This window comes from Lemur catta, chromosome 16 (assembly GCF_020740605.2).
Source record: "Lemur catta isolate mLemCat1 chromosome 16, mLemCat1.pri, whole genome shotgun sequence".
Classification (NCBI taxonomy): Eukaryota; Metazoa; Chordata; class Mammalia; order Primates; family Lemuridae; genus Lemur; species Lemur catta.
Window position 1 is genome coordinate 34,131,796 of NC_059143.1, and position 143,681 is coordinate 34,275,476.

The 143,681-nt window shown below is 48.7% G+C and overlaps 1 protein-coding gene across 2 annotated transcripts; it reads right to left on the reverse strand.

Moving 5' to 3' along the window:
* Positions 1-1,145: 1,145 nt before the first annotated feature.
* On the reverse strand, positions 1,146-101,044 carry LOXHD1 (lipoxygenase homology PLAT domains 1). 2 transcript variants are annotated; one of them, XM_045527189.1, is made up of 27 exons: positions 100,602-101,044; positions 98,859-98,994; positions 98,155-98,315; positions 96,700-96,786; positions 96,127-96,262; positions 87,810-87,964; positions 85,816-85,976; positions 80,701-80,777; positions 78,771-78,967; positions 75,866-76,058; positions 71,045-71,205; positions 68,233-68,707; positions 67,617-67,771; positions 65,831-65,964; positions 58,123-58,289; positions 57,216-57,320; positions 55,279-55,407; positions 54,322-54,486; positions 50,951-51,132; positions 45,788-45,904; positions 44,930-45,092; positions 42,362-42,516; positions 38,223-38,432; positions 37,930-38,065; positions 35,722-35,930; positions 31,830-31,957; positions 25,711-25,953 (listed from the first exon to the last, which is right to left on the reverse strand). In XM_045527189.1, exons 1-27 carry the CDS (start codon positions 100,995-100,997, stop codon positions 25,737-25,739), a joined length of 4,707 nt encoding a protein of 1,568 aa, XP_045383145.1. In that variant the 5' UTR covers positions 100,998-101,044; the 3' UTR covers positions 25,711-25,736. The 2 variants fall into 2 exon arrangements, with proteins under 2 accessions (XP_045383147.1, XP_045383145.1); XM_045527191.1 differs by lacking the exons at positions 67,617-67,771; positions 68,233-68,707; positions 71,045-71,205; ... (8 more) ...; positions 98,859-98,994; positions 100,602-101,044 and adding exons at positions 1,146-1,392; positions 1,848-2,146; positions 7,401-7,559; ... (3 more) ...; positions 23,793-23,967; positions 34,755-34,940 and having other exon boundaries at positions 25,836-25,953; positions 65,831-65,967.
* Between the last annotated feature and the right edge of the window lie 42,637 nt (positions 101,045-143,681).

Below are 143,681 nucleotides of genomic sequence, written 5' to 3' on the forward strand. Positions count from 1 at the left end.
ATGGACTTTGTGACTTAAAGGGTTTTTTGGACTTTTTATTATCTAAGGGAGTCCAGAGGAGTTGGGGGGCTTGTCTAAATTTTCATCCAGGCACAGGGGAAGAACCAGCTCCACAGAAAGAGATGAAAATAGAGCTATTTAATGATTCCTCCTTCCTCCTCCTCCTCCTCCCTCATGAGTCCTCTTGTTCAGCATGGTGACTATACTCACCATTTCATGCAGGCGCTGTGCAAGTTGACCAAGGGGTTGAAAAAATAAAGGAAAAAAAGTAATGTATGCACTGAATTAAAACCACATACCTATTAACTCGTTTAGTCCTCATGATAACCTATAATGTAGGCATTACTAGCATTCTTTCTATTTTACAGATGAGGAAACTGAGACCCAGAGAGATGAAATAACGTGCCCAGAGACTCAGCTGCTAAGAGGCAGAGCTGGGATTCGAACCCAAGCAGGCTGCACCCAGAACCTGTGTGTTTAACCTCTCTCCAAGAGATCTCTGAGAGCTGCCTGAACTTGCCACAAAGTCCTGAAGCCTAACTAAGAGTTTAGATTGAGGGTGTAGGTGACACAGCAGGGCAGCAGAAACAGTGGCACTGGGGTGCCCTCCTGTAGAACGACTCCTTGGCCTGACTCTCCTTGCTGCTGTCCTTTTCTCTGCAGGAAAGTCACAAGTTAAGTGCTGAGCTCTGCTAAGGCTTGTGCGTGTGTTGCCAGACTCCTTTGTGACTGTCAGTCAGGGAGTGTGCATGCATTTGTGTGTATCTGTGTGCGTGCCCAAATGTGCAGTTCTGCTGCTGCCTCTCCATCAAGGTCACGTCCCCCTTGAGGGCAGAGACTGTGTCTTCATTTTGCTCCTGATCCCCTCTCAGCTCTCAGTCCAAACATTGCCCACAGAGAGCCCAGCGCTACTCACCAAATAACCCAAGGTCCCCGCTTTCCCTCCCAGGCTCCTCGTGCAGTGGCGACCAGGCTGTTGCAGGTGCCATGCCATCGCCTTTGGGCCGAGTCCCGCCTGTGTCATCACAGGCTGGATAACCAGCAGGCCCTTGCCAACGTGCTCTCTGCAAAGTGACGGAAAGAATGATCTACTTTTCACAGGCTCATAAACCCCCCAGCAAACACACTTCCTCCTGATGTTTTCCTCCATTTGCCCCTGGATTTATCGAAACTGGAGAAGACGTACATTTCTTAGCAAGCAGATGCTAAGAGGAATTCTTTATGGGGTGTGGTTGGCAATAATTTAATTATCCCAGCTTTTTCAGGGGAAAGTGTTAATTAGTTTTTGCCTAAAATACACCATCTTGATCGTCTCTCCTTCCCCACTCCTATCCCCTGGGTGAAGCCCCAATTTCCCAGCCACACTCTGTAGCAAGTCCCAGCCTGGCACCGCTGCTATTATGGGAAAAGGAACTGCAAGAAGTTATTTTTGGGCAGCCACGGATTGTGACACACCGCGATTAGGAGTCTTGTAGGTCCCAGAGACTGAGAGTGGGGAGAGGAGAAGGACCCCACAAAGAGTCACCCACAAATAGTGGCCTCCGAAGCACCTCGAAGGTCCCCAGTGCGCTCCCGGAGGGACGCGGCTGCTGCCCACCAAGGCAGAGGGCAGGAAGGTGTGGTCAGGGCCCTCCGCGACAGGGTGGCAAGGGCGCCTGCAGCCCCTCAGGCAGAAGGGAAGAGGTCTCTCCAGGTGAGGCCGTCCCCCCGCTTCTTGTCCAGCCACCTGCCGCAGTTGAAGATGGTGGCCACGCCGGTGCTGGTGTTGGTGACCTCCACCTTGTCCACCAGCCAGCCCGAGCAGTGGCCGCTGCTGTCGTGCTCCAGCCGCACCTTGCGCAGCTCGCCCAGCGCCAGCGTCTCCAGGAAGAAGCGGTCGGTGCTGCCGCGCTCGAACAGGTTGCGCAGCCTCTGCTTCAGCTCGCGCCTGCCCGTGTCCCCGTTGGCCCCGAAGATGGTCACGAAGACGTTGGCGTCGGTGCCCGCCCCCGGCTCATAGCCCGTCGTCACGATGACCTCGTATCTGACGGGCACCAGGCTCTGGATCTTGCTGGCAAAGGTCTCGGTCGTCTTGGTGACCTCGAATACCTTGAAGTACTTCCTCTTCCTCTTGAGGGGGATGAGGCAGTCGCAGTTGAAGAAATACCTGGCAGGGACGCGGGAGAGAGGCGGGAGGGGCTCAGCGGACGCTGGCCAAAGTCACCCCCTGCCCCTGGAAGTCCCCTAGTCATCCACAAACGGGTCCTTGCCCAGGTGACAGGATATTGGAGCTGGAAATGTCCCGGCTAAAATGTGAGTGCAAGGTCTTGTTTAACTTAACATTCACAGTAGAGGGGCATCGCCATCCTTCTGGTTGTTCCTTGATTATTATTATTATTATTTTTTGAGTCAAGGATCTCACTCTATCACACAGGCTGGAGTGCATCATTATAGCTCATTGTAACCTCAAACTCCTGAGCCTGAGCCATCCTCCTGCCTCAGCCTCCCAGGTAGCTGGGACTACAGGTGCATACCTCCATGCCCAGCTAAGTTTTCTATTTTTTTGTTGTAGAGATGGGATCTCGCTCTTGCTCAGGCTGGTCTCAAACTCCTGGCCTCAAGCAATCCTCCCACTTCAGCCTCCCAGAGTGCTAGGATCACAGGCATGTGCCACCGTGACCAGCTGCTCCTTAATTCTTCTACTTCTTCCCCCCACCCCCACCTCTCACACTCCATATCCAATCCATAAGCAAATCCTGTTGACTGTATCTTTACTATATATCCAGAACCAGCCCACGTGAAAATACTGCCCAGTATCTCACTATCTGCTCTGCGGCTACTCTGCTCCAAGTCACCATCATTGTCTACCCAGAAAACACCAAGAGCCTCCTAACTGGTCTCCCCACTTCTTGCTACCTGTGGCCATATCTCTACACAGCAGCCACGTGATCCTGTTGAGATGAAGCCCAAGTATGTCATCCCTCTGCTCAGAACCCTCCACTGGCTTCCAGATCAAGTACGAAGCAGAGACTTTACAATGGCCTACAAGACCCCTCATGACCAGACCTTCCCGACCTGTTGCCTGCTTTTCTCCCAGCTCTCTCCACTCCCACCTGCTGATACCCTTGCTCCCTCAAAGGGACTGATTAATGTTTGCAGCTGGTGTTGTCACCTTCAGAGGAAACCAAATCCAGAGTGACAATCCCAGGCAGAGCAAAGTGGAAAAGTGACTATGGAACCTGTGCTCCCAAAGCCCTCACACCTGGCTGAGTTGACCTATGAGAGTGTGTGTGTGTGTGTGTGTGTGTGTGTGTGTGTGTGTGTGTGCGCGCGCGTGCGTGGACTGCAGAGTACAAGGGGCAAAAGAAAATCCTCTACTGAAGAAGCCACCACAAGCAGAATTGCTTGGCCCCCAGGGCCAAGAGAAATGGTCTTGGACTAAGAAGTACCCCACTAACCTTATCTTGCAGGTACTCAGTTTTAGCCTCTGGGTAATGGCAGTGAGTCCAAGACTTAAAAGGAGGAAATCAGAAGGCACAGTGGGAAAATGCTGCACCAGGCATAAAAGGGCCCCAGTCCTGACACCTACCACCTATGTGACCTTGGGCAAATCACATCCCTTATCCAGATCTTGATTTTCCCACTGGCAAAGCTAGAGGTTTGGACTGAACAAATGCTATGGTTTCTTCCCACTCCAGTTTGCTAATATTTTAACAGCTTTGGAAATAAGCAGTCCTGGCTCTGGCTAATGACTTCAGGAATGCAGCACTGAAAGGGTGTGCCTAGTGGTGCAAAATCAAGCCCTATTTTAGATGAAAATTCTTAACAGCAAAAAGAACTTGGTTTTCTGCATGATTACTCAATGACAGGGCTTTGCATTCCTGCATCTCATTTGCTTCCATGACAACCTGATCATCATCCTCCCATTTCACAGATGGGAGAACTAAGGCTTGGAGCAGAAAAGTCACTGTTTAAGGTGACCCTGAGCCAGGGCCTGCCTGGCCCCTGAAGAGTGAGCCATTTAAAGACATTCCACAGGAAATCCTTATTCTGTTTTGAGATCTTTCTTCCTCTAATTTATCACATGATAAATTTGGATTGTTGTTACATACCACAATTTCTTAGAGGGGGATATACTTACATTCTTTGTTATAAAATTCTTTTAAAATGTATTTCTTTATGCATATGCCCACTTATATACATACTTCTATATAAGTACACAAGTCATCTGATCATAGGCAAGCTTTTTTAAATGCACTTTTTTTTTTTTGCTTCCCTTTTGCTTAGCTCTATCTCCTTCTTTCTCTTTCCTCACTACTTTAGCATTCCGTTACCTCGGATAACCCATGCAACAGTTGAGGGTGTAGCCTGCCAAATTCCCTCCACTTCACCCAGCCCTGCACAGAACCACATATACATAGACATATGGGGATGTCAGTGTTCCCTTTACAAAACGGCATCATATAAGACATGTTTTCTTGTATCTTGCTTTTCTCACCCAACAATGCTTCCTGGGAGTTGCTCCAAGTCATCTGGTATGCATTTAATTCATTATTTTTGAGGGCTGAAAAATATTCCCTGGTGTAGCTATAAGGAAATGTTTTCTAATAGACATAAGATCACCAGAATATGGGCCTTAAGGACCTTGTAAGGCCAAGGCTCTAGCTATGGAAGGACATAGCAGAGTGGCCAGCCAGAATAAAGGCAAAGCAGAGAATAATGAGCAAAAAGTAACAATCTGTATTTAAAACCATGTATAATGTGAACATACTTCTGTGAACATTGCATATGTGAGATATGAGAAAAATGCTAGAGAGCGTGAGGTCATCAAAATGCTCATGGCGGGGCCATCTCGGATAAGTAAGGCTCTAGGGAATTTTTACTTTCTTTTATACACTTTTCTGTATACTTAAGTTTTTATAATGATTAGAGATGCTGTTGGGATAAAGCAATACAGGTGTTTGCAGTTTTAAAAACAAAGGCCTCTCTGTGTGTCCTTCCACTGAAATCCTGAGGATATTAGCGACAAACGAAACAGGTCAGAAAAGTAAAAAGGAAAAGAAGGGTTGGAATTGGAAAAAGTTAGAAGATGGAAATTTGGAGGTTGTTGTGTTTGTAAGAGCTTGAGCTTAGATTCATTTTTAATTCATGGGAATCCAAATGTGGCTAACGTGATGGTTGGGAGGGAGCTGTGGACGCAGGGGCCGTGTCAGTTGAGTGGTGTTATGATGCAGACTGTAGGTGCCTTCCAGGACAAGGCCCTGTGAGTCGCCACCAGGATTAAACACACCTGCAAAGGCCCCCCCTGGATGAAAGCAACATTTCTGGGAGAGACAGGTTTTCACCCATCAGAGACCACAGGTGTGAGACCTACGCAGTCAGGGGTGGGCTGAGGCATGACTTCTGAGAGCTCCCACGCTGAACCCCCTGCCATCCTCCCCTACCCCAGACCTTACAGAGTATCTGGCTCTCCCCGCAAAAGAGAGTGAGGCACAGAGAAGTGAGGGGCAATTGCCTGAAGCCACACAGCTGACCAGGTGACAACCTTAGTATCCAGGGGCCTTTGCCTCTTCCCTCCTGAGACTAGGAGGTGCCAGGTGGTGCTGAGAGCTCTCGCTCACAGCCAATATTGTGGGTTTAAAGGTAACTCCAGGGTGACTTTTACTTTATTTTATTTTGGGGAGTTTGCAGAAGAGCTGTATCAGCAGCCACAGTCTCTAGGGACGGGAGGCAGTAGGAGCAGCAGAAGGGGTGTTGACCTGGCCGTGACTTGCTGGGAGAGTCATTCGCTCTTCTGGGCTGGTCTCCCAGCTCTCAAGTCCTCATCAGTATCGGTCCTATCAGCCACACCCAGAAACTCCTACAGGATTTATTGTACCCAGGCTGGGTTTTCTCTAAAAGAACAGCAAATAATGTCACAGCCCAAAAGGGAAGCTGCTGTGGACTGAATTGTATCCTCCCTGCCCCCAGTTCATATGTTGAATTGGGGCGAAGCTGAAACTCCCAATGTATTTGGAGATGGGAGCCTTTGAGAAATACTTAGGTTTAGATGAGGTCATGAGGGTGGGGCCATCATGATGGGATCAGTGCTCTTATAGGAAGAGGAAGAGAAACCAGAGCTCTCCCTCTGCCTTGTGAGGACACAGGGGGACAGTGGCCATCTGCAGGCCAGGAAGAGAGCCCTCACCAGAACCCAACCATCATGGCACCTGGTCTCAGACTTCCAGCCTCCAGCCTCCAGATCTGTTAGAATTACATTTCTGTTGTGTAAGCCACCCAGTCTCTGGTATTTTTCCATGGCAGTCTGAGGAGACTAAGACAGAAGTTCAGAGGTCAGAACCCTTTCTTGCCCAATTCCCAAAGGGAAAACTTTAGAAGTCCAGGGGGACCCAAATCCAGGGACCCTGCAGGCCACAAGCTGAGCCTGGACAGACACTGCTTTGAGAAGCCTGGGCTCCTGAGGGCCAGAGCCTACAGCTGAGAAAACCACCTGCATCTAGCAGGCCTGCACCTGGCTGCTGCTCCTGTGTGGGCAGTGGCCACTTTCCCTGGTGCAGGAAAGGATCTGGGGTGTGAAATGAGCAAGGCCAGCCCCGGGGAGGGGACATGCTGGGGTGAGGGGCTGGCAGTGGTTCTGGGTGGGACGCCCCAGCAACCTGGCCCTGTGAGCTGAGCACTCAGCTCTCACTCACTCTTCTGCAAGCTCTGACCTTGCCTTCCCCTCACCACCCTCCCTGCTTCCTTCTCAGTGTCTTTGCTGCCTTCCAGAGCCTCAGGGCTCTTTCTGGCTTCCAGTGTGGTTACCAAGTGGTTTTAATTAGACAAATTGATGGCTGTGACTATGTTGCCCAGGTAACTAAGACCCTTAATCCTGCAGAAATGCCTGAGTCTCCAGAAGGCCCTGACAGGACAAATGCAGAGCCCCATATCTGTGGCACTGCGAGACAGGTGGGCCATTGGATCAGCCCAGCTTGTCTCTGGTCTCTACTCGGCCCACGTGGATGGTGGGTTTTCACTATGACCATGCAAACAGCAGGCTTTGAAGCTGTATTCCTTTGTCATTATAGAGTGAGGGAGGGAGAAGGCAAGGGAAGTCTGCTGTCTGGCACTGTTTGCCTTCCTCAGAGTTCTTCCAAGGAGGAAGGAGGCAGCGGGGAGAGGGGGTGGGCATCTGAGCAGTTCCAAGGAGGCTCTGATGGAAGGAGGTGAGGTCCCTGGATTCCAAGGCTGGGTGCACTAAAGGTCATCTGGGCTAGTCCCCTGCCTCTGGCGGTAGACACACAGTTCAGGGAGCTTCAGAACAGTACAGCTGCCTCTTCCTTTCCTGGCTTGTAGGCCTCCTGACTGGGGTGACCTCGGCCCCAAAGGGACACCTCCCCACACCCTGTCCTCTTGTACTGAGAGTCTCAAAACATACATACACATTGCCATACTCCATCTCGGTAATGGTAATGGTCTTGACATGCCAGACCAGCTCTCTCTTGGGGATGAACCGGTCCTCCCTGGCGAGGTGGCCCACGCAGAGGGAGGTGATGTCCCCCAAGTAGACACTGTCAAACTCGAATGTGTCTGTGGTCCCCCTGCAGGAAACAAAAGTGGGGCGAGTGAGCTGCCTTTGCCCACTGAAGTTGGTAAGCATTCGCTGAAGGCCCTGCAGCATCCTGGGGCCAGGGAACAAGGACAGGATGGCAAGGAGACCGGCTGGCAGTCCTGCGTTCTTTGAGGGATTCCATCTGGTTTTGGAACAAGACAATCACAATTAAAAATCTCTAATAGCTGTCTGGTCCCAGCTCCAGTGAATGGTGACGTCATTAGGCAGGATGAAGTCGGAGGAGGGTGGGGCCCTGGGGATTGAGCTGGGGGGGGGATGGTGAGATCCAGAGAGCAGAGGGGGGAGAGGGAAGGAGACTTCCCAGAAGGGGACTTGTCTCAGCAAAGTCCTGGGATGGAACAGTGGAGTGTGGAGGTGCAGGTATTTCTGGGGCCCAGTGAGGGCAATGGTGATGGAGAAGAGGGGTGTAGGCAGTCTGTGGGGGTCTGTAAGTGCCCAGACTTGGTCCTGATGTAGAGGGAATGTGTAGAAAAGGTTGCTATAAACTGAATGTTTGTGCCCCCCTCTCAAATCCATATGTTGAAACCTAATCCCCGATGTGATGGTATTTGGAAGTGGGGCTTTGGGGAGGTGATTAGGTCATGAGGGCGGAGCCCTCAGGAATGGGATTAGCATCCTTACACAGGAGGCTCCAGAGAGCTCCCTCAGCCCTTCTTCCGTGTGAGGACACAGCGAGAAGACGGCTGTCTATGGAAAAGGAGGTGAGACTTCACCAGACAGTGAATCTGCTGGTGCCTGGATCTTGGACTCCCAGCCTCCTAAGCCACCCTGCCTAAGTTATTCTGTTATAGCAGCCTGAACAGACAAAGACAAAGGCATAGTGGTGCTTAGGGGGAGGCAGAGGTTCTGTAAGCAATTCTGGAGGGAGAGGGGAGAAGGGTGGGCGTCTGAGCAATTCCAAGGCGACTCTGATGGAAGGAGGTGAGGTGCTTGTCTACATGGCGGGGGATAACGTCTGCAGTGAGTAGCATTGTCCCACCACAGAGTGAGCTCTCACTCCATGCAGTTCCTCCTTTCCCTCTTATAAGCCACCTATTTCACCCCCAGGAGCTTGCAGAGGATTGGCACACAGTAGGTGCTCAATAAGTACTTGCTGGCTAGGCCCGTTTGTATACCCATGGCTCCCACCCAAAGGAGAGATTCTTGAGGTCCCTCTCTTACCCACCCACCCAGCCCCGATCCCCTCCGGGCACCCCCTCCCTACTTCCTAAAGGCCCGCCGCTGTCTAGAAGCATTTTCCACGAGAAACTCTTTGGATCGGTTCTTCCTGCCCTCCAGAATGAGCCAGACGTTCTCCCTGGTTTCACCTCCGTTGCCCGTTTCTATGACGATCTCGTAGGCTGTAAGGGAGGGGTGGGGCAGGTCAGCGGAGGGGAAGCAGCGCCCACCAGCAGGGCAGATGCACCATGCCTCTCCCCCCAGCCTTCACTCGCTCTTAGGCCGCACCCTGGGCGTGCGGGGGGCAGGTTTAAATCGCCACAGTCCGGGGGCCAGAAGCAGAAGCTGCCCCAGTTCTGGGCTAGGGTGATCTTCCCACTTTATTTATAGCAGCAACCTCTCCGCGGCGAATCCGGGAGCCAGTGGGAAGGCAGCAGGCGGTGGGGATGAATACTCAGAGAGACACGGGGTCTGCTCTCAGGGATGGACGGGTCCCTGACGTGCAAAACGGAGATCACACGCCAAGAAGAGAAGAAAGGAGAGGCGGGCCCTGCTACCAAAAGCAAAGGGGAAAGACCCAGGCAGGCAAAGGACCTGGGAGAACTGGCTCCGGCGAGCAGTCCCACTCCCATCTTTGTCTCAGTTGTCACTCTGCCCTTCCCTCAGTCGTGTCTGCCCAGCAGGCACTCATCCAGTGTGTTGAATGGGTGCCAAGTGTCAGGACTGGACTAGACTCTGGGTGACACTAGAACGCAATCACTAGCCCCAGACACAAACACGGACTATGCCTTTGCAACCAAGGACTAAAGGACCATGGGGTGAGAAGACAACGTGTTGGCAGCTTCCTCTCCCAGCTCACCTCCTAGTACTTTCTCTCTGGCTCGTTCCTTGCTGTTCCCAGCCCACTCAGGCACGCTCCTGCCTTAGAGCTGCAATGATGCCCCTGCCTTGGAGCCCTGCCGTGAGGGGTCCCTCTGCCTGGAGCGATTCCCCCCTCCCTCCCCACTCTGCCCTTAGTGGCTTGGCTCACTCCCTCACCTCCTTCTCAGGAAAGTCCACCCCACAACCCTAATTAAAATTGCAACCTGACTCCCCCTGCACTCCTGGTCTGCCTTACCTCGCTGTATTACTTTCTGTTGTCCTTATAACCTTAAACATGCTACGTAGCTTATTCAATATTTTACTGTTTATTGCATTTTCCCCTTCCCACCTGAATGTAAGCCCCATGCAGGCAGCAGTCTTCATTTTGCTCATCGACAGACTCTCAAGTGCCCAGAACAGTACCTGGCACATAGGAGGCCCTCAACAGATATTTACTGAGTGAGTAAACGAACGAGTGGGCTAATCACAGAAAGCTTCACGAAGGAGGTGGTGTTTCAGCTTGGCCTTGAAGAAGAGCCATGATTACAATCATGGGAGAAAATGGAGGGATGCTCCAGGCAGAGGGAAGAGCATGAGCAAAGACACTCATGTGTTAAGAAGGTAGGGCTGTGCCTTCTCCATGCTCTCCTTTCCCTTCTGCAAAAACCGTGGAAGCCACATGCTGCAAACGGCAGACACGGATGGAAAGAGCCTGGGTCCCTAAATCACCCCGCAGAAGGCCTCTGACCAAACACCCATACTGACTGTGTACTAAAGGAATGAGAAATAAATGTTGTGCTGAGACCCTGAGATTTGGGGATTTACCTCTTACAAAGGTAAGTTTGGAAAATTCCTTCTTTCCATCAGGTTCTGCCTGTGATAAGCCTTCTTCAATCTGTTGGGCCCACACACTGGCGTCTGTATTAAAGACACATCTCCCCAGGATCAATTACTCCTTCCCTTTAAATATCCCTTGAGGAAGGGACACAGGGAAAGTGGCTGATGGAGATACAGGCTCCCCCTGAGTCCTGTCTCTAGGAAGGCTTGATTAGGCAGCTGTTGTCACAGGCATTGGTTGGATGGAGTCCATGATACAAAAGTTACCCAGAGAGGGCCCCACACCAAACTGCCCAGCCCAGCCTCAGGTCAGGGTGAGCTTGTCCCCAGTGGGTTTTCCTGTTGCCTCATTAGTCCCTGTGATTCAGGGCCATGAGCTGGCACCAGTATCTTAGCAGTTCCAGGTTCAGTGAACAACATTTGGGGTGTTTACTTATCCATCTCCCCCCATATTATTCCCGGCCATGAGCATCTGACCCCACTCCAGCTGTAGCAATGTCTTCTTATTCCAACACCGTTCCCCACCTCCCTCCTGAGCCGACGCTCTCCCCACATACTGGTCTCCTCCAGCTCATCGTGGATCTCGTTGTTGGCACAGGCAAAGTCACGGACTGTCTGCCTGTCGCCCTCGCTCTTGGAGAGCCAACAGTCACACTGGAAGCGGAAGGTCTCGTCACGGGAGTTGTCCTTCACGTCGATATAGCTCAGGTGCCAGCCAGGAAATATCCCTGTGGAAAAGACATCGTGAGGACTGGGAGCTCCATGTGCCCTCTCTCTCGTTTCAGACTTCCACTTCCCCCTCCCTGATCCACTGGCTGTGTGGCCCTGGACAAGTTCTCTGTCCTCTCTGGGCCTTGGTCTCCTTGTTGATGAAATGAGGGATTGGGTTCAGTGGTATCTGAGGGCTCCTCCAGCCCAGAGGATATAATTCTCTTGGCTAAACCCTTAACTTGGCGTTCACAAACCGTAGAGGATTTGTGTGTGGGATTTAAGAAGTCTATGAGCCCTCAGAAATTGTGCTACGATTATACATGGACACTTGACCAGGGAGAAGGCTCTCAGCTTTTATCAGATTCATAATGGAGGTCTCTGACCCAAGAAATAGTCTTTTTTGGAGTTCACAAAGCTGAAGGATGACCTCTATTATTTCTGACACCAGGACTCACCCAATATCCTTCCAGAATCAGTTCAGATATCAACTCCTCCAGGAGGCCTTCTCTGATGTCCCCTAATCATCCACTAGGCTGGCAACAGGTGTCCTGCACACTCCTGTATTGCCCCTTGCATCTGCCTTGGCCACACCCTGGCCACTCTGTGTTGTCATTATTTAGTGTCTCATCCCCTAGACTATGAGCTCCCGAGGGCAAGGACTGGGTCTTATTTGTTCTTGTTTCCCTCGTGCCCGGCATTGCAACTGGCAGGTAGTAGTTGCTCAATGAACGCTGAATCAAAGACTGTGTTATGACTTTGGGGACCTCGGCTGAGCTGTTCAACAATCATAGAAGGAATCAGAAGCTGCTGTTTCTTTAGGGTATGTTTCTAAATTTGACAAGTCTTGGCCTAATATTGAGCAGACAGCTGCCTCTGCGGTAACTGGCAGGGCTTCCCTCAGAAGTGTTCCCACCACAGCATCGCCATCAAATGTGAATCGATGTGCATTTGCTGTGACAGCTGTGTGCTATTTCCAGCGTGCACAGGTTCAGTTACTCTCCGCTCTTCAAAGTCCTTGAGAACTCTTCAAACCAAAAGGCCCCCATGTAGGAGGAAATCCCAGGGGTTTGGCAGGTTAGGGTGATAATACTTGCTGCCTAAAATGTGTGCACAAGGCAACCCCCCAGGGAATATAAGGGTGTGCTCTACTCCCACTCCTGGTCTTCTAAGGCCACCTGGGGCTGTGGGGGCAGCCCCATTGTCCCCACCAAAAAGCCTTCCTCTAGGATCAGATGCTGCCCAAAGCAGCAGCTGTAGATAGACCCTGCCTGTGGTCTCAGGGTCCCTAAAGCACAAAGAGAGACACAAAGATGGACACAACTTCAGTCACCCAGATACAGGGTGTAGATATTAAGGTTTGTGGGCAGGGAGTATATATTAGCAGTCTTAGCAGAGCATTATTCCATGCCGAAAAAGTAATTATTTTTTGTAAACATACATCTTTACTGAAGTGAAAAACAGTGAGTGCCAAAACAAGTAAATTTTGCAATATTTCTGTTGAGTTAAACAGTGGTGAGTTATGTTGTCAAACAACTTGTATCTTAACTCAATAAATCATTCTACTTTTCTACATGAGGGCCAGTTCTACCTGTACGTTTGCAGAATGGCTGCCCTCTGAGACGGTTCCTGACAGTATCACGAAAGTGACTGAACTGTTTCGCAAGCCTCAGTGCATTCAGTCTGGAAATGATGCAGATAAGACCCATCCAAGCAGTGCTCAAAGACATCCAGAGTGGAGCATAGAAAGGGGGAGGCAGGTAAAGAGGGAGGCAGAGAAAAAGAACACAAGTTGTTGATCCTCTTGGAAGATGTCCCAGTGGAAGAGATTCTTTGTCCTCCACATACCATCCCCCCCCTACCCTGTATGTGTATGTTTGTGTGTGTGTGTGTGGGAAAAGAGCGGGGAGAGAGTCTAGTACCCAGCTCTTACCCAGCTCTTGTCAATTACTACAGACTCTGGCTTGAGACCCAGGCATCAGTACTCTATGAAGCTGTCCAGGTGATTCCAATGTGTGGCCAAAGCTGGGAACCTAGGCCTGCATCACAATCACCTGTAGGGCTTGTTAAAGCACAGATTACTGGGCCCTGCTCCCAGAGTTTCTGATTCAGTAGGTTTGTGATGGCGTCCAAGAATTTCCACGTCCAACTAGCTCCCAGGTGCTGCTGCTGGTCCTAGAGCCACACCTCGAGAACTACCGGTTTAAGGTATCAGGACCAGAGTCTGGGGGTCTTTCTACAAAATCATGGCAATAGGAAATCAATGGGAATTTTGAGTTGTAAGTGGGTGCAAATGTGTTGGTGGAGGAGGATGACTTTATCAGGAGAGGTGGGCCATCACTAGATCATTTCTGTTGCTGGAAAGCACTGTTCATCCTGCTCTATACTCTAGCCCTTCTCACTCCCGAATCATACGGATTCTGGGCTCCAGGTAGGGTGGTGACAGAGGAAAGCAGTGAGCTGAGGGGAAACGTGGATTCTGGGATGGCTTTAAGTTTATCCACAGATAACGCATCGCCCCTGCTGTGTGGATGAAGACAGCCAGAGTAGGAGCCTTGCCTGGTGCCCAGTGGGAGGCTGAGTCCTCCTGTCCCCCATCCTCTGAAAGGATGGCATTGTCTCACTCCTTCCACAACTTGCTTTTCAAGTTAGAATTCTTCAAAACAAACAAACAAACAAAAAAACAAAACTCCTTCCATGGTAAATAGCAGGCTAACCCCAACTCCTCTGACATGAAAGAAGCTTAATCCTCAGCTTTGTGCTCACTGCAAATCTACTTGCCTTGTTTGGGAAATGTTGGGTGTGATTGGCAGGGGTCTTATTGCAACTTTCTCCCACTAAGAACCGATCAAACATAAAACTTGGAACAGGCAGCTCAGCACAGGAATGTGGTTGGTTTTGCTGGTGAAGGCAGTGGGATGACATTAATAGATAGGTAGATAGATCCACCCTTTAATCAGATGATGGACACCCTACCAGGCCCTGGTGGACCAGTAGGGAACCATCTGAAACCAACCATTAGAGAATCCATTTCTTTACGAAGTCTCCTCTTTTAGCATTCGACTTTATCTTTTTATACAAAGATAGAAAACACTGCACACTGTTTGACACCTTACCTTTTTACTCATGGACAACCCATATCGAAGTATAAATACTCTTCTTCCTAGGTGCCCAGTATCCCATTGTCCTTATTGGTGGATAATTAGCTGGTCTCCAGACTTTTACTTCTATACACAATTCCCTCATTAATATCTTTCTACATGCACCATAGAGATCTTTTAAAATCATAAATCAGATTTTGTCACTTCTCCATGTAAAACCCTCCAATGGCTTCCCGTCACTGTCAGAATAAAATACAAACTGCTCACCAAGGACTACAAGGATTGACATGATGTGGTGCTTTTTCCATTCCTCTGATTTCATTTCATACTACTCACAACTTCACTTCCTATATTCCCACCCACGCTGGCCTTCTTTTTATACCTTAATATATGAAACCCTGTCTTGACTTGGAAACTTTGCATTTACTCTTCTGTCCATCTGGAACAATATTCTTCCGGCTCTGAGTGCCAGCACTGCTTCATCATTGAGCTGTCAGATCAAATGTCCCGTCTTTGGGGAAGGCTTTGTTAATCACCCTATTTGCAGAAGCTTCCTCATCCTCAATCCCTTGCCAGCAGTCACCATACGCCCACTTCACAATCTGAAATAATTTTGTTTTTGTTTCCTTGAATATTGTTTTGTCTGTCTTCTTCCGCTCGTCTGTAAGCCCTAGGAGAGAAGAAGTCTTATGTGCTCTATCCACCACTATGTTCCAGTGCTTGGAAAAATGCTTGGCATATTATTCAATAAGTGTTTTTTTAAATGCATGAGTGTGCACTGTTATTGAATAGAGAAGAACAAGGAAGAAGATGATGATGTTTTAGGAGTGGAGGGGAAAAAGAATTCAAAGCCCCCCCCCCCACCACCCACCAGTAGCAATGGCCTGTCTTTGTAGAATTGATTATTTTATCCCAAATGTTCTAAAGTTCGTTTTAAGGAAAAAGGCTTAGAAACTCTGAACTAGTGTGTGGTCCTCATCCTTCCAGGCAAGAGAGGGCAGACTCTGAATGGGAGTGAGGCTGGCAGCTGCTCCCTGCATTTCGTCATGCCATCTACTGCCTGTGACTTCGCAGTGGCTTTTCACATCTGATGGGACAAAAGAGCACAACTCTGTGTTTACATATTTAGGGTCTTCTTCAGTCTGACTCCAATCACCTTGTTTCTCACTTTAATAAGGAAGAGGCTTTATGAAAATCCCCTATCCCAGTGAGATGAATTTCTTACACATCCCTTTGGCATTTCCTCCCTCCTCATTATGGTATGAAGCTATTCCCTTACCCTGCATGCCTCCTATCCTCTGGACAACTTAGGTCTCCTCTCCTCCATGAGGACTTCCAAAATCTCCAGGCCCACAGTATTCCTCGTCTGTCCGTTCTCTTGGCCATTGCACAGATGTCTTGGAAAACCTTTGCTACTGAAGTCATGAACTGCCCTAACTCTTTTTGTGGCTCTTTTCATGTGTAAGCCTGACTTCTCCAGTTGTATTTGAGAAAGTGGGAACCACGTCTTAAGAACTGTCAATTGTATCACAGGGATATGAACTTAGCATTCGATAAACATAGAATTAAGAATTATTTTTACTTTCTGAAGTGAACTGTCAGTTCTTTACTCCAGTGCAAACCACTGAAAATTCTTCTCAAGTAGAAAGATAATTCATTTCACCAAGCAATTGCTTCCTTAAAAATAACCTTTGGCAAGCTAGGGGTTCATCTGGGTAACTCATATTTCTTCAGCAAGATCAATAGACAGTTTAAAGTAAGATATGGAACCATCACAGAGCCCTAGCTATGGAAGAATATAAGAATCTAGCTATTATCTTTCCACAAACACTTTCATATACGTGTCATCTAAGAGGCTTCCCACAGTGACACTCTGAGATTTGGCAGATCTAGGTTGCAGTCTCAGCATATCCACCAAGCTGAATATGTTATAGTAATACTTCCATGCCTCAGTTTCCTCCCTTGTACAACGTGGGGGTTAAAATAAGTGATTTCTGAGGTCCTTCAAATTTCTATGAATTTATATTACTCAAAAGAAAACATATACATTCATTTTGTGGTAAGAGAAATTCTTTATCTCACCGGAGTTTTAATTTAACCAGACAAAGCAAGAAGAGCAAGACAAATTAGAAAATAAACACTGGTTATAATTTGTTCAGTATTATAAAAGCTATCTGGGTAATGAGAATTAAGGAGAAGAATAAAACATTCATCTTGATTTTCCCCTATGAACTATATTTCACAGTAATCAAATAGCCTGAGGGACATTTTTTTAATATTACAGAAAAATTCCAGCTAGTAAGTGGATAAGAAATGACATAATTAGAAAATCACCATTTGTAACCCTAATTGATCATCACTGGAGGAATCTATTAGATGAAGAGTTATGAGGAAACTTTATAATGGAGCAATCAGGCTAACAGCCCCTGTATCCACTATTCAACGTTATTAGCATCAGTAAGAATGGGACTTCTTTGTACTTTGTATTACATCAATTCACAGTATTTCCTCAATACATTGTATCCTTCACAAAATTACTCAATATACAGTACTGAGGGAATTTACATATTTCCCATGTATTCTATACACAGTATTGGAAAAATTTGCTATGGAGGAGAAATGCAATGATATAAAGAAGTCATTGTTAAGTGTGATAATGGTGGTGAGATTTTGTAAGAAAATATCCATTTTAAAGAGAGAAACACACTAAATATGTTTGGAGCAAAATTACATGAAGTTTAGGATTTGATTTTATATCCTCCAGCAATCAAAAAAAGGAAAAGTAAAAAGAGTATAGATGATAAATGGTGATAATTGTTGAACTTGGGCGGAAGTCCATTATACTAGTCCCTTCATTTTTGTGCATGTTTAAAATTTTTCATAAATAAGAGTAATTGGGTAAAAAAATATCAAAAGGTAGATTTGGGGAAGAGATGATTGCTATGCTTTAAGTTAATTAAATATTTGTAACCTGACTTATATGATATTTTTTCAGGAATCCTCACCTTTTATTGTGGAAGCCTTTCAAACAAAATGTATTTGTCCTTCTAAATTTCTATGCAGGGCAAGCATAATGTAGTTGGAAAAGTTTCAAACTAAATATGAAAAAAGCGTGGCATAGAGAAAGCTTAAGGATATGTTTAGCCATTTTAGCTTGTATTGATATTTCAATTTCCATCCCTTGAGGAGAAATTTACCGTAAAGAGGAAGCTGGGCCCAGAACCTGGACTTCTTTGTTCCTCTTTGACCCTCGTGTCCCAACCACGTGGGCTCAATGAAGCTACAGAAATCTCCCTTTCCCTGGTGAGCCTCAAGACCTACCAATGACATGATCCTGCTTTCAGATCCAATGTCTGGTTGGAGGGGAGAAGGCCCACTTCCCTGTCTTCAAGGGAAAGAGAATCATATCACTGACTCAGGGTTTTGAGTAGAAGAGCTGTTATGGGGCCAAGGCAATCAGATAGTCTTTGGCTATCCAAGGTAGGGGTGGGCTGTCAACCTTTTCAGAGAGGCTGGCATCTAAATGACAATAGTAGCAACTAGCTACAAGGTTGGAGTGGTTTGGAGCTGTCTATGGTGCTGAACCCCCTTCTTTCAGGTTTTGATGGTGATGAGATGGAAGGAAGTGGCTAACCGGCTGTCAGGTTTTTGCATAGTAGAAAAATGTATCAAGAAAACTGAGAAAGCCTGGATATGTGCACACCCAGTGTCTGGGAAGAAGGGCCGCTGGTATTGGACAACTTAGTCATTCATCTGAGGTTCATGGTCGGACTCACTAAGGCATAAAAGAACACTCTGATTCTGGAGAAAAACTGAGTTCCCTATAACCAAAGCATAAAAAGACAGGGTCTGAAAGAATGAAATAGGAGTATAATTAAATTATATTAAGATATATCAAGTCTCTACTATATTACAGGCAATGTGCTAGGCATTCAGGAAAGAACAATGAACAAGACAATGGTATTTGTGGAGCTGATAGTCAAGTACAAGGGACAGAACAAACATGCATTGACAAGTGTGTTGAGTGTTTGGGGAGCAGGTTCAAATAGGGTAGAGCAATAGGAAGAACTTTCATTGAGGAGGTGAGGACATAAGAGAGTTTGTCAACCACAGACAGGGAGGTATAATCATGGCAGGATGCATGGTGGGAGTTAGGTCATAAGGCAGAGGTCCCAGTGGCTGGAATTAAATGACAAGTTCAGAGTGGGATCAGAAGCTAGTCTATGATGCCTTTTAGCTCTGGACTTTTCTCTTTTTCATACCTAGGGGAATAATTGGTTTCTGTGTTCCAGTTAACACTAAACTAATTTCAGGGTTGTGGAGACTTCAGCTGTAAAATTTAGGAGCTAGAAGTTTGCCAAACAGATCACTACTTGACACCAACTTTGGTGTTATGACTCTGGGCCACGCGGCCCTCCTGTGCCTTAAAGCTGATGCGGCTGACCCCGATGACACTGGGCTCTGTGATGGGGCTGCACTCTGATTTGGTGAATTTCATCCTGGTCCAGTGGCCTTGAATATTTTCACACCCAGCAGCAAATCCTGAGGCAGATTCTTTGCGGCAGAGACATGACTTGAACTGAGATCTTTCAGAAGTCTTTACTACTCTCTAGAAAATTCTTCCCTACTGCTTTATTTTCTGAGGACTGCCATAAAAAATTCCCACAAACTTGGTGCTTAATGCAACAGAAATTTATTCTTTCACCGTCCTAGAGACCAGAAATCTGAAATCAAGGTGTTAGCAGGGCCATCCTCTCTGAATACTCCAGAGAAGAATCCTTCCTTGCCTCTTCCTAGCGTCAGTGGCTCCTAGAAATCCTTGGTGTTCCTTAGCTTGTGACTGATAACTCCAGCTCCAGTCTCCACCTCCATCTTCACATGATCTTATTTCTGCATCTCTCCATGTTCTTTTCTCACAAGGACACAAGTCATCATTGGATTTAGGACCCCATTCTAAATTCAGGGTGATTTCATCTCAAGATTTTTAGCTAATTCTATCTGCAAAGACCCCATTCCCCAATAAGATCACATTTGGAGGTTCTGGATGAACAAGAATTTGGGAGGTGGGGAACATTATTCTATCCATGACACCGGCCCTTGGAGAATTACAAATGCTTTAATAGGATGTCTGATATGATGTGCTGCATCTGTAGACCTCTCAAACTTGGTGCTTTCTTTTTCCCTAGAGGGGAGAAAGAGATCTCCATGGAAGTCTAGAAAAGGATGGAATTATGAAGCCATCCATACAGGATCCAGAAGCTGTTACAAGCTGATGTTAAGCAATAATTTATTCATTAATTCACATAATTATTAAATAACTACAAGGCACTGGGAATAAAAGTGTGAATCAAACAAAGTCTCTACCCTTCAGAGACTCAAAAGTCTACCAGTTGTAATTGGCAAGACAATTACAACTCTGCATTGTGAGTTCTACAAGTAGAGGTATGAACAGAGAAGTTTAGGAGCACAGAGTAGGGAGCATCTAAGTTCATAAAGGGCAATCAAAGAGCTTTATGAAGAAGATGATAGTTAATCTGGATTTTCTTTGAGACAAAGTCTTACTTTGTCACCCCAGGTAGAGTGCAGTGGCATCACCATAGCTCACTGCAACCTCAAACCCCTGGGCTCAAGTGATGCTCTGCCTCAGCCTCCCAAGTAGTAAGGACTGCAGGCATGCACCATGGATGCCCAGATAATTATTCTATTTTTAGTAGAGATGAGGTCTTTCTCTTGCTCAGGCTGGTCTTGAACTCCTGAGCTCAAGCAATCCTCCCACCTCGGCCTCCTAGAGTGATAGGATTATAGGTGTGAGCCACCGCACCCAGCTATTAATCTGGATTTTGAAGAATATCTAAGGATTTAGCAGGGGAAGTGAATTGCAGGTGCAATTATTTTTTGGTTTTCTATGAATGACTTCTAGCTTGGGCAAAGGATATAACATGTCATGCAAGATAAAATTTAAACAAGGGCTGAACTTCAAGTTCAGGGAGATAGGAAAAAGAAGAGAGTGAAGAACAGAGAAAACTTTCTGAATGGAAACGGTTAATCTTAGAGAGTCCCTATTGCTGCAGGCTTGTATGTACCATGCCATTCTCTGGATGGATTGAAATAGCAAGAGTTAAAAGGCAATTCCACATTACAAAAGGGACTAGAGAGCAGAAGTGGTGAGGCTGGGTAAGAAAGGTTCCCTGACATTTGTGTATGTATGTTGGAGGGGGGAGATGATGAAGAGCATTTTTGTCTAGTAAACGTGAATCCATAAATTACAGAAGGCTGTTCATCTCTCCTTCCTTCTCCCTTGTTACACTGACTTAAATATTTGGCTGTATAACAAAATTTCTCAGCAAGGGATTCTGGAAATTTGCTAGGGAGAGATAAACATTTTAAATTGATTTGCTATTTGAAAACAAAGGTGACCTCATGTTTCTTCTATTAAATTTATGTCCAGGAAACTATGGAACCAGGAGCCAACACATCACATCTATGGATTTCATGGCCGGTGAACAATCCTGACCACTACAGAGTTCCCCAGACAAAGACCCCCCCTCCCCAAGAACATTCCAGTTTGGAACTACAAATGTGGAGGTAATTCCTTTGTCTCTTTTCTTCCTCTCCCTCCTCTTTCTTCCCTTCCATTATCTAACCTCAAATGGTGCCCTCAGAAATTTGCCCTAGACCACCCCTGCTTTCCTCAAGCTGTACTTCCTCCATAGACTCCCATTCACTCTTCATCTATCGAGTGCTGTGCAAGTATTCATTATTTTATTGCTTTGAAGTCTGGCTGTTTTATAGGTGCCTGATCTGAGCTTATTCCATGTTACAGAAAAAATTCTAACTGTTTAACCCAGGTTAGCTCCTTTTACAAGAGAGGTGGCAAACTGCTGAGTTGGGTTTCATCAGTGGCCACGACAGACAGGCTGGTTCTTGGTGAGGATTTGGAAGGAGCGAGGAGAAACATAACATTCAGGACAGCTCTGGGAAACAGTTGGAGAAGATGAGGAAAAGGAGGAAGAAGGCTTTGAGCAGAGAGCTTTGCAGAGGTGAATTTCAGTGGAAGACAAGAGAGGTGAATTTAGAAAGCAGTACGCATCGAGGACGTGGAATTTAATATATAACAACTCTATTCTAATTATAATACAAATAGAACCTGAAGGCCCAAAGCCAGAGAAAATAGAACAGCTTGAAGGCAGCAAAACGATAACCAAAGAAATGTTGAGAGTATGAACTGCAGCACAGATGAAGACATTACAGATGTAAGAAAGTATCCGTTAGGTACTTCAAAGTTAAAAATAAATTTCTTACTTGGTTTAACTCCTATTTCATTGTTTATGTTTAAAAGTGAATTCAAGCACTTTGGGGCTTACTATTATATTAATAAATAAACGAGCATAATCCTTTATAGAAAATCCATGAGAAGTGAACTTGGCGATATAGCCCTTTTTTTCCTTAATTCTTATGCCTGAACAAAGTAGCATCAATGCTCCAACATCATAAACAATGAAGAACCTCCCCCAGGGAGAAAGCCAGGGGAACTAAGCTTCATCTTTAAAATTTGCCCGGAAACACTGGCTCTCTCCTGCTGCTGGAAGCATCACCATGGTGGCAAACAACCGTGTAAGCTGCCCGCCACCCTGGGGTGGGCAGAATCAACATGCTGCCGGGGAGGGAGGGAAGGGCCTGGGGGGACCTGAGGGTTGCCCTCCCACCACCCCGGCCTTCAGTGGGAGCTACCTTTGTTGTCGTGCCAGACCCTCAGCTTGCAGAGGTGGCCCAGGCTCAGCATGTTGGAGAAGTTGAACGTGTCTGTGTTGTTCCGCTCAAACTTGTTCCAGTTGGCCGACTGCTTCAGGGCCAGTGTCCCGCTGTCCCCATTCTCCCCAAAGATGATGATGAACACGTTGGCATCCGTGCCTGCTCCTGGAGGGTGCGTAAGATGCAGCTCAGGGTGCTAGCCTCTCTGACTCACAGCCCTCTTGCTCTGGCCTTGATCCCGGACTCCTTGGAGGAGCCAGGGATGCAAGTGGACAGAGTTCAGAGTCGACAAGGCCAGGGGTGAACTTGGAAAGGGCCAGTTAGTGTCCTGGGACTCCCAGGCTTCCAATTCCATCCTTCACTTTATCTTTGTGCCTTGCAAAAGCTGTTGGTCTAACTGGAGTTGTAGTCAGCAAGTTTGAATGGTTTAGTGTAAAAACTTCCCTATTTCTGGGGAAATACAACCAAATTTAAAAGGCATGCCATGTAGACTGGCTTTACGGTTTATAAACACAGGCTACCTCCTGAACAATGTGGGTTCAAAAGGAAGCAGAGAAATTCTGTGCTCCCCTAATCTACCTCTGATGGGCATTCTACACTAGGACTTCACTTCATTTGCTTAAACCAAATAGGGGTGCTGGCCCAAGTTCAAAAGCAAATGCTTCTGGAAGAGGCCATCCTGTGAAGCTTTTCTGACACATACCTGTTGTTATCAATGAACTTATGAATTATTATCTGAGAGCGCATTGTGAAAGGATGGAGGGGTTTGAGAGCATGTGGACACTTGGAACTTGAAGAAATAAGGGTGAAGGTTCCGCTGTGAGGAGAACAGGAAGAAAGGAGGTGCCAAAAACAATCTTTACAAGCTTTACTGATTTATGGCTGAGATCCCACCATGAGAGCTTCATTTCTTTGGCTAAATGCTTCTCTGTTGAAAAAATGTAAGCTGCCATGGCCAACAAGTTAATCCTCCAGTAGTCATTTACAATCAGTGTGAATGGGTTTGCCAGACTCCTTGCAACGGCTCCTGGAGAGCAGGCTTGGTGTAGGAGAGGCCAGGCGGAGGCACTGCCCCGTGGCTAGGTGAGAGGGTGTTCCCTCTCATCTCCCAGCCTTCAATGCACCAGCACATTTGCTTGGAAGGACCTTCCTCTGCATGTCCGTCTGCTTAAGTGGCTTGTTTGTCTTTCTGGACTTGACTTTGGCATTGCCTCTGGGAAGCCCTCCATGACTCTTGCCCGTGCTCCCCAGGTAGGCAAGGGGCCCTCCTCTGGGTTCCCAGCAGCACCTGGGCCGACATATGTCTGAGCCTCACTCCACGGTTCTGGAGTTGCCCCACTAGAATGTCAGATCTGCAGAGGTCTGGGGGTCATATTTCTACCCTAACGCCCAAGGCCAAAGCTGGCACACAGCAGATGGCCAGGCACACAGGTGTGGGAGGGGACCTGGGGGTGCCTGACATGCATGGCACTTAGGTGAGGGGCATCAGGTAGCAGCAGGAAGACAGAAGGGCTCTGAGTCGAGCTCCTGTCCCATTTTTAAAAGTGTGACCACATTCCCCACCAGTGTTCTCTCCACTCTCCTGAGGGAGGTGGAAGGGGCCAGTTCAGTCACTTGGAAGGAGGTGCTTTGTCCAGATACAAAGTTACACGCTGTGGAAGGGACTTGGGTGGACCAGGTTTTGGAAGGCCATCTGAAAAAAATGCCCTGGCTGGAAACCAGGACTTGTGCCAGAATTTGGGGGGGGGGGAGGACAAGGCCAGTGGGAGGGACCCCTGACCCACCCAGGATGTTGCTGGTCTTAACCGAGACGGTGTAGGAAGTCCACTCCATCATCTCCTCCCCATCGATGACAGCACACATCTCGCACACCAGTGTCTTCTTGCCCTTCCGCTGGGACAGCCAGTCTCCGTAGTAGAACATGGTCAGGTCTCCGGTGTTCATGTTCTTCAGAAGGATCTATGGGAGAGGGAGCCCTGTGGGGATGCCCCCCCCACCTCCACCAGCCCCCACCCACCAGTGCAGCCCCCTCTGCTGAACCCCAGCCACCCGAGACACGTGATCATGACCCAGATTCGAAGACTGTGGAAAGGGCCTTTTCCAGGACAAAGACCCTGTCCTGTGTGCCTTGCCCCAGCTTGTGGATTTGGAAATGGGTAACTCATCTAAAAACATTTCCTGAGAGCTGCCTATCATGGTGCATAAGACATGTTTGCTGAATGAGTGGAGGAAAAACGGGCCAACCAAGCCACTGTCAGGCACAAGCACCTGGGAGCAGGGACTGATGTCTGCCAGATGGCCTTTGGTGTGGGCACCATATTGTTGGCTCAAGAAAAATCTGCTAATGGCTGAACAGGGGAGGAGGAGCCTGAGGGGACTAGGGCAGATGGCCTTTGGGGGAGAGGGTTGTGTGGACTGACGCAGGCAGGGGAGCCGAGGCTTTGTGTTAAGGGTTGAATTTTGTCCCCTCCCCCTGACAAATTCGTATGTTGGAGTCCTATCCCAGTCCCTCAGAATGTGACCTTATTTAGAAATGGGTCGTTACAGATGTAATAGTTAAGAAGAGGTCACTCGGGTATGCCCCAATCCAACACGACCGGTGTTCTTACACCTCATACCAGACACCCACACAGGAAAATGCCACGTGGGGACTGGCATGATGCTGCCACGAGTCAGGAGACTACCAGAAGTTAGGGAGAGGAGTGTGGCCCTGCCAATTCCTTGATCTTGGACTTCTACCCTCTACGACAGAAAGGTGGTAATAATAAACGTCTGCTGTTCTAGGCCCCCAGTCTGCGGTACTTTGTTATGGCTGCTGAGATCTCTAGTACACGTGGTACCAGGAGGGCAGGCACAACGCCAGCACCACACGTGTTGGAGTGCCCAGGGCCCTGTGTGACAAGAAGCCATGCTTGCAGGGCTGTCACCTTTGTCATCACAGCCATTGCCAGGGGCCTCCAGCTTTGGGGCCACACTTAGCATGGGCCTCCTACCATCACCTGAGTTGCCATCAAAACGTATCCCGCTTGCCACATGCCCTGGGAAGCCCCCATCCGCTCTGGAACCGCGAGTGTTAATGACTCCTGTGGGCAGGCTGGAGGCACGGGGCCCCGAGGGTGGGAAGGTGAGGAGACCACAGAATAGAGGTCCTGAGAAGGAGCCGCTGCCTTCGTTTCTCGGTGGAAACTGAGTCTGTGGCTATGTGTGTGTGCATGTGCACACGTGTTCTGGGGAGAGGGGAGGGTGGAGGCAGAGCTGAGAAATCTCGTGCTGCCGTTGCTCCTTGAAGAGCCCAGCATCCCGGCCCCAAGGCTGGTTTCAGCCCAGCTGAGAGCCCAGGGGTCCAGGCCCCCAGCCGGGGTGCTGAGGCTGAGCTCAGACTCCCCCCGCAGAGAGGGTGGAGGCCTATGATGGATGAGGAGGAAGTTGCCTGACTGTGTGATCACAGGGGCACCCATGGCTCCCCTGCCAGCCTGCCTGCCCTGCCTGAGGCTCCCACCCTGGCAGCCTCTCTCCATCCCAGCTCCTGCTGCTCCCCTCTCAATCCTCCCGGCTCATGTCCTCGAGGAAGCCTGCCCCACGCCTCCCCTTACTCGGGTCTCTGTCCCTGTTACATTGCCAGCTCATGCTGAATTCTCTGACAGTTGACTCAGTTCTCACTGGACACAAATAACAATTCATGCCAAAGGGCATATTGGTTATATGGGCTGGGTTCATGGAATGACCCTCTATAGTGACATCTGCACTTTAACAAGGTCCACTGACAAACCAACGGTGCAGGGAGAAGGGGGTGCAGGCTGGGAGGAAGAGGGGTCCAGACAGTCTACCCTCTCCAGAAACCACTCGGGCCGGCTGCCCAGGCCATCGATTCGAATCCGCATCTTGGTGAATGGAGCGATGTCCAGGATCTCCATGATGAAGGTGTCGTTCTGCTCCCGCTCAAACCTGGGGGTGGAGAGGAAAGGCGTGAAGAGGGGAGCTGGCCATGGGGAGGGCTGGGCCAGGCCAGGCTCCAGATCTGGGTGAGGAGAGAAGGTGAGGCCTGTACCCAGCGACTCCTCAACAGCCCATCCCTTGCAGCCAGATGTGTTCCTGAAAGGCTGGGTTAAGTGAGTTTGGCTGCTAGAAATGGCCCTGAACCAAGACCTACCAGTTCTAGGTTCTTTTTAAATTATTATTATTTATTTTTTGAGACTGAGTCTTATTCTGACACCTTGGCTAGAGTGCCGTGGCATCAGCCTAGCTCACGGCAACTTCAACCAGAGTCCTGGGCTCAAGCAATCCTCCTGCCCCAGCCTCCTGAGTAGCTAGGACTACAGGCACATGCCACCAAGCCCGGCTAATTTTTCTATTTTTAGTAGAGATGGGGTCTCACTCTTGCTCAGGCTGGTCTCGAACTCCTGACCTCAAGCGATCCACCCGCCTTGGCTTCCCAGAGTGCTAGGATTACAGGTGTGAGCCACCGCACCCGGCCCATTTCTAGGTTTTAATCTCATTCTGCTAGTTACCTAAAACAGTCCCAGCTCCACTATGGAACTTGGTTTTCTCAGCTGTAGTCTGGGAGAATGACACTAGCCCTGCAATTTCACAAAACTGTCACAAGGACCAAATGGTTGTGAAATTAACTTAAAATATACAAAGAATTCTATACTTAAGAAGCTTGACATGAGATTTGATAAGAGCCAGGGCCACCATGAATGATGGCGCAGGTTGTGCACTGTACAACTTTAGATGTCATCATTCACATTTTTTTATTTGCAATCTGCAAAACCGAGCACAGTGGCCTGGACTGGGCAATTCTACTGAGAACTGTAAAGTGGTAAGTAAATAGAAGGTAATGCTGCTTTTGTTGCTATTATTATTTTTCCATAGAATGACCTCATCATCCCAGAGATGCTCTATCTTTATTCCTTACTGCTCTTCCCATAGTGCTGCATGCACAATGCGACCTTCAATGCTGACTGATTGCCTGACTGCTGACTGATTCCAGATGATACTGCTGATAAGCCCCTCGGGGTATTGCAGGTGGCACTGAGATATGGCTGTGCATGGCAATTGTTATGCTTCTTTGAAAACCAGACATATTTAAAAATAGAGGCTGCAGCCAATGGAAGCTGAGACTACAAATGCTGCAAACAGAAAACTAACTACGCCTAGTCTTAAAGGTGGGGCAGGGCCCTAATCTCTTTTGATAACTTGCATGGATTTTATAATGATCAAAAGTGAAACAGTTCTCCTAAAGTCTGCTCCACACCCCTCCTGCTCTAACTGAAGCTCTGTCTGTCCCTCTGGTCATGTGGAAACTGCGAGGAGGTGCTCATATTGCTCTCATGTCACACACTGAGATTCTCTCAAATCGTCTTTCAATTCCTTACTCTTGCCAGGAGCACAGTTTTGCAGATCAAAAGAGCTTTAGAATTCCTTCCTTCCGATGCCTCTTTAATTTTCATCCTTTGAATTTAGCCAAGTATCTTCATTTTATGGAGATTTTATGGTGGGACAGGTGGGTAAGGAAAGGGGGGAGGAGAAACAAGATTTTCTTCTAGAAGACCGAAACGTAGATTACATTTGCCCCTCACCGTTTCTTGCGGTGTAATCTCTAGTTCACCTGGATGGACAACCTCTCCTTGGGGTAGAACGTCCATATGCAAAGGGAAAGCCTGCACCGGTCCTTCAGTCCTCCGTGACTCACCAGCCACATCCTTCCTGCTGCCCCAGACCCCTCCAGACCCCTCAGTGGACATGCAGTATGACCCCCACACTGCGGGGCCACCACTGGGGCAGTGCGAGCCTTTGATCCAGGTCCTGCCTGTGGCCCAGAGGGACAGAGCTGTGGAAGTTGCCCCGGGTTTGCACCGCTTTTCTCCCCAAAGGGGCCTGTGCTCAGCAGCTGAAGGGTGACGTCTGGGGAGGGCCACCTGCAGCTGCCCCTCCTCTGGTTCCCTTCTGTTCCCTACCCACCGTGAAAGGCTGTCCTCGGGAAAGGGCCCACCACCCACGCCCCCACTGGTCCCTCTGACTGAGCCCAGCCTTAGGGGGGAAGGGCAACAACTTGATGGGAGAATTTTAGGCATCACTGAGAAGCCAGGGAAGGGCTGTGGTAGGAATTCTGGGAAGGGGCTGGCTGGCAGATGGGGACAAATAGTGTGGGTGCCAAGCCCAGCTGGTGGGCAGCTGCTCAGGCAGTTTGCTTCTGCGGCATCTTAGGGGGCATAGCTAGGGCTGTCAGGACTGGCCAGGGTTAGAGATTCAGCCTTAGCTTCATTTCTAGGCCAACCTCCTTCCAGTCTGGGGGTCCCCATGGCCAAGGCCATTGAGCCCATGCTCTGTGGGCTCCACTGCAGCCCCACGATCCCCTGAGCAGCTCCTTTCCCTTCAGGACAGCCATGGCCAACTCTTGGCAAATTCTTGTTATACTGAGTTCTGGCTAACAAACCTCTGCTGTCCGTCTCCCCACTCCTTGGCAACAAGCCACCAGATCCTCTCTGCTCCAGGCTCCTCGGTGGAACACCATGCAGCAATGGCAGCGAACAAACCACAGCCACACCCCACTGTCTAAATATAGCCCGCACACCCACTGGACACCGATTGCCTCAGATTCCACTGTTAGAGACTCATTCCTTGAGTTTGAGTATTACCTTTTAGGGCATCATCTTTTTTGAATGCCACATTAATTCATAGCATCTCGGTGTGAACTAGTTTACCAGAACACTTTTCCCTGAAGTGGCAACTTTCCCTGAGAAGTTGGGGATTAAGCTGGGGAGTGGCGGTATGAGGCTTTGGCCTCTGGGAACAGCATCCGAAGACAATATGCTGGAGCATTGCAGCAGGAAAGCCCCGCAGTGCCTTCTGTGTGCATGTCGCAGCCTCATCCTCATCATGCACAGTTTCTTGGGGAAAGCATCACCTCGCACAATACCAAGCTGTGCCCACGACACATGCCCAGCAGGTCTTTCCATCCCAGTCCCCTAGTCAAGATGCGGACACCCATAACAAGGGCTCCAAGACACAGGCAAAACATGCAGCCACATGCAAATGAGAAAAGCAAAACATGCCTTGGGTAAGAGATCTGAGCTTGCAAACTAGAGCAATTAAGAAATGACGGCTCTCCTCACAAAATAAATCTTTACTCAGAAAAACAATCCTTCAACTAACAAGGTGCCTTGAAGCATTTGCAATATGGTTGTGTTTACAATGAGGAAATTTTCAAGCAACACTTTTGGAATTTAGATACTCTCAGAAATGAGATGTCCTCTCTCCCACCAGCAATTAAACCTCATATATTTGGAAGATAAGGTGGAATGTAGGTGTGGGATAAGTGATCAGAGAAAATCCAGGGATTTGGAGTTGGGTGGAAATTAGAGTCAGAGTACAGAGGTGAAGACTATGAGAGGCTGAATAAATAAGTGGACAACAGCCAGACCATGTATCATAATAGAACCCCAATCCACAACCTCTGTAGCGACCAGCCCAGGAAACCACAGCCTGTACAGGAATTGGCCCAGAATGGTCAGGACTTAAGCAATGACTGCCAGCTTCCCTGTATTGTCCCTGCTCCCAACTCAGGACCAACCAGAGAAATGCTTGGATACTGCCCATCCAAGCACATGAGATGCCCTGATTCTAGCTAACTCACCTCCCACTGTACCATTCCAAAAATAATGCTCCACTATAAAGTTTTCCCACTCTCCTGCCAGCCTTCGAGACTCTGCCACACCAGTGACGGTGTCTAACTCCTTTGCTAGAGCAAGCTCTAAACCCATAGCCTCTCATTCCATCTTCCTTTATTTCCACAACTGCCTAACTTCAAATCCCAGTTCCCCTACTTTCTAGCTGTGTGATCTTGGGAAAGTTACTTCACCTCTCTGTGTCTCAGGCACTTTATTTGTGAAGTGGCAAGGATAAAAGAGCACCGTAACAGGGCGATATGAGTTAATGTATATTAAGAAGCACTTAGCACAGTGGCCGGCGTGGAGTACGTGTTCAGTAAGTGTTAGCCGTTATTGTTATATCACCGTGGCTAGTTGATCTGGGAAGAATTCCAGGAGGAAATGGAAGGTACATAATGAGAGCAGAAGTGCTAAGAGAAGGCAGGCAAAAACTGTTCTCATCAGACCCCCAGGATGAGCTGCGTAGGATGGGCAAAGCTCTGGCTCTCATGAGCTGCTCTGGCCATGAAGAGAAACCCCTGCATGGTCCTTAACAGCTTCAGTATCCTCATCCCATCATCACCTTGATTGCCATCATCCCCATCGCAACCATCACCCCCTGCCATCATCACCACCTCACCATCCTCATATCACCATATCACCATCCTCACCGTGCTGGGCACCATCCTCACCACCACCACCATCGGAAGTACTCACTGAGTGCCCACTGCGTGCAGGGCCAGAGCTAGGAGCTGTGAGGGGCCCAGAGAGGAAGCCACCTGGATCCTGCCCTCCTGCTGGGGGAAGGGGTACTGTGGGTTCAGAGCAAGTGGCTATGGGTGGGGTTTTATTTATTTTATTTTATTTTTTATTTTTTGAGAGAGAGTCTCACTTTGTTGTCCTGAGTACACTGCTGTGGTGTCAGCCTAGCTCACAGCAACCCCAAACTCCTGGGCTCAGGTGATCCTCCTGCCTCAGCCTCCTGAGTAGCTGGGACTACAGGCATATGTCATCACATCTGGCTAATTTTTCTATTTTTAGTAGAGACAGGGTCTTGCTCTTGCTCAGGCTGGTCTCGAACTCCTGAGCTCAAGCGATCCTCCCGCCTTGGCCTCCCAGAGTGCTAGGATTACAGGCATGAGCCACTGCGCTTGGCCTATGGGTAGGTTTTATAGACCCTAAGCTCAGACTCTGAGTCTCCCCCTCTGGTTCTTAAGATGTCAGGGGCCAAGAATGTTTTGGGAGACAATGGCTGAACATGGAAAACCAGCCACACCCAGGATTGTCTAAACTGGGGATGCAATAGAGGCACAGACAGTAAGCACTACGGGAAAACTACGTTTACTGTCATCACTAATCACTCTCTTAAGAGGTGGTAGAACCTAATGCTTGGGACTGGGGACCATCTGGGTGCAGTTCCCAGTGCCAGTGTACTGGATATGGGACATTGAGCATTATGACTCTACCTTGCTGCGCCTCATCTTTCTCATCTGTAATATGGGGATGATATTAATAATAATAGTCTCCATGGAGTTGTGGAAAGGCCTGGGTGTCAATACATGGCTTACAACAATGCTTGGCCAAAACAAACCCATATAAATGTTAGTGTTGCTGCTGTTATTCTCCCCAGGTGCTCGGCTCCCTGGGTACCTTGCCTTCCTGGGTGCACGATCTCTCCAGCCTGAGTCAGTGCCTGGCACACACTAGGCGTTCACTCACTTTTTTAATGTTTTGAAAATTGATGGCTTTTTCTTTTGCAATCATTTGACTCACAGAAAAGTTGCAGAAATAGAACAGAGCTTCTGTGTCCCCTTCCTCCAGCTTCCCCTAAGGTCAACCTCTCACATTACCACAGTACACTTAACGAAACCAGGAAATTAACAGTGATACAATACCATCAACTACTAATCTACAGACCTTACAATAAACATTTTCGAGTGACCAAATGAGAGAATGAGGAAAGGAAGAACTTGCTAGGGGCTGAGGTGATCAAGGAAGCCTCTCTGGAGGAGGTAGATTTGAGCTTGCCCTTGACAGGGAAGGGTATGGAGACAGAATGGACAAAGGTGTGGAGGCTGGAAGGCCCATGCTGCAAGAGGTGGTGGCAGGCAGGGGCAGAGGCACAAGGTCACGTGTGAGGAGGGGTGAGGAACAGGGGCCGCCTCCAGGTACCTGGCTTTCTTTTTGTCCAGCTGCACCTCCTCTGTGCTCCCGTTGATGCCGTAGAGGGTCATAAAGATGTTGGAGTCAGTGCCCCCGCCAACCACGTCCCCTGTCCACACGGTCATTTCGTAGAGCACCTGCCATGGGAGGGATGCGGGTCCTTGGCACCACTCCCCAACCCCACGCGGCCGGCCTCAGTCTCACCAGAGAAAGCAGACATGCCCTCCAAGGTCTGTGGCTCTGAAAAGAGTCCTCCCCCATTTGACTGTAAATGTCTGGACAGCAGGTCGGGCCTCCTCCTTCTCTTATGTCCCCCACTGTGCCCAGTCGGCACGGGAGAGGAGTTCAGTTTCTGACAGCGAGTGTGCTGTGCAATAGAAACACGACCAAGAGCCCCAGGGTCCACGGATTCATTCTTTGCAAGTCAAATCCCAGCCTGAGTCCAGCCACGCCAGCAGTGTGTGGTGGCAGGACAGTGGCTTTTGGAGCCATCCAGAGCTCCAGATCTGCCACCTGCTGGTTGACAACCCCAGGCGCACACCCACCCTGGCGGGCCTCCGCTCCCCTGCAGTGGAATAGGGATGAACCTCGCTGCCCAGCGTGACAGCTGCAGACAGTCGCACTGGTGCCTGGCGCTGGGCCTGCCACGGCCACGCATACGGCCTCCAGCACCAATGGCAGCAGCAGCAGCAGCAGGTCTGGGTGTCTGTCCCCTTAGTGCCACAGCCAGCATACGCCGTGAGGTCTGTGAGTGAGGAGTACCGCCGGGGAGACGTTTAAGGGAACCGGCCTCAACCACCGGTGAAATGGGACAAGCCCCCATTTACGTGACTGTCACTTTAGACTGGGGTTTTGCCACTTTGCCTGAGGTTTGCTGCGAAGAGGACGTGTCCCCTTTTGTCTCTGCTGGAGCGTGAGGGAGCAGCCAGCTCTTCCCCAGGGGGCCCTCACTGAGGCCCCGCCTGCAAGAGGCATCACCTACCCCCACATGCGGAATGTTCTCTGTTCCCGCATTCTCACTGCATTCCCTGTCACCAGGTGCCGTGGGCTGGTGACGAGGTCTGAAGGTTCGGGAGAGGCTGGTACACACGGTGGCAGAAGGGCCAGGCTGACTGTCTGCTCTGAACACACCTGGCCCTTCCCTTCACCGTGGCTGCCACGTCCCCTTAGCACTCGTGCAGGGGCCTGGTCCCTGCCACCTGGGAACTCAGAACCGAGGTTATTCATCGCAGGGGTCACGCTCCCCGCCATGGTGCCTGGGGCGTGCTGCATGCTCTGCCAGCAGCTTCTAGAATCCTTGCCGTGACACCGCAAGGTTTGAAGTGTTATGTGCGGGCCTCGCCTACAGGAGAGGTTCAGGGTGTGTTTGATGAGGGAATGGATGGAGAGACTCTTGCTTTACCAGGAAAACCCCCTCAGACCCCCCAACAAGGGCATTTGTGATGGGCAGGAAAAGCTGAACAAAAGTCGGAGCCTGACATTTTTTTTGCTCTTATCCAGACAGGCATAAAAAAATAGAATGATCAAAACGAACGCTTTGGCGGCCTCATGGAGACCGGCCCCGAGGGCTGGTCCAGCCAACTCCTGTGTTCTCTGCATCCATCGCTCCCCTTTACAGAGGCACGTCTCTTTTTATGCAATAGGTGCGCTTCCAAAAAGAGACAGAAACAGCGTTCTTGTAATTCTGGCCTGATATCAGATGTCCTGGAGAGATGGCCGAGCCAAAGAACCCTGCAGTTCTTTGTAAAGTGACAAACCTGTGTTCTTTTGTACCGTGAATAACAGGGGTGTGGACCTGGATTTTCCTGGACTAAAGGGCTTGGAGGGAGATGCAGCTGCCCTGTGTGGGGTGCATGCGTGTGCCGGGGGGTGGCACGCACAGGCACACACGGGCTGGGAACTGGGTCAGGCGGAGGTCCCTGGGCGAATTGCGCGCTCGCCTGCATCGCCCGTCTGGCCGCAGAGGGAGATGTCTGGGGTGGGGGAGGACGTCTGTGCTGTGGACAGTGCTGCTCGCAGACTCCCAGCAGGCGAGGGGCAGCCTCCCCCACTCCCGCCTGGCAAGGGTTTTAGAGCCCGGAACTCAGCCCCTCCTTGTGTTTCCGTATATGACAGAGGCAGGCACACGCAGGTCCACGTGGTTCCTTCTCTCCTTTGTGGGACAGTTTCGGATCCAAACCGAGGAGCCCACTGCTTTGGATTCAGGAATAGAGATAAGGGCTGGGGCCTTCTGTTGACTCCACAGCCGTGAGAGAGAAAGATCCCACAGGGTCAGGTGAACTTGAGGCCTCTGGGCCACCAACTGGCTGTGTGTCCTTGGGCCCCAACACCAGGCATCCTGCCTCCTGCCCGGACTGACCTGTGAGTTTATATAACTTGTCCCAGATCATGTGGCCACTTAGAGGTGGAGCCGGGACAGGAGCTCAGAACTCCTGCCTCCCAGGCTTTTCCGGTTAAGGAGGGTCTCGTGTGCACAGCAGGGGCTGCACCATGAGACCCAGAGGCTCACAGTATCCCAGATGCCCTCTTTCCCCATCACCATCCTACTGCCACCGATGGAGCATCCTCTGTAGAATAACGCGCCTGCGTGTCTATGGAGAGCTGCTACCTTGCAAAGCTCTTTATGAACTGCGATCTCATTAGGTCTCACCAGGAACAAGCCATGAGTAGCTGGGAAGCATTATTTCCATACGCAGTGTATGAGAAGAGCAAGGCCCAGAGAAGCCAGGTGACTTGTCCAAGGTCACACAGCAGCAGACCAAAAGAGAGTTCAGTCTCTGGCCCCTGGCACAGCACGTCTAGCCAGCACACCAGGCTGCAGCCACTGACGATGCCCACTTCCTGCTTTCCCCACTTCCCCCACATCCCCCACTTCCATCTTGCCCCAGCCTGCACTGTCCTGGCCGTGCAATGCACACTCACAGTGTCCCCTACCTTCACCCCGATGTTCACCACCATGGCATCCAGAAGGTCAAAGACACGGGAGGTAATGCCATCGCCTCGGTCCTTGGCGAGCCAGTAGTTGCAACGCAACGTGTACTTGGTGCCCTGGGTGGGCACCGCCAAGCACAGCTCCTCCACCAGCCAGCAGCTCTCGGGGGAGGCCCCGTCATGGCCCAGCTGGGAGGGGACACACCAGACCTGTGAGGACCTGGACACGGCCCAGAAGGAAGCCCTCCCTGCTCAGCCCCTCCCTCGGTGCCTCCTTCCAGGGCACTGTGCACCCGCCGGCCGCATCCCTCCCGTGAAGGTGAAGGGGTTTTGCAGATCTCATCAAGGCCTCTAATCAGATGACTTTGACTTAATCAAAAGACCATCTGGGTGGGTCTGACCTAATCAGGCGAGCCCTTTAAAAGGGGGTCTAGGCATCAGAGATGATGAAGTCAGAGAGATTTGAAGCAGAATCAATTGTCTCCCACTGGCCTTGCTCAAGCAAATGGCTGGGTTTGGGAGAGGGCCACACGGCAGGGAATGGTGGGTGGGTTCTGGGAACTGAAGGCCTCAGTCCTACAACCCCAAGAAAAGCGATTCTGCCAGGAAGAGGACCCCAAGCCTCAGATAAGCAACTTGATTTCAGCCCCATGAGACTGAGAAATACAGCCAGCTCACTCACACCTGGACTCCCAACCCGTGACACTGTGGGGTAATACACGGTTTGCGGTAATTTGTCACACAGCAATAGAAAGCTAACACACAGGGCATCCCACTGAGTGGGTGGAAGATGAGACCCAGCAGGGCGGGTGGCTCACCCAGGGTCCCCCAGCTAGTGGACAGTGGACACCCTCCTTTGATGCTTGTGCTGAGGGGGCTCCAGGTGGGTCACTCTCCCCTCCCTCCACTTCCCCTCCCACCCATGTCCTGGTCATCTCCTTCCTTCCCTGGGGGTCCTGGGGGCCAGCACCTCGATCTTCTTGATGATGCCCACATCCAAGCCGGCCACATAGAACTCCTCCACGGAGCCACGGTCGAAGCCCTTCTTCCCGCCGGGGTAGTCCAGCCAGATGCGGTTGCTCCGCTCGTCATCCTCCCCAATGAGTAGGATGAAGGCTCGGCTGTCGGTGGCCGCGTCCTTGTGCTTCCCAGTAGTGACCGACACATAGTAGGGAATAACTGTAAGAGATCATGGGCCAGCCTCACTACGGGCTGGGTGGACGAGGGCACCGCTTAGCGGGCTCAGAGGCTTGAAAAAACCCCTGTAGGGGGCTGATCTCAGTTGGTCTCCACTCCCTGCTCAGAGACGCTGCAATGAGCATTTCAGACTGGGGAGCCATCTGTGGGGAGGGTCTACTCCCCAAGGAATAAGGGAGTTGGTGACTCCCAACATGAAGAGCAGAGAGTGCGTTCTTGTACTTGTTTGGAGTGTCATGCTTCTGAATGCCCTTTGACCAACGATCTTACTTGAATTTAGCACTGCCACACGAAGAAGGTGAAAACAATAACCTGTCACTAAGTACAGTGGTTATATGCCCGAAAAGCTTTACCCCAGTCGGCAAAAACTAGGTTGGCAAAAGCAAAGTCCCACAGAAAGTAGGAATTTGGGGAAGAACAATAAAAATGTTTTATTAATATATATGGAACATAAATGAAACTCCTAGAAGGCATCCATTTGAAAACAAACTAGATTAATCAGTGTAGAAACTTGTTCAGATAGTATCCACAGAGATCTAGTTGCCCACCAAGTATCCAGTCTCCTTGCAGCTAGGGGTGGTTATGATATGTACACAGATATTGTGCAGTGAGTTTCTGGGGGAAATCTTTTTTAAAGGGACTCAACTGGGAGGAGTACACTTTTGCCCCTAACCCTTCCACTCATTCTGCTTGGGATACGGATGTGATGGCTGGAGCTCCAGCATATATTTTGGAATCACGGGCAACCTTCAAGATGAAAGCTACTCATAAGGTTGCCAGAGTGACCAGGTTGAAGGAACCTAGGTCCTTAACTTCACTGGAGCTGCTGTGTTAGTCCAAGATGGGCCTACCTTTGAACTTTTATGTGAGAAAAAAAAAATTCCTATTATTTTAAGTCATTATGTCCAGGTCTCTTAAAGTCATTATATCCAGTTAATGATTGGTACAAGTTAGAAACCCTTTTTCCTGGCTCATCTTCCTTCACAGCTTGGGGGACACTGCCCTGGTGTAGTGGATTTTAGGTTATGCAATCTTTATCTCTTTGAAAAGTTTCTAAACCAGCCCTTCCTGGCTGGAGTGACCTGCATGGTTTTTGGCACCTGCACATGGCGTTGTTTTACCTTTACAAGGAGAGTCATTCTACAGGTGTCCCTAGGGCTTGAAGAGAGGCACTTTCTTGGGGGTCCTATCACTTATTCACAGAGTAAGAAGGTAAAGTGTGAGCATATTGGTTCTTTCTGCCTGACCCCACAGATCCACCTGGAGGGGGACAGTGTATTTGAGAGAACTGAAATGTTTAAGAGAACTGGGCAGGAAGGTGGTGCATTTAACTGCTCAATAGACAAATAAAGAACTGCCTTATCTCAAAAATCTGGTTGGCAAAATGAACTTGCCAGGGAATTATGATTTTTATTTTATGGAGGAGGATAAAACTGAAGCCAAGAGACTGACTTGTCCAAGGCCCCCTGTTTTATTGTCAGAACCAGAAATGGAACTTCAGTCCCCAACCAGCTCACGGCTTCTTCCCCTCTTCCCACCATGCACCGTATCATGCCTTAAGTGTGCATGGCTGAGTGTTTTGTATGGTGCACTATTGACATGCAAGGGAGGTTCACAGTTGCTGTCAATTTCTGCCTGGTGGTCCTAGGCCCTCTGAGCTAAGCCAATACCCTGAGAGTGTGTGAGGGCAGAGTTTATGATGTAACTGCCCGGTGGTGGATGAGTGGATTAAGGACGTCATCATCCTGTCCTCTTTAGCCTTTGTTTTCCCATCCATAAAGACGGCTTATCCTTGCCCTCTCTCACCTTGAGAGTTTTTGTGAAGATGAAATAGGCAATATGTCTGAAAACGGTGTAAATTACAAAGCATTAGATGTAAGTCATCATTGATGGTGGGGCTAAAAGATGGCCTGTCCAAGAATAGCTGGAAAACATTTCCCTGTGCCTGCTCCTCCTCTGAAGGGCTCCCTACGCGGCTCACCTGGGCCCTCCTGGACGTAGGCGGTCATGGGCCCCGTCACTGTGTCAATGTCGACGTCAGCCATCTTGGAGCTCAGGGCGATCTCCCAGAAGTCAGCGGGGCTGCTGCAGTTGCTGCTGCGGTCCCCGGTGTACTCCTGTCCAGAGGGGCACGACCCACCCGTTATAGCTCCAGCACCTCTGCCCCACGGGGCCTCCCCCAGATATAAGGACAGTGACAGGCCATGGCTGAGCCTCCCCCAGATACAAGGGGGTTGACAGGCCATGGCTAAGCCTGATGGCCCCTCACCGCACCTTCTCGTAGAAGAGCCTCTCGAGCCGCCCATCTTCCTTCTTCAGGGACAGCCAGCGCCCGCACAGGAACAGGAACTCATCCTCGTTGGTGTCGTTCCAGATCTCCACCTTCTCCACGTACCAGTCTGCGCACCACTTGGTGTTGTCATGGCGGAGCTTGATCTTGTAGATGACACCCAGGTCAGCAGCCTCGATGATGAAGGTGTCAGCCTGGTGAGTCCAGATGTGGGGACTCGGGTGGGGGACACACTCCCCATTAACCCGCTTCAATCCCATCCTTCCAGGACCTTCCACCCCCCTCAACTGCTGGGCTGAGCTGGCCTTCCTAGCTGGGACCCTCCATGCCCATCCCTAACACTGGCCATGGGGTCCAAGGCCTCACCTCCACGACGGCCCATCTCACAGTCCACCCGTGTGTGGCCCCATGGGGAAGACTGCCTTCACCAAACCCCTCTGCTCTTGGGAGAAGCCCATGGGTGTTTGGAAGATGGACCCTGACAGCTGTGTGAGGGGGGTGGGACCCAAAGTCCATGGCCGGTGGCAGAGGAGGGCAGATGACAGTCTGGCTTGTCAGACATCCTTAGCTATGTTGAGTATTGGGATGAGGTCAGGTGTGGCAGCTAAAAGCGCTTCTAGAGGTGCCATTCTGAATAATGGGAGGGGGCTTGGAATTCCCTGGGAGAAGCCAGGAGTGAGTCGTAGGAGCCGGCAGAGCAGGCGGCAGGGGAGGAGGCGGGGAGGGGCGTAGGGAAGAAGCAGCTGTGGGCTGCCATGTAAGGCCCTCCCCTGTGTCCCTGATTCCGTCCTCAGTCAAGTGGGCACTCTACTCTGTGTGCTTGATTCTTCAAGGAGAGCTCAGCGAAATGTGGATTCTAGGCCTTGGGTGAGGGGGAGCCAAGGCAGAGATTGAATGTGGGAGGCAGGAGCCCAAGGATGGGGCTTGGGGAGGGGGACAGGTGACCCTGAGTGACAGCCACTTTCCTTCTGAATGATTGGCTGAGTGTGGGCACTGTGCTGAGCCCTGGGAACACAGAGATGAGTATAACAGGACACCCTCTGCCCTGGGGACCTCACAGTCCAGGGCGGGGAGAGGAGGGGATGAGTAATTACAGCCCAGCTGGTGGGAACAACCACTTGTTCAAGGACTAGAGCCAGGGCTGGGAAGGTGTCTCCAGGTGGCGTTATTACGCTGCACATGGGGGGCTGGGCTTTCCAGGCAGCCCAGGGCGGGGACAGCCCACAGCTGAGGCAACTGCAGGTGAACGGCAGCTGTGTTGCGTGGCCGACAGCAGGTGTGGACCCTGCAGTCCTGGGGCATTGGCAATCCACTGAGCCCACTAGAGTAAGAATGGGCCCACCCTGGGACACTGCAGTTCCACTGCCTTGCATCTGTCCTGGGGGAAGACCTTCATATGTGCACAAATATGCACATATGCACAAGGTGTTCATTGCAGGATAATTTTTACAGTGGAAAATTGAAAGCCATCCGGGGTCCACCGCTTGGGGAACAGTTAAATAACTCTGGCAAAGCCTTTCCTGTGGAATGTGACGTGTGTGGTGGGTACAGAGAATAGCCAGTTCCATTCCTGCGTGAGTATCCTGACAGGGATTTCCAAGGCATCCATGAATGCCAAAGGCAAGTTGAAGAGGTGTTTATACAGCATGATGCCTTTTATATAAAAAATTAAAATCACAGAATGGCTCACCAGTTTTCTATGGGCGCATGTACACGTGTGCAGAGAAACCAGTTGGCAACATGCCAAGATAGGAGAGTGTGTGGGGCATTGTGGAAACTGGCCCAGTGGTCTGTAGGGGACATTCCAGGCAGGCCAGTGGGTCAGGGCATGAAGGTCTGCAAATCCCATGAAGGATTCAAGTCAGATCTGGGATCCCTGAGGAGCCCCAAAGGGTTGACGTGGGGGGGGTGACTCATCGGCTTTGGGTGGGTTAATTGAGGAAGCTGAGGATGGGCCTGGGGCAGGGAGACCAGGCTGGCTCAGCGAGTGGGGTGAGATGAGGATATTTAGAAGGAAGGGTCTCCGGGGCCTGATCAGATACGGGTGGGGAGGGGGTCCTGACAGGGAGAGAGATGTCCAGGCTGATTTCTGGATTCCAGAGCAAGAGATCAGAGAAATGGAAGCTTCTAGATGCTCAGCAGTGAACTGAAGGTCACATACATAGTAACTGAGCCAGGAGAAGTTCCAGCTCCCCTGATGGGGCATCAAAACTGGAGGAAAGGTGGAGAAACAGATGGGGTGGAACCAGGCAAAGATTTTTCTTGAGATGTAACAATAGCTAAGAGAGAAAAGAACAACCTGAACACAAAGGAGGATGGATTCCATCACCGTCACTGACATCGTCATTCATTTATTCACTCAGTAAATGTTTATCGAGTGCCTATTCTTTGCCAGGATCTGTAAACACAGCCAGGCACAAAAATCGACTGATCCACTGTGTGCTGCACATTGCTGTTTTCACAGTGCATTCTCCAGGCATCAACACCAGGCATCGATGAAGGCAGGGGACAGGTGAGCTCTCCCAAGGCTCGACAACACGCAGCACAGATGAAGAGCTACCTGTGTGCCAGGCACGGTTCTAGGCACTTCACGTGTTTTAATGCAGTTGACTTTCACAATAACTCAAAATTCGCTCTTTTTCAAGTGGAGGATACTGAGGCACTTGATAGATGTTGAGTAACTTGACCAAGATCACACACAGCTGGGAAGTGTCAGAGCCAGGATCTGAACTCAGGTGATCTGGCCCCAGCATCTGGGCACCTGATAATGTCCCTAGTATAGTGTCAGGGACATCACATGAATCACTTGCTCTCTTTAGCATTCCACTTTTCCAAAATAAAAAGAGGAGGATAGGCCTCCTTCTGGCTACCTTATAAGGACTGTGTGTGTGTTAAATTATTTCTCCCTGATACAAAGTGCTCTAACATCTTGTCCTATTTTTCAGCCCACGGGTCTAATTAGCAATCACATTACTATTATTCCTGCTTCGGAAGTGACAAACTCAAGTTGAAGGTGAACAGTGTCTGGATGATGAAGCACATCAGTGGGAGCACTGGGGTCTGACTCTCAGGGACCTGGCGGCCAGGTTGGGGCTCCTTCCATGCTCCCTGATTCACGTACAGGGTCATCAGCCGGCTGCAGACCCACTTAGATGACACCCCCTTTTCTTGTCCCAGGCCTAATATCCAATAGCAAGTGGTCATCCCTGGCTGAGGGTCAGGCCCTTGATAAGTACCCGTTGGTGGATGCATGACCCACACACACGGCCGTGGGCAAGACCACAGATTGGGCTGGGAGCCAGTCCCCTTTGTCTGACCTCCCTGTGGACATCGTCTGGCCTGTGGGCATTTTGGGCAGAGTTAGGTGATTGGAGAGGAGACCGAAGAAGGCACAGAGGGCAGGGATAGGGAAGCCAGGCTGGCAGAAAGGGAGTTTGGCAAAGCCCACCCTTAGTGGCCCCTCTGGACAGACTTCTTCCTTTTTGTAAAATCACCGTCTGTTGGAGCTGGAAGGGCCTTTTTCAAGCCACAGAACCCTTTGCTTAACAGAGGGTCTGCTCGGCACCCCAGTCTGCAGGCCGGGTCAGAGTGGATCCACGTGGGCGGGAGTGGGTGCCCGTCTGCCCCCCTCCCACCACCCCGTGGGTCCTAAAGGCCATCGTGCCACCCAGGACTCTGCACAACACAATTCAGCCAGTCCATATCTGACCCCTCACTTTACAAATGAGGAAGCTGAGGGCAGAGAAGTGGAATCAGGTGAGGAGTTGATGCAGAACCAGGTTCGAGCCTCCGTGGGCACAGCCCTCACCACGCTGCGGCGCTCACTCCCACGTTTCTGAGCCCCACCGTGAACTGGGTTCTCTGACGATGGCCCAGTCCCCGGCGGCCCACAGCCTGCAGCTCAAGCAGGCTTCCTGCTCGCCCCACTCCGCCCTAGGCAGGACCCAGGGCTGGGTTGGCTGGGAGTGGGGGACAAGTGTGCTTGCAGGGGACGGGCAAAGGCAAAAGCCCAAGTGAGAATGCCTGACACCCCACAAAGGTCCTGGATGTCCCTGGGGACCACGAAGAGCTGGCACCCAGATCCCTGGAGGAGAAGGGGGTAAACTCCGTGTGACCCTCGTACCGTTCCTCTCTCGAACTTGTTGGTGCGGTTCTCTGACTTGCCGAGGTACCGCTCTCCGGTGTCCCCCAGGTCTCCATAGATGGTGATGTAGACCTTGGCGTCTGTCCCTGCCCCGGGAACGTTCCCCGTGAAGATCTGAACGGAGTACAGCACAACTGGGCAGGCAGGTGGACAGACAGACAAAGGGAAGAAAAGGATGACAGCACTTCAGGATCTGGGGACCCGGATTTGTAGGAGGTATCAAGGTTCTAGCCCAGGGCTCAAGCAGTTAGTGCCGTCCTGTCATTTGCTCAGTTGTGCACATTCGGCTTCAAATCCGCACGGATTCTCCAGTGGGAAGTTTGCTCATCTGATGTGGACCCAGGCGGGCTCGAAGAGACCCAACCGATGGAAACTTTCAAACCATCTGCCCAGACAGCCTACAGTGTCCGGGGAGAAAGAGCTGGAAACTACCAGCAATGCGTCCTCGTCATGGTCACTAAATCTACCTGCTATGACACACTGACAATAATAGGCCTTCCTTTTGAGGGTGACTGGTATCAATGCCAGGTCCTTCTAACCAGCTTATGGGAAAAATAACATATTTTTGATAGAATAGTTTTCCTTCAATGTGCATTTCCTTATTTTCACTTATTCTCCAGCTCACTGCAGCCCACCCCCACCCCAGCACTCCAGGCTGACTCTGGCTGAAGCTACTGTGACTGCCACCCTCCCCTTGGCCTCCCATGCCCGTGGGAAGGGCTCAATAAATACTGGTGTGACAATTATTAAAAATTATTAAGGAAAATAAAAACTATTAGTGTCTTGATTTTGTTTTGCTGTTGTGGACCTATCAAGGAAGGATAAAGGATCTTTCCAATCTCCACCATAGCAGGGAGAGACAAGTCTTGCATTTATTTTACTTTTTTCAGAGATGGGGGTCTCTCTCTGTCCCCAGGCTCTGGAATGCAGTGGCGTGATCATCGCTGGTGACCTTCCTACTCCCCACTTCCTCCCCACTGGCTGTCTCCAATCCTTTGGGAATTACGAAAACTGATTCAGCTTCTGGGTGCTGAGCAATGCGGTTGTGCAGTCAGAGGCAGCTATTTCTGGATCCTCCTCCCTCCCGGTCCCACCCAGGCCACACAGCTCATCAGTGGAGAGATGTTTCCCTAGAAACATCACTCAGCTCCAAGTGGGTTTTGTGGCATGGAGCAGCCCAAGTGCCCCACTGGGACAGCTTTCCAGGACGTCCTCTGGGGTCCAAGTAGGGAAGGGAATTACCTCCCAGATTTAACAGCAAAGGAAATTTGGAGAAAGGAAGAGCAGTAGGGAAAGGCACACGATTGAGGCAACACTTGCTTTTATTTCTAAATGGGAGGCAACTCAGCTTAAAGGAAGGTTAGAGCTATAGCTGTTTTACTTATGGTGATAAAAAAGGAAACCAGTGTTTGTCTTTTGTCTTTTGACTGTCTTATCAGCTCGGTGGGCAGAGAGACCTGCCCCTCTGCCTCCATACGGGGCCTGAAATTTGGGGTTTTACTCTAGTTTTTCCAACAAGGCAACACAACAGATTTAAGCTGGATTTCCAAGCACTTGGAGCTTCTCTGATCACGTAGACTGCCCTGCTGCAGACACCCATAGTGTGCTTTTGCATAGCATCAGTGGCAGAAAGTCTGTCTTTTGCAAGTAAATTTGATTTTTGAAATAGCTAAAGGCTATTCAGAGCTGAATGGCTGGCAAACAGGGGGATTGACATGGACAATGCCATCGCAGGTCAAAACAGAGGTGTGGCCCTGTGTGTGTGGTCCGGGAAGAAGGTGTGGGTGCACACACACATACGATAGAGAAAGAGAGAGGAAGAGAAGGCTGAGGATTGGGCCCTGAGGACTACCACCTGGCATGAGAAAGGAAACCAGCACTCAGGGGACCATTCAGAGAGGTGGGAAGAGGCCCAGAATAGGGTGGTGTCACCAAAAGCAAAGGAGGAGGAAGCACAAGAAGTTGGTGGTCAGGTTGCTGCAAATCCTGCAGAGAGCACCACATTGATGATGAATGGACAAAGATAACTGGCCCATACAGAAAGCAAAACCACGACCTTGGACATTCTGAAGCTGCACCCAGCCACTGAGAACAAATACAGAATAGCTTTAGAACCCAGAATGTTCCTCAATTCACACAAAGTTGGGACAACTGGATCCAGCAAGACCAGAGAGGACCAAGCCACAGAGATTGGCAGCCCAATGAATAAAGGGTAGGGAGAAAACAAGGACCAGGATAATGCAGGCACCAGATCCACCATATTTAGATGTATTACCACAGTGTCAGACCAGAAAAGGATTTGAGCACAAACTTTGGAGGGAGACAGCTGAGACTTTGAAGACTGGCTCGGCCATTTATGAGCTGTGTGAACTTGGGCAGGTTGTGCAACCTCAGTAAGCCTCAGCGGGCCTCTCTACAGAATGGAGATAACAGTGGACCCTCCTCCTGGGTGCAGAGGCTCAGCCTGGCACAGGGCGGGTGCTCTTCAAGGGAGGGTCATGGTCCTGGAGCTGCCCATGGCAATGAAGGTGACCACATCACACTTACTGTCCAGAGGCTCCTCTACTTCCTTGTAGACTTGCCGTAAGGACCCATCTTTCATGTATTTCTCAGTGAAGATGTCATAAGGAACCAGTTCTCGAATGGTCTTCTTGTCATCCTCAGAGGTGGCAAGCCATCGATCACAGGGGAAAGTTAAGGTCTCTGCACCCTGGGGTGAGGAGCAAAGAGGAAAATGAACCCTCAGTGTGGAAACAGCCAACTTCAGTGGCTCATCAGCATGCCAGTACTCATGGAGACCAAGGACAAGGGTCCTGGGGCCCCACAAATAATGCAAAAGCCACAGGGACCCCCTGCCCCAATTTCTTACTTAAAGACTTGGACAACCATATCAGAGGTTGGCTCTCAAAGGCCAGATTCCCAGGGTCACTTAAAAACAGATATCTGAACCCTATCCCAGAGACTCAGGTTTAACGGGTAAGGAGAGGGGACTCTGTATTTTGTAGTTGCTCCCAAGCCATTCATATCCACAGCTATGACTGCGAGCTATCTCCTAGGTTTAGAACTTTGTGGTTTCAGAGGGTTTTCCAGATTGTTCAGGGTGGATTTTCTTCTGTGAGTTGACCTTGAGTAGCAGGAAGGGCACGTTGGCCACTCGCTAGTGATATGGCCTTGGGGATGGGGAGCAGACATGGCTGCCCATGTCCTCCTCCTTGACCACTAAACCAGGTTCTAGAAAATTCTGCCTTCGAATTTCTGCGCCCTGAGTGAACTGGATGAATTTTTATTATGAGATTTTATCTCAATAATGCTGAAGTAGCAAGCAGGTTCTTACAGGGACTCTGCCTTGAATCTGTTCTGGAAAGGGGCAAAAGAAATAGCAGAGCAGACCAGTCCAAAACTCACGTCTTTGTCTGGGAGGAGCCTGCGGATGTCCACGTGGGAGCAGTGCCACCCGGGATTCATGCCTGTGTTAGTGTGGCCGATCCGAATTTTTTCAATGATTTCTCCCACGTCTTCCAACTTTGGAAAGCAGAACAGGCAGCAGACATTAAGAGAAAGGACCAGAGAAGTACACTCTTGGAAACATCCTGCCTCCCGAGGGGATCCACCCTCAAGTGCCTTTGAACTCCAGGGTTACTTTCTCCCAATATGTCCCCACTGTCCAGTCAGGCCAGCCCCCACGATCCTCCACACACACACACAACACCTGCCTCACCTCCTCTCTCCCCACTTAAAGTCAGCCTGGACTCCAGAACTCCATTCGATCCACCTCCTCTGGGAGGGCGTCCTACTCTTCAGTCCAGCTGCCTACCTTCTATTACTTGCTGCTGCAGCAGCCCGTTTCCTATATGAGAACTGAACTGGATATCAGAAGATGACTCTGGTCCTGCCATGCTCCTGCCTTGTCAGGCTGACCTTGTTCCAGCCTCCTGGCCCCCAAGAGCCCCTCCCTTACAGCCACTCCCTTTCTATGCTCCCACAAATGCCAGTCCCCCAGACTTCACATTCTCTCACCACAGGCCCTTTGCACATGCTCTGCCTGCCCCTCCCCTTTCCTCTCTTTTCCTAATCCAATGCCTACTCAACCACAAGGCCCACTTCCTCTCACTTTCTCAGGAAAGTCCCTTTGATGGCTCCAAGAAAATGAAATCTCTTCATGATATGCTCTCGGACCATAGGGTAGCTCCCCTCAGAGCACCCCCTCATAGTCATAGTGAGCATTTCTTTCTGTGGTGCCTACCATTTCCACCACCAGTGAACAACACAAGGGCTGGCACCATCTTACTCACCACTATTCCCCTCAAAGCCTAGAACAGTGCCCTGACCTAGATGCTTGGTGAGCATTGGTTGAAAGGATCAAAGAGTGAGGCTTTCCCTATCAGCAAAATGGGTTTGATAAGGTTAGCCAGGCCCTCTCAAACCGCCGTGGAATGAGAACCTTAACCTAGTGCTGTGCGTGGTTGGCCCATTGGATGGAGAAGTTGACACATGTGTGCCCGGGTGAGCCCTGAACTGGGGGCTGCAGCTGCTGCTCTCTCCTGCCTAGAGCTTTTGACTACAAGCAAAGGGCCCAGTCAGGACTGACTGATTCTGACCCCCTTGGAGCCCCTCTTAGGAAGCAGTGGGGTGGCCGGATACAGGCAAGGCTGCCCACTCAGCCTGGCACCTGCTTTCTGGCTCTTTCTCTGCCAGGCTGCCCTTGATCATCCCACCCGTCCCTACTCAAGGGCCCCCAAGAGCTCCCTGGACCTATCCTGGTTCTCATGTGTCCCATTCTCCTCTGAAATGACACTACACAGACCTATCAATCCATATCCCACCTCATTCCTAAGAGGATCCAGGGCAATATGAGGATAAGAGATGGAGGAGGAAGTCAGGGCAGGGGGAAAGAGGGGCAAGGAGACACAGTGGCTCTGATGCCCTGGCTCATGAAATTCGTGCATGAGGTTTGGTTTAATAGGTGGGGGTTGGGGTTGTCTGTAGACTGGAGTCTCCTGGCAGCTTCCCTGTGGAGCTGGTTGCCCAGCCCACTCCATTAAGCCCTCAGGTGCTACAGGGAGGCAGCATGGCCAGCTCCCAGTGAATAGAGAGCTCCTGATGAGTGAATGGTGTCTGAATGATTGATTGATTCATTCATCAATGAAGCCTCCATGAGCACAGACGGAAGAGGCCTCTGAATGAACTGGAGCAGCTTCCACCTGGTGGTTTCCTCCCTCCCCACACCCCCACCCACTGTGGGCAGCCAAGGGGGGGCCAACAGCACTGCTTGGGGAACACTCCCCCTCCCCACTCTCCCACCCCGCTCCTGCTACCTGTGTGACCTTAGGCAAGCCACCTGACCCTCCAGGCCTTAACTTCCTCATCTACAAAATGGTGGGGAGTGCTGTCTTACTCAGCCGAAGGCAGGGGAATGGATGGGGTAACACCTGAGGTCACCCCCAGGTCTAAGACCACAGACATGGTTCTTTCTGTCCACTGTTCTCTAGTTCTTTTTTTTGAGACAGAGTCTCACTCTGTTGCCTGGGCTAGAGTGAGTGCCGTGGCATCAGCCTAGCTCACAGCAACCTCAAATTCCTGGGCTTAAGCGATCCTACTGCCTCAGCCTCCCGAGTAGCTGGGACTACAGGCATGCGCCACCATGCCCGGCTAATTTTTTCTATATATATTTTTAGTTGTCCAGATAATTTTTATTTCTATTTTTAGTAGAGACAGGGTCTCGCTCAGGCTGGTCTCGAACTCCTGACCTCGAACGATCCACCTGCCTCGGCCTCCCAGAGGGCTAGGATTACAGGCGTGAGCCACCGCGCCTGGCCTGTTCTCTAGTTCTGAGTGACCAGTGGAGTGTCCATTGCTGCAAACTCTGTGCATTAATAGGGATGCTACAGCAGCAGCAGCTGCTGCTACCCCACAGGACCCCCCAACTCCCCGCCGGCCAGCCACCCACTCCTCATCAGAAAAGTGAGACTAATGGCCCTTTGGAGGTCTTGTGAGCCCCTGAGGGCTGCGACTCATTAAACAAAGATCGATGAATCAATGCTTTCAGGCTGACATCAGCGCCATGGACATTCTTCCTCCACATCCAGGGGAGCACAGAAGCTATGGGGAAGGGACATCCTTGGGCCACAGGGGCTCCACCTGAGGACACGGGCTGCCCGGCACAACCGGGGAGCGAGAGTAGCTGAGGGTCGAGATGTGTGGGCCTCCAGCTTCACTGGTACTTCTGTCACCTTAACCCTCCAACCGCTGAGTTGCATGTGCCAGGGTAGCTGTCTCAGCCCTAACCCGTCAGAGAGCAAGGAGGCCCTTAGAGGCCTGCTAGTCATGGATGGGGAGCTTCAGACATGCCCTCAGAAGTCAGCCTCAGAAGTGACCCGACTGTTCTCCCCAGAAGCAAAAGAATTAAGCAGGAAAAGCTCTGGAACTGAACTGTCTAGATCCTGGCTCTGCTATTTCACAATACTTCGAGTGAATGACTTAACCTTCCTGTGCTGTTTCCTCAGCTGTAAAATGGGATAATCATACTACATATGTCTCGGATGTGTCAAGAGGATTCAATGAGTTGAAAGACATCAGGTCCTTAGACCGGGTCCTGCACATGGGAGGTACTCAATAGCTCTTAGCTATTATTGCTCTTTTCCTGGCCATCCCCTCTGTCTCGGGATGGAGCCACAGACAGAGCGAGTGGCTTGCTCCTGAGTTAGCAACCGAGCCAGCATCAGACCTTGGGTTATGGCCTCTCAGTCCAGCGAGCACTGTCCCTCCAGGGGACAATCTCCCACAATCTACTTCTTGCCCGTAGATGAATCTGAAAAGGGAAGTGGAGAGAGAGGGACATAGGTAGGCAGAAAGACAGAGGCCAGGAGACAAAGCCCTTTCATTTGTTTCCAAACTCTCACACTCCCTCAAGACTCAGAGACATTTGAAAAGAAAAAAGAAAAAAAAAATAGCAACAACATTACTGGCAAATTATAGCTGCCTATTAGTGGGAACTTCATTGATAACCCCCCCGGAAGTCATGCTGAGGTGTCATCACAGCCCCAGCCACTGACGGCATCAGCTTGGATGACTCACGCACCATGACGTCTCGGGGGGATGAGACATTAGTGTTGTGTAGATTCATGAATCACCCTTGAATTTTCCTCCTAAAACACTCCACAAGGGTGACAGACCTTCCTACAAGCTCCAGCTGCTCCAGAGAAGGTGGGAAGAGAGCAGGGGTGGTCCCCCAGGACAGAGACTAGCCAAGGAAGAAGAAAGGTGCTCTGGACTTTGTTTTATCCCAGAAAATAAGGGGCACATTTTCAAAGTCCCCCCCTGCCTGGACAGTCCAGGGTCCTGAGGCTCCCTCACTTCCCCTTTAAGTCCTGTTTCATTCCTGCCCTCCACCCACGTCGCAGCGCACTCCTCCTGTGCCCTCTGGCCGAACCTCAAGCCACATGCTTGTTTGCACCTCTGGGCTGTTGGCCATGCTGTTCCCCTTGCTTAGAATGCCTTTCCTTCTTGTCCCTGCTTAGGCCCCCTTTCAGGTCCAGCTCAAAGCCACCTCTTCCAGGAGCCCTTCTTCCTTCTCTCAACACCTACAGCAAGCCCAGCCCACTGGCTCGTCTGCTGCAGCGGCTGAGAGCACAAATTGCAGCGCCAATCCTCCTGGGTTTGCATCCTGCTTCCGTTATGTCCCAGCCGTGTGGTTTTAGGTAAGCCTCTAAACTCTCTGGGCCCCAGTTTCCCCAGATTTACACAGGGACAATTACAGCACAGAGTCGTTGTGAGGGTTAAGTGAGTTCATATACATAAATTCCTCATGACAGTGCCCCACGGGGTCAGTTATGATGACGATCATCACACTCTCTCATTAGCTTTGTGTGGAGGTCTGGGGTCCCCAACAGACTGTAAGCCCCTTGCAGGCAGGTCTGAGCCCTGCCCTCCTCTTGTGTCTCCCACCCAACCCAGCCGCAGCTGGGCACACAGGGAGGCACAGTGAGTATGCGCTGAATTGAACTGTATGAGATTCCAAGGTACTAAGACCTGCATCCATCGTAAACCCTGAACACCACCACTCGCATTGCCCAGACCTGATGGGGAGCCGTGGAGCACACAGGATGTTCCTCTGTATTGCATGTTGGGCTGTAGCTTGAGAGTTGAGCAGGAGATCCTAGCCCCACGTGACCACTGGTGGTGGGATGCCCACCCACCCCTGGCCAGCAGAGCCAGGAGAGCTGCAGAACCAGCAAGTTTGGAAGCCACACCCCACCTGTAGGTACGTGTCTGTTGTTGGAAGCACCAGACATGCCCGTTGGCTTTGTGCCTCCAGTTTTCCCAAGTCCTGTCCACCCATCATCACCTTTCATCCTGACACCAGTCCTGGAGTGACAAGGCAAGCTTCACTGTCCCCCTGGTGACTTGGTGTGCTGCGGCCTGGAGAGGCTGGATGAGCTGCCCATCTTCCTGTTTAACAGCAGCTGCCCAAGATGAAGGGCCTGTATCCTGCCTTGAACACCGGGCTCTCTCCGCTTCCCCTCTCTCTGACCCGTCCCTATCCCTGGGCAGCCGGCTGAGCCTGAGTACCTCCACGATGAAGCGGGAGGCAGACTTCCTCTCGAAGAACAGCTTCTGCTCCCTCTTGTTGGTGCACAGGTACTTCTCTTGGGTGCACACAGCATCACAGCCGTAGATCACGATGAAGATGTTGGCATCTGTCCCAGCGGCAAAGACATCGCTGGTGTAGAGGGTGATCTCGTAAGGAACAACTGGGGGTGGTGACCAGAGGGGATGAGAGAACAGAAAATAAACACAGGTGAGGGCAAGTTCTTCCCCAGCACCACCTGCCTGGGTCCTTGCACTGGGGACCTGCTGCCCAAGGGCCTGGACCGTCACATGGTTGCCTAGCAACCACAGGTGGGGCCTATCCTGCCCAGTGCCCACAAAAAGCCCCCGTCCCCTCAGACCAGGGTCTGTGAGCCTCTCACATCCCAGAGCTAGTGCACCAGACTCACAGACTCCTGAATTCGACAAGCCTAGGCTCAAATCCTGGTGGCATCTCGACCATCTGTGTGACCAGGGCAAGTTGCTTACAAGCCTCGGTTTCCACTATCTGTAAAGTGCCCTTGACATGGTGCATCGCTGAAGACACTCCATAGATAGGGGCTTTAGATTTCAGGGGCAACTGGCCAAGTGGATCAGCCAGTGGTGAGAATTCCTTCTCTTCGCCCCCGTCCCCTGCTCCCAGCCCCTCACTCACCAGTCCGCCCTCCCCAGCCCATCCATGCCACACCTGGCTCTCATGCAGGTCCCTTCACTTTACAGAGTCTCTTGTGGCGGAGGGCACAGCAGGAGGTGAGGGCTGCTCCAGGGTTTACTCGGCCCCCCAGGGACTCTCTGTCCTTGAATAGAGCTGACCCATCAGCGCTGCTAGCAAGCAGCTTCCCGGAGGGCGGCCACCAGCATGGGTAGAGACCAGCATGTCTCCGTGCCGGGCTGAAGACCCCCTGCTTCGGAGACTTTGGGATGCCTGTTAAAAACACAGATTCCCAGCTCCTCCTCAGGTTTTCTGCAGGGTGGGACCTAGATATTTAACTCATACTTCAAAGTCTGAGACCAGTAGTCTAAAACAACATATTGCTAATTATGGGTTAGTTCATTAGCAGGTTGTGAAGTGAGTTTAGTTAGTTATCATCGGTATTTTAAAAAATGCATGGAATTCAATAGAATCAAATAGAAAAATGTCACTGTACATCACACAGTGAGGGTAAAATATTTTTGTGATGCTTTTATTTGTTGCACATGTATATAAATATGTATACTTACCCTGGGTCCCAGTGGAAAAAAATAAAAGATTAAAAACCCAGAAAGAGTTCAAGTGGAATCTACCCTATTCTGTGATCTCGAGCCTTAAAAGTTCCCTCTCTCCAGTTGCTCCAACCTTCTCCAGTGAGAAATTTGCTTTTCATTTATTATGATGGGTACTTTGCTGAGTAACTGCAGTGGTAATACTTGTGGTAGTAACAGTGATTACTCACTGAGCACCTGCTAGGTGCCAGACCCCAGACTAAGCACTCTGTAGTTCTGAGCTTTGCTAATCCTTACAGTGACCCAAGGGAGCAGGTATTATTTATTATACACCATTTTACAGATGGGAAAACCGAGGCCGATAGAGGTGAAGTAACTTGCCCAGACTCACATGATGGAACTTGAACTTGAACTCAGGCTTCTCTGACCTCAAAGCCTGTGTGATCAGCCTCCTGGAGTGTTGTCGAGAACTATAGATAAGCACTGCCACTGAGCTGCAGGCCACGGGGAGGCGTGGCCCACGGACTGACCACCAGCCCCACAGTGGCTTGAAAGGCCCTTGCTTATGGGTTGGAAGGAAACACGGCTGCAACTCTTCCAGCCCCTCCAGCGATAACAGGGCACCGTCTCTGCAGCGCGCTGTCCTCTCTTCTCAGTCCTTGGGGGATTCTGAGCAGCAGATCTCTGTGCCCTCACCAGGAGAGAGCTGCACGTCTATGCTGTGCCTCGCCTCTTCAGCCTGAAACTCAAGTATTCCTGCACTTTTTTTTTTTTCAAATATGAGTCTAAGACAAAGGGCAAATGGGTTAGTTTTAATATCAAACTGGAACTGAATGTATTCAAGGGTATTTAAGAGCAAGCCATACAAACATTTTTTTCTCTCCTTCCTTCCTTCCTTCCTTCCTTCCTTCCTCCCTCCCTCCCTTCCTTCCTTCCTTCCTTTCTCTTTCTTTCTTTCTTTCTTTCTTTCTTTCTTTCTTTCTTTCTTTCTTTCTTTCTTTCTTTCTTTCTTTCTTTCTTTCTTTCTTTTTCCTTCTTTCTTTCTTTTTTTTTGTGCAGAGCAAGGCATGTCTAGGGCATGAAGGGAGAAATGTGTGGGCATTTCTGTCCTCAAGGGACCCACCCTATCCTGCTGCCAGCCCTGTGTACCTCTGTCAGGTCAGCGTCTGTCCTCGACAGTAGGGGACTCTTGGGAACAGAGGACGGATCCTGAGTTTGCTTTGTATTAATACCTGCCTGGCCAGAGAAATGTCACTTTATTTCAGGCTTTGAACCAGAAAATATATTGATGATATGTTTGTTTCTAGCTTAATTGCTTTAGGCAAAAAAAAAAAAAATGTTTATCACTGATTCATGCTGTTTAAGTTGTTTGGGGGAATCTTTTGGTACAATTCATTATTTAGTTGGAAAAAAAATTGTATGCTCTGGATTTGGTTCAGATTTTACCAAATTCAGACAGATTTTTATAGTTCGGTTGATTTCAACTTGATTCCCAATACCTCATGTGTACTCACACATAACTTACACTTATGTAAACATTTAGTGCATACTTTCTGACAGTGACAGTGGAAGGGAAGTGTCCAACCTTCACCAAATTACTCCCCTCCCTCCTTTCCTTTTGCCAGAAAAAGGAGTTACATTTACCTTCTTTTGGAATTCTGGGCTGTTTTCCTTCAACCCATAAGCAAGGGCCCTTTCAAGGCACAGACCTGCACCATCTGAGCAAATGCTACAGTGCTGATTTCTTTGGCATGTTCATGAGCGGAACAAGGATTGCTGAGGGGGCTGATAATGATTCTTCACAGTCAGACCTTATCTTCCGTCTTTTTGGATCTTACAATCATCCTGCTTTATCATCCCTATTTTGCAGCTGAGGAAACTGAGCCCTAAAGAGGTTGGGCCTCTACGTGTTCTCAACAGCTAGTTCAGGGTAGAGTTTGGAATAAATCCCATATTTTCTATTCTTTGGTCCAGGGCTTTACTCACAGCCCCCACAGAGCTCAGGAAGTTGGGGAAAGGGATAAGAGACTCAACTCTCCAAGGTGGGCCTGGCACAGAGTCAATACTAGAGGAGGAGGAACTGGGGCCAAGTTGGGGTTGCCAGTGAGGGGGACTGGGAGAGGGCCAGCCCTGCCGCGTGTGGTCCCTACATGGTGTGTACAGCCTCGTCTGAAGCTCCGCGTGGAAGAGGTCCCTGACGATGGTCCCATCGTCTTCATCCTTGGCCAGCCAGCGGCCACAGGGAAACGTCATGCACTTTCCAAGAGATGGGGCATCCACCTCTACCCAGTCTACAAACCAGCCTGGGCCTTTGCCTGCAGAGAGAGGAGACACAGAACCCATCAAGAACCTGTGCAGAGATGGTTTGCTGTGGGGGACGTCAGGGACTCCCAGCATCCTTCCCTACTTGACGGCTGATACCTATAGCTCCACTGTTAATGTGCCATCCCTTCTGCTTGCCGCATTGCTAAAACGACTCCTTTTACCACGTACACCCAGCTGAAGCTGAACCACACTTCAGGCTGCTTAGTTAGTGAAACTGGCAAGAGTGAAGGAACATCAGGAGGAGATGACAGGAAGGTAGGTGGGATTTGGGGGGACTAGAGGGAGGAGAAAGCAAGGATTCTGTGGAGGGGTTCCAAACATGGACCCCCGGGATGCTGAAAAGAGCTTGTGTTCACCAAAATTTTATAATTTCACCCAAGGGCAAGGATGACACTCACAACTGAATCAAAGACTCTGGGGGTGGGGCTGAGAAATCTGTGTTTTAATAACCCCCCAGGTGGTTCCGATGCACATTCAAGTTAGAGAACAACTGAGCTAGATCAGGGGCTTTCAGATCTGGCTGCACAGTAAAATTACCAAGGTTGGGAGATGGGGAAATGCTTTAAAGATCACCAGTATCCAGGTCCCGCCCCAGACCAGTTAGCCCAGAATCTCTGGGTCTGAGCTGTCAGTTCACTGAGCTAAAGGATCGAGGAAGCTGTGTCATTAGGGAAGGCAGATGGCATTCAGATTTCCAGACTCTTCCCCAGATGCCCACAGAAACCCGTCCATGGTCCTTACGGTCTTAGCAGAGAACAGAGGGGAGGAAGAGGCAGCCAAACCTGTGTTGTCATGGCCGATCCGGACTTTCCACAGGTCTCCCAGATCCAGCGTCTCCACCGTGAAAATTTCGATGCTGTCCCGCTCAAACTTATCACTGTTGGTCTTGGAGGACTTCAGGAGGGTCATTCCTGCCAACCGGATGACCCCAACATGACCGGCTGCACCTGAGACCTTTCAAACCTAGTCTGACCTAAACGTTTTAGTCTCTCCTTAGAGTGACTGCATTTCTGACCTTCTACCAAATTTAGACTATGCAATTGTCATCTACTAGGCACCTTTGCACACTGGGCCTTTTTTGGGTGTGTGTCCTTTATTGAGCTTTACAATAACTCTTTGAGGTGTGCATTTTTATTTCCAGTTTATGTCTAAAGAAAGTCTTTATCCAAGATCACCCAGGAGAAAGCAGTGGGGCCCTAAGTCAAGGTCTGCTCTTTTTCCCTACCCCTCACAATTCTTTATGTGGGGAGGGAGCCAGTGACAAAGCCACCTTCCTCATGTTTGCCTGGGAAACAGGGAGTCCCTCAAGGATAGGACACGCAGGGATCTCTGGAGACTCCTCTCCGGATGACAGATGAGGGTTAGTTTCAAATGCTTCCTACCAAATCTCACATAGGTAATCCACCCTAGACTCTGGCTCTGGTGTCGGTCTGAAATGTGAGGTGGTCTCAGGGTCCTCACCGTCTCCTCCTGCCTCAGCACATGCGACATAGCCTTTAAGTCCCAGCTCTGGGCCCACCTCACGTAGGACGTCTTCTGATATTCATAGACTCGTTGCAGAATGGTTTCAGTGCACAGAGGGACAGACAGATCTTGATCCAATGCCTGGCTCTGCCACTTACCATGTGGGTGGCCTTGGGAAAATTACTTAATGTCTCTGAGACTTGGTTTCCTCAAACGTCACAGAGGGGAGGGCTTGGTGCCTTCCCTGAAGGGCTGTTGTTAAGATTTAATAAGATGATGACTTCTGAGTGCTCGAGAATGCGTCTAATACATAGAAAGCCCTCCGAGAACAAAAGCAGTTGTTGGGGCCCATCGATTCCTTTGACTATGGTGCAGGAACTGTTGCAATCACGTACCTTTGTAACTTATGATCTAATTCTTTCATTATGTGTTATCTGCTTTATGTAACCTATTAAATAATAGTAATAATTGACATTTATTGAGTGCCACTTTATCCCAAATATTTCACATGTTCAATTTCATAAAACCCACACCTCTATGAGGTGCATGCTAGTTTTATTCCCTTTTTATAAATGCAGGGAACTAAGGCACAGAAAATGTAAGTAACTTGCCCAAGGTCACACAGCTAATAAATGGTGGAATGGAAATTTGAATCAATCAGCCAAGATCCAGAGTCCATGTTCTTTCCAGCACACTGTTGGATTAGAATATAAGCACCCCATAGTCAGGAATCAGGTCCATTTATTCTTCAATAATGCTTGGCACAGGGCTCTGTACCCATCATTGCATGATGACTATTTGAGGAGCCGAATCTTCTCTAAACTCAGACAGAATGGCTGGACAGGTGGCCTGAGTGGATGGCTGAGCCCAACACTAAATATCACCTTTTCTGAACACCTGGGCAAAGGCTCCCGAGTAACTGAGGTTCCTGCAACACCTCATACCGAGAGTGCCACGGAGGAAGGGGCAGTGGTGCAGTCTCATTGGAAGCTAAGAAGAGCCCCCTCGTCCCAGGTTTTTATTGGGGTGAAGTTAGAGTTACGGCCATCTCTGCCGTTAGAACAGCAGGAGAAAGCCTACACAGAGAAGAGGAAATTTTTTTAGGAAAAAATGAACTACCTTTCTCTAACGGGTAGTTGCCTGCACTCTGTGGAGACACAGGCATGCCCGGGGTTTCCTTGGGAACTGCTGCTGAGTCTGCCAGTCTCCCTGGGGAGGAATGTGGGTGAACCTCGGCCCTGTGTGGTTTTCTTACCGGTGTCGTCTTGTGTGCCAAAGAGTGTGATGAAGACGTTGGCATCTGTGCCTGCATTCTTCTTGTCCCCGGTCTTTATGGTCACTGAGAACGTGGTAGATTTATCTGCCAGGAGAAACTGGTCAAGCAGTGAGCTGTAGACTGCTCCTCCCACGAAGGGAGGAGGGAGGACAGCTGCCCCCTCTACGAGGGCTTCATAGATGCACACCAGCGGCTCCATCACTCCAATTCTCCCCTGCCCTTCCACCCTATGCCTGTGAGCCCTGCGATTAGTAACGTTTCCATGTTCATGTTGGCCATTTCTATGCATCACGTTACCTGCAACATACGTTGTTCTGCAGTCATCATTAGTCTGGAAATTTCCAGAGGGCACAGATGAGGCTCCCCTGCCTCTAGCTCACAAAGTAAGCCCTCAATCAATAGAATTGACAGGATGGTTAGAATAGACTTGGGGTGACTTCAAGGGACACAGGCTCACCAGCCAGGAGCCCCAACCTGACTCCTCCAGGCTGGGAGGAGTTTTAGAGATACGAGCTTCCGGGGCGGGAGCCCCAGCATTATCGAACTCTTGAAGGCTACTGCTCATTCTTTCCCTTGTCAAAAATGCATTGAGCACCTACAATGTGCTAGTGGGGGGGACACAAGTTGAATCAGACCTGGCTTCTATTCCTGACAATAACTGCCCTAAGCCATGTGCTTTGTACCCAGCCCTACGCTAGACATATGGGAATATGCCCCCTCACCTCCCCATTCTTACCACGGAGGAATGAGATGGCAGGACAGACAGACTGTCAGAGGAGGAGGTGCCCAGAGCCCACAGGGGAAGGAGGGAAGATGGAGACCTAGGGTCGGGGGAGGCAGAGGGGAAGGATGCCGGGGAGAACAAATCAGCTCTAGTTTAGAAAACCTTTCTGCTCCAGGGCCAGGTTGTCGAGGGGGTTGTTGTCACCACCACCCCCACCCTCCTCATCCTCGCTTGGCAGCACGTAGGACTCGTCCACTGGCAACAGCTCCCTGGACAGCTGACCATCATCCTCCTCCACGGCCAGCCAGCGTTGGCATGGAAAGTAGTACCTGTGGGAGGTGGGGTAGCAAAGGTTGGGGAAGGTCTCCTGCAGGAGCAGTCACGGGCTGAGAACGAGAGGCCCTCCACGGGGCCCCACGCTCTCCCCTGTCTGCCCTCACAGTGTCGCCCTCTTATCCTACCCCACCTGGGAATCGTCTCATTAGTCTCTGGCCTGAGGCAGAGAACAAACATGGGGACATCGTCTCCGGACACTCCATTGAAAATGGCTGTGTGACATGCCTGGAGCACAGCGGATCCTCAATCAGGGTCATATCAGATGGAAGTATCTAGAAGGAGAAGGACTTATGGGGACTGTTCCACGCCTTTCTGGAATTAACCTGTTAGCCGGAGCTACTTTAGCAGAGAGAGTTGTACACAGTAGGTGCTCAATATGCAAGTGTTGAGTCAATAAATTTTAATGGAATGAACCAATCATGCTTTTGGAGGGACAAAGAGTGTGGCTGAGGAACTGGTGCGAAGACAACCGGGGCCATCTAGGGAGGGAGGTCTCAGCCAGACCCCTCAGTGTGGAGGCAGCCCCAGCACAACTCCCCCGGGGCAGACTGTCTGGGCATAAACCCTGGCTCTGCCACTAATAGCTGCATAATCTTGAGCAAGTTTCTTTACCTCTCTGTGCCAGGGCTGTTGGATTTAGCCAATAAAATTGCAGAACCCAAGTTAAGCTTGAATTTTAGGTAAAAAAAAAAAACAACGTTTTAAGTATGTTCTAGCCAATATTTGGGGTGTGTTTATACAAACACATTATTTATTGCTTATCAGAACTTCTAATTTAACTGGCCATTCTGTATTTTATCTGACTAACCCTGCCCTGGTGCCTCAGGTTACTATTTGTAAAATAAGCATAGTATTGCCTATTTCATATGTTGTTGTGAAGATTACGTGAACTAAACTTTTAAAGTACTTATTAAAAATGTCTGGCTCAAGGTAGGCTCTCGGTAAGAATTTGCTACTATCATGGTTGTTGTTTTCCTTCCCTTTCTCTCTCCCCAGCCCATGCCTGGGCTCTCTGGAGGCTGTGGCCTGGGCAGCTCCCCTCTGGCCCCTAACTCCCAGAACAGCTCAAAGGGTTGGAGAACGTAGCCTATTTCTAGGTTGAGGCCATGCCACCCCACATGTGCCTCTTCCCCACCTCTGCCCTGATGCATAAGGGCCAGCGATGGGTCCAATCTGGAGAGGTGGGAGCAGTGCATGCTGGGGGTCTCATCTCTGGCTGAGCCCCACATCCTCCCACTGTCCTCATTGCCTCCAAGTGCCAAAGTGTCAGAGAGGCAGAACCAGAGACCAAGACCTCCATCCCCAGGCTCAGATGGGGTGGGGAGAGGGGACTTTTATATTGATAGGCATGGATTTGAAGGGCAGGAGAAGTCTAACCTGGGATGATATAAATTAAATTGCCATTAAATTAGTGTTTAAGTGAAAAATACACATTGTTCTGCTTCTCAGCCTTTAAACGTATGAATGGGAAAGTTAAAATTTTATTCAATCAAATAACTTATGAATAATAGGCTACAGTTCTAAATTATGGCCAATTAAGGAAGAGAGACAGAAATAAAGAAAGAGGTGGGGTCAGGGCAGAGGCGGAGACAATGAGTGTAGGAAGTCGGCAGGAGACAAGGACACAGGGAGAAAGACACACAAAGAAAGAGCTAGGGAGACTATTTAGGGAGAGAGAGAGAAAAAAGTCAGAGAGACAGAAAGGAAAAGGCACAAGGCCTCCCACACGCACAATGAGCAAATGCACACAGACAATCAGAGTCTGGCTTTCCTGGAACACTATCTCCACTGTCCCTGAGACACCTGCATCAAGACTTTAAAGTCCCGCAGCATGCTCCCAACTGCAGCGACAGCAGGCAGATCTCATCTCAGAACCTGCTTCTTAGACCAGAGCAGGAGCCAGGCCTGGCCTGAGTGCTGGACGTTTAGCCCCTATCCCCACAGTACCAACAAGCACACTTGAAGGTTTAGAGGGACACTGGTCCTACTGACCCCGCCCCTTCCTCCAGGAATAAATCCTGCTCAACTAGGTCTCTGGGTACTGGGGAGGGGAGTAGGCAGGGGATTTTTAAGGAACAAAGGAGAAGAGTCACATGCAGGTGATCCAGGCCAAGCACGCCCACCACATTGCTAAACAAGGGCAGTGCAAGGAAACAGCAAGGGCTCAAGTGAGCAGGAGGTTTAAATTGAGTATCGAAACAAAGTTCAGGCTGTTAAAGTTACAGATTTCACTAGAAATAAAAATTGAATGAGGCCGGGCGCGGTGGCTCACGCCTGCAATCCTAGCACTCTGGGAGGCCGAGGTGGGCGGATTGTTTGAGCTCAGGAGTTCAAGACCAGCCTAAGCAAGAGCGAGACCCCGCTCTTGCTTAGGAAAATCCTTGCTTTGGAAAATCCTTTACCAGAGGGATTTGAGGCTGTGCCCAGATCCCAGGTCAACCCACGGGAGACCTCAGGTCCCAGGACATGCCACTCAAAGCCACCCACAAAAAGTGGTATATTCACACAAGGGAACATCGTTCAGCTTTAAAAAGGAAGGAAATCCTGTCACAGGCTACAGCACCAATGAAGCTTGAGGACATTGTACTAAGTGAAAGAAGCCAGACCAAAAAAGACAAATACTGTATTATTCCATTTATACGAGGTACCTGGAGTACGCAAAGAGACAGAAAGTGTAATAGAATAGTGGTCACCAGTGGCCAGGGGGAGGTGGAACAGGGGAGTTATTGCTTAACGGATATAGAGTTTCAGTCAAGCAAGACGAAAAAAATCTGGAGATCTGATATACCGCGATGTGAATATACTTAACATTACTGAACTACCGAACTGTACACTTAAAAATGGTTAAGATGGTAAATTGTGTTACATGTTTTTTTACCACAAATAAAAAAAATTCAACTCAAATGAGGCCTGTCAAAGAAAAAAAAAAATCCATCCACAGCTGCAAAGCACCATTAAGCAGGCTTTTCCATATAATCTTGATCACCTCCGGCCAGCCCGAGACTCCTATAAAGAACCCAGAGTCTCTCCATTTGAAATAAGAGGATTCTCTTTCTGGCGATTGAATTGCAGCTCAATAAACCTCCTGCACCTGCCGGTGCCCTGCGCTCTGAAGCAGACAGCCTCAGAGGCCAGAAGGGCTGGGGTGGTTCTGCTGCGACCCACAGTGCTGCCCGTCACCTGGGCAGCAGAGCCCCTGGGCCACTCTGAGCTCTCCCCAGGTGACCTCATGGCAGGTGGCAAGGCCTCCATGGCTTCATATCCTCTTCCAGTCCCTTGTGCTCAGGCCAGCATCTCCCACAGGTGTCTGGCCCCAGCTGACACCCCCCTGCTTCTCTCTGCCTTCCTCTGTCAGCCTCAGAAGGCCTCTCTGTGAAACCCAGCGACTAGGAGCCCGGGTATGCTCTTATGCTCCTTAGCACGGCTTGCAGGCCCCCACCTGCCCCTCTCCAGCCGCTCTTTCCAATTTTCTTTGCCTGTTTCTCACACCTTCACACCCCTTATGCACCAGGCAACTAGAGTTACTCACTACTTCTTGTGTGTGGCCCTCAATCACCCGATTTTGTGCCTCCTGTGTCACACTGTTTCAACCATTTCTAATGTTCTTTGTTCCAAGAACCAAACATCCAAGGGCTACCTATTCTAAAGGCCCATCTCAAATGCCATTTTGACAAGAAGATGCCCCTCCACAGGTTCCTCCTGCCCCTGAAGTCACCCCAAGACAACTGCCCCCTCCACCGTGCCTTATGGTCACTAGTGTTTTATCTCCTTCCCTGGGCGTGAGCTCCTTCAGAATAATCCTGCACATTCCCACAGCCCCTCCCAGCTGTCGAGCCACCTTTTGATGATGACTAATTAGAATCTCACCGCCAAGGGGAAGGAACCACGGCTGCATCTGTTCTGGGGTCAGGCACGGTGCTGGGCCCTTCCCCGCATTTTCTCATTTAGTTCTCGTGATCATTTTGCAGGTAAGGTTTACTACGCCCATTGTATGGGTGGAAGACCTGAGGCTCAGAGACATAAAGTGACTTTCCCAAGGCCACACGACACAGAGTGGAAGAGAAAGGACTCAAACCTAAAACATCCACCTCCCAGACCATCGCAGACCCACTCTTCAAAGGCAGAGTCTGATCTGAGCCAGCTATTAATATTTAGGCCCCAGTACTTAGCAGGGCATGTGTTTGCCAAATTAACAAACGAATCAACACGGCAATCATCATTTTTATTCATTAGTTAATTTAATACATATTCATGGTGAGCCCCAGGCTCTCTTGTAGGTTCGGGGGAGAACACGGCAACAAACAAAACAGAGTCGTTACCTACACAGAACAGCATGTTCCTTTGGGGAGATGAACAAGGACTAGATATGCCAGCTTACTGTAGTCAGAGGACAAGTGGTACAGAGAAAAATAAAGAGAGAACAAGGCATAAGGGGGAGGGGGGTACGCTAGGCCCCACTGAGTCGGTGACATCTGAGCAGACCTGTCTATAGAAGGTGTGAGAGTGAGCCCCTGGGGGAGGGACTGCTGGGGAGCAGGGAAGGCAAATGCAAAGGTCCCAAGGTGGGACGATGTCCTCTGGGTTCAAGCAACAGCAAGGAGTGCACAAGGGGACCAGGACAGAGAGATGAGGAGGGGCACGGGGCACAGCCTGCGGGTGGAGCAGGCCACCGGAAGTGCTTTAGCTTTTCCTCTGAGTGAGTGGGGGTTTCTGCAGGGTTCTGAGCAGAAGAGTGATGTGATCCTGGTCACTGGGCTGGGGTAGACCACAGGGGGCCTGGGTGACGCAGGGGACCAGTCAGGAGACTTTGGCCAGGAGTAGGGGCAGTGAAGAAGGGAGACGGGGCAGGACTCACACTCTGCTGGGTGAAGGGCCGACAGGCTCTGCAGATGGACCAGGGTGGGCATGAGTGGCAGGAAGCACCACGACATCCATGCGCTTCCAGGCTGTTGCCATGCTGCAGAGAAGGATGCTGTCCGTGTTCTCGCATCCTTGCAAAGGCCTCAATCCTGGGCTAATGAAGGGCATGGGGGGCCTGGGGAAGGCCCTAGGTACTGCCAGGGAAGGCGGCGTCTCTCCAAGAGAGGGGAGATCCGCTATTCTGATTCTGTTTCTTCTGAACTTCTATAATTTGTCGTCTATCTCCCAAAGCAGGCTTTGCTCAGAGTCGCCCTTGCCTGAAGGTTATTGAAGCCGGCTCATCCCAGAGCCCTTCCTGACTTCTACTCCACAGCAAAGGAAACAGAGAAGGGTAAACTAGCAGCGCCAACAGAGCAGGATGGGGAGGGCAGAGGGGATGAGGGAAGGGTGGGAGAAGAAAGGAAAAAGAGAAAGGGAGGGGAAAGAGAGAACAGCAATGAGAAGATTCCATTCACAAAAGCAATAAAATACAATATACCTGGGCATAAACTTAACAAGAACGTGTAGCAGTTATATGCAGAAAATTGTAAAGCATTACTGAGATGCATACATAAAGGAACAGTGGGATAAATGGAAAAGTGCACCAGGGTAGCACTTACTCTAAACATGCAATTCTCCACGCATACATTCAGGGCATAACAATCAAAATCCCAAGAGGATTTTTTTTTTCAAATCACTTAATGTCTTGATTTGAAAACAGCAAGAATAGCTAATATTTTTAAAGAACAGTGAAAGAAGACAAGTACTGACAGACAGTAAAATAGATTAGAAAGCTACAGTAATTTCTAAATTGGTGGGCTGGCCCAGAAACACCAAATCAGTGGCACAGAATAGCTCACCCTGCCCGAGCTGCAGGGGAGGCTGGGCATGTTCACAGTCTGTCTCTGTCCTCATGGCTCTGTGGCACTTTTTCCTTTCAAAGCTTAAATGCCTTAGATTTTCAGAACATCTCGAGAAGGAAGCTGGGCTGCATCTTTCAGCCCGTTCACCAGCAGAGGAAACAAAAGACCATAAAGGTGGGGTGACTTGTCCAGGGTGACCTGGTGAGTTTCTGGTAGAGGACAGACCCCGGGTCAGGACCCTGGATCCCAGCCATGGGGTTGTCCCACGGCCCTTATGCACCATCACAACAACCTCATAGGGAACCATGACATTGGCCATCTGTGAGCTGTGCCTCAGTGTCCCCTTGGGCCAGTGGGCAGGGTGGGGTAGGAGATGGATGTGCCCTGTCACCTCCTGCCCTGCACAGAGGAAAGTCCAAGAAGAGGGCGTGCTCTAAGAGATATCAGGCTGCGGGCCAAGAAGGTGATTTAATTCAACAAATCTTTATTCACGGGGTGCCCACTAGACCCCAGGGACTGTCAGGCCCTCCACAGCCAGAGCCACTCAGGGTCTTGGTGTTCGCCTTGCTGCTCCACTCCACCCCACACTGAGGGGCCTCTGTCCTCCCAATTGCCCTGGGCCCTTGCACCCAAGGGACAATGTGGCCTAATGGTGGAAAACAGCAGATTCAACACAGATGGGCTGGAGTTCCAGTCCTGGCTATGGCACTGACTGGCTCTGGGGCACTGGCTTCCTTCCCCTGGGGGAAGACACAACACTCTCCTCCCAGCCCTGCGAGCCTCCAGCAGGGGCCAGCGAACCACGGCCTCCGGGCCCGATCTGGCCCATCACCTGCTTATGTACATCCACAAGTTTTATATTTTTAAATTGTTGAAAAAAATATGAAGAACGATAATATTTTATGATGTGAAAATTACATGAAATTCAAATTTCAGTGTCCATAAATAACGTTTTATCGGGACATAGCCGTGCCCAATCATCAAAGTATCATCTATGGCTGCTTGTGTGCTACACCAGCAAAGCCGTGAATACAGAGGCCAAATGCCTGAAAAACCTAAAATATTTACTGTGTGGCCTTTACAGAAAGAGTTTGCTTACCCCTGGTATAGAACGTTAAAATAACATCCTGGAAGTTGCTTTACACATGGAAAGACCTATGGGTGAGCTAAGCCCGGGCGTGGAGACCGGGCGACAGAAGGTCTGGCAGGGATTGAAAACCCCGTTTCTCTGAATTCACAGACCTCAAGAGCTCCTGGATTGGATGATCTGCCAGTCTGTCATCCACAGGGCAAGCAGTTCCAGGGGGCCGCCCAGTGACAGGAGAGAGAGAAAAGCAATGCCCACCCGTGCCCTGAGACGTGGGCCAAACCCACCATGCTGACCAAGAGAGATGACACAACCATCCACCGTCACCCTCCAATGTCACCCAGCCCACCCTCACCCTCAGCAGTCACCCAACCCACTCTCACCCTCAGAAGTCAGCCAGCCCACCCTCACCCTCAGACAACACAACCACTCACTCTTACCCTCAGACATCACCCAGCTCACCCTCACCCTCCAGTGTCACCCAGCCCACCCTCATCCTCAGACATCACCCAGCCCACACTCACCCTCAGATGTCACCCAGCCCACCCTCACTCTCAGACATCACCCAGCTTACCCTCACCCTCCAGTGTCACCCAGCCCACCCTCAGTCCTCTTCCAGGACTATCTTGGTGGCAGCATGACCTACCCCAGGCCCCCTGCCCTCCCTCCCCTCCGGCCCACTCACGTGATCTCGTTGTTCATGTCGGTGATGTCTATTCTGTCCAGGAACCAGCCTGCTCTGTTGCCTGAGTTGTCGTGGCGAATCCGAATCTTGGTCAGGGGCCCCAGGTCGATGGCGTAGATGGTGAAGGTGTCTGTCTGGGAAGGGCCAGGGTAGCACTCAGAGCGGGGAGACCCATAAGTGAATCGGGTCTTCTTGGCTATAACTTTTTTGACTCTTAATTTTGAAAAAGATTTCAAATCTACAGAAAACTTGCAGAAATAGTACAATGAAAGCTCGTGCACCTTCACTGACATTCTGCACTGATTTGCAACATGTGCTTTTTCATTCTATTTCCTCTCTATCTCTTGCACACTCTCTCTTGCCCTTTCTAGTTTTATCAAATTGTTTGAAAGTAAGTGGCAGGTACTATGATCCTTCACCCCTAAATGCTTCATCTTGGATTTCCTGAGAACGAGGACATTCTCATACAATCGCAGTACCATCGTTCAATTCGGGAAACTTAACATCGACACAATGCTATTATATCATCAAACAGTCCATATTCAGATTTCATCACTTGTACCAGGTATGTCGCGTCCTTAAGCAATTTCTTCCTAATCCAGGAATATAGTGACTATACTTTTTAAAGGAAAGCACTGAATTGCAGAAATAAACCCTGATCCTCAAGTCATGGGAGGGAATGTTTAAAGAAAAAGCAGTGGGCTCCTGAGATGATTAAGCAATGAGCCCAGAAATACTTTAAAGAATTTGATTCTTTTTTTTTTTTTTTTGAGACAGAGTCTCATACTGTTGCCCTGAGTAGTGCCGTGGTGTCAGCCTAGCTCACAGCAACCTCAAACTCCTGGGCTCAAGCAATCCTCCTGCCTCAGCCTCCCGAGTAGCTGGGACTACAGGCATAAGCCACAATGCCTGGCTAATTTTTCTATTTAGTAGAGATGGGGTCTCGCTCTTGTTCAGGCTGGTCTCAAACTCCTGAACTCAAGGGATCCTCCCACCTTGACCTCCTAGAGTGGTAGGATTACAGGTGTGAGCCACCGCGACCAGCCCAATTCATTTTTTGTTTCTCTGTGCTAATGAGAGAATCTGGCTTTGGGATAGGGGCAGGAATGGGAAGGGTGGGCTAGGGGACAGTCTTCTAGCCAGGGGATATTGTAAAATCTTGAAGGACCAGAAGGAAAGATGATAGCTTTATTTTTCACACTTTCTCCACTATACCTGGGAGAGTGTGGTGGGTGTATTTCTTTCATGGCTTCCCACTGTCCCGGGATGCAGTTTGGGCTTCTCAGTCCGCCTTTCAACCCTCTCACAGCCCCACCCACCCCATACACTAAATTGGTCTTATCCACTAAATTACCCACTAGGCTCAGCCTTCCACATTTCCACCTCCACATCTTAGCTCGTGCGGTCCCGTCTTCTGAGAACATCTTCCACTGTGGTCTTTATACCTCTACACCATACTCATCTGCCAAGGCCAGTTTAAGTCACTTCTTCCCACCAAGTTTTCCCCAAGGTGCCATCTCATGGTGAGCACTTCTCCTACAGCCCCTGCTCCCCCGCCCAGTGCCTGAGCGTGTGCTGTCGCCACTATTCTCCAGTTGTTCCTGTGGGTCCCTAGCCTATGGGTTCCGTGCACCGGAGCCTGCCTATGCTTTGCTCCTAATCCCACCGCAGAGCACTGGTGCTTACAGAAGAGGTGCTGCGTAAAACCTAGTGGCATCCGACAAAGCACACTCTTGGGCATCACGCCCTATGGCACCCGCCCAGGGGCCAGAGACCCGAACTCTACCTGCCCCTGCTCAAACTTGTTGGACTTGTCCGACTTCTTCAGGGGCCGTTCACCCGTGTCCCCGTACTCCTCGCCGTAGATGGTCAGGTAGACGTTGGCGTCAGTACCAGCCTTGGGCACGTTCCCTGTGATCACCTGGACCTCGTAGGTGTTGGCTGGAGACAGAAAGGCACAGCGTTGAGGACTCCAGGGCCATGGGGCAGACCTGAGGCACAGCCTCCCAGATCCAGCCAGACCCTGGGAGCAGGATGGATGTACCGACCTGTCTGCACTAACCCGGGACTGAAACTGCTCCCCTCCCCACCTGCGACACCTTCACCATGAAGCCAAGGGCAACATTCAGCCTCAGCATGGCCTCGTGTCCCCATGGTTAGTCCTGTTGAGTTCTGCCAGGGCTGCTCCCAAAGTCATTGATTCCTTCCAAGAGCCTCAGGACAAGGGCTGTGCTTAACCCCAAATGGAGCTGTCCGTGGTGGCATTCCGGACGCAGGTCAGGAGAGCTGTTTGGAACCACGAGGGTGCCCGCCTATGTGGCCTCCATGTGAGGGGGATCTAGGTGCCCCTGCCCCCCCACCAGCCCCCTCAGGGGAACTGTCTGACCCCTCCATGGGCTTACGCTCAGGACCCGGCTGGCCAGCCGGCACCAGCTCCACGACAAGTTCATTGTCCTCCTTGCCCCGCGCCAGCCAGCGGTGGGCTTCAAACTTGTACTGCTCAATCACCTCCTGCATCCCCGGCCCGAACTCCTCCTCTTCCTCCTCCTCCTCCTCAGTCTCCTCCTCCTCCTCCTCTTCTGATGAAGATTCTTCCGACGAGGACTCCTCCTCCTCCCCTTCATCCTCCTCATCACTGCCCTTCCTCTTCTTCTTCTTCTTCCTCTGCAGCTTGGCCTTCAGCCGCTCCTTCTTGAGCAGCTGCCGCAGCTTGTCCTTCTCCTTCTTCTTGCGGGCCTCCTCCTCAGGCGTGAGGTCCACCTCCCGCACCACCAGGTGCCGCAGCCACACGGTGTCCACGAACCAGCTGGGCCCGAAGCCCTCGCCCGTGTGCCCGAGCCGGATCTTGTAGATCTCACCCACGTCGGCTGCCTCCAGCTGTGCAAAGTGCAGGGCAGAGGCTGGGGCAGAGCCAGGTGCAGGACGTGCAAGCTGAGCTGTGCTCACACGTGTCCACCGGCTCCCTTTCTCCTGCCACACCCAGCCTGGTCCCCCTGGCCTGGCCCCCAACTGTCCACCCAGATTCATTTCCTTCCAACACCTGTGGTGGCCCAGCTGGTCTCCCTGTCTCGTTCACTCACACACACAGACACACACACACACTCACACACACACACACACACTCTTTCCTACTATTTCTATTCCCACATCCCTGCTCCTGCGGCTCCCTTTCCTGGCCTGCCTTTATTCCCTCCTCTGTCCCTAACTAAGACCTATTATTTCAGAGTCCTGTGTTTTAATGCCTTTTTTCCCTTTTGTGCCTTTCTGTTTCCTCTTTCCAAAATTTGTCAGCATTAAGCACAAATAAGCAAACAAAAAAAGGGTTCCTTTTCAAAAACAAAAATGTCACCCATGCCCCCAGAAGCCCAGGCCCCTCCCGAGCACACAGCCTCAGCCTGCCTGGCTGTCCCTTTCCCAAGAGCTCTGGGGGCCCAGGGCTCAGCTCTGGTCCTGGCCTGGCCTGTGCCCTCTTCCTCCTCGAGAGCTGGTCTCTGCTCACTCGACTGTGAGCTTCCTAAGGGCGGGGTCCATCATTTTGTGTCTCCGCCAGATTGGGCATAGCACCCAGCTGGCTCTAGGGGCAGTACTGATGGATTCCTCAGCCTCAGATGGTGTGGCCACTCTGTCCTGAGCCCCTCGCTCTGAGGAAGGACCCACATTGAGGTAAGGCGTGGCCTGGCCCCTGCAGACCCCAGGGGAGGGCTCCCTTAGGCTTCCCAGTGCAGATGAAGCCCAGGCGGGGTGTTTGACACTTCTCCAAGCCTGGCCCCACCACTTCTCTCTCACGACTGCCAGGGCTACCCCATGAGTTGCAGTGTCCCACAATTTGAGTCTGGACCTAGGTTCAGAACTCAGGCCTTCTGATCTCCCGTTCATGAATCCACAATACAGCCAATCCACTGGCGAGACAATCACCAGCCAGGGTGGATCCCAGATCCCCCTGGAAAGCTGAATTCATTCTTGTCAGCTACTGGACCTGGTAGGTAACTTCTTCAGCACAGCAGCTCTCTTCTCCAGTGTTCCCAGGTCATGGCACCCTGCAACCAACCTCTCCAAGGAGGTCTGCTTGCTACCTGTACCTCCCTCACACCTGTCTGCCTGGCTGGTGGCATCCCCACCCCATCGCACTAGGTGGCATGCAGAAGATGCCCTGCTTAGTCCCATCTCTGTAACTGGTCACAGCGTTCCTAGTGCATTCCCTGACACTGACTCTTTTGATCGTTGCAGGGACTGTGAAGCCAGCCAGGAAGGTGTGACAAAGCTAGGTTTTAACAGATGAGGAAGCAGGGCCTCCACCTCCCAAGCAGTGCATGAGGATATTTGACTCAATGAGGCTCCCTCCGGCTCTGATGTCCCTGACATCTACGACCCTGGTCCAGGTCCCAGTTCAGCCAAGACCTTCTCCCCTGGGCACTGAGTAAGGACCCCTTGCTGAAGGCCAAGGTGCTTGTGGCACACAAACACACACTGAGCACCCAGCATAAACATGCTCCCTGCACACACATAACCGCAGGTGCACACACATGCACACACACTCACACATGTACTTGTGTCACCACGAAACATCCATGTGTCCCCCAGTGGGCACCACCCTTGCCGCCTCCCCTCCTGCCAACCACATGCTCACATTCGCATCTCTTTTTTCCTTCTATTCAAAGACTCGCAAAGGAAGAGGAGGCCTGGGACACTCAGAACACAACCATGAAACTCTAAAGTCTCCCTGTGTCCCGCCTGAGAAGCACGGCCCTGTCACCGGGCCTGTGAGCACTACAGAATCAGGACCACAGGCTGGCATGGGTGGAGGAACCCCGGCCCCGGTGCCATCTTTTGTTGAATTCACATCAGTCACTCCAGTGGTTCTCGGGATTGGCAGCATGTTATTATCACTGAGAGAGCTTTTAAAAGTATATCTCAAAAATACATCCCACCCCTAGAGATTCTGATTTGACTGGCTTGGGGTGTGGACCAGGCAGCACTTTTTTTAAAAGCTTCTCAGGTGATTCTAATATGAGGCCAAGGGCGAGAACCACTGATCTAGTCCAATCCCTTCATTTCAGGCCAAAAACTCCTGTCTGGAGAGAGGAAGCATTTCCCACCCAGCTGGAGGGAGGCAGCCTACTGAGTGGGTGTTGGCAGAGGGAATAAGGGCACCCAGGGAAGCATCTTGGTGCCCCTGGGCCCTCTGTTGGCCCCCCAGTACCATACCCCACACACCTGGAATGTGTCCTTGGACGCCCGGTCAAACACTTTGGAGCGGCTGGAGAGGAAGAGAACTTCTGTCTTGCCCTTCTCGCCATAGATCTGCACGTAGACTCGGGCAGTGGTGCCTGCACCACCCACATCCCCTGTCCAAATCTCAACCTCATAGTGGACCACTGGGTGGGCACGTGTGGAAGAAATGAGACATTTAGTGATAAGGACAGTAGCAATGACAATAGCAAAAACAGACATTTCCTGGCCCATGTGCCTGGTGCTTCCCAGGCATTATCTTATCTAATCCTCCCCCAACATGTGAAAAAGCATGATCATTCCCATTTTGCAGGGGGACAAACTGAGGCTTAGAGGAATTGAGTATGTGGTGGCAATGGCAAACCCAAGCCAGCAGACTCCAGTGCCCAGTCCTGCACTTTACCGCATGTGTGTGTCCTTAGGTGCCAGGAGTGAGGAGCAGTGAATACACCAGCTGGCATTCCCTGCTGTGTGCTACCTGCTATGGTTTGAATGTCCCCTCCAAAACGTTGCTGAGATTTAATTGCCATTGTAACAGTATTAAGAGGTGTGACCTTGAAGAGGTGATTAGGTCTCAAGGGCTCCAGTCTCATGGGTGGGACTGGTGCCGTCATAAAAGGGGGAGTTCCGCTCCCTCCTGTCCTCTCTCACCCTCTCGCCTCCTGCCATGTTATAACACAGCACGAAGGCCCTTGCCAGATGCCAACACCTTGATATTAGACTCCCCAGCCTCCAGAACTGGGAGTCAAGGAATTTCTGTTCATTATAAATTAACTTGTCTACGATATTCTCTTACAGCATCACAAAACGCACCAAGATACTACCCCTGAGCAGACCCCGTGGTGCAGAAAGTAGCAAAGGCTGTATGTTTGTTTCCTTTCCTTACTTTCAATAAAGGATAAAGGGTTGGAACTACACAGTGTTTACTTAAAATACAGGCACCTTTCAGATGATACCAACAGATACATGACACAGAGTTGTTTGTATTTTGAACTAATACTTCATGAAGATGTTAGAGGGTAGAGATGTGTCACACGTATGTACATGCCAGCAGAAGGCACTTCCCAGTGGAGAGCAAACCGTCTCCCCAAAGAATGACTGGAACATATTCTTTTCATGTGACCATTGCAAGACTTGTGTTCTCAGCAATGCTATAAAACAACATGTTTTCTCTTTTTTCAAGTAAAGATTGTTACTTTCAACAAGATGATCTCTCATTACCGTGGCAATGTGAGAAACTGGGGGCTGAAAATAAGAGGATTGGCCAGGAGATTGAAGAGGCTGAGCTGGAGATAGGACAGGCTCAGCCAGGGTGGGGAGGAGCCGGCCGGCAGGGGATGCGGTGGGAGCTCACATCCTATCCTAACGGAGGGAACCTCACTCCTTTCCTTCCCTCAGTTTTCAGAAAAACAGGCAGTCAAGATTGCATAAACTTGGGAAGGCTAACAATGAACATTCAGAGAACAAGAACAAGTTTAATAGGATATTAAATATGGTGGCCTGAAATAAAATATTTGACAGCAAGGATAAAGTCAAGGACATCTAAAAACAAAAATTCTCCAACAAGAATGTTTAGGGGGGAAACTAGTGTTCAATACAACCTCTATGGAAAGTGGTACGGAGATAGCTCAGAGAACTAAAAGTTGACAAAAAGAAAATCCCCCAAGAACAAAGAGATAAATGACAGAGCACAGGTAAGAAAATCGGAGGAAATTCAATATCTAATTAAGAGTTCAGTTCTAGAGAGAACAGATGAAATACAGAGTTGGAAATTGTCAGAGAAATAATATAAAAAAAAACAACCCCCAAAACCCAAAACACCCACTAAAGCTTCTAGACTGGAAGCCCATGAGCTTCCAGAACAATAGATGGAAATAAAATCACAACAGGCAGTGAGAGAATCCAGAAATTTCACAACGTCAGGGATAAGGGCAGGAACCTAGAAGCTTTCAGAGAGAAAAGAAACCAAAGAGTTGGATAGCAGAGCAGCATCGGACTGCTCAGCGGCAACGCTAGGGGCAAGAGGATGGTAGAATATTTCTTTCTGACTCTAAGGGGAAATGAGCTGTAACTCGGAATTCCATAACAAGCCAAACTGTGAATTGGTTGTGAGAGTCGACTAAAGCCACTTGCACACATGCTAGGTCTCAACATCGATCTCCTGTGTACCCTTTCTCAGGAAGCTACTAGTGGAGAATGTGCCCCAGTAAAATGAGGGCATAAACCAAAGGAGAAGACACAGAGTCCAGGGAACAGGAGGTCCAACCCAGGAGAAAAAAGACAGGCATTTCCAAAACAGATGGTCAAAAGGAAGTTGCAAAAGGATAGCTATACAGCAGCCTAGAGAACAGGACAGAAGGTGCCAACAGGAATGTTTAAATGGTTGAAGCTCTGACTCAGGTGGGGCAAATGCAATATATGTATCCTAAACACTTGTACCCTCGTAATATGCTGGAATAAATAAAAATAAATTAAAAAACAAAAACAACAAAAAAAGAATGTTTAAGTGGGAAACCAGTACAACCTCTATGGAAAGTGGTATGGAGATAACTCAAAGAACTAAAAGTAGACCTACCATTTGAACCAGAAATCCCACTACTGGGTGTTTACCCAAAGGAAAAAAAGACATTTTATAAAAAAGACACTTACACTCTAATGTTTATAGCAGCACAATTTATGATCACAAAGATGTGGAAACAACCCAAGTGCCCATCAATACATGAGTGGATTAATAAAATGTGGTATATGTATTGCATGGAGTTTTACTCAGCCATAAAAAAATGGTGATCTATTATCTTTGTAACAACCTGGATGGAACTAGAGACTGTCCTTATAAGTGAAGTATCACAAGAATGGAAAAACAAACACCACTCAATACCAAATTGGAACTAATCAATCAGCACTCATGTGCACCTATGGAAGTAAAACTCAACAAAAATCAAGCAGGTGGAAGGGAGGAGGAGGGGATGGGTAAATTCACCCTTCATGGGCACAATGCACACTGTCTGGGTGAAGGGCACACTTACACCTTTGACCCAAATGGTACAAAAGCAATTCTTGTAATGAAAACATGCGCACCTCCATTATATTCTGAAATTTAAAAAAAAGAATGTTTAAGGGGGAAACGAAGGTAGAAAGGAAACCTTCAGAATTCCCACTGGGGCTGAACCTATGAAAAAAATTTAAGATCTATTGAAGATTTGGCCATAGGAGTATGTTATAGGCTGAATTGTGTTTCCCCCGAAATTCTTATGTTGAAGCACCAGCAGCCCCCAGTACCTCAGAATGCAACTATATTTGGAGATAGGGCCTTTAAAGAGGTTACTAAGTTTAAATGAGACCCTCAGGGTGGCCCTGAATGCAATCCGACTGGCATCCTTATAAGAAAAGGAAATTTGGACACACAGAGAGACACCAGGGATGTGCATGTGGTGAGAAGGGATGCGTGAGCACCCAGGGACGAGGCCGCCCTCTGCAAGCCCAGGAGTGCTGCTTTGTTAGCTCTTTTATCTTTATCTTCTCGACTGGTACCTATATTACTCTGATGGAAATCAAGTTTTAGTTTATAAAAAGAGAGAAGGAGTTGATTCCCACTCCGGCAGGTACCATTACAAAGCCTGTGCATACAACACAGCCCTAAAGGGACGTATAGGTGGGATGCAGAAATAACATGTGCACATGAGAAGATAGAAAGTTCTGGAAGAGGGAGAGGTAACTCCGTATTGGGGTCCCTCTCAGGGAAGCTTCTTGGGGAAGTGAGTCTTGGCAGTTGCTTTCGGGGTGAGTGCAGAAATGCACAGGTGAGAGAAGGGACATTCTCTGTGCCAGGTTTTGGTCCTACCGTCTTCCTAACCCTCTAGATGACCTCTGTGTCTCTGACCCTTCACCGCCTCAGAGATGTCACCACCCTATCCGAAAAGGTCCTCCATCCACAGCACTGCTAACTAACCCTCCCTCCTGCGTCCTTTCCTCCACAGCTGTTAGTTGGCGTCACCTTATCTATTCATTGTCTGCCCCCCTGGTGGAAAGTAAAGTCCGGGAGGGCAAAGGGTTGTCTGACTTGCTCACAGCTGCCTCCACAAAGCCCAGAGCAGTGCCGGCACAGAGACACTCTCAATTAACAGTCGCCCCTGGGTATCCATGGGGGTTGGTTTCAAGACCCCCAAAGATACCGAAATCCACAGATGCTCAAGGCCCAGATATAAAATGACGTAGTGTTTGCATATAACCTATGCACATCCTCCCCTATGCTTTAAACCATTTCTAGATTACTTATGTAATAGCTAATACAATGTAAATACTATGTAAATAGTTGCTATACTGTATTGTTTAGGGAACAATGATAAAAAAGTCTGCACATGTTCAATATTTTTTATCCTCGGTTGAATCCACAGATGCAGAACTCATGAATGCAGGGGCCAACTGTGTATTTACTGAATAAATAAATGAGTAAACAGTTTTGTGTCCTCAGCTGGTCTTCCCAGGGGAAGACATGGACCATGTCACAAACCCCTCTCCCACACAGGGCTGAGAATGTCCATTTTAATAAAGCCATTTGCTGCCTTTATCCCAGAAAAAAAGTGCTTCATGCATTGAGCCCTCAGTTTTTTCATCTGTAAAATGAATCCTCCTTCCCTCCCAGCACCATGGTACAAGACAGCTGGAGGTCCCCATTCTCTCCCCACAGGATCCCTGCCACCACCACTTGGAGACAAGACTCAAGTTGCCCCAGAGTCCCTCCCGCATCCCTGGGCCCCACCCAACTGGGGAAACAAAGCCGACATTTCCCCATGGCCTCCTCCATACATTTCTGGATCTCCACGACCTCGCTGGGATAGAGCTCCACCTCCAGGCGCCCATCGGCCTGGTTCTTGTCCAACCAGCGGTTGGCAGGGAAGGTGTACTGCTTGCCTTGGCGGGGCACGCGGATCTGGACACTGCCCAGGAACCAGCTTGCGTGCAGGCCCGTGCTGTCGTGCCCGATCACCAGCCGGTTGATCTGAAGGAAACCCGAGTGAGGGTGAACAAGGAGCTTGTTGTGTACAAATCTCTATGTCCCCGTCCCTACCTCCCTAAACCCCAGCGTAATCAACTGTCCTCAACCCTGGGCCCCAGTTCCTCAGGAGAGGCTGGGTCCCAGTGCTCTCCCTGCTACCAGCCAGCTGGGGACTAGGAAGTCCCGTTTCATTCCTGGGGCTTCCCTTCCCTCCTAAGTCCGGCGCACACCTCCCCTCCTGGGGCCACAGTGAGACCGAGCAGGAAGCAGGTGTGGCCTGAACTTGAAAGCTCCACTAGTCCTTAATGACGTTAAATTGTGGGTCACACAAGAAAGCAAATGTTCAAACTGTTTGCCACTACCTTCTGATAACTGTGTCATCCATTTGGTTTTGTCCTGTTTTAAGCAGTACATTATTGTACATATTTCTGCATTTCGTCTTTGCCATAGCCATCCTGTAGGTGACAGGATATGCAGACAGCCTCTTAGGGCTCTGGGGTTCTGTGTCCAATTCCTCCTCTCAGTCTTGAGCCTAGAGAACATTTCTGTTTTTCCAGGAACACTCGATAGTCACTTCGCTATTTCACACTTTAACATCTTTGCCCACAGGCGACATAGATGAGAGTGTAGGTGATCACATCACCATCCTTATATACAAAGGCAGTCCAGAAAGTATCCAGCCACGTAAATATGTTTTCGTTGCATTAACAAGGGCTAGATACTTTCCAGACAGCCCCCGTCTACTTGCCTTTTCAATGTTTGCACTGCTTTCATGGGTTTTTTTTTAATGCTATATTCAGGGTAATTTTAGCATCAGATGGAATTATCAGATGACCTTCAAGAGCCCTTCTAGCCCCGAGATTCTCTCTGTGATGGTTTGGAGAGGTGACACTAGCTTTGCATCTGGTGCCAAAAGGCCAGTTGAGAAAATTGTCCTCACAAGCCCTGCTCTCACTTTCCCAGTGCTAAGTGCCTCTTCGCGGTTAGTAATGGCAACACTGTCACAGCTGAGTGCATGGAGCCGGGTCCCCTGGAATGGTCGGAAGGAAACCAGCTAGGCTGGCAAAGCCTGAGAGCCCTTCGGGTGCATGCCAAGAGGCAGGGGAGAGTTTTGTTGTCTTTCTGTGGTGACAGGACTGTGAAAGTCCCAGGGAGGGATCAGCTGAAAGCGTGAAGACAGGGGCAGGTGTCTTCTACCTGCTAAGACTGGAAGCTCCCTGGTGCAGGCACTGTCTTAGCTCTACAATACCTCGCACGTAACATAGAGCAACGGTTCAGTAGCTTTTACTAAGCACTTAGTATGTGCATGCGGGTGTTATTCACACAGATGGATCTAGCAACAGCCCGATTAGAATCCCCTGTTGTTGTGAATGAGAAAAACCGGGCAAACAGAGGTTAGGTAACTTACACTTGGCAGCTAAGAGAAGTGCTGGGCCTCAGAACAGGTGCCTGGGCAGCCAGAGCCACGCCCCCCAACCTCCGGGCCACACTGGCCCAACACTGCTCATCAAGGGGCCTTTAGAAACACAAGGAGGGTAGGCCGGGCGCGGTGGCTCACGCCTGTAATCCTAGCTCTGGGAGGCCGAGGCGGGTGGATCGCTCGAGGTCAGGAGTTCGAGACCAGCCTGAGCAAGAGTGAGACCCTGTCTCTACTAAAAATAGAAAGAAATTATCTGGCCAACTAAAAAATATATATACAAAAAAATTAGCCGGGCATGGTGGCTCATGCCTGTAGTCCCAGCTACTAGGGAGGCTGAGGCAGTAGGATCGCTTAAGCCCAGGAGTTTGAGGTTGCTGTGAGCTAGGCTGATGCCACGGCACTCACTCTAGCCCGGGCAACAAAGTGACACTCTGTCTCAAAAAAAAAAAAAAAAAGAAACACAAGGAGGGGTTCAGAAGCCCTCCCATCCACTCTCTGCAGATGTCTCATTTATCTGCTGGCTGCTGCCAGAAATCCTTCAGTTAAGGGAACAGCATTTCCACTCTGCAATTATTAATTCAGCTTAAAATGTAAATACGCTTAGATCAAAGAAAGCCTTGATTAACCTCAAGGTATCAATGACTAACATGAGATTTTTTTTCCTGAGAGTGAATTCTGATAGGAGAAGAGATCCCAGGGCCTAACATAGTGGGGCTCATGGAGAGGGGACAGGCAGGAAAGATGAGGCTGCAGGATGCTTGTCACCATCTCAATTTCCACGAAGCCACACCCTGGTGGTAACACAAATCCCAGCTCAGACATTTCTAGACACCCCCAGTGCTCAAGTCCAGGATCTAGACCTATGTTTCTCCAGGCGAAGTCAAGAAAAATTCTCACCTTGATCAAACGCCCAGGCTCCTGAGCCCTTTCTCAACTAAGCCTCAACCTTGGCCTATAAAGACCTGAACAAAACACTAACGTAGTTCCTAACAACTCAAGGCCACATTCCCAGGTTGAGCCTAATCCCCCTTAAAGTGCTCACCTGAGAAAACTCAAGGCTGTCAAAAGGATTCAATGTTGGTTCCAGACAAGACCCGAGGACAGGTGTCTCCCAGCCTCTGGGAGGGTAGGAGGCCAGCGCCAGTGAGCGTTAGATAGCAAACCAGGTGGATTTCACGTGGACCAACCTCTCCCTTGCCACGTTGTGTGGGTGTACACATGTGTGTGGACGCATGTGTGATGTATGTAGGGGAATGGGTGGCGTGATGTCACATGATCTCGGGAAGGAGACTTACAGTTCCAATGTTCAGGGTCTCGAGGGTGAACTCGTCCACTCGGCCACGTTCAAAATAGTCTTTGAGGTTGTTGTCAGAGACAAGAAGAACTTGCTTGATGGTGTCAGATTTGTCCCCATAGAGCTTGATGTAGACTCTAGAGTCCGTGCTGGCCCCAGGGACGTCCCCGGTCTTCAAGCTGATGTGGTAGCGAAAGTCTGGGCAGCCCGAGGCAGAGGGAGGAAGGGAGAGGTTAGTGCAGGGGCTGGCGAGGGGGTCTGTAGCCTGGGGCGGGGGCAGGCTGGGAGTTGAGAACTCCCTCCATCTCTGTGGAGCTCCCTCATCTACAAAATCAAAATTGCAGTAGGTGCCCTGCCTGTTCCAGAAGGTGTGAGAATAGGAAAGTGTGCAAATTATGGACAAGAACAGCAAACTTTAAGACACTGAAAGGGTCTCCAGCAATTACCTGTCCAGCTTCTCCTTTGACGGATGAGAAAACTGAGGCAAGGGGAGCATGGAACTCTCCAGACAGCATGTAGCACATCATACTCAGGTGTTATTGCTAAGTGTTCTAAGCCCAGTTTTACAGGCAAGGAGTCTGAGCCTCAGAAGGTCACATGTTTGGTGCAGGATGGCGACAGTGAGTAAGTCACCGGCTGGGAGTGAAATCCCAATGTGGACCTGAAGCTCCTGCTTGTCCCTGGCCACCAGGTGGGTGTCAGTGCATTTCATCAGCCAGGAAGATCTGCACTGTGTGCAAGACTAAGAACACCCGAGTAAAAGGTGAGCTCTGGGATAGCATGAGCTGAGACCCAAAGTCCCCCAGGCTTGCTCCAGGGGGTGTGTCTTGGGGAAAGGAGAGGAAGGACTGAGAAGACAGTGATCATTCCCAAGCCCGCCACGCTGCTGCCTCAGGGTCTTCCCACTGGGAAGGAAGATCTGGAGAGAGACAGCTGAGCACACCTTGCCCGGGGGCCAGCCCTGCAGACCCACCAGGCCCTGGGAAAGGCCAGACCTGTGGTCTGGTGCAGATCAGCCCCATTAGGGACACCCAAGGGCACTCGAGGAAATGACTTCTGTCCTGCTTGCTAAAAGATGTAGCGGGAACTGAGAAGACCCCTTCTTTACACCATTTTCCACTTAAACCCTTTCAAAGGCTCTGACTTGGGAAGCAAGGGTGGGGAGGCCGTGGCCATATGGCAAACCGGTTGCTGGCCGGGGTGGAAGAGCAGTGCTGTAGGATGGAGACACCCTGGGCACCGGTCCCAGCCCCACACTGACTGCAGACCCTCGCCACAGATGTGGGCATCTCACCCCCCTAAGTCCTTCCCAACTCCTAAATTCTGTATTCCGAGCCCAGAGACTGGACACTCTAGCTCCAACTCTGCAATCTGAGCCTAGGAAAGGTCAGATATAAATATCTTCAGCCCCTCCAGATCTCAGTCTCCCCGTCTGGAGAATGGACATCACCTCTGCCCATATTCTGGGCTTATTGCGGAGCTCAGATGAGATAATAAACTATAAACATGAGGTGTTGTTGACCATTCTGGAGACAAGTTTGTTTTAAATTTTGTCTAAAGCTCATGGGAAAACCAAGGTACCTGAAGAAACATCACCGGTAAAAAAGACAGTAAGGCCACCAGGACAATACGTGGCATTGTTTTTAAATCCTCATTTTGTAGTCCGTTCAAAATGTGTTTTTCCTCCCAAGGCCTGAATGACAGGTGCCAATGCTTGACACCACTAGCCAGTGTTATTTTTCTTGTCATTCTCTTGACCCGTGTGCATTCAGGGACTCACACCTGAGGCCACAAAGAGACTGTGTGCACGGCACAGACGCCCGCCCCTGTGCTCCTCTGAAATGTGACAAGCACATGCTTTCTCAAAGGGCTGAGGGAAGGCGCCTGTCTCACCAAGGCACACCCAGCACCTGGTCGTCAGGACAACTCACTCTTCAGTGTTGCGTTGCTATCACTGGGCAGCAACTCTCGGACCAGCTGCCCATCGTCCTTGTCCTTGTCCAGCCACCTGCGGGGCAGTAGGGGGAGGTTAGCTCTCTGAGTGGGGCGGGCAGAGAGTCAAACCATCGCACCTGTCGTGCAGTCACCAGGGGGACCCAGAGCTTTGAAGTCAGCAAAGGAAAATGATTCCATGGGAGCCTCTAACAAAGCACCCCGCCGCAGGCTGGGAAGGAGGACTTCCCCAGGCTGGGAAGGAGGACTTCCCCGGAGGTGGTATTTGGCTGAGACTGGAAGCATGACAAGAGTTAACCAGGAGGAGAGACAGGAGCATTCCAGAAGGAACGACAGATCCTGGCATGGAATAGAGCCTCAGGAGTTGACAGAAGGCCCACGTGGATGGAACGGGGTGAGTGAAGGGTAGAGAACTGGCAGAGGAGAGAACTGGCCAGAGAGGGGACAGGTCGCAGGAGATGGATATTGGCCCAGAGTAAGTGCTACAAGGGTTTGGAGATATGAGAAGGGCTCGTGGGGGACGTGGCTTTGATCTGAGTCCTCAAGGATGGATGAGATTTGCCTTCAGCAAAGAAGCCAAGTCTGTGCCCTGTGGGCTGGGGTTTGACAGCTGTGACTCGTCACTATGTCAGAGTGAGCCAGAGTCCCAGCTCTCCGCTGGCCACCCTCCGGGGCAAAGGCATTGGGTCATTCACTGGGAAAGCACCTTTCCCTCTGAGTGCAGAGACCAGCCTGAGGAATAACACAACTGGGTAAGCAGCGTTGCTGAGCCCCACACTCTAGATGGTTTGTGACGGGGACAATGGCAGCTCAGCAGACACCATTGGTGTCCTCCAGCGTACTGGGGAAACTGAGACATTGTCTCTCGGCCAGAGCATTCCACTTGCCTGTGTCTTGGCACTTGCCTTTGCAGCCCCCGGCCACAGAGCCCATAAATGAAGCCAGGGCACCAATTTCTCCACGGCCCTCCTGGCGTGGAGCTCGGCCTCCCTAAGCTGCAGTTCTCTCTGCTAATAGACCACCCCTCCCCAGGGCCAACAGAGGCAATGTGTGGTCTCCCTCAACCCTTCTCCCTCGCTCTCCTTCCCCAAACATACAATCTTACACTCCCACGAGACCTTGCAGTCAGCCAGCTGTTAGCAAACACTAAGATATTAGCCGATGGCGAAGCCGTTACACTTCCCGTGGGCTTTGGGGCTGAGTCTAGAACACCAGAGGAGTGTTTGAGATTCCAAGACATGCAGACACAGTGGAGGAATTCTAGGCATTGATGGCAGGGGAATTTGGGAATAGGGGTCTGATAGGCTGGAGTCCCTCAGATCAACCCATTAGGAGCCTACCCATCTGTCTATCCTGCCGAGGTCACTCTGCAAACCCCTAGGCCATGGGGACTGGGGGGGGGGAGGCTGCGGTGACGCCTGGGCCTTGCACCCACAGGGAGGGGGGTTGGAAAATCCCATCTGCGCTCCCTTGCTTCCCTCCCTCACTCTCCAGCCCCAGCCCTCTCCCCCAGCAGCACAAGGAAACCATGACTTGTCATTTTGTTTCCACCTAAATACTTGCAGGGTATTAATAGATATTTCCAAATATAGCCGTTTTCTTTCAGCTTCAAACACTTCAGCCCAGTTTCGGAGTGAGATGATGCTAAAAGGATAAGTTAGTCTGCTGGTGATTTCATTACTCTTTCCCTGGGCTTGCAGGAGTGTGCTTGTATGCACGCGCACACACACACACACACACACACACACACACACACACACCTGCTAGAGCTAAGACGCTTGGCACTGCCTGATCCTGGCAGAAGAGGAGTTCTGATAAATAGGCCTGGCCCGCCCTGCTCTCCCAGAGAGTTAAAATAACAGCTCAGGTGAAGAAAGCAGCAGTGTGCAAACACAGGCTCTAGCCTCGGGCTCTTCAAAGTCCTCCGGGCTCCTGAGTTGGCAAATGCCATCTCTGTGTGCCTCAGCGAGATGTAGGAACTCATTTTCTTAAAAATGCACAAACTCATAAGTGTTAGAGGGTGGTGGTGGCAGGGCTCTGCGGTGTCTGGGGGCCTCAGCTCCTGCTCTGCCATCTGCATCATCAGTGTGGGTGTCTCAATGCACTTGGCTCCTTGCAAAGTGCAAGACCCTCACCCTCACTATGCGACACATGCTAGTCAGGAGGGTGTAGAAAACCAGAGAAGTCAAGAGATTGGGCCAAAGTCACACAGCAGGTGGGTGGCTAGCCTCCTGGCTCTAAGCTCCCCAGGGCACCATGCATGTGACAGTGCAGTGTGCGCAGGCCAACTTCTTCCTCATCCCCTTTCTAGGATCGCCCTCCTCTTCCTGCCCTGCCCTGAGGCTCCGTCCTCACCATTTTCTTAATCCACACTTTCCCTAAAGATGCCATGAATTCCCCTGGCTTTAAATTCTACCTTTCTGCTCTTGTTCCCTGCATTTATCTGTCAAGGCCTGACTCTGCATCTCAAACCTAACATGTCCCAGCTAGACCTCCAGAATCCAGCCTCATCCTCACCCCTCAGCTCTTCCCCCCAAGGCTCCCTGTTTCAGTAAAGGGCATGACCTTCAACCCACGTACCAAAGGCAGAAGCCCGGGGTCTTCAGTTCCAGCCTCTCTCTCTTGCCGTCAAATGTCACTGCAACTCTACCTCCAGCGTCGCCTCTGGTGTATCAGTCCCTTCTCACCCCCTTCACTGCCACCACCCAGGGCCAGGCTGCCATGCTGTGAACTGAATTGTGTCCCCCCCCCATTCATATGCTGAAGTTCTAACCCCCAGTACCTCAGAATGTGGCCTCATTTGGAAGTAGGGTCTTCGCAGATGTGATCAAGGTGAGATGAGGTCATTACGGTGAGCCCTAACCCAACAGGACTGGTATCCGAATACAAAGGGGAAAGGTGGACGCAGAGACAGATGTGCATGGAGGGAAGACAGTGTGAACAGACGACAGAGAGGAGACGGCTAATTACAAGCCAGGGAGCACTGGAGGCTGCCAGAAGCTAAGAGAGAGGCCGGAACAGATCCTGCCTGCTCAGAGCACCTTCAGAGGGAGCACGGCTCTGTTGGCATCTTGATTTTGGACTTCCAGCCTCCAGAACTGCGAGACAATAGATTTCTGTTGTTTACCATCCCCCCCCACCTGACTGTGGTACTTTGTTGTGGCAACCCCAGCACACTATCACACCATCGTGCATTCCACAAAATTTCCTACTGGGCCCCCGGCTTCTCCGCTGGACTCTGTCCTCCCAAGGAGCCAGAGATCCTGCTCAAATGCAGGAGGCCACTCGGCCCTGCCTGACCGTGGGCTCTGTCCATCTGCTTCATCTCACTGGATGTTAGAACACTCGAACCCTTTCCCTGGCGCTCTCCTCCTCACCCCGTGGGAAGCCAGCCTGACTGTCCCTGCCCAGACAGGCCTCCTTGTGTCCAGCTCGCCCTGTCTTGGAGTGGCCACTCCCATCCTCCCTGCTGTTCATCCACAGTGAGTCATGGCGGCTTTCTTTGTTTATTCACTCGCTTATTGTCTATTTCCCCTCTAGACCATATGCTCCATGAGGACATGGAGCAAGCATATAGGAAGTGCTTAATTAACATCGTTTGAGTGGATAGGGATAAAACAATGCATCCACCATCCAGGAGGGAGTGAACAAGCCCGTGCTGACTGCAAGGGTGGCTGTACTCCTCCCCCCTGCTTCTCCACAGCTTGGGAGACTGAGGGCTCAGGCTGACCTCCTCCCACCCCGTCCTCGCTCCTTCCCCCCACACCATGTGCCCCTTACCAGCCTCTGTGTGAGCCGGGCCCTGGGCCCCTTGCACCATAGTCTCACGCCATTTCCCAGCCCCAACGGCCCACCCTCCCTTCTCCTGTCAGCTCTCCTCTGCAACTGTCAACACTGCAACCTCCTTTCCAGGCCCAGGTCTGGTTTCCCCTCTTCCTGGAAGCCCTGTCTGGCCTCCCCAGCCCTTACTCTGAGCCCCTTTCTGTTAGTGCCACTCATTTGGAACCACCTGTCTTCTCACCTACCTTTCCAATGTAATCCCTCGTAATACTAACAGTGGCTCTCCTTAGAAGACTGTAGAGCCCTCTGTCATTGACAAAATAGTTTCTCAATCATTGTCCTATGGGATCCTCCCAGTGGCCCTCCATGGCTGGGAAACTGTTCTGCCTGGGCTCACAGGCAATAAGCAATTCAGCTGTGCTTGTGTGCCTGGGTGCACAGGTGTGCACACAAATGCATTTGTGTGCATGGTTAGAGGAAGAGCAATGCACTCCCTGCGGGGCAGGTGTGCAGCTTGGCCCCCATCTGCTCAAAGGGGAGCTGTCGTCAGGGCGGCCACCCTCAAGAAGTCCTAGGCCAGCCCTAATGAAGTGGACTCATCTGTAGGTGCAGAACTCAGCTCTGGAGCTGGGATTGGCAGGGCCAGGCGGGTCCAAGGCCCCCAGTCACACTGCATGCACCTCCCAGATGTTGCTGCATGTGAATGTGAAGGGCCACCATGGTGACACAAGAAACACTCATATTGCTCTTCCTTTTAAAATGTCTCCAGCAGGGACTTCCAGAAGTCAATGGGAGCCCAAGCTGGCTATATAAGAATCCAAATGCATAAGAAGAAATAAAAAAGAAACTTTACCTCGATAATAAGTTGAGGAAAGGAAATAAAAACAAAGTAAAATACCTTGAAAAGATGTTAACAAAGGAAAAGATATGGTCAGAAGGCTATTCAAATAAAAAAACTACTTTTGATTCAAAAGTTTAATGCAACATGTAACTAACTCTCCAAGGTAAGTCTCACTTAAATTCTGAAATTGTCAAATTTTACCATGAAAAAAATACCAGTATTTTGGTACTTAAAGAGCACAAATTAGCAGCACCCTGGACACCACCCTCCCAATACTGGTGTTTCATCATGGGGGGTCAGGGGGTGTGAGGCTCAGGTCTGAGCTCCACCAGCGAGGCCACCTCTTTCTTGGACCAGCTACAGTCTTAAGCCACTATTTGCTTGCTGGTCCTGCCCATAGGACAGGGTCTTTCCAAAGCTCAGGGACTATGACCTAAGCTGGAGGAAACACAAGCAGGCAGGACTCAAGTACCTGAGACATGGGAACTCCACGTTATCGCTCTCGGGCTGCCCCTCCTCTCTCACCAGCACCCGGTCCAGGTACCAGCCGCTGCCTGAGCCTTTGCCATCGTGCCGGATCCTCACCCGCCTCACCTTCCGCATGGTGACAGACTCAATGGTGAACTCATCAGCCTTTAGGGGAGAAAGAGTGCAAGGCCAGTTGGATGGTGGCTACTCTGGGACCCAAACACCAAAGGAAGACACAGGTCCAGAAATCAGAAAAGGCAGAGCTGATGGGTTGGGCTACTGGTCTTTCACATGTAGGACGGGGGCTACCTGTGAAGAACAGGATGCACCTTGCCCCCAGTTTCTCCCACTGGAATATCATTCAATGTCAAGTGCCCAACAATTGAGGCTGTATTTCTTGGTTAAACAATGGCCATTCTCTATGTTCTCCTCTTAAAAGGCAGCTTCTCTTGGGAGAACAAGCATGTTAAGCCATCATCAGCCACTACTCATTTATCATGAATTAATTCCTTGGTGAATCTCCTCTGGCTCCTTGCTGTGGAAGGATTCTGTCTCCCTCCTGAGGAAGGGAATGTTTAGAATTGAGTGGGGAAACAGGTGGTCTTGCTAACTTCACAGTTTTGCCAGCCACTGAGGCAGCAGAAATGCAGGAGGGGCTGGACGGTTTCCACGTCTGCATGAGCTCACCTGGGAGCCTCCAGGGACAGGAATACTGAAGGTGGGAATGATGGACAAAGGCGCCAGAAGGTGTAGGAGGAAAGAGTAGGAAAGGGTGGAGAGAAAGGTGGGTGGGTGGGAAGGAGAGAGGAAATTTTAAAAGCTATGTGAAGTAAAGGCATCTCCATCTCCTCTCCCCAGATGAACCTGAGTCCACCCACAACATCCTGCTCAGATTATTTTTGCCACCACAGCCTTGAATTGCCCATGATCCCAAGAATCAGGCCGACTTGGATTAGCCTCAAAGAGATGCTGGCACTCAAATTCCAGGGCTCTCCCTGCCCTCAGCAAGGAAGGAAGGGGCAGCAGAGGAAGGAAACAGAGCAACAGTCTGCAAATCCCCTTCACCTGTTGAGCTCCCTTGAGCCTCACTTTATGGCAACAACTCTTTACTCAGCATCTACTGTGTGCTGTGGGCCAGGTCTGGCCCCAGAGACAGCACATCTTCCATCCCTAATCTTCACAACGGCCAGACACAGGTAGGCATCCTTTCCCCCATTTTAGATGCAAGGAAACTGAGGATCAGGGAGATGGCCTGAGGATCAGGAGTGGTTGGCGTGAGGCTGGGTTTGCCCTGAAATGTGCCTGACTCTTTCCCCATTGTTCCACGGATCCTCCCCAGAAAACCTATTTGATGATGTGGGAAACAGAGGGGAGAAGCCAGCATGTTTGTGACAAGGCTAGCAACAGAGTCAACTTCTCCCACCCCCATGTTTAGGGTATTTCTTGGTTTTTCTTTCGTAAAGGTCATGAACAAGATGTCCACAGTGGCCATGCCTAGGAAAAAATGCAAAGTTCCCACGCTGGCTGCAGGGTGCCCAGCCTTCCTGCAGCCTGGGTTGTCTGGTCCACATTTAAGACGCTCAGCATCCTTCCCCGTCTGCCTACCCCTGAGGTAAGAAATATGCTGCCACCACCCCCTCCCCAAATGTCCTTCTGTTCTGCCCTCTCCTCAAAGCTCAGGGGTAGGGAGGAGACCATGACCCCTCTAGGGTGGCTTTCCAGCTCCTAGCTGGTTAGTCCTAGGAGCCTCACAGGTGTTCATGCATGTTAGTGAATCAGGGCTGGCCAAATGCTCAAGGACCACATGAACCAGGCACTGCTATGCCCCTCCAGTGGCTTTGCTGGGATTCCCCAGTTCTCACCCAGAGTGATGGATCTCTGATGGCTACTAGCCATCAGCTCAACTATAGCAGAGCAGGGAAGACAAAGGAACAATGAAAGGGGAGGAGGAGGAGGGGGTCAGGTGGGGAAGAATGGTGGCACATTGCTGTGACTTACATTGCCCTTTTCAAATAGGTCAGTGTTATTCCTGCAGTTGTAGAGCAGCCGCTCCCCTGTGTCCCCCACGTCACCAAAAAGGCACAGATAGACGTTGGCATCAGTCCCCGCACCTTCGAGTTCCCCTGTGCATATGGTCACACGGTACCGGGCCACTGGCAGGCAAAGAGAGGGACACCATTAATGACAGCCCCTATTCCCCAACTCTAGCTCTGTCACTCCTACTTCTCTGCTCATCCTCCTCCTCTTCCCCCCTCACCCCCGCTGTCATCTAGTCTGGCCTTGCTCCTTGCCCCCAACTCTCTAGATCCCACCACACCCCAGTCAAGAGCTGGCTCATCCCCAAGTCCCTTACAGACCAGAAGTTTCCAATCTGGCCAATCCTCAGAATCTCCTGGGAAACTTTTATAAGAATTCAGATTCTTGAGCCCTACTTCAGACTTCCTAAATCTTAATGTCCAAAGGCAGGGCTCCTAAAGCTGTTTGTTTACAAGCTCCTCCAGGGAACCCTGATGGAGTTGGCCGTGTTCGGGGACCACTAGTCTAATCCAAATATCATGGCCCCTGATTTTATCCAACCCAGTAAACCCTTTTGCCTTAGGCTGTTCTCCAATTTACACTTGTCCTGTCCTCTCAAGTAAGATAAATTTTCTTCCTGAACCAGGACTGAGCCTTCCCTTTCTCTTCAGAACTAGCTGGTGCTAAGGACAGGCCAGGAAGAGGAGTGGAGAGAAAGGCATGAATGCAGCCCTGTGGGAAAGGCAGCAGCTTCTTCCCATGTTGAAAATGTACTCTGGTGGAGGTGAACCTGCATCCCTGCATACCACAGCCCTCCTTCTCTCTTAAGCTGAAAAGTAAAATTCATTCATTCATTCATTCATTCACCCCAAATCTCTTTACTGAAGCCTACTATGTGCTAGGCACCATTATAGGCTCAGGGGTTCAGCAGTGAACAAAACAAACTCCTGCTTCCATGGAACTTACATTAGAGTTGAGAGTAAGAGTAGAGAAGAGAGATGGACAGTAAAATCATAAACAAATTCACAGGCAGGAAAATTTCTGAGTTATATCTGTAACAAAGATAACACAATGTAGTGATGTCTCAGAGTAGGGAGGAGTGGAGCAAGAGGAGAAAGATTACTTAGAGATGCAGAAAAGATGGCTACAAGGAGGTAACATTTGAGCTATAAATTTACTCATAGGAACCAGCACAAGAAGTTCTGAGAGAAGGTTGTTCTGGTAAGTGCAAAGGTCCCAGTGTGGGGATGACCAATGTATGTTACAGGAGCAGAGAGAAGGCCAATATGGCCAGAGTAGAGGGAGTTGGAAGGGATATAACATGAGGCCCAGAGGTAGACAGAAGCCAGACACATGGGATGTGGCAGGTCGAGGTAAGAAGTGTGGCATCCTTTTTATTTTATTTTTTTTTATTTTTGTACAACAGGAAGCCATTAGAGGGCTCTAAGCAGGGAAGTGCTTTGAGCTGATCTATGTTTTAAGGAGCATTCTGGCTGCCATGTGGAGAACTGACTGTAGAAGAAGAAGGAGTGGCATCAAAGAGGCCAGTTAGTGAAATAATTATAGTAGTCTAGAAAAGAAAAGATGGTGCCTAGGCCTGGGGGTGCAGTGGAGATGGAGAGAAGTCAATAGATCAGCAATATATTTTGGACATAGAGCCAACAGTTCTTAATGATGGATCAAACAGGTAATTGAGGGAGAGAGAGAAATCAGGGATGACTCCCAGGTCTGGGGCTTGGGTAACTAGGAGGATAGAGTTGCCAATAAAAAGTACAGAAGTCTTGGGGGAAGGATGGGTTTGGAGATGGAAAGCAATGGTTCTGTTCCATTTATTATAAATTTGAGATGTCTATTAGATGTTCAAAAACAGATGGCAGCTGAATATGTATCTGGAGGGTCAGGAATGCTGACATGACTTTGGTCATCATAGGTATATGGATTCCATTCAAAGTCATGGGATCAGTTGAGATCCCCTATAGTGAAAATGCAGACAAGAATTGAAAGAACATTTGAAGAAATAATGGTCAAAAACCTACCAAATTTGATTTTAAAAAAACATTCACCTGCACATCCAACATGCTCAACAAACTCCAAGTAGGATAAATTCCAAGAGATCTACGCACAGACACATCATAGTCAAACTGTTGAGAGCCAAAGACAAAGTGAGAATCTTACAAGGAGTTACAGAAAAGTGACTCATCACATACAAGGAATCCTCAATAAAAATTAACAGCTGACTTCTGATCTAAATCTATGGAAGCCAGAAGGCAAGGGGATGATATATTTAATGTGCTAAAAGAAAAACACCATTAACCAAGAATTACATATCTTCTAAAACTGCCCTTCAAGAATGAAGGAAAAACTAAGGGATTCCCTTAATTTCAAACTTGCACAAACACTGCAAAAATTCATCATTAATGGAACTACCCTATGAGAAATACTAAAGAAAAATCTCCATATTAGTCATTAGATAATAACTTCAAATCACCTGGAGGAATAAAAAGCATCAGAAAAGGTAATGAATTGTTGGTGAGGATGTGGAGAAATTGGAACTCTCATACTTTACTGGTAAGAATGTAAAATAGTGCAGCTGTTGTTTTGAAAAATAATTTGATAGTTCCTTAAAAAGTTAACCAAAGAGGTACCATATGAGCCAGCAATTTCACTCCTACGTATATACCCAAGAGAAGTAAAAACATGTCTGCACAAAAACTTGTACATGGATGTTCACTGCAGCATTATTCATAATAACTAAAAACCAGAAACAACTTAAGTGCTCAAGTTAAATGTGGTATGTCCCTACAGTGGAATATTATTCAGCAATAAAAATAAACGAAGTACTGATACATGCTACAACATGGATGACAGGTCACATAGTGTATGATTCCATTTGTATGAAATGCTCAGAATAGGCAAATAAATCTATAGAGACAAAAAGTAGATTAGTAGTTGCAGACACTGAGGGTTAAGGTGGAGAAATGGGTATGACTGCTAATGGGTATGGGTTTCTCTTTTGGGGAGATGAAAATATTCTGGAATTTGACAGTGGTGATGTGTGACGGATATAATAAAAGGCATCAACTTGTGTACTTTAAATGGGTGAATTGTAGGATACATGGATTATATCTCAATAAAGCTGTTGTTTTTGAAAATGGACACTATTCATTGGTAGACCATCTAAAATGAAGATAAAGTATATCAGGAATGAGACAAATCACCAGGAAGTTTAATTCAATGTACAAACTATTTTTCATTAATATGCCAAGTTTTATTTGGAGATATAGAGACATCTGAAAAGTAAATGTGACCATTAAACATATGAGCACATGAAGATACAGTGTCTGTAGCAAAAGCACTTGTTAGAATAAAAGCAAAGAATGACTGTATGTAGGGGCCCACCTTGAGTAGAACTGGCATATATAGGCACTTACAGTTGGGGTTACGGTTGGGGGAAAGGCTTCTACCCCCCACTATGGTCTCCTCATAGGGCCACAGCACCTGAAATTCAACCATCATTGTCTTCCCTAGTCAACTCTTTTAAAATTCAAATGCTAACTGCTTTAAATCATCAGTCTTTGTATAAATGAGGTTGATTCTTTTGTGCAAAGCTCCACATCAACAGTTACAGGAATGGACAGCATTGACTGACGACTGGACAGTGGGAGTTTGAGGCACAGCAGGGAAGGAATGGCCTCAACACCAGTCTCACTTCAGTCTTGATTATCATGAAGGTTAGTTCTGATGTTTTTTAGTTGTAACTATTAGGTAATTCCCACAAGAGAAATGATGAAGAAATTGAGAAATTCCCTTTGCCAGGGCATCCCAGTCCCCTTGCTTCAGGAGCTCTGAGGTCCATTTGGTTGGAAGTTCTCAAGAGTCCTGGTTCTCTCTCGGGGTCCCTCTGAGCTCCCTCTCCCCACCACTCCCCCAAACCCTGAGGTCCTAAGCTCCTTCCTGGAAGGAAGTTTGTGAACAATTAAAAATAATTATATTGTTAGACATCAGCAGTGAAAGACTTTAAACAGATGGGTAAGTACCAGAGCCTCTTGTGCTTTAATTTAAAAATTACAGCGTGGTCTGATTAACAAGAAGCTGTGATTTTCATCACTCGAATCCGATGGTCTGTTGCCCACTCATCAGTGGTATGTAATCACTTCTGCTGGGCACACGGTGGAGAGTGCTGAACTCATTTATTTTACTATCTCACAGAGCTCCTGAGGGAAAGGCAAGGTGGAGATAAATTGTGAGCTGGTCCATGTGTTGTCCATGTCTCCAGGTCTGTGCTGATCAGTACAATCACTCCCAAAAGCCTCTTGGCTCTCAGGCACAGCATTAATTGCTTATTTGGCTGGCCTTTAATTTGTAAGCAAACTAGGGACACAGAACTTCAAATTCAGAGAATTGATTTTAAATTGGTATTTACTCATTTTACATGAGTCCAAGACTCTCCACTTAAGGGATTTCCAGGAAGCCTTGCACATTATTCATTATACGTTGGTACCAACTGGGGACATGGGATATTGCCACGAGCTCTATTTACTGTGACAAAGAAAGATTCAGACCAGAATAGGGGATCTGAGTACTTGTAGAGCTGAGTAAGGACATAGCAGTGTTTCAAGCGTAAGAGAAATTTCCATGGTCCAGAAAGAGCAGTTGGGAGAAAGAAATTCAAGTTGATGTGGGCTCCAAAATACTGCCAAGGACCCCTAGAAGGCATCTCACTGCCTTTGTAGCCAGGACAGACAGCCCTGCAATCCAGATAACACCAGACTTTATTTTCGCATTGAAATGGTTTTTTAATAGTATCACAGAAGGCAAAAAGCAAATACTAGCTAGGGTAGCCCCACATATCATACACTTTTGAAAATGTGCACAAGCACGTGCATATGTGTAACCTGCAGAGAGGCTCCTCCTCCCACCCCTCCTACCACGGTCTCTCCTTACCTGTCAAATCCCTCCCCATAGAAGACCTAGCTCAAATGTCACTGCACCCACAAAGATTCTCCCAGCCTCCAGGGCAGGGAGTTTCTCTTGCCACTGTGTCTCCATAGCATTCACCCACTGAGTCTTGCCCGCTCCACCTTCAAAGTATTCCCTGAGTGTATCTTCTCTACTATAGTCCAGCCAATCTCTGCTGGATCACAGGACTCCTTCTCTCCCCTGGACGACTGCTGTAGGTTTGCACACATCCGCCCTCCACAGCCCCATGGGTGGGACAGCCCCCGACAGAGCAGGAGGACAGGAGGACTGTGGGGAAGAAGGAGCTGGAAGGAGTTCAAGGGTGGGGTGACATGGACCACATCATGAAAGGGCTAGGAGAGCAGGAGCTTAAGTCGGAGGGCTGGGGGCACGGGGTTCAAAAGAGAGGCAACTCCGCAGAATGGCTGGCTGAGTGGGGTGCGGGGGGAGGCCAACAGACTGCATGAGCACCAGGATGTGCATGAGGGGGCTTCCACGTGGGCATTGGAAGAAGCAGACAAAGGCTCTTCAGTTTAGTATTCATAAAAATTGTTTGGCATGCTTGATAGAATACTCATTACCAGGCATAGCCCTCAGAAAGTCTAATCAGCATATCTGAGGTTGGGCCCAGGAATCTGCATTTTAACAAACACTCCAGGCAATTTTGATCTATTTATAGGCCCTTGACTACACTTTGAAAAATTTGTCCATTTGGGGCTGAATTGTGCCCTCCTCCAAAACTCATATATTGAAGTCCTAATCCCCCAGTAACTCAGAATGTGCCTGGATTTGGAGAAAGGGTCAAAGAGGTAATTAAGGTAAAAGGAGGTAGTATGGTGGGGACTGATCCACTATGACTGGTGTCCTCATAGGAGAAGAGATGAGGACACAGACATGCACACACACAGAAGGATGAGCATGTGAGGACCCAGCCAGAAGAAGACCATCTGCAAGCCAAGGAGAGAGGCCTCAGGAGAATCCAAAGCTGCAGACACCTTGATCTTGGCCTTCTGGCTTCCAGAACTGTGAGACAATAAATTTCTTTTGTTTAAGTCACCTCCTCTGTGGGGCTTTGTTACAGAAACCCTAGCAAACTAATATACTGTCCTAGGGCCATGGCAGGGTTGGTGTCTAGACATTAACCAAGGGACATGTTATGCCATCTTTAGTGAAAGAGAAGTGACCAGAAGCCAACAGAGGCTGGGACTGAGCCAGGGTAGAAGATGGCAGTGTTGGATTGTGTGAGCCTCCCTGGAGGGCCAGGCAAGAGCCCGACCCTGCAGAGGGTGTCAGGAGAACCCCACAGTTCATGAGGAGGGAAAAATAGGGTTCTTGGGGGACAGGCATGCTTCAATCAAGGAGTGGGTGGAGGTAAAGAACATTCTGGACATTCTAAGTAAACATGGCAGGTTTCTCTCTGGAAAAACCTGACTAAAATGACAATCTACCAATTCTTTTAAAGATATAAGCAAACAGAAAAGGTTTCACCAACAAGGCTAGGGGAAGGGAAAAGTATAGACAACAGAAACAAAATTTCAGAAGCCGGAGAGCAGGTAGCAAAGTGCCAAATGTCATAGCACGACAGTTCTCAAAGTGTGGTTCCCCACCAGCAGCACGGACACTACCTGGAAATTCGTTAGACAAGAAGATTCCTAGGTCTCTCTCCACACTTCTTGGACCAGAAACTCTGTAAGGGGAGCCCAGCAATCTGTGTTTTAATAAGCCTTCCAGGTGACACTGTCTGCTGAAGTTTGAGAACCCCTGACTTAGCAGACCAGAGGGTGGATCAGAGACCCCAGTTGCAAAATTCAAGAAGCAATCACACAAAAGGCTCAGGAAGAACAGCCCCAGGAATGGTGGAAGCAGGGACTGAGGATTGGTTAGGAGAGTTCAGAAAGCAGTTAGGTCCCAAGAACCCCGTCCCTAGCTCTTTATCCCTGTAGGCTCAATTCTGGCACGCAAAGTGACAGAACAGGTGAGTGCAGGTGTATTTCTGCCTTGGTGGACTACATATTATATTAAGTCCCAATTTAAGGGGGTTATATGTTATTATGCTTACAGGAAGATAATTGCCTTATTCCCAAAGCAAATACCACTGGATGTGAAAAGCCAGGTGGTGTCTCGGTACAGCCCCTGAGCCAGGAGGAGAGGGACCTTGTTCTAGGTTTAACTCTGTGTCTAACCAACTACGTAACCATGGCAAGAACTTGCAGCTCCTTATCTGCATCAGGCCATTTTAAGTGCCTTTAAACATAAATATTCTACAGTCATCTATTTAATTAAGATGGAGAAGAACCATAACGTAGAAGAAACATGGTGCTAATTACAAGCATCACCTAATTAGATCAACAGACTGGATGATCTCTTTTTATTAATAAATATTTGCTGTTTGAGGTTTCTATGTTTTTGAGTATTTAACTCTGATCAAATCGTTTCAGCAAATATATACAGAGCTTCTGCTGGGTGTGTGCAAATGCAAAGTGCTGATAAATATTGCACAATCACCTGTGAAATGACATTATTGAAATATTTAGAAGGGCTACTGGAACTATGGGTGACACTGTTTTCTAAATATTTTTCACTTTTTGTAATGTTGCACTATTACTTTCCTATTAAAAATTGAAGGACTACTACAAGGATAGCAAATAGGTTATCTCAAGTGTCAGTTCTGATCAATTGTTAATGTCTGCTTGGAGTGCTATAGTGAGGGCTGCAAGCTCATTTCAGACTCAGTGGGAGAGAATGTCACTTAATAATGTCTGCCATGGGAAAATGACAAGACACGTGTTATGTATTTGCCAACCTCTGCTACTATAACCTAGAAGCAAAATGACTTCCCTTTGGCTCTTTAAATGTGGATCGTGGACTCCAGATTAGAGGCTTAGACCGCCCCCCCCCCACCACTGTTCTTAAAGAAAGACAGAGGAATCATGAGATAGCAGCCAAGTGTGGCTGCAAGAGCCCAGATCCAGCTTTCCTTTGGGGGAGGATTTTATGTATAATTTGAGGACACCAAGAGGATATCCTTTAATTTCGGGGAGGCTCTGGAGAACTATTGTTCAGTGCAGATTCTTCTCATCCCCTCAGAGCCAACCTAAAGACCTACAAATCTCCTTCCTTCCCCTCCACACCCATCCCAGTAGAGCTCCAGCATCACCCCTTGGCAATGGGTCCTTCAAGCCAGTCTTGAGTCTGGGACCTTCTAATCCACCCTGGCTTTCAGAGGGGACTCATGACACACAGCAGCCAAGACTCGCAGCTCATGGGCCAGCCCCCCAATCCATTGGCCCACCAAGTAGGAAACTGCCTCCCCCAGGATGGAGAGCTGGTCAGTACTCACTGCTCATTATCCTCCGCACTGTGGGACCTTCTGCTGTCATTTCCCTCACAATCTCGTTGTCATCCTCGTTGGCATCCAGCCAGCGGTTGCAATTGAAGTTATACTTGTCCTTGTTCAGAGTATTCATCAGGGTCATCTGGAACAAATTCCTGGGGTGAGAAAGTGCGTGCACCAGAGATAGTCATCCATGCCCTGGCGCCCCCTCTTCTGCTATCTCATTGAAGGGAGGCCAAGGCCATCTCCTGGAGATGATCCTTGTGGAAGGCAGAAGGCTAGGTTAGTGGATTTTTTCCTAACCTCCTGGAGACCCACTTGCCTGGCAGCCAGGTAACTGGGCAGAACATAAGCCCCTGAACATCTGAGCATTTTTTCAGTCTACTTTGGAAGTCCTCCTCCCATTTCTCCCTATCAGGAAGTCCCTGTCACCTATATCCAAATTCAGGTCTCACCACAACCCTTTTGTACCCCACCCCCAATAAATACAGAGGTAAATTTATGTGACAAGGTCATAGAAAGGGACCATTCTGGTTCCTCTCCCAGTGATCTCCCAAACCCCAAGATGGTGCATCTCACCCTTTCTAAATGCCATCCAGAACCAGGACTCCTCTTATCATGCCACACCCGGATCTTATAAAACCTGCCAATATCTGGGAGCTCAATCTACGGTGAAAAATAGAAAAGTTTGAGGGGGCATATACCGAGGAAATGCGTTTATCCTCATAGCTTACCTGCTGCAGGAGGGTACCTGCTGTGGGCTGTTTCTTCAGCAGAGATACACCCTGTCACCTGGTGACCCTTGTAACCAGCGGCACATGAGGGCAAGACAGCCACTTAGAGCTGGGGCTCAGTCTGGGCTGGTGAAACTGAACAAAAAGAACTGACCCACAGTGGGATCCAGCCTGAAGTAGCTCCTCCGAGCAATGAACTTCCAGTACCAAAATCTATAAGGCAGCCCTGAAAATTCACACAGGCCCACATACCCAGGACTCTGCCGGGCACTGGAACAGACAAAAAGATAAATACAGCAGTTGTGGCCTTTCCCTAGGGCCACCATCTGTCAGGGAAGACAAATACATAAAGAACGATGAACTGAGTGCTATGATACAGGCAGCAACAGGGTGTTCTGAGAGGAGAGTGGCAATTTACAAATTATTCCTATCTAAAGGGTGAAGTAGCACTTCTGTTGGGCAGAAAAAAAAAAAAAGAACTCTTGCTCTGGTTATATATATACTGAAATGTTTTAAAGCTAAATTTATTTTTAAATGTTCTAAAATTCACAAAATTCATACTTTCTATTTTTTTTTTTTTTTTTTTTTTTTGAGACAGAGTGTCACTCTGTTGCCCGGGCTAGAGTGCCGTGGCATCAGCTTAGCTCACAGCAACCTCAAACTCCTGGGCTCAAGCAATCCTCCTGCCTCAGCCTCCCGAGTAGCTGGGACTACAGCCATGCACCACCATGCCTGGCTAACTTTTTCTATATATATTTTTAGTTGTCCATATAATTTCTTTCTATTTTTTTAGTAGAGACGGGGTCTCACTCTTGCTCAGGCTGGTCTCGAACTCCTGAGCTCAAACGATCCACGCGTCTTGGCCTCCCAGAGTGCTAGGATTACAGGCGTGAGCCACTGCACCCGGCTTATACTTTCTCTTAAATTTGGTCCTCTCTAATTGAGTCCAGATTGGGCCAGTCTGACACTCACTGTGCTCAGGGTCTCTGTCCTGCAATGATTCCCCAAGTCGCTCGATTCCCGATGTCTAAACCCATTCTTTCCATACTTGCTTCCTCCCCCAGGCTTGGGTCTAGACTGTTTCAGACGAAGGGCCAGATCTAAATCGTGCCCCATTCAATGCCTTGCTTATAAATTATCAAATTTGTCACCCTTTGCAGGGGCCTAAAGTCTCCATTGTACCTTTTGGTCTTCAAACTTGCTCCAATGCCTGGTTTAGAGAACCAGAATTTTCATGACCAACATCTCCCTCCCTTCCTTCCCCCTTTCTCCCTCCCGCCCTGTCACCCTCCTCTCCTACCCTAAACTTCTCAATTATGCCTGGTTTGAACCACTTGTTGTTGGGATTCAGGAGAATCTCATCCGTCCGTCCCCTCTGCCCGTAAAGCTGGATGAAGATGGGAGAGTTGGTCCCAGCTTTCTTCAGGTCAGTTGTCCAGACCCACAGGGACCAAGGGAATTCTATGAGACAGGTCAAGGTGCACCATAAACTTCAGGAAGTGAACAGATTTTCATGTGCCCAGTGGGGAAAATCCAAAGTGATTAGGACTGAAGGGCAAGCTGTCCACAGGTGTGTCCCATTCTCAGACATTGATTATGAAAAGTGCCAAATGTAGAAAGGTAAAGATTCCTTGCTACTAAAATTAGGATCCTTTAACATTTTTTTTAATGGCTAAAGCCTATTAGTATGCTTCAAATGTGGGGAAGAATTGACCACCCTATGCCCAGTACATTCAGGGTGCAATGTAGTGAGCGACTCAGGTTAACACCTCATCCATCGCTGCAGCTTATTCAGTCTGGGGACACTGGAGTCAGCCTTGGTGGCAGGTGTGTAACTCTACATGGCTGGGACCTTGGAGAATTGAGCTGTCTGGGGGGCCTTTCCCCTCCTTTCTAGAGAAGAACTGAGAAGCAGGAGTGGATCGCCCTCAAGGCTTCTGCCCAGTGGTCAGACACCCTGGCCCTGTCTGGGAGGCCTCTGGGTTGTGGGTCTCTTCCACTTACTTTTCAGTCGCTTCTTCCTGAGAGACATCATCTCATAGAGCTGCCTCTCGATCAGCCCATCCACCTTCTTCTCATCCAGCCAGTTGCTGCAAGGGAAGGTCTGCTGGATGCCGGTGAAGGGGCACAGGATCACCACCTAGGGGAGCAGAGCACAGTGAGACCTGCACCTGGCCCTAGTTGGGACCTCACAATGTTCAAAAGCCTCGTAAGCCCCACATTAAGGAACATCTGTATTAGGACCCCCAAGGTATGACACTTTTTCTGTTGCCTACCTCATTAAATCTTAAATCAAGAAATGCCTCCTCCAGGAAGTCTTCCAAAGTAGGTATCACCCATCCTCTAATCTACTAGTCAAGTCACAAACCTTTTCCTCTATACACAACACCCTCTTTGAACACCATATTTTTTAATGCACATTGCAAAATCTCAGTTAGTCTGAACCAAGTGAACCAGACTACTAAATTAATTCCTTATAATTATCTTGTAGGAAAAACATAAATCACATGAAATTAATATCTGGCATTTAATACAAAAATCCACTGCCCTCTTCTAGGCTTGATCCTCATTCAACCCTCTCTTCTACCCCTTTTCTTTCTCTAACCACATTCTGAACCCATGGATTAAGAACATGGCCCAGGCCACGCATATGGATGTTCAAAGGCTCGTGCCTTGTACGATACAGAATCTTCTATTGGCAAAGACATTTCAACTGTTCACATTACTGGATTCTAAGCTTTATCTTCTTTTGAACTTGAAAACTAATCCGACCACTCATCGGTCAAGCTTTTGACTACCCAATTGTCTTACTGGGTGTTTGCTGTCAGCTGTTCATAGTGATTGCAATTGACTATAACTTCCTTAACTTGAATTCTTCCCCTTAGACATTCCCTGGTATCTCTGAGAACCCACTTAATATTCATTATCCGACCATCATGATGAACCATAACTTACAGGAAACACAAAGGGGAGAGATACTAAGAGATGAGGGAGGGAAGTGTGTACCCCTTCAAACTCCCAGGGAAACACTCCTCCCTAGAGATAAATGATGGCTCAGGACCATGGATAGCAGCCCCTGCAAACATTTCAGTCCTCAGACACGAATGTATTGGCAATTAATATAGTTCACACTTCATGCATTCAACAAAGCATAATGTTGAGTGAAAGCTATATAATAAATGTATATATTACAGATAATATATATGTAGACAAAATTCAAAATACTGTATGTCTTTTGAGGGAGAGAGGATTATATGATTGGGGAAGGACACAGAGGAGTTTGAAAAACATTGGGAATGTTCTATTTCTCAAACTGGGGTGATACACAAAATTGAAGCTTGTTTTTTAACATTCTCTATATGTCTTACTTTTATTGTGTATATTCTTTAAAGTATAAGTATTCCCCAATACAAATATATATTTTTAAATACTTGTTGATTGAAAGAGATTTATAAGCCAGTGTGAAACACCACACCAGGAACCAGGATAGTCTATAACCACCAACTGAGCACCTCTGGGTAACCTACCCTGTGTTTGGCCCTTGGATTCATGTACAGAACAGCAACCATTCCTGACCACCATTAAGACAAGATATTAATAGATGGACATGTTACACCCAAAATGCCCATGTGCTGTGCAACTAGACCAAAGGAAGCAGGAAGCTGGGTTCAGCTTAAAGCTTGTACTTGCAAGTTAAAGAAGAGAGGGGCTGAATCAGAGAAGGCTCTCCTCGGGGACATCCCTTACCTTCTCACAGTACCAGCCTCTGTTGACGCCCACGTTGCCATGCCCGATGGAGACCCGACTCAGGGGGCTAAGAAGGACAGCCAGCTCGATGTGGAAGATGTCTGTGCGGCCTCGGTCAAACACACCACCTTCTAGGAAGATTTTCCCGCTGTTCTTATTCCCTCTGGCCCCATACATGACCACGTAGATTTTGGATTTGGTCCCAGCGCCCCGGATATCCCCAGTGAAGACGGTGACAATGTATGTGATAGCTGGTGTGGAAACAACGGGTGGAGAGGATTCGATGTGAGCTGCATTATCATACCCGCCCCCATCCCGTACCAAGCTACGACACCCCCGAAGTCCCCCCCGCCACACATCCTCCTCTGCATCGTGTGCTCCTCCCACAGATGACATCCAAGGTCCCTCTCAACCTCATTTCCTCTTTTCCAGAGATTTTGTGTCAGTGCATCTGAGCTTGAGAATAAACTGCATGTATTATTACAGGAAACCATCAGTGCCAATTACAGGAAACTAATAAGGCGAAGGAGGAACTTGGGTTGGCTAAGAATAGTACTTATTATTAATGATAATTACCATGTGTACATTATTAATAGCTGCCAGATGAATTCTGTTATGTCTAATCTAATTATAATAGTCAACTCCATTAATGGAGATTTATATTCAGGGCTATCTGATGCACTTAGCTTGCTCTTTTGCTGATAACTTTAAAACATAACTTTTAACGGAGGGCATTGATGTCCTCCTTTGCCACGTGACGTGGTAGGGTGAGGGAGGATTGAGGGAGAGAGGGAACACTGTAGGGTGGGTTATTTTGGGTCTTAGTCAGTTAGGAGGCAATATGAGAATATGAAATTCTGAGGAAGAGCCAGCAAGGGGAGATTAAACTCCGAGATAGGGCAAAGTAAGAAAAAACACCAAAGGCGAACATTTGGACAGGCAATTGTGCCAAAGTCTGGCCTATGTTCTTTGGGTCTAAGGCCATTGGCACTTCAGGCCTTATTAATTCCCTTACCCAGCCTCAAGCCTACTCTATGCCACATCTCATCCGATGGCCCCAGAGAAATAAAAATCCCAACTATCTTTGGGAGATGGTACATGCAACTACATGGCTGCATTGTTTGTTCACACATTTACACCAACTTTTGTTCAGCAAACATTTACTGAGTGCTTAATAGATGCCAAGCCTTCAGGAGTTTGTAAAGATAAAAAGGAATGATCACTGCTCTAAAAAAGTGTGTCTCAAGCTTTATTCCTCCAAGACACATGGACTGATGGTATTCTCACCCCAGACATACTTCCAGGGTCTGGGTCATGAGCAATCCCAGCTGCTGTCATTTCTCCTCTTCCTCCATCGCTGGGAGACAAGTACTAGTGACACATCCAATGGGATTATATTAAATCTACTTCGGTAGGTTTGTAAGTAAACTTTCACTACAGATAACTTATGACCTGCCTCACGATGAGCAGGCCACTATGCTGAGGTTGAAAAGTGCTGCAGCAGAGGAGCATTCTGTCTCCTAAACAAAGGCCTGCCCAGGATGCACAGAGCAAAGGAAGGGAGAAATTATCCGGCCCAGAGGAGTTCGGGGAGGGCTCAGAGGAAGTGATGGGAAGGAGGAATTTGAGAAGGAAGAAGAGAAAAGACTTTACAGGCTGAAAAGAAAGTAGGTTCCAAGGATAAAGGGAGAGAGAGTAAGGCAGCCAGGGCAGGGCTTGGGTGTGGGAGAGGGAAGGCATGTGGACGAGGTGGGGAAGAACGGAAGGCACGAGGGTGCAGTGGGCGAGAGGGTGTGGGAAGACTCTGCTGATAGGATAAACTGGAGCCAAACTGTGGAGCAATTTGCATATTATCCTACAGAGCATAGACTTCATGCAGCGACGAGACACGGGAGGTTCTGCAGCGTGCACAACATCAACATCGATTTTCTAGAACATCCACGGCCCCATCTGCCATTCCGGGAGTGGGAAGTTTTCCATGGAATTCACACAGCGTAGGGCTTTAGGAAATAGACCAAATCCTAGATCTGTTACTTGCCAGCTGCGTGACCCCAGACAGACCTCTTAGCTTCTCTGTGCCTCAGTTTCCTCATCTAAGAAACGGGAACAATAACAGTTCCTACATTATAGGGTGGTTGTGAGGGTTAAAGGACACTAAGCGGGTCTGATGCCTCGCAGAGGATCTGGCAAATAGTAAACATTCAATTTGAGGAGGCGTTAAGAGTAAATCAATGTCCTCGTGTTAAACATCCACATTTATCAGAAGTTCACATTCTGGCTTCACGCTATTGATAACTTCCTTTGCCCTGGGCAGTTAGTGTCTGCTCTGTGGCATTGCCCCAGGTCCCCTGGCATCAACAGAGCCCTGGCTGCAGCCCAGACGAACAGAACATTTTCAGGAGCAACAGCAATGCTGCCTGCACACCTGGCTGGATCCTGCTTTACCGCTGGCCTCCAAGTGCACAAGTGAGAACACTGACCGGCAGACGGAAAGTGAAAGTGAAATAGACAGTTGGGCCTCCCCTTTCTTCACATGTACCTGTGGTCTCAGCTCCGCCCACTAAGATATCTCTTTGGATTTTGCCATCGTCTTCATCCAAGGCCAGCCAGCGGTTAAGGGGGAAGTCATATTTTCTTCTGTTCCCAATATCTTCAATAACAATCTGGGAAGGAGAAGAGAGGGAAGGAATGTGGGTAGGTGTTGCTGAGGATGCACCTGGTGATCTAACCTAATTCTCCAATCACCTGAGTGCTCTCCAAGAACATAATCTCATCTCCTTAGTGGTCCAAGGAAAGCTTATCACAAGGACACATTTGTGTCCAGGAAAACCTGGCAAAGCCTAGAGTCACACAGGGATGACTGCCAGTTACCTCCTACTTGGATTTCTGAGCCACTGCGCCCTCCACTGCTGCAGATCATTTTAAAAATTGAAGGAAGAAATTTGGCAGAATGTGCCCTATGAGACTAGAACACAAGACCCGGCAGCCCGGACTTGCAAGCTGGGATGAGATCATCACCTTCCTCACACACTGAAGGTTGGGATCCTGACCTCATTGGTAAGAAGCAGAGTTCATGCAATGGAAATTGTGAGTCTCAAATCAGGCACGGAGAATCCGAGGATCTGACGATCAGGTCAGAAAACATCAGCCCCTGACAGTGAGGCAAAGGGAATTGGCCATATGTGAAGCCAAGGGGACTCCCATGTGAACCAGGTTAGTGAGGCTGAGACAAGGGTGTCCTCTGGAATGTCCCACGAAGCTGAAGGGCTCTCCCAAAATGTGCCAGGAAGCCCCAACTGAAAACTCTCTCTAAGATACACAGAATCATTAACTGGCATGTGTCCTCCAGCCAGAGCACTGTGCAGGCAGAGGGTAACCTTTTTACTATCCATATATATATATCCCATAACATCATGTTGTACACCTTAAACACACACAATAATATTTATTTTTTAAAAAATCAATCATTTTAGAATAGCCTTAAGATGATAAAATGCTAACAAGACCACACAAGCACCTGGTAGCTTTGTAAAATACTGGAGACAATATAGTAAAACCCAAAAAGAATTAGAGCAAAAATAAACTTTAATGGTTGTCACCATACATGTTCAAAGTGCACAGCCCTCTGCTTTACATTATTCCCACAAGGAATTCTGTCTCAAGTTAAGTGAATTTCAAATTATGTAGATTTTTAGGAGCGTATCTCTCGACTAACATGCCACCAACCTGCATCAAAGACCTGGCAGTGGGAATAGGAAAAGAAACCATCACATCGGGGCAGAACTGTACCAGGACAGTGCCAGCTGGGATCTGAGCATTGAACTAGGAGCCTCCACTCGGCCCCACATATGAGAAGGGAATTCAATAATTACACAACTGGAGTAGGTAAGGATGAAAATAGAAGGAAGAGAAGGAGGAGGAAGGAGAAGAAAGATTTAATAAATACGTCTTATGTGCCAGGTGAACCTTGACTATTGTCAGACACTAAATATGAGTAGGACCTACCTCATTTGAGGTTGGAGAGAAAACACCAACTTAAGGCTTTAGGAAAAAGTACTCCTGAATCAAAGACAGAGATCATTCCAAAGAATCAGAAGAGCAAAATTCTGGAAATGACCTCATATAGGACACAGAAAAAGAATTCAGGAAACTGGGATGCTTGATAGAATACAAGAAGATTTAGTCTTTATGAAATAGGAATAAACATCTTTAGGGATAGAAGGGACTACAATGAAATGAGATATTCCCTCATCTCATTGAGTTTCTTCTCTAATGAAGAGGTAGTAAGATGAGATTAAAAGATAACTAAACTAAATGAGAAAAGGTATTAAGAAAAGTAAAACTACATAGCAGCAAATACATCAAAGTTCTTACAATTCTGTATGTCCTTTAACCAACTCCTAGGAATTTAGTGTAAGAAATAATCATAGATGTACACAAGGATAAGGTCCAAGAATGTTTGTAATAGCACTATCTATAGTATAATAGTATACTATATATTATATAGTATAATTATATAGGTTGAGAATCCCTAATCCAAAAATTTGAAATCTGAAATGCTCCAAAATCTGAAACTTTTTAAGTGGCAACATCATGCTACAAATGGAAAACATCACAACAGACCTTAGGTGATGGGTCACAGTCAAAACATAGTCAAACCTTTGTTTTGTGCAGAAAAATCACAAAAATATTGCATAAAATTACCTTCAGGCTATGTGTATGAAGTGTATATGAAACATAAATAAATAAACTTCGTGTTTAGAATTGGGTCCCATTTCCAAGATATCTCATTATGTATATGCAAATATTCCAAAATCCAAAAAAATCTGAAATCTGAAACGCTTCAGGTTCCAAGCATTTCAAATAAGAGATATTTAAACTGTATAGTATAATATATATTTTATATATTATATAATAGTACAATATATAGTATAATAATTTTGAGGAAAAAATAGAAACATTCACCAAAAAAAGATTGGTTTAATAGGTTATGGTAGAGCTGTACAATGAAATACTATTGTAGTCATTAAAAATTATAGTGTGAAATATGCATGTCATTCTATTTAAATAACATGAGGGAAACATGCATTTTATATTTAAAAGTGAAAACAAAGCAGTTTGTAAAACATTGTGTTCATTATGACCCCATTTTAAAAAAATGACATATATATTAATAGAAAAATGACTAGAGGATATTTATCAAAATATTAACTGGTTATGTTTGGGTGGTGAAATTATGAGTAGTTTATATTATCTTTTTTGTTTATTTATATTTTCCAAACTTTTTACAATGAACATAGATTACTTTTGTAAGAAGAAAAAAATAAACATATTCATAACTGAAATGCACATTGACAGGAAAAAAGAATGAAACTCTTAGCATGGAAAAGCAAATCAATGATGTAGGGGTGGGGATTTGATAAGTTCTCAAGGAATGCAAAGAAAATAGAGATTAAAAAAAAAAGAATGTCTACTGAAATTAAGGCTGTTGAGGCAGAAATAATTTGATGAAAGTTTATGGAAAGCCAAACTTGAGGACAGACCCAGAAAAACACATCAACAAAGTTAGGTGTGTTCCAAAGTCTGTTTCAAGTTGAAATACTTTTATAAGAAAGTTTAGGAGAAGGGAGGGGGACTTCTTATATCAGAGATGTCTTTTTTCATTGGAGGTTCAATACAGAGGTTATAGTCATTGGCTACAGATGACAACATACAGGCTAAAATATTTTACACACAAGAGAATCAGTAAAACTTCATGATTCAGAACAAATGAGTATCCTTTTCAGTGTCACTAGGTTATGTATGAATCAGTATATCAACAGTATGAGGAACTCACAGTAAGATTTGAGGGTCTTATTACTCCCTGAGGAGTGAAGAAGGACAGAAAAAAGATTTGAGGGAGTCACAATAAGATTCTTTTCTCAGGGACAAGTTGTAAACCACGAGTCATGAGGCCTTCCCCAGGCAGTTAGAACATAGTTCATCCTTTAAGTGTAGGGGATACATGACTGAACCCTTTCCTGGCATGGCCTTAGGTCCTATTTATAATTTGATATCTTGTTGCCACAAAGAGTCCATTCTGTCAGTTTTATGACAACTCTTTTAACATTAATGCTGGTCAATTGTGTCCAAAACCAAAAGGGAGGGGGCATAACGAGGCATGTCTGACCTCCTATCCTGTCATGGATGGGAACTCAGTTTTTAAGGTTTCTCTGGGGTCCCCTTGGTCAAGAGCAGATCTGTGCAGTCAGTGGGGTATCTGAGGATTTTATTTTTAGTTTACAGGAGTAAAAGTGAAGCTGAGAGTTTTGGAAGACAGAGAATGGAAATCCAATAGCTGGATAATTGATGTTCCTGAGGAAAAGACCGGAACAAATGCCCTCCAAGCAAGAATCCAGTACATAGTAGGAAATATCTTTTCTGATCTATTAACTAACTATAAACAAATAAACAAATATCCTACCTATCAGACAGAAAAGACCTACCATGTTCCAGAGAAATTAAAAACAAACACAAAAGGAAGGAAGGAAGGAAGGGAGAAAGAGAGGGAGAAATGGAGGGAGGATGAACTAACATAGGCTGCACTTCTAGATGCTGTCTGGCAAGACTTTTGAATTATAAATATAAAGGGAAAAAAATCTTGCAAGCATCCTGGCAGAAAAAAAATTAGGTTACCCAGAAAGAAACAAAAGTCTGCTTGGCCTCAATATCAAATTTCAGAATTCAATGGAATAAGATCTACCAGTTTTAAAAGAAAAAGTATTCTCCCCCATAGATCTCACACCTTGCCAAGCTGCCCTTCGAGTGTAAAGGCAACAAAGGAACATGTCTTGACACGTGAACCTGCCTCCTTCATGAGAGCACAGTGAGTGAATGGACCCATGTGACCAAGAAGGAATCTGAGCTCAAGAGGGTGCAACTGTTTGCTCTTTGCAGCTCCTAAACCTTGTGGTGCTCACTCATACCGTCTTCCTTTTCAGGACAAAGGGACTAGACCTCAAGGTACTTGCTCCATGCCCTATCCTGGCTGAAGTCATAAAATGCACCTGGCTCTCCCTCCTCTATCAGATCGAATAAAAACCACCCTGAAACACACTTCTGTCTGTGTATTGGTTGTTTGTATTCTGGGCTCCTGCTCCATTTCTTCCTCAATCCAAGCAGCAGTTCCCCTTAGCCTTCTGGTACCCCATTCGGCACCAGGTTTGCTACTCTTGGGACCTGTCAAGCCCTTCCTTTCCAAAGGAACATTAGCCATTCCTTGCTCCATTGATTAAATGCCCAGTCCGACAGCTAGGGAGGTGCCCTCAAAGACTTTCAGGCTAGTTATGGAAAAAAGAGTGGCAGACACTCTAGGTTGCTCACTCAACACCCTCCTTTTTGGTCTACTTCTATTACAAAAGCCAGAAAGCTAACTGCTTGCTTTCCCAGTTTCCAATGCACCTAGGTGGCTACGTAACACATTTTTTGCCTATGAAATATACCCAGAAGTTCCAAGGAGCGCTCTTTCAAAATAAGGCAAGACCTAACAGAAAACAAACTTTTTATCCCCTTTGTCAAAGATTTTATCCCCTTTGTCTTTCTCTCTCTTCTTGTCTGGAACACAGATAAGATGCCTGAGAGTTAGCAGCTATCATGTGAGGCATTACGAGGCAACAAGTTGGAGGATGAAAGCCACATGTACTTGGTGACACAGTGAGAGAGCAGGTTCCTCAGAAAGCAGCTACACCAGCCCTGAGCTGACCATGTCTGTATTTCCTGTGAGATGAAAGAATAAGTCCCTAGTTGTTTAACAGCACACTTTAATTTTCTGACACTTGCAGCCAAATACATTTCCTAACTGTATGTGCAAGAAGATAAATGACGTTAAGCAATAACAAAACCTTAACTATCAAACAGCCTCATTCTTTCTAGTCAAATTGTTATAAATCTGAGGGTTTTCTGTTTTAAGCAGTAAGATCTTTTTCAAAAATATGTAACACATTAACCTTTTCCTATCATTCTGTGATGAGCTGAAATACATTGATGTAATAACCAAAGGAAACACATGCAAAGGGCTGGCAGCCTGTTTTGTAAATGACCTCAGATTTCTGTGAATTTTTAATATTCTTTTGGCATTTTATATCTTCTCTGACTCCCTGTTACTGTTCTCAGTAACCCTACCTAACACAGTGCCTCTTTCCCCTTCTAATTTTCTGCTCTAGGGTTACGGTTACAGGTAGCAAGTTTGCTAGAAGGGATTGTATATACGCACTAGACTCTGAGTGAGAGACTGAGGCAGTTTCCTTCAAAATCAGGGCAGGGCAAGATAGAGCCAGGGCAGGAGCTTTCCTCGTGAACATTAAACTAGATACATCTTAGCTGCTCAGAAGTCTTTTTGCTTTCTTCTTAATTCTTAACGTTGTCCTGGATGGGTGAAACTGTGAGGGACCTGAGATCCCGAAATTTAGGATACAAAGTCACAGCCTAAGATAAGTCACTATTTCATTGCATATGATTTGGGTGCAATGAATGCTGTAAGCGAGCAGGGTTATAAGCTTTCCTGGGAAGGAGGGGTTCTGGTGGGCTGGATTCAGGGAAGGCTTCATGGCAGAGCCTTGAAGAATAGTGAGGCCCTGGCTGGGTTCGGATGAGAGAGCTGGGCTTTCTAGGAAGGCAAGAACATGGGCAAAGTCTTGGAGGCATGAGGAGGGCAGTATGGTTGGCCAGCAGGCTTAGGCACGAGAGTAGATGCAGACAGACCTAGAGGGGAAACTTGGGGCTGAGATACAACCCTCTGAAGAGCCAGAATCCCCCTCCTGGGGCACAGGGACCACAGACAAGCGGCTGAACCCACCTTGGCCAGGAACCAGCCTGCAGAACTGCCCTTGTTGTTGTGGCCAATATTGATCTTCATCAGCTGCCCCAGATCCGGGGCATCCAGCAGGAACTTGTCTTCAGCTCCCTTTTCAAAGTTGTCCTTTTCGTTTTCCAGCCTACGCTCTCCTGTGTGCACAGACATGCAAGGGAATTACAAAGAAGACCAGAAGAGAAGAAAGAACCAACTCCAAGCCTTCGTGGCCCACCCACTGAAAGACGCTCTTCTGAAGTCAACAAGGGTGGCTTCCTCCTGGGATCTAAAGGCTCCTCACATCCCTCCAGCCTTTGGGCAAGGCAGAGGTTTGCCTCGTGTGTGGCTTGTGCCCAGGTCCCATCACTGGGCTTCAGATTTTTCTGCCTTAGTGTGGAGTCCCATCCTAATAAACTGATTTGTACCCCCATCCATAGACCCAAGACCCTGCCTTGCCATGCCAGCTGCTTGTCCTGAACTGGAACTTAACCATCATAGTTGGTGTAGGGGCTGTGGCTGGGACCTTGACATCAGCCTACAGACTTCCTTAGACCTTTTCTGGAAAACAGTGATGGTAACCATTATCAGATGCTGCTGGTTGCTTAACATAGTTGTTTTTTTTTTTTTCCCCTCACTTATTCTTTGCCACAATTCAAGAAGGAGGCATTATTAACTCTGTCTTCCAAATGAAGAAACAGAGACTTAGAGAAGTTAAATAACATGCCAAAGTCACACAGGTTATATGCACATAATTAGGACTCAAATTCTAACCTCTTTCTGCTTTTCAGTTTTCCATTATTATGTGTCTACAAGTCAAATTAACCCTTACAATCCCCATCGAAGCATCAACTTTTTGCTTAAACCATCCTGTGTTCTTTCTTTTTTAAAATTTAATGCCTTAAATTTTAAAAAATTTTAAATTATGGCAGTTCAAACATATACAAAATAATAGAAAATAACATAAGGCGTTCCTGTACCTGCCCTCCAGATTTAAGAGGTATAATAGACATTAAGATTTTGTCTAGTTTGCTTCAGACCTTTCTCATTTCTTAAGGAAATGAAACATGACAGATACGCCTGAGGCCTCACTGTTCATCTCTTCCCTTCTGATTCCTTCCCAAAATAAACACTATCCTCAACTGGGTATGTATCCTGCCCATGAATTTTTGTTTGCCTATGTATATGTCTATGAAGAAGATATATACTTTTGCATGTTTTAGAATTTAACATAATGATATCATGGTCCACATTTCTCTACCTCAAGTTCTTTATCTGTACAATGGGGATGAAAATAGTGCCCACCTCCTAGGGATTACTGTGACAGTGACTGAATTAATACACACAGCACTTAGGACGGCACCCGGAGCATGACAGGCACTGTGGCAGTGTCATTGCTGCTGGGATGGTCACTACTGTTCCTGTTATCATCATCACATAGCCTTGTGCAACTGGCTTTTTTTCAGTGACTATTATGCTTTTGAGATTACTCTGTCGATGCTAGTAACTTTAGTTCATTCATCCGACCGCTGTATAATAGTCATTGAATGAAGAAAACACTATTGTCTATACATTCTTCCACTGATGGACATTTAAGTTGTTTCTAATTTTTTTGCTATTGCAAATAGCACTGAAATGGACTCTTTTGTACGTTTCTCCTGCTGCACATTCATAAGAACTGCTCTGAGCAGCCACCTGCCAGCAGAGTTTCTGGGCCCTGGGGTATGCTCACCTTCAGTTCGTTAGGTGTTGCAAAATTGCCCTCTACAAATCGTTGTACTACATTAATCACCACCAGGAGTATATGAGGTTTCCCATCACCCACAATCATTATTAACGTATATATTTTTAAATTTTTATGCAGTGTGTGTACAATGGTATTTTGTTGTGGTTTTAATTTGCATTCTTCTATTTCTTTGGAGAGATTGAGCATATGCTCATATATATAATTTTTTATATATATACATATATATGCCATTTAGGCCTTGCTCTTCTGTAGTTTTTCCATTCATATCTTTTATTCCATTTTTCTATTGTCTTTTATTTGTCTATTTTTTATCATATAAATATTTTCTTGTTTTAATGGACTTTAATTTATCAATATTATCGTTTGCTTTCCAATTCAACAAATGAATTGTTTAAGAAACCCCATCCCTAAATTGGGATAAAAAAGATACTCCCTTAAACTTTCTTATAAAATGTTTATTGTTTTGCTTTTTTACATTTAAGTATTTAGCCCATCTGAAATTTATTTTTGTGCATGGTGAAAGGTAAGGATCTAATTTTATCTTTTTTCATATGGTTAGACAATTATTCCAACACCAGTAATTGAACATGCCATCTTTTCCCTCTGATCTATAATGCCACTTCTACATGTGTTTCTAGACTCTTCACTCTGTTCCCTTGCTCTGTTTTGTTTATCTTTCTACCAGTATCGCACTGTTTGGGTTTTTAGAGATCTATAATGTCTTAAACTCTGGCAGGGTAAATATTCCCACATTATTAATTATTTTCATTATTCAAAATTGTCTTGGCAATATTTAGCCCTTTATGGTTTTGTGGGGAATTTTAACAATAGTTGAGGTTGTGAGGTATTGCATTTATGGAACAACCCAGGAAATTTTGACATCTTAATAAATTTGAGTCTTTTCTCATCCATGATTTACATATTCTTGTATATTAGTCAATAAAAAATTTATATTTTTTCAGAATATTTTGGTAATTGTTTTTAGTCACCTTATAATTGGTAATGTAGATAGTATATTTTTAAATGTTTGGAATGCTTATTTTTATTAATTTTTGTATATTAATATTGTATCCAGCACCTTCATTAAACATTCTCTCCTATTGGTTCTAATGACTCGTAAATTCTCCTGGGTTTTGTAGATGATCATTATTTTTTATTAAAATGAACACTTGTTTCTTCATTTTCAACCATTATAGCTTTTATTTCTTTTTCTTGTCCTTTTTTTTTTTTTTTTGGCCCTAGGACCTTCAGCACTGGGATGAATAGAAATAGCGATTAGTTAGAATATTTCTTTTGTTCCTGGCTTTAAAGGGAGTACTTCCAAGTTTTCAAAATTAAGCATGACATTTGTCCACATTTTGATAAATAACTTTGTCCTTTTCAAGAAGTTTCCTCTCTATTTCTAGTTTTCTATGTTTTTTTCTAAAGTCATGACTGCACATTTTCCTGCATCTATCAAGATAATTCTACGTGTTCTCTTTAATCTGTTACTGTGGCAAATTATATGAATTAGTTGACTAATGTTAACTTGTCCTTGAGTCCCTGGAATAAACCTTACAGAATAGAAATTACCTATCATTTATCTATATTTTTATCTATGAATTTGGTTTGTTAATATTTTATTTAGGATTTGGGGGTCTTTGTTCATAAATGAGATTAAGCTGTATATTTCTTTCTCTTAATTTGTTTGCCTAATTTTGGTATCAAAAATCATAAAACTAACTAGGGCACATTACCTCTTTCCCTATTCTTTGAAACAATTTGTATATAATGGAGATTAACAACGGTTTCTTAACTGTCAATCTATTTGATAGATTTTGCCTGAACAATCTTCTGGGTCTAATGTAATGGGTGAATTTTAATTGCTGCTCTGATTTCCTTAATGATCACAGGTCTCCTTGGAAACTGGCTACAGCAAGTTCTTAAGACAATCCATCCTTTGGGGATGCTGAGGTGAAAGAGCAGGCTGCATCCTATAGTGACAATCACAAGACTTGGACCCCAGCCTCTTTGCTGTGCCTGGGGAGAGCCTTGTGCTCCCCCCAGCATGAATGCTGATACAGCAGAAGACGACGGGAGGCCAAGATTCTCCCATGTCTAGTGGCTGTTTAAGCATAGATCTATGAATGGTAAACTCTATTTCTCCTTGTTTGCATGGAAATTTGTAAATTTTTCCCTCACTCTGAATGATAACCTGACTGGTGTAGGATTATAGGATGATATACATTCTTGCTCAGAACATTGAAAATATTATTGCATGGATTTATGACCTCTATTTATTCATTGCTGATAGGAATTTACTATCAATAGAAGTGTTTTTCCAGAAGGTAATCTGACAAACCTGCTTCCTTTTAAGATCTTTGTCTTTAGTTTCACTACAATGCATCTAAATGTGGATTTGGTTTTATTTACCCTATTCAGTGACTGGTTTTGCTACTTTAATCTGAAGATTCATATCTTCACCCAATTCTGAAAAAGTTTCAGCCATTACCTCTTTGATTATTTCCTCTCATCCATTCTCTACGTTCTGTTTCTGGAGCTCCTGTTTGGTACCTGTCAGAACTTCTGGTTCTCTCCTTCAAGTCTCACGACCTCTCATTTACACTTTCCAACTCTTTATCTCTCTGTGCTACACATGAGTATTTTGCTCAAATTTATCTTACAGTTCACCAATTCTCTATTTAACCATTCCCAATTGTGTTGTTTAACCCATCCATTAAGTGTTTATCTTTTGTAACTATATTTTCATTTCCTGTGTGTCTATTTGGGTTTTTTCCCCTCTAAATTTGCTATATTTTTCATGATGCCTTGTTTTTTCCTTCAATTATATATTTTATATGCTTAATCAGTTTAAACAACTTAAGTTACAGCCTTTCTCAAATTACTCCATTCTTTAAAATTCTTGAGAACTTAATCTTACTGTTAGTTGTGTCAATTGATGCTTAGTCATGACGGATTATGTACTTGAGTGTTTTGTAGTTTTGGAAAGTGAACTCATCTTCAGTGCTTTATCTGTAGGAATTTCATGCAGTCTTGCAAATGCTTCTGCCAAATATCCGAGGGTATTACTGGCACAGAACCAATTTTCTGTACTTAGGGGACAGGGGTTTCCAAATCACACTTGGAGTGTAAAATCAGACCTCCAGCCCACATGCAGTGCAGGCCTAAGGTATCAGTTTCTCAGCAAATTTTTTAAACCTAGAGTTCTTGCCAAGATAGGTTTACTTTACTGATGAGCAAATTTTTTTCCTGGTCTATTTTTTCACCGAAGATGTTCCTATGAACCTTCAGGGCTCCTGGCGTTATGTGCAGTTTTAATTTCAAATCTCTTGCCACATGCTGGGCCAAGGTCTCATTTTCTGACCCCAAATGGGTATGAAAGCCCATCCTCTAGATTGTTGAGCATGAAAGCTCTCTTCTTCCAGGATCCACACCATCAATTCACAGTTAACACTTTGGTTTTGAGTTCCCTCTTCATTTCTGGCACCTGGAGATTTCTCTTTTTTTCCTTATAAGCTCAGAAACGCATTTTGAATTCTTTAATATATTGTGTCCAAAATTCACATGTCTCTGTAGCTTTTCTGAATCCTACAGAATCCTGTTAAATTGGCAGAAGCAGGAGAAAACCGCCTGTCTCAGTTCTCACCTGAACTTTCTCCCAACACCTGCACCTGTGTCTGTGCCCTCAATTCCTGCTTCCCCTGTGAGGCCAAGTCCAGTTCTTTCCCCAGCCCCAGTCCCATTCGGGGCTGCCCAGACCACTGCATGGAATCAGGCCATGCCCAGCCACATCCCAAAGTATAATTCAACATGTGCATGGAGCTTAGGGATGGAAAGAGAGTGAGACTGGGTCTCCCGGAGAGGTAGAGCTTGGGAGTGTCTGTGGTCTAGGACACAGGACACTATGAATTAACTCAAAACTGGACATGCTTTATTCTGGAAACACTCACACACATAAATTTTATAACACAAAAGGACACCCTGTTGCCCAGGACAGGCCATGACAAACCACATCACAAGAAGAGAGAGTCTCAACAAAGGAACCCAAAGAGAGCTCTAGCTCCCTTCCTCAGCCAGGATTGTGGGAAACAGTGTAGTCCTAAGCCATGGCTTATAAAGGAAGGATTCCAACCCATTACCTGTGTCTCCATACTCTCCAAAGATATTGATGACGACATCAGCATCTGTCCCTGCACCAATTACGTCACCAGTGTACACCTTGACTTCGTACTTATTACCTGACAACAAGGACAGAGAAAGCCTTAATTCATTAGGATCCTGAGAAGAGAAGAATAGAGGCCCCAAAGTAGCTACCAAACCATCCACTCTTCCCCCAGCAATGCATGGATCGTCATCATTACTGTCAATAGCAGAGCAAGAAACAAGTCATTCGACATTGGTTCCAAATGGTCATTGCTAAACTGGATGCACAGAATAAATCAGAGGTAGAGGGGACCTTCTGTTCTCATCTGCTAGCATATTGCCTTGGGACACGTGACTCAGTCCAGACCCAAGGTGCCACTGGAACCAACCCACCAGCATATCTCCCCTGAACTACTGAGATGCCTCCAACTGGGCCCCCTGCATTTCCTCTGCCTTTTCTGATCCATTTTCCACACTGCATCACAGTGTGGAAATTCAGTGGGGAAATTGGATTCTACAGATGAAAATCAAATTTATATGTAAATTGTCAAGGCTATGACCAAGGCAAAGACAAGAGCCACCAATAGTGACCAGTAGATACATGCTTAGGAGTTACCTTGCTTACAGGCCTGATTCTGCTTCCTGTGTCTTTGCTCCATTCCTTGAACAGAAATTAATTCTCTGTAACCCCCAAATGCCTCAGCCTCAGCGTCAGCCTCAAGGGGAGACCGGGCTCAATGCAAACTTGAGGACGTGATGTGCCCTGCCCACGTGTCCCCAGCTGGTGCCTGCTGAGGGTGGGGAGCGAAGACCAGGGGTTGCTGTGTGGTCAGGGGAAGGAGACTCCAGCTTTTCTTTGGGTGCCAACAGTTCCAAGGGCAGAGACAGCTCTCCCTTCAATTTCCATTCTTACAGTGGCTTTCTGTTTTTTACATAGCCGAATCCTTTTTCTCAGATGCCTTACGCCCAATGTGTGAAGCTGGTAAAAACTAGAGCTGTTCTAATTGAGGCCCAGAGTCCCAGCTCCTCTGCTCACTTCCTCCCTGGCGCCTGCCCTGACCCCTTCCCCCAGCAGCCAGGGGTCTTTCTCTTCTGTGCTCCTCAGCTCTGCTGTGTCATCTGAGTCAATGATTTCTGAGTTTTGCCATCTGCTGCCTTGTGATGTATGTTGTTTCCTGTAGGTAAGGCTTCTAACTTCCTCAAGAACCTATAGGAGGGCTGGGAGCAGGACTTCCTGCTCTGATGTGGTCTCTCCCACATCCCCAGCACAGTGCTGGGAATGTACCTTATAGTCTCATTAAGTATGCTGGCAAATAAATTGAATCAAATTTCCTAAAATTCAAAGTCCCAGGGAAGTTGCTCAGGGCAAAAGACTGAAATTGGAGAGATGAGGAGAAACCTAATTTCGTCCCTTCCCCATTTCTAGTCCTGCAGGCAGTGCAGGGCCAGCCTTCTAGAGGTGACACAGTGCAGGTCCTGCAGAGGACCCCCAGTGGACAGCCCACACACAGCCCCTGAGAGCTGCTGGGAACACTGAGCCAGAGCAGACAACGGCTTCTCTGTCTCTCTTCAATCCTCGCTTAGTGAAACTCACCAGTGGGGAGGAAAGACTCCTCCTATCCTAGTCCTAACTGAAGGCTCTAGTAGGAAATAGTCACTCTGAAGTTCCCACGAGCTCTCACTCAACCACGAAGATCTGTTGAGACACAAGCCTTCAGAAGAGGCCAGACCCAGGGAACCCTGAGGTTACGGGCTTGAAACTTGGGCCACACTCAGACCACCTGGCAGTAACACCTGGCAGGTGTTAAAAAGGCAGATTTCCAGGTTTCCCTCCTAGAGCTTCTGAGTCATGTGGTGCGTAAGGACCAGGAGGGCCCTGGCCATGACCAGCTGATTCTGCTCTTGTCATCTGCCAAGTCCCAGGGGCCTCCCGCCAGGGCTTGGTTCTTTCCTCCCTGGCTGGCAGGGCTCTGAGAACATTCGTTTTGGTTCACAACCTTTCCCAGCTCCAGTCTAGAGCTCACTTCACACAGAGGCAAGACTCCACTTCAGGCGGCAGGATGCCCAGGGCACCTTGGCTGGCGACACCAGGGTAGGTGGGGGCTGGGAGGGTCTGAAGGCGGTCGCTGTGCGTCAGTCTGTCATAAGGGCACTGGGACTCCAGGGGGAACTGGCACAGTGCAGCAGGAGAAAAGATGAGAGGGTCTGGGAAGCATTTGTGGAAGGAGTAGCCAATGTTCTGAATCATTCCAGACGGCAGAAATAGAATTAGAGCGTTGAATTGTAAAGGAGGAGATTTTAGCTCACCAAAAGGAAGATTTTTTAGTATCTAGGGCTATCCAACAAAGGAACGGGATGCCCTTGGGGGAGTGAGCGTCCCTGTCCCCTAGAGACACCTAAGCAGTTACTACGTGCCAAGCACAACGGTGGAGAGCCATCTGCCAGGGACGCTGTAGAAAGAACGCGATAGTGAGAGAGTGTGGGAACACTAAGCCTCCTTTTTAATCTGCCATTCTGTGACATTTGACCAGGAAAGGCAGCCCCGCAGGCCGTGGAGGGAAGCCGGGAGATCAAGGAAGCATCTCAGACGGCAGACGAGGCACCCAGGTCAGTACAAGTAAGGTCTGGGAGGCGGGAGCCCAAGCAGGGCCTTGGGGACACATAGTGTCCACGTCCTGAGGAGCAGAGCATCAAGTCCAGAGGAGCAGAGCATAAAGCCAAAGTGGGCACTTTCGGAGACAGACCAAGGCCCCAGGATCACAAGGCCAGAGTTGAGGTGGAAAGGAGCTTCCAGGCCTTTCTGGCTGAGGTGGACAAGGGCCCCCCACCCAGGGAGCAGGAAGTCAGGTGGACAGAGTGCAGGAGGAAGCTGACTCTGGAGGAAGGGTGGACTGTCCTCTCGCCTCTGCGGAACTTTCTATGGCAGATGGGGCTCTGAGTCTCCATGTGGTTGGCTGGGTGCAGAATAGGATCCCCATGTGACAGGTGACCACCAATCACACTGCAGTGGGGATGGACAGGTGCACCTCACAAAACCATTCTTCAAAAGTCCCCATAAATGGACAATGAGGTTCATCATATTACTTCTCTACCTTCTTTTTTTGACATTCCCTCTTCAAGCAGAACCCCACACTTTGCTATTTTCCAAAACAAGGTCTGGTGCCCGATGCCAACCCTGCCCCGCGAATAAGTGCATATACTGACAAGAGAGCAAGGCTGCTAACAGCAGAGCCCAGTCTCTTGCTGTTGGCCAACTGTCAGCGAGTGCATCAAGCCTTCCTCCCACTCGGTATACAAGAGTCCCCAACTTCCTGTGACTAGAATGTCAGTGAGCGCAAACTGGCAATGCTGGTCACAAGTGGGTTTTTGCACTGTGCACTCACCCCTTGGATTGGCAATCTGTGAGACAGCAAAACGCCCACATGTGAGATGGGGCCGCTCCCCTGGCCTCCGGGAGCTGGCCAGAGGGAGGGTGGAGGGCCAGTAAAAAACCCTGCTCAAAGGCCAGAGGACCCAGAGAAATAGGGAGAAATGACGCAAAGAAAAGATTCACAGAGGATCCCATGTGGGGGAAGGCCACCATTCCTCTACGAGAATGACATGGTCGATTCACCTTCTAGGGCAAACAACACTAAACATCCATGCAGGCATGTGCAGTTCATACACATCCTGGATGTCATTTCATCGTACAACGGCCACATATTCTAGCTGGGGCAGGTACTGCTGACATTCTCACTCACAGATAAGGAAACTGAGGCTCAGAGGTGGCGTGACCGAGGGCACATAGTCACTAAAGGATGTAAGAGGTGCTCAGAGCCAGGGCTCTTGTCTTTGAAGCCAGGGCTTTTCTTCCCAGGACACCCCAAGCTTCCCATGCCCTGCACCAGGGTTGGCAAACTTTTTCTGTGAAGTGCCAGACAGAAAATATTTTAGGCTTTGTGGGCCATTCGGTCTCCGTTGCAATGACTCAACTGTGCTGTTGTAGCAACAATAGACAATACTACAGAAACAAACGGGTGTGGCTGTGTTCCTGCAACAGTGGGAGGGAGGCTTAGCAGAACTAGCTCCATTTTGCTTCTGACCCCTGCGGCAATATCCTTTAGGTTAAACGCTTCTGCTTAGCTCTGCACCTAGGCTAGAAGAAAGATGGTAACTGTTCCTTTCCCAAAACTAACTCCTGGGGAGATAAGGAAAGTGTACACCCCAGTCACGATGCTATGTTAAAGACATTTAGGAACATTGCAACCTGAGCCTGCCAAAGTTAACTGACCAAGAAGAAAGAAGTTTTACAACCTCCCCAGACCCTCACTTGACGTCCAGATGTCTGCAGCCCTCGGTTGCCTCTTGTAACCCAACTCCTCCCTTTCCCCTTCCTCTAAGATAAAAAGGAACCTAAAGTTCATACTAATTTAAGATTAACTGAACACACTAGTCCTCCATCTCCTCTTTTTCTGGCTCTCTGAATAAAAGTTGCTTTCCTTGTCCCAACATCTTGTCTCTCAACTTATTGGCTGTCCTGTGCTAAGTGGTACAAGCTTGGACTGGGTTCCATTCCAACAAGACATTATTTATGGACACTGACAATTGAATTTCATATAATTGTTACGTGTCACAAACCATTATTCTTCTTTGATGTCTTTTCAACCATCAAAAATATGCAAAACTCATACTTAGCTTGCAGTTCACACAAAAACAAGTGGCAGGCAAGGTTTGGCCCACGGTGATGTTTTGTGCTCTCAGGTGCTGTTCTGCCTGTCTCTAGGTAGGGGACCACGGGCAGCTATACTCTCTGTGGCCTGGAATGGGAGTGGGAGCAGAGCTGCCTGGTCCACAGTGGTCGGCTGCCGGCAGCAGGATAATGGCAACATATTCTGACTGCTAGCCAAGTGGCTCAAGGCTCTGAAGATTGGGGAGCTAGTCCCCTTTCTCTGCTGGGGTGGAGCATGTTCTGTGTCCAGTGTGGACAAGCACGACCAAACTCCCTGTCCCCAAAATGCTGTGCGGCTGGGCTGAGCCTGGTGGTCCCCTGAGTCTGGCAGGGAAGAGGTTTCCCAACAGTGGGGACAAAGGGCAGCACCAGTTCTGCCTCCTCAGGCTTGTGCCTTTAGCTCCCAGCCTGGCTGCGAGCCAGATAGGAGCAGAGATGGAAGGAGAGGTGAGGTCCAGCTGGGAGGGGCTCGTAAGGAGTTCACCCCCCGTTCCTGAGCAAGCAGGGAAGACACAGGGCCTAGTGATTATGGACATCGCCACTCAAGCCAGCTCTAGGGTTGGCCTGAGATGTACACACGTAGCGTATTATCTGTTATAAAATTCTCCCTAGCACTGATTTCTCTCCGGCCTTTCAGCAGAGCTACCATTAGCCAGTACATGGCCTTTGCAAATTGGAAAAAAAGAATCCCTTCCTTGAGACACTTTACTGCCATCTGTTGGGTAATTGTAATAATAAATACACAAAACTACAACTTCTCTGATGTGAAAGATGTCTGCTCACATAGTCACACTTGTGCAGTGCGTCACCTGCACATCTGAGCCCAGCAACCCTACCTTTCAGGCAGTGGCCTCTTTCTACTGAAGCTCAGTGTGAGCTCAGGGAGGTCAAAGTCGTTTGAGCATTGATCTGGGCAATATAGGATGAGGGATATGGATTAAGCTAATCACATGGTGCCTTCCAAAGCCAGACAGAATTGAGCTGGGGTCCTGAGGCGGTGGGGTTAGCTGCCGCCTACAGCCAGATGGCCTGCCTCAGACCACAGTGTCCTTCTTGCCCTGCTCAGCGGAGACACATGCCCAGATGCGCCCTGTCTCCCTCTGCCCTGTGGCAGGGACACAAGGCTGCTTCCTCCAAACAGGAAATCTGGCCCCTGTAGGCCAGCCGGAAGCTGCTGCGTGGGCTTCCAGAAAAGGCAGGCACTGGCAGGCCGGAGCTGCCTGCTTGCCTGGTGCGCCAGCCGCCCCCACAGCCTCCCATGCGCCGTGTCTGGAACAGCCAGCACACAGCAGCGACAGCACGCATCTCCAAAGAGCCGCGGCAGGCCGGGGGTTGGGAGTGGGGTGCAGCCACGAGAGGGCCGGGCCCCCAGATCCTGGCGCCGCGTGCACGGCGGAGTGCGGCAGGGCTCCCGACCACAGAAGTCATGCTTCTGCCCCCCACTAAGCCTCCCTCTCCTGGGGACCCAGCAGGCCTGCGCCTGGGGCGAGCCTACGCGTGCCAGGCCCCCTTGGGAAGCAGAGAATCCTGAATGAATGAACGAGCTCCTTCCCCTGCCTTTCACCCACCCCACATCCTGCCTAAAGAGGACGTGGCTTTGGCTACTCTGGCAGGTGAGGGGCGCGGCGGGAGGTGGGCAGGAGGATGATTGGGCTTGATTTTTATACCCCCCCCCCAGTGGATGCGCGGTGGCTCGCGCCCTCACACCCCTCACTTCCGCTCGCTGAGAGCAAAGACGCCCGGAGTGAGATCTCACAGGCGCTGTGTAGGAGGAGATGCAAATGGCAAGGGAGAGAAATTCAGCAGGCTGCCCTGGGGGTGTGGGACGAGGGGAATGTTCTCTCCCAGCCAGGGAAGGCCCCCTGGCTACTCAAGCCTGCACAGGTGTGGGATGGCAGGTAGGGCCATGCCACTTCCCGGGACCTGGGTCACGCCGGGCCCGGGGACTCCGTTCTCCCTCCTGCCAAGCTGCCCCCAAAAGGTTTCCTCTTCCTTACCTCGCCCGGAGGCCCAACGACTCCCACCCAGATCGTAGCTGCCTCTTCCCGGTTGATCCAGACCCTGCCCCTCCAGCGCGTCCAACCCCTCCCCTCCCACCGTGTGTGCTCAAATGCTTCCACAGCTCCCCGTGGCCTCCGGGAGACACTCCCACTCCTGGGACCACGCAAAGGGCACTGGGACACTGGGATGATGGACCCCTGGCCACCTTCCTTTGTTTTCCTTCCACAACTTGCTTTCTTAGTCTCTCCTCTCTCACTGTCTTGTGAATAGGGCTGGAGTTTTTCTCCTCTCCCTGGAATGCCCTCCATCTCCCTCTCCTTTAAGATAGAGATGACACCCCCTTGTCGAAATTGTGAGTGCCTCTGAGGTTCCTAAGCACCTACCATGGGCCAGTCACGTCATTTAATGCTCACAATAACGGACCTATGGCTACTGGTGTCCCCATTTGCTGACCAGGCAATGGAAGCAGGAGCTTAGGAAACTTGACCAATTTCACGCAGTTAGAAAGGGTGAAGCCCAGATTTGGACTCAGGGGGTCTGAATGGGAAGGCTCTCTCTTGGCTGTCATTGCCCCCTCCCTGCCAGGTGGAGCTCAAACCCCAGGTGCTTTCGGAAGCACTCCCCGACAAGCCCACGCTGCCCTACTCCAGAACCCCTGGTGCCCGTAGGGCTCCTTTGGCGCTGAACATGTGCTCTGGCACAGGCCGAGGATTTGAGCTCAGCTGAGCCTGGTTATGCACCCACGCTGAAACATCACTTGGTCATTAATAGTTGCTCATGGGCAGTAATCAAGAAAAAGCACCCCACCTTTTCATCATCCCCACGTCAATATACAGCCGGTGTGTCTTCCTAGGAAACCGTTGGATGGCTGACGCTATCAGGTGTTGAAACGTAGCATGGAGCAGATAAGCGCCCGCTCTCCTTCAGCTCTTCCAGCCACTCGCCCTCCTTTGCCCCGTCTCCTGCCACTGTACAGAAGGTCCCTCCCTTCCACCTGCACACTTAGGAAACCCTGGCTCCATTTCTTCCCTTTCCAAGCTAGACTCCACTGCTGGTGTTTATCTTCCCATAGTGCTGGGAAACCACAGGTCCGTTATTGTGAGCATTAAATGAGGTGACCGAGATGACTGGCCCATTGTAGGTGCTTAGGAACCTCAGAGGCGCTTATGATTTTGACAAGTGGGTGTGTCTGCAAGGAGAGGGAGATGGAGGGCATTCCAGGGAGAGCAGAAAAGCTCCAGTCCTACTCGCAAGACAGCAAGAGAGATTGAGAAAGGAGAGACTAAGAAAGGAAGTTATGGAAGGAAGGAAGTTATGTTCTAGAGGAATTAGAACAGCATCCAGCCTTCCTGAAATGTGTCAAAAGCCTTAACGTTCTGCAAACCCCTTGAACCAACCATTCAAGGCCTCTGCATAGCAATTAGCTTATACTAAGGAATAATTATGCTCATTGGTTACCTATAAGGATGTTTATCATAGCATTGTTAATAATAACAAAAAATTGGACAACCTAGAAATATTCAAGATGGGAGATTTTTTGGATAAATGATATTTTCCCATTCATGAAATACTATGCAGTCAATTAAAATAATGGTTAGAAGACAATTCAATGCTATAATATAGTATTAAGTGAAACATGATTATAAAATTGAGGATAATAAAACACTATTTTTTATCAATATGTAAGTGTTTGATACATTCATGTACCAAAAAAAGAACAGGAAGGAAATTCACCAAAATGTTAACAGGGGTCTTTCCAAGGCAATCCTACACAGAGATTACATTCAAGCGTCGGGCTTTGCTCCTGGCTCCATACTTATAAATAAATGACTTTACCCCTCTGTGCCTCAGTTTCCTTCATCTGTAAAATGGGGGTAACAATAGTACCTCCCTCATGGGGTTGTTATGAAAATTAAATTGGCATTTAGATAGATAGATAAATAGATTATTAGGTAGATAAATAGTTTGTTGAGAATGATGTCTGACATTAAGTGCCAAATAAAAATCACTTTTTATCATCTTTGGGTGATTGGATTATGAAAGATTTTATTATTATTCTTTTGTTTATTTGTACTTTTCAATTTTTACAATGGCTATATTTTTTTTCCTGTGATTGAAAACTAAAGATTAAAGTCACCTACAGTCAATACTTGAATAAGTCATGTCCTCTCTCGTTCAGAAGAAACTACTGTAAACTCCTGCCAATCTATTATGCCCTCCAGCTGGCTTTGGCCCCAGAAACCCTTGGGCTGGTCAGAGTGGCTATGAGGCTGGAGGGAGGGTTGAAGACTGCATGGAGGAAGAGAGAAAATTGAGACAGGGCCCCCAGTGGGCACCCAGCCCCAGGCAGACAGGAACCCCTTCTCTGACTCTCCCGGGGCTCACATTGGCCAACAGCTGGGACTCAGGGAAGGGTTCCAGCAGAAACACACTGGTGCAGAAACGGACACCCACACCTGGATCAAGGCCAAGGCAGGGTCTGTATCATTAATTCAGATTTTCCTGTGTACAAAATGTAGCACTGAGAAAGTGCTATTTCTACAAATAGAAAAAAAAAAGTTTATTGTAAACACCTGTTTAAAAATCAAAATAACCACATTTGGAGGAAATATACAATTCTGTGCATTCTCCAAAGGTTTTGGCTTCTGGGTTGATGGAGAATGTGGCTGGTGGTGGTCCCAGGGGGCCAGAGCCACAGTGAAGCTGTGAGTTGGAGGGCCATTCCCAGATGTGTGAATCGGACACTGTGCCACCAGAGCCCACCTTTCCCCAACTGTCCTCATTCTGTGTCAAAGCCTGGCAAACACCTTCTCACCTAGGAAGTCTGGGCTTAAGCATAACCTCCTCTGTGAAGCCCTCCCGGTCCCCTGTTCCTCTGTACTCCCAGTGGCCTAGGCCATCCCCCACTTAGAATATTCTATCCCTTGCACTGTGATTATTTCTTGGCTTGACTCGAACCTCCTAGTGAGAAGGGCTTGTATGTATTCACCCTGAGCACAGGCTCTGGTGCATAGAAGATTCCCAAACAATGCCTTGGAATCACTGAATGAATGCACTTAAGAGTGGGAAAGAGGGAGGAGCATGAGCCGGCATCGCAAGGCCAGGGCTCTAGCTCTGCCCCACAGTTATGCTGTGTGACCAAGAACAGGTTGCTTAACTTCCCTGGGCTTCTGTTTTCTCCTCCATAAAATGAAGGAGGGATAAAGTCCCTTTTGGTCCTTAAATTCCCTGATGTGCTTCCCTGGGGCCTCATTCAGCGCTCTTCGTCCCACTCCTTCCGGAGATGATTTTCCGCAGCGCTAGGTGGGAGCAGATAAGGTGGGCGGGAAGCTGCTGTGAGGTTCAGAGGAGGAGAATGCTGCAGGGCTGGCCTGGCTCTCCCCGCCCTGAAGCCCCCACCCCTGCATCCGTGGGCCTGGGACCTCCTCCACAGAGTTCAGAGGAACAATGGCTCCCAAGCCGCACCCCAGCAAACAGAGCCCAGAGAGCCCTGGATAATGTTTAAAGCCGGGTGAAGGGAAATGTCAGGGAGAGGAGGAGCGTTGGGAACAAAGGCACTCTGGGCAGGCTTCCACTGCAGTCAAGGTCATGGCCTAGTCCCAGTTGTCCACATGAGCCTGTCTGAATCTAGAGGGCATCCTGGCACTGAGTGGCTCAAGTCCTTTCTGGGAGGCCAGAATCTTGAGTCTGTGCATCTCAGAATCAGAGCAAGCCTGGATGCGGGAGAGGAAGAAAGGGAAACATCAGGAGTTAACCACAGGAACAAGTGGCACGGTGACTGTGTCACACTTACTCTGAGCCTCTGCACTGAGTCCTTTATGCTCATTTCCCCACTTAACCTTATGAGGTGGGGATTCAGGTTATCCCCATTTTACAGATGAGGAAATAGAGGCACGGGGCGTAAGGTGTCTGCCCACGCTTGCATAACTGGTGGGGTGGCAGAGCAAGGTTTTGACCACAGAGAATGGAGGTCCAGAGACCAGGTCCATGGAGGAGGGAGCTACACAAAAGATGGGACATCCAGGGTGGATGAAATGGGGGAGACATAACCCCAGCTGAAGGGAGGGCACCAGAAGCCAATCTCCTCCTGGCCCTTGGCCTCTTTGCTTGTGAAGGTAAACACTCCATTAATCCCGAAAACACCCCAAGAGACCCCTAGTCCAGCCACCGTACAGAAGAATAAACCGAAACTGGGAAGGGAACTAAATCTGTGCCAGGTCTCGTTGCTATTGAGGGGCAGAGGCAGAAACAGGACCCAGGGTGTACAGTCCCATGTGTTTTCTGGGCCAGACAGCTATATTTTAAAATTTACAATTTAATTACTCCATGGTATTATCCAGTAGAATCTGGGAATAAGTCAGGGCCTCTGGTTTATTTGGTGGAGGCCTCGTGATGGGGGTTTTTGCATCAGTCGCCCCAGGCTGCTTTCATTGTGCATCTGCTTTTGCATCCCACAGTTCTCTGACACGTCCGTAATCCACTGCAGGTCAGTGTGATTTGCACATACCCCTAATATGTTAATCACAATCCCTTTCTCATCCCGTCCTCTCCTCAGATGCACCCTGGGCACCGTGCCAGAAGTGGTCTCGCCAAGACCGGGTGCACATCTGGAGCTGCGTGGTAATCACTGTGCAGCACAGCATGGGCCATAATGAAATTACAGCCCAGTTGCCTGATGAAGTAGCCAGAAGTGGGAAGAGCAATTGTGCTAAGAGCAAACACAGTCGCATTTCTACCCATCCCCAGGCTCTGGGCAGCTTTCAGCCTCCAGCACTGGCTGTCCCATTGGGCATAGCTGAGGGGAAAAAAAAAAAGCCAATTCATTTGCTCCAGACTGGGAGTCCAGATGAAATTGCCATGCACCCCTCCCACCACCTGCATGTTCCTGGCCCACTGGCCCAAGCTGTTGCTTCTCCCTGTGGGCTTTCTTTCCTCTAATCATCAGCCTCCTGGTCTCTTTGAAGCACACGACAAAACTGGCTGCAGCTATATTTATTATTAATGCACCAAAGATGATCACATGCCCCTAGAAGAAGGCTTGTCCCTAACAACGCCTAGGGAGCAAGTCCCAGCTGGGAGCAGGGTGGGGCAGGACCCACCTCCCGACTGGGCCCTCTGAATGCAAGAGCCCTCTCTGCTACTGACAAGGCCTGAATCTGAAACGTTTCTGAGCTGTTGTGCTGGGTTCTGACAGCCCTGGGATGTGAACAGCCCCCAGGCCAGCTGCAACGCAGCTCTTGGCTTCAGAGCCCTGCCTCATGGCCAAGTTGGCAGAGCTTTTCCAGATCGGTGTGGTGTGGGCTCAGTATTAATTTAAGCCATGTGATTCGTTGCAATTCTTTTCAAGGTGGGAGGGTTTGTGGGTTGGCACGGCGCTGTGGGCAATTACTTGACCAGAAGGCAAGAATAACATCATTTTGGCAGTGAGATGGCAAGGCAGGGTCTGCCCTAAACAGATCTTGCTAATGCCTCCCCACAGGTGACAGTCCCCCAGCCCAAGCTCCTTCAAAACCTACCTTGGGTCATCCCAAATCTACCCAGAGGGAGCACATCATGTTATCAGGCCTTGTCTAACCCAGATGTCTCCCCTACCCCATCCTCAGTGCTGCCTACACCCCTCCCCAGGCTCAGGGATGTATCCTGAGCTTCCCTGGGGTCACAGAGGACTGGGTTCCCTGCATCCTCAGTCTAGGTGACTCTGCAGCTTGTTTGTCAATTGCACCTGGGTGCCGTGCCCTGTGATTATCACACCAAAAGTGACAACATCAAAGTGGGGAGTGTGAAATCAGTGGGTGGGAGACACCTAGAGGCAGGCAAGAGATGAGGGGGTGCTTAGCTAGCAGAGTACAGGGGTACAGGAGAAAGCCAGGGTATCTACACATGGCGCCCCCATTGCACATAAACCTGTGTCTTCCCCATGTCCACACGAGCCCCTAAGTCCCAGCGGGCAAGGTGGCAGGTGTGGGTGACAGAGCAATTACCAGGTGGGAAGGAGGAGACCCCAGTGTCACCCTCAGAGCCACCTAAGCTTCCTGGAGGCACCAGGGAGACACATATTAAGTAGTTTGAGCCCAAAGAGGCAAATACTAGTCCCTGAGATACGGTGTTTCTCAGCCACTTGTCCATCTCAACACGTCTGAGGGTTCATTTGGGCTGTGATTCTGCCAGAGCCTGTGTGGGCAAAGGTGGAAAAGGTCCTTCTCCCTGCCCATGAGCGTCCTTGCACATCTGGATGCAGAATCACTGCGCTGCGGTGTGTGGTGCAGACTTGCCTCGAGGAGTTTGGAGGGGAAGGGAATGCCTGGGGCAGAGGGAGCAGATGTCGCTGTCTGGAGAGGCTGGGACTTCACATGCAGTGGGGTCTGGGTGGCACAGAGGAAAGATGAGGAGAGGACAAAAGAGGTTGGGAGGGGCGGGGCTGGCCCTGACATTGCCTCTGACTGGAAAATCCACAGTTTTCTATCTCACCAACTTGAACAGAAGGTCTAGCAGCAAGAAGACCTACTCGGGCAGCAAATGGGGGAGGCCCCTGGGGTTCTGGGGAGAGCAGACCTATTGGGTCCTTGTGGGGCTGATGGGATGGGGCTTGCACCCCAGAAACGGCTGGTGGTGGTCTGGAGTTTGCTCCTCAATCTCAGAGCAGGTTGGGAGAGGGTGTCCTATCCTGCCCTCGGACCTCAGGTCCACTTCCTGTGAGTCCCTTGAAACCTCCTCAGGGTGTATTAGTGCTGGAGAGAACAGCTTTCAGAGCCACCGTCTGCCAGACACAGGAGCCAACACAATCTGAGCAAACTGGCTGAGAAATGGGAGCCGCCAGCCCCAGACCAAGAAACAGAGGAGTGGGGGAGAGGTGTTCTCTCACACTTGCCTTGACTTTGGTCACATATGCAAAGTGGGGTCCTAATAGCCCCTACTCCTAGGGCTTTTAAATAAGATGTGAATTGTAAAATGCATACACATGAAGACACAAGGCTACAGAAATATTTTGTCCTAAAGTCACATAGCTCAGAGATGGTAGAATTGAGATTTGAACCTAAGACTCCATGAGTTGAGGCCTCATACTCTCAACCAGGGTGCTCTGCAGTCTCCTTGTGGGTACCCTGTGTTACAGGAATCTGTGTCCTCCACTGGACTGTGAGCACAGGGACCATGTCCTTATCCCCAGGCCCAGCATCTAAGAGCAGCTCAAGAGGGTGCCACTGACAGCCATCCTCCCCTAGAGTCATGGGAGACTGTGCTTAGCATCCAGCCAGGGGCTGCCATCAGTGTGTAGATGTTCATGTAGCTACTCTGTCCCTCTGGGGTCTCAGTTGTCAAGAGCATGAGCCATTCTAAGCAGGACAGAAGAAATCCTCCAGGAATGGAGTTGTACATCTACAGCCATGGAAGGGATGCCATGAGGCAGAAAGCAAGAGGGAAAATTCACTACACTTTTGGAGCAATTTGATAGCTAAGACCATGTTCCCAGGGATAATAACTGCAGATATGCAGACAAAGTGGCTGCCAGCCTTCCACATGCCCCAGAAGGTGCCAGGACCCCTCATACCCACTCTTACGGGGAGACAAACATAGAGATGGCTGCTAACTCCCCGTGCAGTCTCTGCATATGTCTGAAACTCTTGTGCAAGTGTGATGTCTGCCTGGACCATTCCACTGAGGGCCAAGACTGGGACACCCACTCCTGCTGATTCACGTGGGGATGAGTCAGAAGAGTCCAGGAGGTATGTCCAGCAGCCTTGCAGTCCTGGGAAAGAGCTGAGGACTTGGGGTGGAAAAGGCACTTTCCTCTTTTTCTTCCAAGTGAACAGAAGCTTTTTGACTGCGAAGTCAATATAGTGTGTTGTCATTGTTAAAAACAGCTAATGAACATTTAGAATGCATTTTTAAAAAGTGGGATATCAAGGGCCTCTGAATAACCAAAACAATCTTCAAAAAGAGGAACAAAGTCAGAGATCTCACACTTTCTGATTTCAAAACTTACTATAAAGCTATGGTAATCAAACCTATGGAGTAGCGGTATAAAGACAGACATATAGACCAACGTAATAGAACAGAGAGCCCAGAGATAAACTCTCATGTATATGGTCAAATGATTTTCAACAAGGGTGCCAAGACCATTCAATAGGGAAGGAAGAGTCTTTTCAACAAATGGTGCTGGGAAACGGGGCATCCACATGCAAAAGAATGAAGCTGGGCCCTTATCTTATACCATATGCAAAATTTAACTCAAAATGGATCAAAGACCTAAATGTCAAAGCTAAAAGTAAGACACTCTTAGAAGAAAACATGGGGGAAAGCTTTATGACATTGAATTTGGCAATGATTTCTTGGATATGACACCAAAAGCATAGGCAACAAAAGGAAAAGTAGGTAAATTGGACTTCATAAAAATTAAAACTTTTGTGCATCAATGGGCACTATGAACAGAGTGAAAAATCAACTTATAGAATGGGAGAAAAATATTTGTAAATCATATATCCAAAAGAGGTTAATATCTAGAATATATAAATGACCCCTACAACTCAACAAAAAGAACCCAAACAACTTGATTTAAAAATGGGCCAAGAGTTTGAATGGACATTTCTCCAAAGAAGATATTCAAATGACCAATAAGCACATGACAAGATGCTCAATATCACTAATCATTAGGGAAATACAAGTCAAAACTGTAATGAGATGCCACTTCACACCCATTAGGATGGCTACTATAAAAATAAAACAAAACAGATATGAACAAATGTTAGGATGTGGAGAAATTAGAACTTCTGTGCATTGCTGGTGGGAATGTAAAATGGTGCAACCACTGTGGAAAATAGTATGGTGGTTACTCAGAAGTTAATTATATTATAATTACCTATGAGCCTGCCATTCCACTTTTGTGTGTATATGTCCAGAAGAATTGAGAGCAGACACTCAAATAAATATTTGTACACCCATGTTCATAGCAGTATAATTCATAATAGCCAAAAGGTGAAAACAACCCAAATGTCCATCAACAGAATAGGTAAACAAGTTGTGGTCTATACATACAATGGAATATTATTCAGCCTTAAAAAGAAAGGGAATTTTGACACATGCTATGACATGGATGAACCTTAAAGACATTGTGCTAAGTGAAATAAGCCAGTCACAGAAGGATACACATTATATGATTCCACTTGTACAGACTGAGCATGTCTAATCCAAAAATCCAAAATCTAAAATCCTCCAAATTCTGAAACTTTTGAGCACCAACACAACGCCACAAGTGGAAAATTCCACACCTGACTTCATGTGACAGGTCCCAGTCAAAACTTTGTTTCTCACACAAAATTGCCAAAAATACTGTATAAAATTATCTTCAGGCTATGTGTATAAGATGTATATAAAACAAATGAATTTTGTGTTTAGACTTAGATTCCATCCGCAAGATAATCTGAGTATATATATGCAAATAATCCAAAATCCAAACAAATCTGAAATCCAAAACACTTCTGGTCCCAAGAATTTTGGATAAAGGATACTCAGCCTGTATGAGCCTCCTAGAGTAGCCAAATTCACAGGGACAGAAAGCAGAATAGAGGCTACCAGGGGCTGGGGTGAGGCGCATAGGGAGTTAGCACTGAGTTTCAGTTAGAGAAGATGCAAAAGTTCTCGAGATGGATGGTGGTGGATGATGGTGACTGTTGCACAGCAATGTGAACGTACTTAATGCCATGAACCATACATCTAAAAACAGTGAAGATGGCAAGTTTTATGTTATGTGTATTTTACCACAATGAAAAAAAAGCAGGGCAATGGAGTCAGGGAGCCTCCTCCCTCCACGCTGATGAGCCCCCACTGGAACACAGGGTCCTGGCCTAGGAGGGACATTCTTAGGAACGGGCCACCAAAAAAGAGGCCAAGGGACTGGGGGACGTGCCCTTGACAGGACAGGAACCTGTCTTCTGGAAGCTGAAGGCTGACATGTAGACAGACACTGTGGTTTCAGGGAGGACTGGGACAGACCTGCAGAAGTCTTGGGGAGACCATATGGGGTTTAGTTCCAGGCAGAGCTTTCCAACAGCCAGTGCTGCTTATAGCGGGTGGGTTGTGCTGAGAGGTGGGGAACTGTCTGCTACTCAAGAAAAACTGGGTTCAGATGAAGGCTGGAGAAGCAACTGATGCAGGGGCTGCAGAAGGGATTCTCATGACAGCAGGAATCCCTTGGCTCAACTGACCCTCGCAGTCACCATCTCTGACCTCTTAGGTGCCAGGCTAATTGCCCTTGGTCATGCCAACGGGAAGGCACAAAGCAATTGAACAAAGAATAAGCAGATACAAGTTCTAGTCCTGGCTCTATCAGTGACTGGCATCTGACCTTGGACAGATCACCATTTACTCATCTCTGTAATTATTAATAACATATACCTGCCCTTCTGCACCCCAGCCCTACCCCCAGAGGTGTTGCAAAAATGAAGAGAAGCAAGGACTCATGACAGAAGAATCCAAATATCATTGCCAGCCCTCCTTCCCTCCCTCCCAGCTCTCTCCTCTTCCTCTCCCATCAGGTATGGGAGTGTTTGCCAGGGTGCAGTGTGCACACCACTGGTCGTGCATAAGATGCTAGCCATGGTACACAAGCATTATCTAATGTTGTGTATTTATTTTAATACATACTAGTGTACACCTGATATTTACAGCAAATGAAAACAGTTTTTCTTTATGATAGTGACACCAACTTTCTTGTTAAAGTAAATTATAAGTTAGTATAGGTTGTGACAAGTGAGTTAAAGAAGAGTAAGTACTTAATAATGCAAGAGGTACTTGAATCAGGCAAAAGATCCACTTGAAGGTGGAGTGTGAGTGACTGGAGTTTGGGGACTCCCAGATGGATGGAGGCGGCACAAAAACCTGCCTTTTCAAGCCACAAGAAGAGATCCCCAAGCCTGGAGATCAGACACAGAGAAAACCAAAAGGGAAAGCCATTTGCTTGGTTCTGCAGCCTGGTTTCCTTAAGGTACCAAATGCAGCGACTTTACCAATGAATTGAGAATAACTGAGAAGTTGAACTTGGTTCTAGGATCTTCCATGCACAAAATTGTGAACTTCCTTTCCTGGGAACCTCCTGTCTCTGTTTTTCCTGATCTCTACCTTCTACCCTGGGGGGCTCCATTAGGAGAGGGCAGCCCTAAAGAGGATGTTCCCCTTAAGGAATTAGGAGTATGTCAGGCACTTCCCCAGGAAGTGCAGTTAAAGAGGAGTCCAGAGAGAAAGACATCATCTCCTGCGAATGCCAGCCACCGTGCCATGCAGCAGGGTGATGCTCTTATCCAGAGTGGCAGTCAGCTTCTGCACCCACAAGCAGGGCAGGCTCCCTCATGCCTGTGTCTTGAAGCATGATATGCAAGATCACCTTTAGAGCAACCACCTAGAAACCTGATCAAGGTCTAGTCCCCTCCATACCCACAACCATCTGCTGATCACTTCAGTCAAAGGGTCACTCGGTCAGCCTAGGAACACCTGCCTTCCCTGAAGAGCAAGATGATGGTATCTCCATATTCCAGAACACTACACAGTCCTTACAAGTAGGGGTCTTGATCAATATTTAATGGCATAGAAATAAACATGCCTTAAAATGGGATGTTGTGCCAGCCTATTCTTTTTAACTGTATATGCATAGAAAAGACTAGAAATGAACGCACAAAAATGTCACCAGGGTTGTTTTTTTCAGGTGATGGAATTACAGGAATTCTTTCTTTATGTTTACGTATCTCTATTTTCTAAATTTTCTGCCATGATCAAATTTGGCTTTTGTAATAAAGAAAAAAATCAATAACATATGTTTTAAAAAAGAATCAGTGAAGTTGCAAAGTTATTATGATAGGGATCACAGCGGAACAAGTCAAGTGTCAAGACTGGCCGGGAGGTAGGTAGAAAATGGGAAATAGACAAATTGAGAGCTGAAGCCCATTGGGACAGAGGATATGTTTATTTCTGCCCAGCTCGAAAGGGTGGAAGGGAGACCACATAAGTATGTGCTGGAAGGCAGAATCCAACAAGTGTGTTGGTCTTCTATAGTTTTACTGCATGACTGTGAAAAATCTACTTCTCTCCTGTCCCCAAAGTCCTTTCCTACCTCTGATGGCCCCTGGCTTTATGAGAGCAGGGCATTATGAGGCTGGTGCCTCATGGAATGCCCCCTTTTTTGGAAAAGCAAATATGATCAGTGATGAGGTGAGGTCAGGTCAGAACTTTAGGGGACAAATGTATCTACCTCCCATTATTCCTGGAGAACTGAAATTTTAGACTGAATTTCCATTTAAGGCCTTTGCACAGAGATGTCACTTGAAATAAGTTGTTTCACTCCTCATAAAATCAGGAATCGTCAGGGGGCAGCATGATGGAGCTCTGGAAGCTGAAAATTCTGGTTCCCATCCACCATGCCCTGGCTGTAACGCACCTTCCTCGGGCATCGTAAGAAAGGCAAGGGGATAGGAAGATGGGGAAGGCTGTCTTGATCTCAGAGGGGACTCTTGGTAGACACCCATCAACAAGAATCACTGAGAACACAGGATTCACTCAGGGCCACATCCATCCCTCCTTCGTGCCTCCAGGTCTACGTGTATTTCCCACTTCCTTGAACCCCTAGAGCATATAAGCTTGCCCGTGGGAAGCCACAAGGAAGGGAGAAGAGATGGCACTTCTGCTAGGCCCTAGCCAACAAGAACGCCCTAGAGGGTGGCAAGGGGAGGTGGGACCATCCAGAGCAAGACTGAGGCCTGAGTGAGCCAAGCCCAGGCAGGAAGGGATGGCGGGCAGGCCAGCCCAGACACTGACCTCTCGGCATGTCCATGACGTTGAAGCTGGCCAGCAGGTCACGGCACCACTGGCGGTCGCCTTCCACCTTGCTCAGCCAGTTGTTGCAGTTGAAGTAGTAACGGAGATGCGGCCGCTTCATGTCGGTCACAATCACACGGTCCAGGTACCAGCTGGCGTTCAAGCCCGTGTTGTCATGCTCAATCCTGGGGCAGAAGCCGACACCCACACCATCATTGGAAGAACTGAAATGACGTCCCCTTCCATGCTGAAATACCCAGATGTTTACTCCAAAGAGAGGTCCAATCATTTTGTTGTTGTTGTTACTATATCTCTTCAACTTCAGTTTCCTCATCTATAAAATGGGGATACCTTACCAAGTGCTTGTGCATATTAATGAACATTGTATTGTTACACTGCCTACAAGGAAATACTGCCTTCACAGAAAATCTAGGATCCCCAAGGCTTGCAGGGGGACCATCTCAATCTTCCCTTTTGAGGTCCTGTCTAATCAGAGCTGTTTCTTTACCCTGGCCGTTGGAAGACCTGCTCCCTCTTCTCACTCTGGTGCAAGTGTGTACACACACACACACACACACACACACACACATACATACACACACACACACACCACTTCCCAAAGCCCAGCTGAGTCAAAGTCAAAAAGGACAGTTTGTTAAGACCTTACTAAAGGGAGGAGATGACAAGGGAATACACAGAGAGCAGAAGCCAACTAGACCATCTGAATTGCAGGGCATGGCTTGTCCCCTGGGGCTCAAATTGCCCTTCCCACTGCTGTGAGGAGACAGTTAAATGTGACCCTCTCTTCATGACTTTCAGACCCCAGGACAAGCAGGCATTCTTCTGGGTCCCACCACCCAGAGGACCCCTCATGGCCATCTAGACCAGGCTTGTCCTGTAGATACAGCCTGAGCCTCACATGCAAACCACAGATGCAATTTAAAATTTTTCTAATAGCCGTATTTAAAAAGATGCAAAGAAACCGGTGGAAGTAATTTTAATAATATATTCCATTTAATTCCACTTATCATTTCAACATATAATTATGTAAAACCTTATTAACAAGCTATTTTACATTCTTTTTCTTGTACTAACTGTTCAAAAATCTGGTGTGTTTCTTGTACATATAACACACCTTGGTTTGGTCTAGTCACACTTCAAGTGTGCAGTAACCACGTGTATCTGGGGGCTACTGTACTGGGCAGCATAAATCCAGACTCTTCCAAATCTGGCCCCCAAAATCTTCTCCCATGTCCCAAAGTCCCTCTCATCCCTTCTCCAAGGTCTAGTTTTTTCCCCAGAACTTGACCCCTGGGCCTCACTTCACATTGAGCATCTCATCCCTGTGAGACTTCAACCTTGCAGGTCTTAACAGGACAACCACAGCTCAGTACAGCACACAGCCCAACAGATGGATGACACACGTGACATACTGGGCCCCTCCCCACACGGATGTGTGCCTCTGCCTGGCATAGCGCCTGGCACATAGTAGGACCTCAGCTAGCCGTTGCCTTTCCCCACACACCGACACCCCCTTCCCAACCCGCCCCCGCAAGGGCCCTTCTCCACACACAACCAGTGCTCAGGGCCCTCGTGTGCCATTTACTACCTGAATAAAGAGAATTCATTGTCCTGTACTTTCTAGTGGCAGGGAAAAAAATCAGGACTAAACCAAAGCTGCATTTGACCCTAGTCTGGGTACCATCAGACCACAGATGAGCATTCTCACAAATGGGCATGAATTTGAACGGAGGTGGGTGGCAGGGGCGAGGAGGGAGAAAGGGGGGCAATTGAAGGCTCTTCCTCTGCAATTGGGTGAGTAGAGTTATCTCTCCTCATACATTCCCAAGAACCCCCCGAGAATACAAGATCAGGGGTGCTCTCTGTCCAAAGGCATCCTGCCACGTGACCTGGCACCTCTACCATTCGCTGAGTGACTACTGGGTCCAGTCACTGTTCTCAGCACTAACTCATTGAGTCCTGGGGTTAGCACAGATGAGGCACCATTATTACACAGGAGGAAACTCAAGTTTGGAGAGGTGACCCGTCCAAAGTCCCACACTAGTAAGCAGACACTTGTACCCAGGTGATTTGGATTCAGAGTCTGCCCCTAACCACTGTGCTATAGTGTCTCTCAGAGCATGTTTCTGAAGCTTGTGAAAAAACTGTCTCGAACTGTCTTAACCCAAAGAAATGAATCTCTAATGGGGAAGTTCAGGGCACTTATGACTTAGGATTGGTGGGAAAGATTTGGGCCTTTGGTAACCCCTAGAATAGTGCCTGGAGAGCAACCAACACCCAGAAAGAAAGTGTTGATGGTGACAGCAGTTCCTGACCTACTTGCCTTCGTCTCCACCCCCAGCCCCAGCCAGGGGCCAGACCCTCACCTGATCTTGTAGATGAGGCCCACATTGCTGGTTCTCACCCGGAACACGTCCACATTGGCCTTCTCGAAGGCAGACTCGCTCCTGCAACAAACAGGTGCACGGTTAATACGGACCAGCAGTTGGCTCACAGGCCCGGGAGGAGAGCCAAGGGCTGGCATCTGCCTTCTTCCTCCATCATCCCCCTCCTGGGAAGAGCTACGAGCAACCGGATCCCAGTCTCGATTCCTTTCTGACAAGGTCTGGAGAGGAGCAGGGCAGGGACTGCTAGTAGATTCGTCACTCTCACACCAGGTGCTCACCTGATCCTTGCGATGAGTCACTCGGGCAAGCACAGCAGGCAGTACTAGCTCTGTTTTACAAACGAGCGAACTGCCAGTTGGTAGTAGAGCTGGGACCAGAACCTGGCTCTTCCAGTCGTGATCCCATGTGCTCTGGTTGCTCTCATTTGGGAGGATGGAGGAGGAAGGAAGGTGTGACGAGCACCTTGGGGCTCTCAGGCCTGCAGGCCTCCTTGTCTCTCCCCCTCACTGGCCTCGCTCTTGCCAGGAAGCGTGGCAATGGCAGCCCCAAGTGGGTGCAGACCTTGGGTGGCAGTGCATGGTCCTGCCATTCCAACAAGAGAGAAAACCCTCAACCCGAAGCAGCAGCCAGGGAAGTGGGGCAGTGAGGGAAGTGCATAGCTGACATCCGCAAGGGGTGTGAGCAGAAGAAAGTACACCTGAGACGGCAGCAGTGCAGTGGCCAGGCAAGTCCAGACTCGGGAGCATCCTAAATTCAATCAGCTTAACGGAAGGGCCGGAGCAGCCTCGCCGCAGAATCCTCCATGAATGGAAGCCTGAAGCTCGTGTTGACATCTGCTCCAACCTCAGCGAGGGGGCCGGCACCCCCTGCCATTCCAGCCCAGGCCGATGGCAGCTCTTCCTGCCCCCACAGTTTAGCCCATTGGGCCTGAGAGCTGCAGGGCTCACTTGGTGCCCTCAGCCAGGGCTCTCAGGACCAGCATGCAGCCCAAGGGGAAAGAAAATCAATCACAGAAGACCTGTGCCAATTTACCAGCCATCAATGGAGCTCAAAATAAAGGGGGAGGTGAAGGGCCTTCTCCCCAAGGCAACAGGCTCAGACTCTCTTGGTGACAGAAGGCTTTTAAGGTGATTCTGCAAACAGACGCACTGTGTCAAACCATCCGCCCTGGGGAGAAGTTTCCTTAGAGTGGGGCATCATGAGACATGGTGCCCAGGCCCTCCTGCAGCACAGCAGAGCTCAGGACATCAGACAAAAATGTGCACGGAGGCAGCTTTGTCAGGGAAAAGAGGCCCCAGAGGGTGAGGAGGAGAGATTGCAGAACCCTCGGGGTTTTGCTAGAAAGAAAGGGATGAGTCTCGAGCTTGCTGCAGTGCCTGAGGAGGGAGGGACCAAGGCAGGCACGAGGCATCCGCCATTGCATAATGAAGATGGAGGGTGTCGTCTGCTGGCTCTTGAGGAAGAACACCAACAATAAGAAGTCTTCTCCGCGAAGCACCAGTAAATCCTCCTTCCTGGGAAAATAAACTCACCAGATCCAGCATTTAAAGGGAACTAAAGCAAACCAGCAATCACGGGGGTCTGGCTGATGTGGGAATTTCACTTCCGAGGGACCACGCCAGCTCACCCTGGGCTTGGCTCAGAGTCACCGCAGCTGGTAACAAGTTGGAAACATGGGGACGTCGCTTCTGCGCATCGGAATTGTGTGAATGGGAAACAAAAAAAGGAATAAGAGGTATTTCCCGGCTCAATATAGAAGACAAGGGAACCGATCTTTAGAATAAATAGACAAGAGTCTCTACATAAAACAAACACCCTAAGAAACAGTTACCCTGGGAAGCTGTATAATCAAATACTTCGCAGCCATTAAAAATCCTGTCGTAAAAGAATATTTAATGAAGCAGAAACTGGTTTATGATATAGGCTGAAAAGACAAAACAGTTTAAGAACGGAATGTACACACAGAGCAATCAATACAAACAAGATCCCATGTTCATTTAAAAACAATAAAGAGTGGGAGGATTTATACAAAAATATCATCTCCAGGTGGCGAGACCATTGTCAAGTGTTGGTTCTTTGTTTTTGTCTATATTGTTTTTTAATTTTTCCAAAAGGAACACGTATTGTTTGTGTAGTTATGAATAAAACACAATGCCATGTTTCAGCTATTCCCCACCTCCCCCCCTACCCCAGCCTGCAGGCACCTGGAGCAAATTCCCTGCAAAGGGGTTGGGGATTGCTGGGCTCCCCATCTTCGGAGAGTGCATGGAGTTTGAGAAACAGCCAGCACCAGTGAGTAGGAAAAAGGAAGGTGAGCATCCCCATCTTTAGCCAAAGACAACGTGTAATTTAGAAAGAAAGCAAGTCGCTTTCAGGTGCACCTCCGATGAAAGTTCCAGAAAAGAGCAATGTATGAAACCAAAACATTTGTACCCCCGTAATATTCTGAAATAATAAATAAAATAAAAAATAAATAAAAATTTAAAAGAAACTTCTGGAAAAGAAGCTCCAGCAGCTGCAGTCAGTAAAGGGGAGCTCCGTGCCTTCGGAAAGGCCTTGCACCCATGACGGCATCTTTTAAGAACGTGGGCTACCGCCCGATGTGAGGTTGAACGTGGACACGTACATTCCAGTGTGTGTGTTAAATAATTGACTGTGGTGCTTTATAGTCACGTGGGGCAAGGCAGTGTATGGAAGCTGGGAGACCAGAGGAGAAAGATCCACCAGGATGCACAGAGCAAGGGACAGGGGGAGTGCTCCACGCTGTCTCAGGACCACACTGGAATATTTCTGGGTTCCATGGTGCTTGTAAGGTAGAGACCAACCTCTTTCTGGAAGACAAGGGACAGCCCTCCTCGTGGCAGGAAGAGGAAGAAAGGGCTGCAGAGACACTCAGGGAGGGGCTGGGATAATCCCAAACAAGCCCCCCACTCCAATGCACTCAGAGATCGGATTGCGAAATTCCCACTCCTGATGAGTGAGTATGCAGATGCCTGTGGGTTTCAGAAAACCGGGTGTAGTGAGGAAATACCAAAGGACAGAGGGTTTCTGGTCACAGGAAATGTTAGAAATACAGACATCTTCATGCTTCCTTGTGGGAGGCTGGGGCCTCACTGTGGCTCCAGGTCAAACCTCAAATAAAGGTTAAGGCAGTGCACAGCCCCTGCCGGTACAGGGACCCCCACTCAGAGAGCCTTTACAGGCTGCACAGGGCATTTTAGCCAGCAACCGGGCAGAGCCATCAGGCTAAAATGCCAAGCATTCTCTGACACGCTCAGATGGTGAATTCTCAACACAAGAACCGTGTTCCAGAGATACATGAGATCCCATCCTTTTGCCATATTCTGAGCATGTGACCCAGTGTTGGAGGTGGTCCTGGGGAAGGGGAAAAGGGGAAGGGGACGAGGGAACCTGGAAGATAGGGACTTCCTCTGGGAGCCTCTGCTGTTGGCACCTAACTGGGGTGGAGGGTCAGAGTGGAGGTTCGCTGATGGGGGATCTAAGCAAACATGTCACATTCTGTGCTGCCCTGGGGAGGGTGCAGTGAATATCGAGGAATGTAGACACCAGACCACAAGGCAAAACAATCAGCATGTAACATCAGGCACCGAAGTTCCTCTTAGAGTAGGAATTATTTGGTATTGGAAAAAAAGTCCTGCTATGGCATTTGGGAGAGGAAGGTGAACCCCTGGGGCACAGGAGAAAAGGCGCAAGAATGAGCAGGAACTGAGGGGTGAGGTAGAGGAGAGAGAACATGGGAGAAGCAGGAGGGGGCGACATGATGAGACATGGCCGGAGCTGCGGAAGAAGGGTCAGGGACAATGTTCAAGAAAGGTGGCGGCTGAGTTTTAAGACTGTGCTCTAACGTTCCGTGTGAGTTGTTTGCGTGCTGTGATGTGAAGGCTGCCTGGTGCCTGGTGCTATCAGTGAAGTGTGTTACACACGGAAATGCTCTGTGTGTGTGTGTGTGTGTGTGTGTGTATGCGAGTGTGTGGGGAGGGGGGTGTGGGGGGGGTTGTGTGGGTGTGTGTGTGGGTTCCAGCTGACGCTGTGGGTCTGGGCCTGGGTGTTACCGTGTGGAGAGGACAGGAGAGCAGCAGTGAGGGGTGAGGAGATTGCAGGACGAGGGGGCGCTCTCTGCAGACCCCAGGCACAGGGTGGGGTGGCCAATGGCCTGAGATAACTGTGTCTAAATCTCACAGAGCATGGGGACCTCAACTGCCATCTGCCTCTGGGTCACACGGGCAGCCTGGAATTCCCGGTCTGCTCCCCTCCCAGACCCGTGGTTTCCATCTTGAACTGAAAGATACTAGATGGCAAGGGCCGTGTCTGCACAATTCTCATCTCCCTCCATTCTCGCTGCAGCGGTTCTGGCCTTCTCCTTCCCCATCATCCCGCTCACCACTGCGGTCAGATGATCTCGGCCGCCATTTAGGTAGAGCCTGCACTGGTCGGCTTTCCAGCACGGCCTCTCCAGTCAGCCTCCAGCCTTCCTGACCTTCCTCCTTGCCCTCAACACGGCCATGCTCTCCCCACCACGGCCATCCTCTAGCCCCCTCGGCCTGAGGTGCCCCTTGCTGCCTCCAGACTTCTGCAAGCTGTTCCTCTTGGTCTAAAGGACCCACTTTCTGAATCCCTCTTACCACTTGAGACCCAGACTGTGTCCCTCCCTGTAAAGTCTCTCTCTAGCCACACGGATACCACAGGCCCTTGCTGAGCTCTGACTAGTCACAGAGAACTGGGATAGATGCTGGCGGTGCAGAGCACACCTTCCCTCGGCCCACCCTCCAGCTCCCTCCGTCTCCCTACACATGGCCTTCCCAGCCTCTCCAGGCACCCAGTGGGACTGCAAGCTGTGCCCGCGTCACTGAGACCACTCATTCTGCCCTAGAGCCTCCCGGCCAGCCGGATTGGGGTCCTGGCCGGACCTGTGCTCTTACTGCCCAACCTGGGGCATGACACGGACATAGGCAGAGACGCCCACTGGCAGAGCCCCAGGGGGAATGGGGCATTGACTCCTGCCCTTGGGGCTGGCCGGGAGACTGGCTGCCTCCCTGTGACCTCCTGCCCTGCCAGGGTCATGCCTTGGACACTTTCAGCATGATGCAGCCCTTCCTTTCCTGTGAGGGAGCTGGAACTCAAACTCCTGGGTCCCAGGACTCAGTGGCAGTCCTTCACAATGTGATATAAAAGGTGACTTGGGGGCCTCCCTGAGAGGACATTTTGACAGATGGGAAAGGTGAGGAGAAAGAATCTGGATGCGTTAAAGGAGGAAATGAAGCCCACCACAGAGGGAAAATGGTTCATTTTGTTTTAAAAAGACAAGCTGGGGACTCCAGAAACCAGCTGGGGACTCCAGAAACCAACTGGGCAACTCCCTAGTGTCAGCGGCTTCTCCCTACCTCGGGGCACTCTGGGGAGGACACATGGCAAAGAGGATGGCGGTTTCATGTATTCTCTTTACCGTGCCCACATCACTGGAGGGACAGACTTCCACAAGCCAGCCACACTGCACGTAAGCGGTACAAGAAGGCAGGTACCCTGTTCTGCGGAAACGGACAAAATAGGACGTTACGTCTGTCTTGATATCACAGCACTAATGCCACAGCCCACCTTCCGGGTGAACACGTTGTGTGCAGAGGCACAGAGTTTAGGGACCTCCTGGTCTGTGGACTCCACCCCTCTACAACTCCCCCCGCCTGCCCTGGAGGTGCCAGGCCATAAACCCCAAGGTCACAAGCTGGAGCCCGAGGAGCACTTAAGGGGAGTCCCCCCCACACCCCAGGGCCACAGGGCCATGTGCTTGAGAGAAATGTTCACACCAAGAACGTGGGCTTGGGGGACCAGCTCCTCCATCAAAAAGCTTCATGATCCGAGCTCCTCCCTAGGCCTCAGTTTCCCCATGAACAGGTTAGAATAGAGCGGTAGTTTCCATGGGCCGGGAACCATCTGATCAATTCTCTGTTCCACTCAGTACAGACTGACACCAGCCATCTAGACCACTCCTGAGGTCCCTAAACGTCTCTGAAATTCTACGGTTCTGCTAAAGTGTCCTCAGGTTTGCCGTGTGAACCTCTATGAGGGCATGTATGTGGTAGGGCAGAGGATTGAAAAAGCAGCCCCTGCTCCTACCAGGTTATAATAAAGTGGAGGACACAAGGTGTGCACGTGAGCACACACGCAAGTGACCGTGTGACTGGTGAGTGTGTGTCAGCTGGTGCTGCTCCCTGGGTCATACTTCAATGCAGAGCACGTTAAGCTCATGGCTCCCCCACATGCATGGTCTTCCCAGCATTCCTTCCCCCAACAGCTCTGCGATGGTATGCGAGGAAACCAAGGCCTTGGCTGCAAAGAGATCTGGCCAAAGTGACGTGGAACTAAGTGGTAAAGCTGGACCTAGACCCGGGTTTCATGAGCCTGAGTGTTGATTCTCCCACGTCAAGGGACAGCT

Excerpts from the sequence above, each read along its gene's own strand:
- LOXHD1 (XM_045527189.1), bottom strand. The coding sequence starts at position 100,997 with ATGTCATCTGTGGGAGGAGCACACGATGCAGAGGAGGATGTGTGGCGG. Across the intron at positions 96,263-96,699 it reads CTGGATGGCATTTAGAAAGG|ATGACCCTGATGAATACTCT; the intron begins GTGAGATGCACC and ends AATTTGTTCCAG. Across the intron at positions 68,708-71,044 it reads CGTCCAAGGACACATTCCAG|CTGGAGGCAGCCGACGTGGG; the intron begins GTGTGTGGGGTA and ends CACTTTGCACAG.